The following is a 117,706-nucleotide window of genomic DNA, read 5'->3' as shown; positions in this document are numbered from 1 at the left end:
CTTGTAGGTTTTAGGCTTCGTTTATCCTTTATTTATAAGATCTGGTTGTTTTCAGCTTTAATTACAATAGGAATTTATTTCTGCTGGTCTTAAGTTTAATATGGCTCTTCATTTTTCTTTGAGAAATTTTTTTTTCCAAAATTTTTTTTTAATAAATTTCTTTTATCAAAGCAGCCAAACAGTCCAGGAAAATTACATCAGAATGGTTTTTGCCTAAAAGCTGGACTTAATTAAAATTTAATTTAAAATAAACGAATGAAAAAGAATTCAACTTAAAATTATTTTTTTAGTATTAGGCCTATACCTCTCAAATCATGAATATTTTATTTTAATCATTCGTATAATGTCAACAGCTAACAATCGTAGGAAACTGTATTTATTAACTGAAATATCTTTCATCTTGATTTTGAAATTATAAATTGTCAAACAAGTACAAAATGAGCACTGTTAAAAAATTAACTGTAAAATTTTGATAAATTCCATAATAGTTTGAATATTTTTAAATATTAATCTGAATAAAAAGCTCTGGGAAACAGAATTTTTTAAAGATAGCAGATACTGAAATAGATGAATAAATAAATTTTAAAATAAGCAAAAATTAAATTATATATTCAAGTCAAACTTAAAACAAACAAAATTACTCCAAGCAGGAATTTAACTAGTCTCTCCTTCCCCTTGCTCTAGCCGTAAAATAAATTCTTCAACGTTCCCGTAAAGTTTCTACGAAATGCCACTAGTCATTCCTGACGTGTTTTGGACACGTTATTTGGACAACTGGGGTGCACATAGTGTCTTTTAACCGAATGAAACAGTAACCTCAACATTCTCTGAAAGTTTCAATCTAATACCCTATACTGTTTCCAAAATATTTCTCCACAAAAATATTTTGGTTTGGTTCAACATCCCCTATAAGTTTCAATTAAATACCGTTAGCTAAGCTTTATATATTGCACGTATGCCCTTTTGACAGTCGGAATGCACATAATTTAAGATAGGCTTCGGAAGACTAGTGATCCCAAAATCATTCAATTCTATCATTAGTTTACAATTGCCGCCTAATGCTGAAAGACGAAATTATAATGTGATGTGCTCAAATCACGAAAGTGACAGTGAAAAGTGAGTTTTACCCAGAGTTCTACATTTTAGAAGAGAACCAGAGTGAGTAAAAAGAGCCATACTTGTGCTGGCTGGTGAACAAGCCTTGAACTATTGGGAAGAGGCATCTCATGCCGTAGTAGAGACAGCTCCAGGGGAGGTTGCGCCGTGGAGCCAAGGTTAGGGAAATGCCCATATTGGTTAAACTTTTCACTTTGATTCGTTTTTTTGCTTGTATTTGAGTTGCGAAGGGGGTACTGTAATCAATTTTTACCTGGCCACCACTGAGCCCAGAAATGGCTCTGGCCCTTATAGTAAGATCCTTACCGAAAGGATTTTATTTTTATTTCCAGGTGCTTTTTTTCAAAAGATAAAGAAGGCTTACTTACCATTTGAAGATATCATTTTTAAGTCAGAGGGGTGAAAGGACTGTATGGTAGTCCATATACCCTCATGCAAATTCTGGAATTAGAATTTTTCGCTAAAATGGTACTACGCAATAATTTGTAGGTCGACAATAAATATTTATGTGCTGTAATTGAAACTCACTCCATTTTGGAATCGCTATTAGGGACTTCAGCATCCCGTAGCTTCTTCATAATATTACATCTGGCAAGAATTTTGAATTCACATCAATTTGATTTGTTCTTTGTATTGTATCTCTCATGTAACTCTCCTTTGAAAAAGGATTGTAACTCTCCTTCGAAAAAGGCATCCTACTCAAAGGAGAAAGGCTGATCATCCCCAAGAATATGCAGGCAGCTACACTGCAGCAGTTACACGCAGCCCATCTCGGAATCGAGATGGGCTGCGTGTAACTGCTGCAGTGTAGCTGCCTGCATATTCTTGGGGATGATCAGCCTTTCTCCTTTGAGTAGGATGCCTTTTTCGAAGGAGAGTTCATGCTGCAAGTTCCAGTATGCTAGGATGTTGGTTGGGCAGTCTATTGAATAGGTTTATTGACCCAGGCTACCTACAAAAAAAACATAACATGAAACTTCCATACAACATAATATAAAAATACTACATCTTCCTTCTCATAATAAAAAAGCAACATACTAAACTTCCAAAACACTTTAACTTCAAGAGTGGTCCACTAAAGTCTTGGCTTGGTTCACTTCACTGAGTCCTTGGCCGCGTTAAGGCCGCAGCTTTTCATACTTCTTTTCACTTCACTCTTTTTTTTACAGGTTTAGCTTCAGGGGTCCTCTTACTATTCGACCATAACGCGTGCGTAGCTGCAATGGTGTTTCGCTGGTACCCTGGGGCTGAGATACGGTGGCCGTCTCGTTGGGGCTCGGGCTGGCCTGCTGACCGTCCCGCAGTGGCAATGGGGACATGAACAGGTCTGGCTGTGAAGCTGAGGGTGGTGACTCAATAGCCGTTTCTGTTGTTGGTGGTGCTGCTTCATCGCTTGTCTCACTGACACGGCTCAAACCTTGCTGGCTTTGATGTGGACGGGCTGTGAGATGTTTACGGTTTCTCCTTAACACGGAACCTTCATTGGTACGCACCCGGTAGGATCGTGGCTGTCCTGCATGGGATAGCACAACAGCCTGACTCCATGGTCCGTCGGGTGTCTTCTGTACGTAAACTGCGTCTCCAGGGGTGAGTTGTTTCAGTGATCTAGCTGATTTGTCATGATACAGCTTTTGGCGTTTCTGCATTTCAGTTCTTCGTCGGGTAAACTGTGTGGTCGGAATGACTTTCTTCTTGAGGTGTTGTGCGGTGCACGGCAGGATGGATCTTAGCTGACGCGACATTAGGAGCTGGGCTGGGGACGCGAACCCGTCGACTGGTGTATTCCTATACTCTAGTATACCCAGGAAGGGGTCTTCTCCGTTTTCTGTCGCTTTCGTCATGATGTTTTTTGAGATTTGTACCGCCTTCTCGATCAGTCCGTTGGATTTTGGGTATCCTGGGCTGGACGTGGTTAGTGAGATTCCCCACGTCTTGGCAAAATCGGTGAATTCTCTCGATGTGAACTGAGGTCCGTTGTCTGACATTAGCTGAGACGGTATGCCGTGTCGGGCGAAATGGGCCTTGAGTTTCGTGATGACTGCACTGGATGAGGTCGTCGGAAGCTTGTCGATTTCGAAAAAACGGCTGTGGTAGTCGACGGTTACCAAGAAACTGGCGCTTTTCCATTCGAAGAGATCGGTCGCAACCTTTTGCCACGGCAGCGTCTCGATGTTGTGGTTTATCATCGGTTCCTTTGAATTGCTTGGCATGTTGTTGGCGCATGTTTGGCACTTCGTTATGTACCGCTCGACGTCTGCGTTGAGTCCTGGCCAATATACCAGCATTCTGGCTCGTTGTTTCGTTTTCTCGATTCCGAGATGGGCTGCGTGTAACTGCTGCAGTGTAGCTGCCTGCATATTCTTGGGGATGATCAGCCTTTCTCCTTTGAGTAGGATGCATTTTTCGAAGGAGAGTTCATGCTGCAAGTTCCAGTATGCTAGGATGTTGGTTGGGCAGTCTTTTCTTGCACTCGGCCACCCCGCTTGGACTGTTTTGATCAGGGTACTCAGTTCTGAATCCTTTGTTGTTTCCACCCGGATCTCTTCGAGCTTCTGGTCACTGGCAGGTAGGTTTCGTACAACTTGGTGTACGTAGACATCTAGACTTTCTTCCAGTGTTGGATCTGCATCGCCCAGGTGTAGGCGGGATAGAGCATCGGCTACAGGAATTTCTGAGCCCGGTCGGAACTTCAGGCTAAGGTCATAAGGCTGGAGCTGGAGCATTAATCTCTGTACTCGGGGTGGGGCCTTGTGGATAGGGTTTGCCACCACCGTTTCGAGTGGGCGGTGGTCAGTAGTAACTTCGACATGCCGGCCATAGAGATAATGGTGGAAATGTTTGCAGCCAAATACGATGGCGTACAGCTCTTTTTCTAGCTGGGAATATTTCTGCTCTGTTTTGCTGAGCGATCTCGATGCATAAGCTGTGACTTTCCCCTCCGAGACCAGGTGTGCACCAAGTCCGTGGCTAGAGGCGTCAACTATGAGTTCCACGTTGTTACTCTTGTGGTTGAAGAACGGGGTGTTGGATACTATGGAGCTCTTCAAGTCTTCTAGGATCTGCGTGTGTTCCTCTTCCCAGATGAACGGGTCTGCTTTAGTCAGGTCACGGAGTTTTTTGTTCTTTGTTGAGAGACTTGGAATGTACTTGGCTAAGTAATTGATCATCCCAAGAAGTGTTTGGAGTTCTTCTCGGCATGATGGGCTTGGCATGTTGTTTATGGCACGGATCTTATCGGGGTCTGGCTGCATTCCTTCGGAGCCTATGACGTGTCCGAAGTACTTTACTCTGGATACTGAGAACTCGCACTTCTCTTCGTTGAATCGGATGCCCTTGACAAGGGCGCGTTCCAATATTGCTGCTAGACGTTCGTCGTGTTCTTCTTGGGTGTTGCCATACACGATCATGTCGTCAATGATGATTTCGAATCCTTCTAGGCCTTCGAAAGCGTCTTCCATTCGCCGCTGAAATTCATCTTGGGCTGAGATGATTCCGAAGGGCATTCGCTTGAAACGGTATCTCCCATAGATCGTGCTGAATGTCATGAGATAAGAAGAGTCGTCAGACAGCAGAATGGACCAGTAACCGGATCGGGCATCAAGTTTGGTGAATACTTTGGCTCCGTGTAGCTTCGAGGTGACATCGTCCAGAGTGGGAATCGGGTAGTGCGGTCGCTTGATGGACTTATTTAGATCAACTGGATCTATGCACAGTCTTATGGAGCCGTCCTTCTTTTCTACCATTACCATTGAGTTAAACCATTCGGTCGGGGTCACTACTTTTTTCTATTATACCTAGGCTTTCTAGGCGACTGAGCTCTGTCTTGAGCTTATCCTGCATAGCGGCGGGGACTCGTCGGGCTGGGTAGACGGTTGGCGTAGCGTTATCCTTTAGGTGTATGTTGCATTCTCCGTCCAGCTTCCCAATTCCTCTGAATACTTCTTTGTACTTTTCCTTCAGGTGCGGTACTTGGGAGGTTGCTACGTCTATGTTTAGGACTAGCTTGATCAGGTCCAGGTTGAGGCTAGAACGGTAGCCAATGATTGGGGAGGATGAGGTCTCGACTACATAGAACTGCTGCGTGCTGCTCACGTTGTCTTTGTACCTACAGGATAGTTCACAGACTCCTGTTACTGGGATCCGTGCTCCACAATAGCTTGTGAGGTGCTTATTGGTGGGTTTCATGGTGGGCTTTGGCGTGATGAGGTCAAAATACTTCTTTGGGATGATATTCACCTGGGCTCCTGTGTCGATCTTAAATTGTACAGGGAACTGGTTGTTGATAGTCAGTGGAATAACTGCTTCGTCTTTGTTCTTACTTTGCTCGATGGAGTAAAGGAAAACAGTTTCGTCGCTGGGGTTTGTATCTGCGGCGTCTTCATCAACTGCACTGACTGTCTTACTTCGACAGACCCTGGCAAAGTGGTTGGTCTTTTTGCATATGGAGCAGGTTTTCCCCTTTGCAGGACAGATATGTGAGGGGGAGTATGTTCCGCCACAGAAGTAGCATGCTTTACTCTTGGAGCCGCTTGCTTCTGTTTGTTTGTTTCTACCACTGTTCCGGTTTTGGTAGCGGAATATAGCGTCGATCTCTTGTTTGATGGGGGCTGGTCTCGTTCCGTTGAATGTCTTGAGTTGAGCCTGGGTCGCTTCGTGGCTTCTGCACATAAAGGTTGCTTTATCCAGTGTGAGTTCATCACCTTCAGCCAAGAGCTTTTCACGCATGTTTTGGTTTTGGATTCCACATACAATTCGGTCCCGAACCATTTCATCTGGGTCGTAGTAGGAGCATGGTTTCACTAATGTCTTTAGATCTGTGATGTATTTTTCCACAGTCTCTGTGTCGTTTTGGTCTCGCTTCTGGAACAGGTATCGTGCAAAAACTGTGTTCTTCTGAGGTGAAGCATATGCTTTGAATTTAGCGAGGTAAGGTTCAATTTTGTGCAGCTCTTCAGGCGCGATGCTGAAGGTGTTGAATATTTCCCGACCTTTTGCTCCAGCCCAGATGAGTAGGTAGGCACACTGTACTTTTTCTGTTTTGCCTGAAAGTGGCCCTGCAAACATCAGCTTAGCGTGTTCTTCAAAGCGGTCCCATTCTTCTGAAAGGGAGTTGACCTCCCAGTTTATTGATGGCTGAAGGACGTCCATTGTTATTTTGATCCCTCTTCTGACACCATGTAATGTTGTCTATTGAATAGGTTTATTGACCCAGGCTACCTACAAAAAAAACATAACATGAAACTTCCATACAACATAATATAAAAATACTACATTGTATCTGTGTTCTTGTTCTTTGTATATAGCTCTGGCCTCTCCCCATATCGAGTTAATCTTTCACCTTTTTTTCTTTGTATCTGTCGTCAAAAGTCTCACAGAGGAGTATCAACTCAGATTAGGGCAGTTTCAATTTGTCTCATCCCTCATCTAATTAACTGTAAGATATTTGCTTTCGGGTGCGTTTCTTTACTTGTCCGATTATTAATCTGATTAATCCAAGCGTTTCTTTAGACACATATGACGTCAGAGGTTAGTCGGATTATCCCCACAAACGCTCAAGATTACTTGTCCGTGGGCTGGCACTTTATAACCCCCAAATAAAAAGATTATTTGAGGATTGTGACGTCAGACGACCATGTGCATGTGACTCACCTGTTGATAAGCTATGGGTTTTGTAGATAAGCTATGTTTATAGTGGAGTAGTATGATTAATAATTCTATTAATCTATTAAAATTCTATTAAAATAGCATAATCTTGTCTGTGCTTATAAAATATTAAGGTTTTCTGGAGAGCTAGGCCTAGCTTTCAAAGGCTAGTAGGCTAGGCTCTGATGCACAGAACAAAGGTTTCTTATCAGTTAGAAAGGTGTGTTATTAGGAATAGAGCTTGGGAATGCACATTTCCTATTACCATTGTTTCTTATTTTACCCTAAATTTTCAATTTAAACAATCTCAATTTTAGATGTATTTTTTCCCTCTACTCATTACTTTTCCTAATCTCTCTCTAAGATAACAAAAAGTAGCTTTTCTAATAGTTTAATCTATTTAAAATTTTATGATTAAATCACTAATCGGACAGCTAAGAAATAGCCTAGACTTAGACCTACATTTAGAATTAATTTCATCCTGAATCCTAATATAGACCTATCATTTGTTTGTATCAGAGAAGTTAAACTGCTCCCCCCTAATCTATATATATATATATTTATATGTATATATATATATATATATATATATATATATATATATATATATATATATATATATATATATATATATATATATATATATATATATATTATTGTTTTTTTATGTATTTGTGCTGTTGCGTTGGTGATTTCTCTTTTCATGATATATATATATATATATATATATATATATATATATATATATATATATATATATATATATATATATATATATATATATATATATATATATATATATATATATATATATATATATATATATATATATATATATATATATATATATATATATATATATATATATATATATATATATATATATATATATATATTCACAGGTGGGACATAGGGACACAACTACAATGGCGCGTAACTAATATGGCGCGTAACGACTTACGCGGACGGGGGTGCGAAGCGCCCCCACCAACTAGGTATATATATATACTAATATATATATATATATATATATATATATATATATATATATATATATATATATATATATATATATATATATATATATATATATATATATATATATATATATATATATATATATATATATATTATGTCTCCTGTCTATGATGTCGTGGCATCAGCTGAAGCCAGTGAAATCAATTTAATGCATTTGTAAATTATGTCGTAATAGCACGCACATAGTCAACAGTTTTGAGTAAGGGAAGGAAATCCTCCGACTAAGAAAAAGGAATTCTCAAATAATTAACATATGCAGTTTCCGCATTGATTGTATTGGTTAGTCCCAGAGATTGATTGCATGCAAAAACGTCAAACAAAACAATTTGCTTCCTCATGACAGTTGCTTAATTATGTAATATGCACACAAAAACTGATAAATCATAACATTGAAATACCGTTAAAATACTTGGCTCATTCAGCTCTTCCTCATCTTGATATAATTCATTTTCTGAGTCAGTAGACTCGTCATCCGAGTCAGTAGACTCGTCATCCGAGTCAAAAATTTCATTAACCAAAATCAGTGCTGAAATAAGATTTCTCGGCGCCGTCTGGGACATTTTGGGAGAGGTTCTACCTAAAATAAAGTAGAAAACTGAGCAATCAGAATAGTGAAACAAAACAGGGGAAAATCACATCTAAACGAATAAATTTTAAAAAGCACGTTTGTTTTCAATAAAAATAAGGAGGCAAGTTTTTCAGCACTTCTACAAAAGCTTCTAATTCTAATTAAATGGCCTTTAAGTTTTCTTAAAGAAAATTTGGAAAGAATTGGGACCAAAGGTCAAAATTTAATGTAAAGAATGAGGCATCGAGAAGGGGCTAACCATTCATATACGAAATTTAGGTTTGTTGTAAGTTTTAGCGTTGCTCCTTATTTTCAGTTCAAAAAGCGTGGTTTGTAGTTGTTTTTTTTTTTTTTTTTTTATCTGAGCTTGAAACCTCTGCATTAGTGTTCTCTGATACAGTGAATCTGATGGTGTGATTTTAAATACGAGTGTAAGATTTATTAAGTCTTACGGAACGTTTTTCCCTTATTTGATAATCAGGCTAATTTCCTCAGGCCTGTGCCGTTTGAAGGTTAATATTAAACATAATAAGTATTATTTATTTTAAATTTGTATAAAAAATTAAGTCTTTTGTTGTAACTACTGTTAATTTTTTGTTTTGTGCAATTGGGCCGAGTCGCTCCGTACTTACAGTTAGTTAAATTAAAACAAAATTATTTTTTTGAAAGTAAGGAGCAACATTTAACCTATGTTTCCAAGGGATCACCTGATCTTACCAAATTTACCTGTTTTAGTGATTTTGATTACCATGTTTTGATTATAAGGTAAATTTTACAACACTATATGCACATAGTACCTTCTGGTTAGTTCAAAATCTGCCAGAACTTGACCTGAAAAGTCTAAATAAATAAATTGAGCTGTTCTTGAGATATACCTTGGTCACCAATTTGTCAATCTTCATGCTCATAGTTTGTTTTCATTTAGTTTAACATTTGCTTAAATATTCCTTTAGAGCTTCACCTTAATACCCTTAGTGTGCATTGTTGCAATAGTTGTAGTAGCATTAGTGAAATTTGCCTACATGACAGGTCTATAGCTATTGAAATTTTGACAAAACAACATTTTACCTTAGTTTTCAGTTACTAGTTGCTTTTTCTCTACCTTTAGTTCTGAAAATGCAGATCTTTTTAGTTAGATTGCAATCTTTTTAGTTTACTCAAGTAGGCCTTCCAGGACAAGCACTTCATCCATGACCGTGGTGAAACTTTTATAATGTCTGTTTTCTCTTGTGTTCTCATAAGGATATCTAAATAAAATCTAAAAAAAAGGTAATATCCCTTGATCTAAAGTTTAATCAATTTAATTAACAGTCTAGTTTATCCCTTTGGACATCTTGTGCCCAGGGTAATACCTTGATGCTTGGACAGTGCCTGATTTTGGACATAGCCTACATAAAAAATATATTTTGGAGTAATATCATCAGTAATTTTTTGTTTCTACATTTAAACCTGAGAAATACCTTAACTGCATTACGTATTTAAATAGCTGTATTCAGCAACATTTTTTAAAATAATATGCATGTTATTTTTCATTTATTTGTAAAAGCACTGAGTACAAGTAAAAAATGGTTTGTATCTCTTTGATGACTGTGATTAACAAAGCACTGGATCATAACAGCAGAACTTTTAGTACAGTCATAAACATTGTATTCAACAGAATTTGCAGGCAAATCTAGTTCCTCTTCTTCAGGTTCAGGTGATTGTGCCTGTTCTGAAGCCTCCAAAACAAAAGTTCTGGATACAACCCTGAGGATTATACACATATTTCTACCTCCCTCCTCCCCTTGTCCCTCCCTCAAAATTAACTCTTTATTTATCTGAAAATTTATTAGCTTTGGATTTATTAAGGAATAAATATCATGGTTTATTAACTTTGTTATTACTTATGACATTCTGTGTACTTTTAGATGGGTTCCAACTTCTTCACAATCAACATTGAAAATTAATCAAAATGAAATGTTATGTCACTTGTATCACTGAACATTTTTGCCAGCTATTGTTGTTATTTTGACAAAGTTGCAAATTTAATCATACACTTCTGCATTGTTTGGATAGACTACCCAGAAAGATTTTTTTCTCTGATTCATATGATCTGCAATATTGCTTTCTCCCCTTGGTTCCCAAATATACTCTTTTCTATGGTGAAATATTACATTGAAAGACTGGTCACAAAATTCCCATATAAACACGATAATTATTATAGGGGTCACACTAGACAATTTATTTGCATCTGATTTTGAAAAAAAAACAGCATATTAATTTAGCTTTTTAAAATAGTCTATGACAAGGCCTCTTGTCATGTTAAGGCAAGGGAATGGGATGCATAAAAAATGTCAGCAATGATGACATTTAAAGATAGGTGTAAGTCAAATAGTATATTGCATTTTTATTCTTTTTTACTTCTATTTTTGTTTAGAAACAAATCGGCTTCTCACAAGTGCCACTGCTAGAACCAGCTTGCCCCATGCTAGTCTAGATTTTTTAGTTGCTATGGCCACTGAAGGCTTTTTTGTGCAGAACCCAGGCTATACTGCACAAAACAAACTGTCCTATATTCTTCAAATTGGGTCTAGCCATCCAAATTCTCAGACTAATCTTACATTCACCTCTAACTTCTGCTGAGAGATTATTCCATTGCTTTCATTGCAAACAATCAGTTCTAATTGTCTTCTTCTGCTTTAGAGTGTAGTTATCTATAATTTGTAACCAATAAAATCAATTTTTCAATGTTCATTTTGATCTTGCCCAGCCTCTTGATTTGATGCGATTTATTCATTGAAATTGTTGTAGAAGTTGAGATTCATGAACTTTTATGATATATTAGAAAATCAGATAGATCTTAACCAAAATTTGTGTACAAATGTGTGAACTCAGGGTAACCCTTTTGTATTAATTTATGTTCATAAATAGCCTATACTAAAACTTCGTGTACTCAAAGCAAAGCAGTAGAAATGAGTAATATACCCTGAAAAACTACTCATTTAGAATAAAAATTGGAAAGAAATTTACAATTGGAGTAAACTTTTTGACTTACACTCTTTTTGGGCCTTGATATGAACCCTTTTTGAACCGTTGGCAACCCTGGTTAGAAGTAGTTTCAGTGGCAGTCTTATGTTTTTGCAGCCACGAATAATTGTAGTTGCAGCTATATTTAAAAAACTATTGAGTTTTTGGAAGTCACAAACAGTCGCTGTCACTAGTTTTTGCTATCACATTTAGTTACTATCATACATAGTTGCAAGTAATCACAGTGAGATTACAAATAAACTTAGTCACCTTAACAGTCACAGGTAGTTACAGTTGCAAATGCAGATAGTCATTGCGAAGTCTCAAGCAGTCGCAGTTGTGACTGCAGTTGCAATATCCATTACAAGTAATTGCAGTCACAAGAAGTTGCTCTTCCAGTTGAAGTGGGGAATAGTCACACTTACAAGTAGTCGTTGTCGCTTTTAGTTGCAGTACCAGTTAAAACTGCTAGTAATCACAGGTAATTTTATTTGCAGTCACACATAGTCACAGTTGCAAGCAGTTTTGGTCATAGTTGAAGTAGCAATAAAGGCTCCAAAATATTCTATTTAATACTCTTCACTGCTCCTAAGATTTTTTGTAGGTATGCCATTTTGACAAACTGAATGAGAATAGTGCATTTTGATTTATTTTAACATGCCTCTAAGTTTCGCCTTAATCCCCTTAGCCTTTTCTGACGCACCCACGATTGACTTTTCACTCCATTTTAAACGATGAAATCTGTACATAATAATGAACAGATTGTATAACATACAACCCTCTCTCTAGGCATTGTGTGCCATTAGAGCATGACATCGCCAGAAGTATAGTTACTAGAACTTTTGACTATTTTGAAGAACATGATCATTTCGGTATTCTGATTGATGTTGATGGGAGGGGGTATCTAAAAAGAACTATGGGGCCCTTCTCTCTCCAAGAACTTTTCAACAAGACCCTGGAAGTTTCAACTTTATATCCTCTTCTATTCCTGATAAGTTGTGGATGTGCTCTTTTGACAACCATCGTGAATAGTGTTTTTTTTATTGTTTTCAACATCCCCTTCCGCATTTCCGTAAATCAGCTGCAGTTACAATCATAGTTACCTACATGCTCTTAGCTCTGGGAGTAGTAGTATTTGTTGTATTAGTAATAGTATGCGTTTTTTTTAATAGCAGCATTAGTATTAGTTGCAGTTTGCCTACATTGCCCTTTTGGTCAGTTGAATGTACTCCTTATGATGCCCCAGAAGTTTCAACTGAATACACTAAGAAGCTCTAAATAATTTCTGATGCATTCGTTTGACAACTTGTATGTACATGGTGTGTTTCTATTTAGTTCTACTTCCCTCTCAGAATTTCTTGCGATTTTCACCTTAATATCTTCAGCCTTAGTTGTAGTCGTATTAGAAGTAGCAGTTGCAGTAGCAGTGGTAGTATTGGTAATGGTTGTAGTATTAGCACTTATTTGACTTTTCAACTATGCTGAACAAATTTACAGTGACAAAATTTTGCTCGGATTTCCTTGGGAGAAAAAGGCATGTGAGGGTGCTGATTGCCCTCCAATAAATTTTGAATCTTAAAAAAGGGCGCTAGAACTTTCCATTTCAATTGAATTAACCCTTTCCAAATTTTCTACTGCAAGTTCTTCCTCCTGAAGTGCCTCGGTGAAAATAAAAAAAAATATTTTGTTTTTATAGCATTTTGTGTTTTTGTGTTTATAGCTCTTTACTTTATAGCACAATAGCACTGCCTATGATGAGATATGATAAAAAACTGTTCTTGCCCTTTTAACTTTTTCATTTGAAAGCTGCAAAGTTTTTCTAGAAGAAAGTTTTTCTAGAAGATTTGCAACACGTTATTGTGGAAAGACCAACAAAATCCAAACCATTTACAATAAGATTATTTTTATTTCTAGGTTTTGTCAACTATTTTCTTGGCTTAGTGCTCATTCTTTTCTTTTATACTTCACTAATTCTTTGGGTTTTAGGGATTTCCAAAATTGCCTGGAAAAGTCAAGCAAAACTGGCAGTGTATTTGACTCAACTGATGAGATATGGAAAAACTGGATGTCTTTGGCATCACTGTTATTAAGCAAGGTAATTGCCATTATGGGTAGCTGAATAAATATGCTGCTTATTTGTGTGATTTTGGCTCCAAAGTTAGCAGAGTTTTTTACGATTCCCACTTATCTCTGCTAGTTCTACTTGAAAAATGGGTTAAATAAACTATGACACCTAACTATTATAGATTAAACCAAAACTTTTTAAAAAGAAAGTTTTATAACTATTGTCTCAATAACCATACGTTTTTATTACCTTGGTGGAATATGATTGTCGGGTGACCCAGAATGACCAGACAAAGAAAAAAAATATTTAAGTTAAAAGTTTCTAAAACGAAAGTTGTTATACTTCCACAGAATTATAAATTGACTGTATCTGACAGTTTTCTTCTATTGGTTTTGTAGGTCATTTGCTAGCCAAATAAGTGCAGAACAGTACTGGGGAAGCTGGTAATAACTTTTTAGAAGGAGAGGGCATATACTAACTGGATGTCTGGATACTATTACTAGTAGGCTAGTAATGAACAAATAAATTTTCAAATGGGGATAAATCCATTTATTTAAACCGTGAAAAAAATAAAACAGGTACAAAAGTCCAAATATTTCCATCACATATACTGCATCCATCATCAGTAGAATTACTAAAATAATATAATTGAAACTACCATATTTATGCAAAAATAAATAACTTATTGGATCTTTCACAAAATAATGAACTTCCGGATTATTAACTAGCTTATTTGCAGAGAGAGTTCAATGAAGAAGTTCATTCAAAGTCTTGATGTAAATTTCCTTCTTTAATCTTGCCAAAAAATAAAACAAATTCCCAGTCAAGGTAGCAAAGCCTTCTGTGTCTTCTAATTGCAAATAAAATGTTGAGTTTTTAGTTATTAACTTTGTTGGTCTCATTTCCCTATATAAACGATGTATTTTCGACATAACACTTTAAATTAGGTTACTTAATTAAAGTGTTTACTTAATTACTTAATTAAAATTAGGTTTACTTAATTAAAGTGTTTACTTAATTACTTAATTAAAATTAGGTTACTCTTTTCTTAGACCTCACCGTCGTTCTATGTCGAACAAATAAATTCTCAAATGGGGTAAATGGATTTATTTCCATTTGAAAATTTATTTGTTTGTCAAAATCCATTTATCCCCATTTGAAAATTTATTTATTCGTCATAGAACGGCAGTATGGCCTAAGGAAAGAATAACTAATTTAAGGTGTTCTGTCGAAAATAGGTAACTAATTTAGTTGATCTCTTCAAAAATATGAGTCATCTTTCAATTGAAAATAAAGAAGTTTTAGGTTTACCTGCGATTACGCCTTGCAAATAGGAAAGCCAGGGTGTATATATTGAAAGATTTTGGGGTTGATGCACCCCCAAGGTATCTCTTGTGTTCCAAAACCAGTGCTTTAGCAAGTATAAACAAGAAATGTATCACCAAGTTCACATTATTCTGACTCATCTTAAAATTAATTCAATTTGTATGAACTATTATGTACCTATTTTATGTTAAAAACATTGAAATTACTTGTATGGTGCTCTTGATTCCAAAAATAGAATTCTTTTGGTCAACATAAAATATTGATATTTTTTAAACGTTCTTTTTTACTGTTGAGAAGAGACAAAAATTACAGAAGTAATTAAAAAAAGCAGAAATACTGGAAAGTATGTCAAGCATTTCAGCTTGGTCATGCCTCTCCTGTCTTTTTTTCAAGTTTTTGTCTACCAAAAGTTGCCCATCCCCCAGCACCCTCCCTATTTATTCTAAAGTATGAAGGTACTCTAGATACCAGTTTCAGTATATTTTAAAACCATATATATATATTTAATAAACCATATGCTATGTTATACTGTAAACACTCTATGTTAGGGAGGGATTAGGGGATTTTCAGATCTTCTATGCAGGAACAGTTTGTTTTAGTTTCAAGACATTGATTACTCCTCTTATAGAAAGATCAATTAATATATCAGTTAAATATGTTAAATATATAAAGATTAGCTAACTACTCTTATAAAAAAAATAATTATTATTATATAAAATGCTATAGTATATAATATAATTATATATCAATATTAATAATAATAAATAATAACAATAATATAGATAGGAGAAGTTAAATATTCTTCTTTTTTTGACACTAAAGACGGCTTGGCGGTTCTCTTATATTTATTTTTCAAATAATTGCCTGAATAGCAGTTCAATTTCTTAATCAATATTTATCGGAAAAAGCCTTTTACTAGACAGTTTATTAGAAAACACACTTCTGAATTTTTGCATACCATTTGCCAAGGATCGTCTTTACTTGATTGTAACTATGGGCCCAACCATGAATTGATAAGAAGATACATTATCTAAGGCGTTTATTAGATCAACTGTTCTAGGAATCTATTTAAGGAGATGGCTCTAAGGTAAACGTAGCGAATTAGCCCAGACCTAAAGCTTATAAATTTTCAAAAATGGCCCAAATCAGCAACATAAAAATTATTTTCTTCTTGTTGAAGGGCGGACTAAAAGTCTCTTGTATAAGTTTCTTGTTCTGCTGTGTATGAGACATTTTTATTCTTTTTTCAACTGTTTTTTATTGTTTGTATGTTAGACTTTTACTGTTTGTTGCTCAAGTAAGAGACATAACGTTGTTAGCTTTCTAATGTGATTTAATGTTTTTAGAAACTGAAGACACATCCTCAAATGATGACAAGGATATTTTTGGAAGCACACATCCTATGCTGTTTACAGAACAGGAAGCCGATTTTTTTACTGTTTCTTCTGATATCTCGGTTGATTGTCAACACAATGCTGACTGTCTTAAACAGGAGTCGAACAACGACGGGGACAAGGGTACGCTTTAGGTTTCCTGATCTTATTCTGTGTTTTCCCGTGTCTAAAATGAAATGTTGTGTTCTAAAGTTCTTTGAGATTGCGATGAGGCGTTAGAGATAAGTGTTTGTTGTACCTGAGTGCATTGATTGCAATTTAAAAGAAGTATTTAATCAATAATGGTTCCGGATATAAAATTTTGCGGTTCCTCTTATTTTATTTTCTAAAAAGAAAGTGAAGTATGATCAATGAAGTTGCTACTGTGACTCTGACCTTCTCGGCCGGTGAATTAACACTATTAAACCTTTTTTTTATTATTCTTGTAAATGTCTTTTTAGACACATTCAGCCTTTGAGCTTGAAAGGCAGAGATGAAAATTGCTTGCTTTTAGGATTATTATAATTGCTACATATCGCATAATGATTATTTTATAGTTGGGATGTTATTTGCTGATGAAGTTTGTTGAGACTTAATTAACTTTTTATTGCACTTGCCCGTCGGCCAAGTGCCATATAGCGATCTTAATTTCTCGTTGGTCGGTCTGTCGGTTAGTTGGTTTGTTGGTCCTGGTTTTGCTAGTTTGGGCGCTTCCATATAAGCTAGGACGATGAAGGTTGACAGGTGTATCAGGGACCGAACCAGATTAAATTAGAAATAGTCGCTTTCCTGATTCGACCATCTGGGGGGGGGGGGCGGGAGTGGAGCCCCCGGGGACTGTGAGGGAGGAAGCCATCCCCAAAGACATAGTTATTAGCTTTTCCGACTATGCTGAACAGAATAGCTATCTAAAAATTTTACTTTGTTGACTTTGGGGAAAACTTGACTTGGGATGGGGCCTAGGTGCCCTCCAATTTTTTTGCTCACTTAAAAAGGGCTCTATAACTTTTAACTTTCGTTATAAGGAGCCCTCTTTCAACATTTTAGGACCACTTGGTCGATACGATCACCCCTGGGAAAAAAACAGCAATTAAACTCTGATCCGTCTCTATTTTTCAAAATAAGGCAAATTTTCCCAGGCTTGTAACTTTTAATAGGTAAGCCTAAATTTGATGAAACTTATATATTTAAAAATCATCATAAAAATCCATTTTTTTTATCTATCTATTAGTGTCAAAATTCGATTTTTTAGAGTTTCGTTTACCATGGAGCCGGGTCGCTCCTTACTATAGATCGTTATCACGAACTGTTTGACTATGTAGTTGGTCATTTAGTTGATTTATTGTTGCAGCAGTTTTAAACGAGTCTTCACTCAGCTTTTTTATTTGAGTAATGAGGGAGCAGTGATTTCGCGAAAAGGAGTCAACTCATGCTCTATTTTAGCTATACGAGCTTGTCGAAGGGCAATTTCCGACTGAAGTCGGGAAGTTTCATGTTCTTGCTTGGCCGCTTCCTGATAGGAAGTTCTAGACTCAGCCGCGGTTTTGTCGAGTTCATCTTGAATGTTTGAAGCTTTTGAATCTTTCTCAGCAATACTTCGTTGTTCTTACTAACGGTCTGAGGAAGAGAGGCTACTTCCTGATTGAGCTTGACACAGTTAGTACATGAAGGGGTACTCGAAACTTTAGAACTTAACCCGGATGTACTGTTTCTGGTGCCTCAAACACAAGTTAGATTAACTTTGGTCGCTTTCGCTTTACTGAAAGTTGGGGTCACAGTAACGTAAGGGTCTGACTTAAAACTGCTTGTGGGCACGGGAGTAAGCGGGACACTTGCCGCCTGACAGGAGAGGCAAAGCCAGTCAGGTTAGGCTTCTCGTTCCCCAATTGTTATATTGGCACATTTGACGTGTAGCCACTGAGAGCGTTTACTGCACTGAACTGTTCCTGTTGTTGCTCTTATTCTACACTAAAGGCAAATAAATTCTGCTTTTGCAGGTTTGCCCATTCCTCGGTAAATCAATAAGAAAAACAGTGGAGATCAAGTGAGAGGGGCTGGGACTGTAATAGCCGAGCCAAAAAGAAAAAAGAAAGTTGATGAGAGTGCAATGATAGGAGCGGATTTTCAACCAGTAAAGACTGGCAAGGTCAGGAAAATTTTTTTATCCTGAGTCTCCAAATCGGCTAGGGGTATAAAGGTAAAACTCAGAAAATGTTACCGTCCTTTACAATGGTAGAATTGTTAGAATACCATTTTGTTCAGAAATTGTTTTAATTGGAAAAGTAGGGATTTAATATAGTATATTATTAGCGCGCGTGCACTGTTGTCACTATTAGAACGATAGAGTTAGTGGAGAAAAATAAAGGATCGTCTAACTCAGTTGCCCAAAAAAGACCAAGACATTCGCCCAAAAAAGGTGTTGATGAGTGTAAAGGTTGTGACTCCCAATTGCAAGATGACGATTTTGCATTGCTTTGCGACTCATGCGAATCCTGGGTATGCATCGTATGCTTGGAATAGAGCCGGAATACAACTTATTCACAAAAATGAGGCTCGGGTCACTTTGGTTCTGTCCCGAATGTAAACAAAAGAAAAACACGATCAACCAAGGGCTGACATCTGCAGAAATTAAAGATATTTTGAGGGTGAAATTCAAACGTCATTTAAGGCGATGGAGGATAAGTTTTGCGCTTTATTAGAGGCTATCCAACTCAAAGAAGCTGAAATAGAGAATGACCTGAAAAATAAGTGCACACTTTCCGATGTCCAGTTTCAGAGCTTTGACAAAAGCCTAACTGAAAAATTTGTGAAAAAGGACGAGGAAATCAGTGTCAGTAGCTCGAACTTAAGTTCATTTTATGTGTCAGATTTTGTGGAAAAACAAAAAAACCTGATCGTGTTTGGTTTAGCTGAAGACGCTACTTTGTCATCTCGTAGACAACAAAACGAGACCGATTGCAAATTTTTCAACGACAAGCTACTTGTACTTTGCCCTGCGAAATGTAGCTACTCAGTTAGACTTGGTAAACATACGCCTGGTAAGATCAGGCCTATTAAGTTGATGTTTAAGACACCGGTAGAACGAGATACAGCTTGTTTCTTTCTGATGTCCGAGACTGCTAGTATCAAAGCTACATACCCCTTGTTCAAAGTCTCTCATGATCGTACTACCATTGAACTGTTGGAAAAAAAAGAAGTACGATGCCCTGAAACAGGAGCTGAAATCGAAATTGGACGGTGGCGATACTAACTGGAAAATTAAACGTAGCAAAAACGGACTAACCCTCGTGAATAATAACTCTTTTCATGAAACCCCAAATAGCTACGCGGGCATCGAAGAGTGACTCCCTAAAAAAGTTGAAGTGTCTGAGTAGTAAATTTTTGGTGACATATACAAATGCAGACTGCCTGTCATCTAAATGGGAAGAGTTTAGTGAGCTAATAAAGCAACGTAAACCACATTTAGTTGTTATTACCGAAGTTTTACCAAAACATTTCAGTGACCCGTCTATTTATTTTCAGCCGCTACCACAATATAATTTAGTATCTAATAATTCAGCTAAAAGAGGGATTTGTATTTATATTCATTGTTCTATTAAGTTTTCTGTGGTTGTTGATTCGTTAGTAGACTCAGTGTCGGAGTGTCTTTTGGTTGATGTTAAATTGCCTTATCATAGTACTTACATGTGTATTGCAGCTTTTTATCGTAGTCCTACTGTGAATTTATCGAGTCCAGTTAATAATGCCAATATTCTAGCGTGTATTTCTCGTCTTGTTGGTCGTAGTTCAAAGTTCCTTATTCTAGGTGACTTCAATTTACCTTTGATAGATTGAAGTGCGCATAGTACAAGTTTGTCCACTTCATCGTATGAGCAGCAATTTTTAGATAGATTGGATGATCTGTACTTACACCAACATATTGATAGGCCAACTCGAGCCAGGAATGATGCTATTCCATCGATTTTAGATCTGGTTATTACCAAGTCAATCGATGATATTTTGAGTGTAGATTTCCGTCCGCCTTTAGGTAAAAGTGATCATGTTGTGTTAGATATTTACATGAATATTGATGCTCAACAGAGAGGTTTTGAGTTTTATCGGCATGATTGTGCTAAAGCCGATTATGAATCAATGCGACAATTTATTCCGTCTATTAATATCATGTATGAACTAAAAAGTAATCATGTTTCTCCGGACACCGCGTTTGATTTTGTAAAAAAAAGTGTTGAGGGAATGTAGGGATAAATTTGTTCCTTTGGTGAAGAATTTTTCCGGCCGCAGAAATAATCCTAAACTTCCGAAACACATACTCCAAGCAATACGTGAAAAAAAATAGTCTTTGGCGGTCTTATATTGAGTCACGACATAGTAAAATAGTCAGACAAGGGCATTTGGATACTCAGTTGCAAGAGGACTCAGGTGAATGGCATGCGTATTCACTAGCGAGAAACAAGGTCACTCGGCTTCTTAGGGCTAATCGTGAAGAGCTTGAGTCGTGTATTATTCACTCAAGCACCGCATCACCTAAAATATTTTGGAAATATGTAAATAGGAATAAGGCTAATCTTGCACCATCTTCATCTACGTTCACACATCAGGATACACACCAAAAGATTGATAATGATTCTGAGAAGGCTCTTATTTTTAACCAAATTTTTTCTTCAGTTTTTGTTAAAACACAGCCAATTCATTCAAATGAAGCTGATTTTGCATCTCAAGTAGAGTCGATTGCGTCGTCGGATATTCTTGTTCCATTTGATGATTCAGATTTCTCATTGACTGATGTTTATACTATTCTTATAAAATTGGATACGTCTAAAGCGCCTGACATAGATGGTTCCCCGAACATAATGATAAGACAAATTGCTCATGAAATGCAGAACCATTTACCTATATATTTAACTTATCTTTGGCGCATGGACTGTGTCCGTCAGGGTGGAAGAAGGCCTTGGTAAAGCCACTTCACAAAAGTGGCTCCAGGTCAAATTTTAAAAACTATCGGCCAATTTCAATCACGTCTATTTTTTGCCGAGTGATGGAAAAGTTGATTTTTTTACGCGTTCAAAAGTATTTTGACGGAAATCATCTTTGAAATCCTGCTCAGCATGGTTGTCGAAAAAACAGGTCTTGTAATACTCAGCTTTTTGAAGTTATTTTGGACTTTCAACGTTTTGCCGATTTAGCTATACCCTTTGACTGCATTTACATCGACTTCTCGAAGGCATTCGACAAAGTCTCAGTACCCACCCTTCTTAAAAAATGTGTAGCTTATAAATTGGGTAAAAAAACAATTGCATTTATTGCTGATTATCTAAATGGACGAACTTAGCAGGTTGTTGTCGGTGAAGCTATGCCATCCTCAATTGATGTGTTAAGCGGAGTCCCCCAGGGTAGCTGCCCGGGTCCAATTTTATTTTGCTTATTTATTAATGATCTGCCTTCCTCTGTTCAGCATTCTACTGTCAAGATGTTTGCGGATGATGTAAAACTTTATCTACCAGTACGAGACCAAAACGATGTGCAACTTTTACAGGAGGATCTTGACTATCTAACTTATTGGTGCGAATCTAATTCCATGTTCATAAAACCCTCCAAGTGTGCTGTTCTACACTATGCTCGTAAACTTCCACCTGTGCATACTTACCAGCTGTCTGGCATACGAATCCCTTCTAACGAAATAGTGCGTGACCTTGGGGTTTACTTTGATACCCAATTGAAATTTGATAAACATGTTTCCGAAATTGTAAAGAATGCAAATTATCGTTTATCGTCTATAAGGAGAAGCTTTAGTAGGTTCAACCTTCGTAATTTCTTTCTACTATACAAATCAATGGTCCGCCCTCTTCTTGAGTATAATACTTCTGTTTGGTTTCCATTAAGTCTAACAGATGAGCATAGGGTAGAAAGGGTTCAGAGACGGGCCACTAGATTGGTCCCATACCTTCGGCACCTTTCCTATCCGCAGAGACTTTCTAGGCTTCAACTCCCGTCGTTGAAGTTTCGTAGACGTCGCAATGACCTTGTAAATGTGTTTCTTATAATTAAAGGAGTGAATGATGTTGATCCAAATTTATTTTTTAAATTTAGCCATTATCACTTTACTCGTCAGCATGATTGTTGTCGAGGCAGAGAGTGTTCGAATTTTTAAGAGTGCATTAGTAAATACGCCTTTCTTTTAAACGCTTTTGTTGTGTAGTGTCGTGTTATTTAGAAGTTTTTGCTGTTTAGTTTGTCGTTGCCAATTTACTTTAGATTAGCATTATGATTTTGTGTTTTTGCGACAAGCATTGATGCTTGCCGCTATTCGTAATAATAAATAAATAAATAAATATGGATATTATAGCAGAGCGATATTTTTTACACAAATTTATCCTTACGTAAATTGATGTGCAATCTCAAGTTTATGAATTTTAAATTACCGAACAAAGAAAGGAATAAAGAAGTATAATACGAGTAATGCCTTGAATTGGATTGTTGTAAATTAAGTACCAAAGTAAGGTAATTTTCACGTCAGATTTTTTTCGTCATCAAAAAATATACAGGGTACACGGGTGTAATATGCTCATTAATTTTTCGTGTCAAAATTACCAAAGAATTTATGCTAACTTTTGTAAAATGTCGGCACAGGCTGGTTTTCAAAGGTAAGTAGTTTTTAAAATTTGTACTAGACATAGTGTTGATTTCTTGATAGTTCCTTTTATGATGCAAACGGAAAATCCCACAAGAACAGTTTCTGTCCTGTGAAATCGCACTTTCGAACAAAATATATTTGGGATTGAATTTGAGAGCATACTCAAGACTAGATGACGCCTACAAACTATGTTCTCAAAAATATTTGTTTGGAAGATTCTACTAAAAAGAGCCTTTTCATAAATCTTGTGGGATTTGAGAGCATACTCAAGACTAGATGACGCCTACAAACTATGTTCTCAAAAATATTTGTTTTGAAGATTCTACTAAAATGAGCCTTTTAATGAATCTGTTATTTGCTCCTAAGATAAATCCTTTATTGCTTAAGTCATCCTTGACAAACTATTAAGACATAATGTCGAATTGTTTAAAATGTTACATAGTATAAAAAAAATGAAAAAAATTATTAAAGATAAATATAATTATTCTATTAGAATTTGCGCTAAATGACAAAAGCAGGACAATACTGACAATTGCATACGGATATTATTTAAACTACACACGTTTAAGAAAATTGATGTACAACCTCAAGCTTCGCAATTTTAAATTAACAAATAAAGAAAGAAATTAAAAATTCGAAATTCAATTAAATTAATAAAATTCTAATTGGCAATTTGTAAATTAAGTACCGAGGTAATAGTCATTAAAATGAGATTTATAATAACTGTGGAAGGCTAAAAGTTTGTAAAACTGATTTGCGTACAAAATAAAGTCTTAAAAAAATATGATTTCATGATATTTTAAGGTGAATTTTATGTTATTTTAGTTCTCCCCGCTGCAATGCTCTACGACAATGATATCAGCAAGCAAGAAAGTGGATTATCGAGCGTGCCAGGTCTCACAGGAATACGGCTAAAGAAAGAAATGGATTTGAATTGTCAACAAGATTTGTCCAATTCCAACTATGTAGGTGCTGAAAATGTTGTTGTAAAACAAGAAGTTTTTGATACGGCGAAAAAATCTATTGAACTTGGTAAATGTGAGAAAAAATTTCGCCAAAAAGTTTACCTATCTAATCACCAAAAAACTCGTACTGGAGAAAAACCTTTTGAGTGTGATATATGTAAGAAACGTTTTAGTAATAGTTCAGGTTTGTCTTATCATCAAAGGACTCATACTGGAGAGAAACCTTTTGAATGTGATATATGTAAAAAATGCTTCACCGCCAGTTCTTTTTTATCTGATCATAAAAAAACTCATACTGGAGAAAGACCATTTGAGTGTGATATATGTAAGAAACGTTTTAATTACAGCTCAGGTTTGTCTTATCATCAAAAGACTCATACTGGGGAGAAACCTTTCAAATGCGATATATGTAAAAAATGCTTCACTGCTAGCTCTATTTTATCTAATCATCAAAAAACTCATACTAGGGAACGACCGTTCGAGTGTGATATATGTAAGAAACGTTTTACTATAAGTGTCAATTTATCTCGTCATCAAAGAATTCATACTGGAGAAAAACCCTTTGAATGTAATATATGTGAGAAAACTTTCCCCCAAAAAAGCCAACTAGTTAGTCATCAAATATCTCATACTGGAGAAAAACCTTTCGAATGTGATATATGTAAGAAACGTTTTAATTTTAGTTCTGGTTTGTCTTATCATCGAAAAACTCATACTGGAAAGAAACCTTTCGAATGTAATATATGTAAGAAATGTTTCACTTCCATTACCATTTTATCGAATCATCGAAAAACTCATACTGGAGAAAGACCATTCGAATGTGATATATGTAAGAAACGTTTTACTCTAAGTGCCAATTTATCTCGTCATCAAAGAATTCATACAGGGGAAAAACCCTTTGAATGTATTATATGTGGGAAATCTTTCCCCCAAAAAGCCCATCTATTTAGTCATCAAATATCTCATACTGGAGAAAAACCTTTCGAATGTGATATATGTAAGAAACGTTTTAATCATAGTTCTAGTTTGTCTTATCATAAAAAAACTCATACTGGAAAGAAACCTTTCGAATGTAATAAATGTAAGAAATGTTTCACTTCCAGTGCCACTTTATTTAATCATAAAAAAAATCATAGTGGAGAAATACCATTCGAGCGTGACAGTTGTGAGAAAATGTTTTACCGAAAATTCACCCACTCTAAACATAGAAGAACTCCTACTGCAGAAAAACCTTTCGAATGTGATATATGTAAGAAACGTTTTAGTCATAATTCAGGTTTGTCTTATCATAAAAAAACTCATACTGGAGAGAAACCTTTTGAATGTGATGTATGTGAGATACGTTTTACTACAAGGGGCAATTTATCTCGTCATAAAAGAACTCATAATGAATAAAAACCTTTTGAACTTAATTTTATGTGAGAAGCCTACCATCACATCAGAAAATTGAATCATCACAGAAAACATTCTGAGAAGTATATTTTTGTGCGTGTCTGTGTTTAAGGGTGTAATAAGTTTTTTGTTTAAATGTTCAAGTCCAAATTATTGAAGAATTTCAGAATTTACAGAAATTTTCAGAATTTTCAGAATTTACAGAAATGCTAGAGAAAAGCTTTTCTGTTATGTAATTCTGTTTCCTCAGGAAAAGTTCTCTCTGCAGCACATACAAAAACCTTTTGTAAAATGTCACCATAGTCTTATTTTTTTATCACATAGATAAGTACTTTTAAACTTGTATTATTCTGAGTATTATGTTCTTGATACGATGCATAGGACAAATCATACAGGAAGAACACCATTCCTTTGGAATTGAACATTAGAATATACATAGATATTTGGGATTGAATTTGACAGTATACTTAAGACTAGATGACGCCTACAAACTATGTTCTCAAAAATATTTTCCTTTTCACTCTTGTTGTTCTACCTTTATTATGATTTGAAATTTCTTCTTTTTAATGTTATTGTAATTCTTTGTCTTTGATAAGGTTATTGTATATATTTTCAATGTTGTTGTTGTGTTTTTTGTTTTGTTTAATAGCTTATTTTTTATTGCCAATTGACTAAAAGTATAAATTGCACTCCTATATAATGGGATTCAACAGTTTAATTTTATTAGCGTGGGTGATTCCACAGATAACTTTTAAAGGTGTTTTTTCTTGCTGATTTGCTGAAATATGTTTTGATTTGGTAAATATGATACCTATCTATTTTTTTGTCTTTCATTCACAGGAGCACACTGCTCAAATTTTTGACGAATTTTTGACAAATTTTTCTATCAATTTGTTATTCTAAATAAATTTGTTTTCTTCTCCAGTCTTCTTCATCTTCTTCTCCAGAGGGTCTGTAGAACAAATGTCCGCTAATTTTGTATGCTCAATTGTTGCGCTAATTTGTTATCCCCCTTGTATCCCTGGTCATGGAGCCTTTTGAGGGGGAATAAGTGTATTATATTTCAATTTTGTATTGCATTGAATAAACTTCTTCTTCTTCTTCTTCTTCAACTTGGGCATAGGTAGTTTAGTGTCTTGCTATTGGCTATAGTGAACAAAAAACAGATGGTATTTAAAGATACGCGCTGTGTCCAACCTCAAATATGATAGGCCAACAATAACATTTTTTTAAGTAACAAAAGGCTAATGGAAACGAATAAGGCCATGGAAAAGAGCATTCTAAAGCACTTATCTACACCATACATGTTTTTTCCGTTAGTTATCAGCTATTATCCTTCCAAAATAGTCTTAGCAGGTATGACTTAAGGAATAATATGTATAATAGACACATATCAAAGCTGTAAATAGCTTTTTCTAAATTTACATCCTCTCTCTTTGTAAATCTACATCTCCCCATCTCCCATTTGCAGATTTGCCGCTAGTGGCCTAAGAACTAGGGCACTGTCAAAAGCATTACAACTTTTTTAATTCTACCTGTTCTTCCTTCCAAATCTTTTATTTTACTACCCAATATGCTAATCTAGAGTCTAATGCTCATTCTTATATTTATAAAGACTAGACAGTACGATATTGGGCAGTAAATACTATAGTTAGCTGTGTCTTCTGTTTTGATATAAGTAAGCCGTTTTCCAAACCGATTGCGATTCTCCCGAAGTCAATACTGCTTGAAGATTTTGAGAAAAATCAGCACGAATATATGCTAAGTCGAATTGGTTTAAACCTTTTCTGAGACTCAATTATACCTGCACTGAACCTTCTTTTATTGTTCATTTGCATTCTTCAGTTTCTTCTTTCACTACAGTTTTTTTTTCAAATCATATTCGTGTTCTTTCAGTGAGAGACTGGTCTCCTAGGCTACGTTTGATAGTTCAACCCTGAACCGACCATCAAAGATCTTTAGTTACTGAATCACCTGTAACTTTGTGATCTAACATTTTTCATAAAAAAAAGTATATACCCTTTGTTCAGTTTTTTTTTTTAAACTTATCTCGCTGTATTATGTTTTATCCTCGTAAACTGCTCAATTAATATCAGCTGGTTATTTTACTGGATCTAATTTACGTAATTGTGATACTACCTTATCGTCTGAAAAACACTTTGCAAAGTTCTATGTTATCCAGTTTTGACTATTTACTAGGTAAATGGCGCTTTGCAATCGGTATTAACCTGATTAGTTCGAGACTTAATCCGTAGACTTATTTCTAAGAATGTAGCCTGGTGGTCGGAGTTCACTAGCTTAAGGACCTCTACATTAAGCTCCTTTGAATCTCAGAAAATCAAATAGACTCAGCTTAACGCCAAACATATGATTGAAGTCGCTCCTTTTACTCACCTCTGCCAAATTGAACGTCACTAACCCCGATTTTGTGCTTAGTGTCAACATTATTCTCTCAGTTCTGGAGGTCCTGTGCTCATCTGGGACTACTAGCGCAATGCCTAGAATTGATACATAAGTCACGAAACAATTAATAGTTCTAAATGGGGATAGGTCCTTTCATTGTACAATAAAACAAATGAATACAAAAGCTTTAGATATTTCGATAAGATAGTCAGTCATCGTCACCAGTGGAGTAATTAAAGGATTATATCTAAAACAAATTATATTTATACTGAACGAAATAATAACATCCGGGTCACAGCAAGTTTCCGGTCCATTGACTTGGAGGGTTCATTAACAATCATGACTTCTTTAAGGTTGCATTGAATGTTTAATAAAGGTGGTACAATCTTCTTTTCTTCTAACTGGTGAGTTTGTTATATGGAGTCATGTCTTAGCCCGGAACAATATAGTGGTATCTATATCCGGAACAATACAGTGGTATCTTCTTCAATCAGCAACATAATATTATGCCTATCTAGAGACGTTACTATCCTTGAGGGTGTGTGGCTAAATTTTATGAGTCACCGAGCACTTTTCTCTGTTAGATGTTATCGCTGTGAATGACGAAAGATTACAATTTGGGGATTAGGAAACAACCTTGCATATTCTTATGACGTTCTTATACTAAATCGGCACATCTTGGTTCCATTGGTCTCTCAATTACCCTTCTAAATGTGAGTTTATCTGTTTTACTATGTATTATTAGTATTTGCTTTAGATCAGGAATACACCTCTTTTTTACTACATTTAGTTAAATTGGCAGCGAATTTAGTTCGGTTGCTCTCTTTCTTGTGCATGTTCAATCTTGATAAATAAAGCGGTTAAGAGCCTAGGGTAGCGTATGGAAAATTTTCGCTCAATAAAGGAAGATGTAATCGAAAGGTTTTTGTTGTCTTTGGGTATATAAATTTTTTATGGAATGGGTGGTCGTATAAACTTCAGATGGGTCTTATTTGATTCGAAATTAGAAATTATAGTGTCCTTTTTAAAAGTCAAAAGTAATATGAGAGTAACCGTAGCCCCCTCCCCCCCCCCCGAACTCATCATTTCCTTAGACACCCCAATAGAAATTTTGAGACTGTCATTTATTCAAAATAGTAAAAAGACCAGCAGGGCTTTTGAGGTTGATACAAACCACCAGAACCTGGGGTAGGGGATGCAAGGTATGCCACGGGGCATTTAAGGTTTTTATGGAAGGGATGGTTGTTTAACTTTAGGAGAATCTCATTTGGTTGAAAATTGGAAGTTCTAGTTCCCTTTTAAGCATCAAAAGTGATAAAAAGTATTTAGAACCCCCCTTCTCGACAACAGCTCTTTTCACCAAACGCATCTGATTGAAATTATGAGATAGCGATTTTGTTCAAAATAGTCCAAAGAACATATAAAAACGCCTCTAGGGTCGAGGCAACTCCCCACCGCCCTGGGAATAGGGTTGTAAGCTATGCCATGAGGGTATATAAGATTTTTTATGGAATGGACGGTCGTATAAACTTCAGATTGGGCTCATTTGATTTTAAATTAGAAGTTATAGTGCCCTTTTTAAGAGTCAAAGTGATTTGATGTTAACCAATCCCCCCTCCCGCTCTATGCTCATCATTACCCTTAACACCTCCAATCAAAACCTGGAGATACAAATTTTGTTCATCTTTGTTGAAGAATCCAGAAATTATGTCTTTGAGGAAGAAACCCCCCCCCCTACAGCTCTCAGGGTTGTAAGTTTTGCCTTGGGGCATATAAGGTTCTTATAAAAAGGGTGGTCATACAAGCTTTGGAGGGGACTTATTGGATTGGTAATCAGAAGTTCTAATGCCCTTGTTAAGAGTCAGTCATCAGAGCGTAGCTAACTCCCCCCGTACACACACACACACAAACGTCGTGTTTTCCTGAGATGCATTCAATAGAAATTTTGAGATCAGTCCTTTAATTGAAAATAGTCCAAAGATGATATAACAATGCTTTTGGGGCTAATAAAAACCACCAGAGCCTGAGGGCAAGGGTTGTAAGTTGCGCTTCTGGGGCATTCAAGGTTCTTACGGAAGGGAGGGCTGTATGAACCTTAGAGGTGGCTCATTTGGTTGAAACTGGAAGTTCTAGCTCCTTTTTAAGAGTCAATAGTGGTGGAGGTCAACTAGACACCCCTCCCCCACCCAACTATCCCTCTTTTCACCAAAAGCATCTGATTGACATTGTACGATAACAATTTTGTTTAAAATAGTCGAAAGAACTTTATTTATTATTACGAATAGCGGTAAGCATCAATGCTTGTCGCAAAAACACGAAATCATAATACTACTCTAAAGTAAATTGGCAACGACAAACTAAACAGCAAAAACTTCTAAATAACACGAAACTACACAACAAAAGCGTCTAAATAAAAAGGCGTATTTACTGATGCACTCTTAAAAGTTTGAACACCCTCTGCCTCGACAACCTCCAAAGGCAAACCATTCCATGGTCCGGCAACTCTACTAACGAAAGATAATTGATCAATTTTTTTCAGTGGTTTTGGGGGATATAATTTATAATCATGCTGACGAGTAGAGTGATAATGGCTAAATTTAAGAAAATAAATTTGGATCAACATCATCCACTCCTTTAATTATACGAAACACATTTACAAGGTCATTGCGAGCCTAGAAAGTCTCTGCGGATGGTGTCGACGTTGAATAGTAAAATGTGTCGAGTCGGATAGTTTCTGGTGTAGCACTTTAAGTTTATTTAATAAATCTTGAGCCCCGAAATTTGTTACCATATCACTGTTCTTGTACCAGGGAGGAAGATACAACAAAAATCAGAGGAAATGAAAATAAGATGACTTGAGAGTCTTTAAATCTTTTCTTTTTAAAACAGGATACAATCCTGAAAGGTATAAAACCGAGTGATCACAAAAGCAAGAACAAATTTGTGAAAGGGCTTTGCGGTTGTATTTCCCCCTGTTCGTAAAATTTTTTAGAATAACACACTTGGTTTAACCTTGGCATCAGAAACAATTTTATTACGAAAAAAGACTAAATTGTTAGTAAGGGTAACACCCAACCACCTTAAAGAAGTCACGCACGGAATGCTAAATTCAGAACAATTAAGTCTAGAAGATTGGTTAGGAGAAGGACCAAAATAAAGGAATTCCCATTTATCAGGTTAAGGGTTAGACCTACATTCGAGAAAGCAGTAGAGATAGAACGAACAGAAGCCGAAAGCCCAGAATTAGTTCTACTAATGAGAAGAATATCGTCTGCATAAGCAAGATATGAGACATTTGAACTACCTAAAAGGTAAGTTGTTGGAAGACTATCTAAAATATCAGCAATACAAATTTTGAAAATTGATGGAGATAAAACTCCACCTTGTCTTGCGGAGATCTTTAACATAGAAGGATCAGAAGGAGAAGATTTAATATGAAGGAAAGAATGACCATATCAAAATTTTAATAAAGAAACAATAGAAACATTCACTCCACATTTAAGCAAAGAAAACAGGGCTTGGGAGTGAACTACAGAATCAAAAGCCTTAGATAGTTCTAAAGAACAAAAATAATGATCATAGCCCTTCCCGGAAGCATCGGAAAGCAGAGTAGAAAGAACTTTATGGGCATGCTGACATCCCAGACCACGCTGTAAACCAAACTGGTTAACTCCAAAAATTATATTATCTGTTATAGAAGGGAGAAGTAAATACTCAAGGACTTTGCTTAAGGTACAAGAAACAGTGACAGGACGATAAGATGAACATGAAAATGGATCTTTCCCCTTTTTTACAATAGAAGTAACTGTGCCACACAAGAAACTATCCGGCACGACAGAACAACACAAACACATTTGAAAAAGTAGTTATAATTGCGATATTAAAGGGCGGCAATCAGGTTTTAAATGATTCACATATATTCCTTGATAATAAACAAACTTAACTTACCTGTTAGTTTGGAATGATCGTTGGTTTTTACGTGATGCCAAGTTTATTTGTCGTGCTCCAAACAAAAGACCTACCAACCTCACATTCCCACGATTTTGCAAGAGAGATAATACACCAAAGTTCATATAATCTTGAAACAAGAATCATTGGTCAAAGAGGAGACAGCTTTCAACAAACCTCTTTTAGCATTTTCTTCAAATTTCATAGGTATTCACTTTTCTGAAGGTGGGAGGGACTAGGGATGGGTGATTGGATAAATTTGGCAAGGTAAACCACTCCGAACATAGACTATATCCCCTAACTCCTATGAACTAACTACACCTCTACAGCTGCAGCCAGCGGATCAGGACCTACTACTTGCCAATCGTGTTCCAGAAAATAGACTACAAACAATTTTGTTTTGGACTCATCAAAATATCTTCAACAAAATTTCAGAAACATGTGAGAGTATCCATATCTTAATTAACTCAGTCTGATAAACTAATTAAAAATCTTGTAAGCCGCAAAAAATATAATACATTTTTTTTTATCAATTCAAACTGTGTTTTTGAATATCATCTATCTTCAAAATGGAATAGATTGGAGTCAACCCGGAATTGGATCAATCCAAAATAAGTTTGATTGAGTCCTCACCACATTCAATGCTTGTAATGTTTTTTTTTCTTTTTACTGCAAAATCTTTACATTTGTCAGTAAGAATGACAAAAAAGTTCCTGCTTGAAGGAAGCTACAACAAACTAAATGTAAATAAAGTCATGTTAAAGATGACAAAGTCAAAGTGATGATGAGACCCCCTCATATACGTAATAATTTCTCTCCGTTTTAAGTTTTAATGCTGCTCCTTACTTTCAGTTGAAAAAAAATGTTTTTTAAAATTTGATTTCTTATCGTTTTTTAAACAATGCTCCAAATCCGGCTATCCCTCCATGGAAAAATTTTCTTTCCCCACCAAAATTCCTCCTTAGAAAGATCCTCCCATGCACCCCCTCCTCACTACCAGAAACATTTCCGATACTTCAGCTAAAGCTAAAGATAGCTAAACTTAGCTACAGATAACAAAGTCAAAGTGATGATTCAAGTTAAAAAGAAATTCAATAAATAACTGAGCATCAAACAAGTACTATTCCATTTGCAAACAACATTAAGTATGATTTCTAAAATTTCAAAAAACTAAAAAAAAAAATGGATTACTTGTGCTGAATTTTCTTTCATCGAAAATCTTCCAAAGCACTGAAAAAAGTCAATGAGGTAAACCCTAGCAGTTTAAGCTCAAAAGCTTCTTAACGAAGTAATAGACAGCTTTAAAAATTTCTTCCGACTATTCTTTCTAATAATATGTGGATTAAAGACCCTTTTATAAAGTGAAAAATTTGAAAAGGCAAGAATTATGCCTTTTCACAAAAAACTTTGTGACTTTGTGAAAAGAATACAAATCAGAAGGTAAACTTTATGCTCAAACACAGGTTTTAGGACGCTTTTGGAGAAGTCACCGTAAACTACAGCACAAAAGGAGTTGTTTACGAGCCCTCCCCATTTAGTAAAGTCCAAACCTGAAAACTTTTTTTCCAAAAGTAAAACAATCAAGGACTAGCGTGAATCATAGTAAAGAACAAAAATTTCTTTTTTATCTCGGCCTTTTGTCAAAGTCAGACAGAGAAAATTATAATTTCCTTCGACTTTTTCTCAAGATGAACCCAGTTAAGAGCAAACCATAATGTGAACAATGGCTGAGCTACAAAATAACGTTTTTTTATTATATCACTCTTATTCTAGCCATTGTTTGAAGCATAATTTGAACCAAGCTATTCTTCAACGGGACATATCAACAAATGAGGATAACTAACCCCTTTTCTTCAAATTATAGTCCAGTGTAATCGATGGATGATGGGTAGAGTGTAAAGAACAACAAATGGTAAAATAAGGCGCTTTCGCCTGTTTTTTTTTTCTTCCAAACTTCCTTTGAAGCTGGTTCGCAATTTTCGAAAAATTTGAAACTTTTTTTTTGAAAGAATTTTCAAATAAAAGAAAAAGTATAAAGCCTTTAAAACAATGCAAGAACTTTCAATTTAAAATCAAATGGACAGCCTCAGAAGTTTCTAAGATAGCCCTTTTAGTCTAAAGTGCGCAGGAAAAGTTTTTGGCGCTTTTTTCGCCATTTTCTAAGCTGCATTTCGAGGGCAATTCACAGGCTATATTTTTGCAAATATTTCTTCTGCACTGGGGTCTGCGTAGCTCAAGGTTCTTTAAGTTTCAAGTCAACCAACAAATTTGACCTTTTTTTTTAGCCTTCTTAGAAAGGGGAACGACTTCAAACGGAAAAATCATTTGAATGATTTTTTTTTGCATGAATTCCTTGGCCCTTGGACTTACAATTGCTTTCAAATTGATAAAGGAAAAATAAGTTTTTGGGGCCTCTTAGCCCCTCCCCCTTCCCGCAGTAAAAAGTTGATTAATCTCTTTGGTCAACAGAATAATACCGGAAAATCTCATACCATTGAACTCCCAAGACCAAGCTAACATTACCTTTTTCCGCTATAATAAATATCTGCAAACAATTGAAGTTAACATAATTTAAGGCACTTATCAAGGGTCCTCTGGGAGGGGGGTGTATGGTATACTTGGACGCATATTATTTATATTTTCTACTATAGGGATGGGTTATAGATGTGGATTACAGAAGCTGACCACTCTCCACTCACTCTTGAATTTTAATGAAGACTCAAAAATTCTCATAAATAAATATCTATTTATATCATAAATAAATAGCTATAATAAATATCTGCAAACAATTGAAGTTGACATAATTTAAGGCACTTATCAAGGGTCCTCTGGGAGAGGGGGGGTATGGTATACTTGGACGCATATTATTTATATTTTCTACTATAGGGATGGGTTATAAATGTGGATGGCAGAAGCTGATCACTCTCCACTCACTCTTGAATTTTAATGAAGACTCTAAAACTTTCAATTTACAATTGAACATGCACCCTCTGATTTTTATATACAAACAAATGGGAGGGATTGAGGAGGAGGAGATAGCCTTGTTCTATTCGATATAAATTCTACCCATTTCAGGGTTTAAAGATGGTCTTTGCAACGCGGCAATATTTCTAACTGTTTTTTCTTTTAGTACCTAAAATGGCAATTATGTTTTGTTTGTCTATCAGCAATGAGCTTCTAGGGATCGTTCACTACGCAAAGACATACAAAATTTGCAAAAAGGTAGGCTATTGTCTGAAAACCACACGCTTAGCTGAGTAAATCAAAAGACGCAATGCACGTCAGCCATTTCTCATGAACTGCTAGAGGTTAAATTAAAACTTTCTAAGTGTTGAATGTCAATTAGACCGTGAGTTCAGATTCAGGGGCGAAGCAAAGGTGAACCCAAAAACTATGGAACATAAATACAAAAAGTAAAGTATATATATAAATAACTATAGCATATAAAAGTCATCAGACTGGATATGTAACCAGAGCAAAATAACTCTTTATGTGTAAAATTTAACTAGCCTTGTGATATTATCACAATCAAATTTGATTAACTGTATTTAATTAATTTGATTAACATGGGCAATTGACCTAGTGTGACCTTTGATATTGCATTCTACGAAACTGCAAAAATGAGTAAAACATCGATTTTAATAGTAAACTTCAGATAGAACTTGGTTGAAAGACATTTTGGGTCCATAATGACAAATAAGAGAGAATACATAAAACTTATTTTCTAGAAATAAAACTTATTGTCAAGGTATAGTCGTAATTAAGGATTTTAGAGCTTAAATATGGTTGGTAGAAAAGGACATTTTCCTAGAAAGGTTTATATAATCACGACATTGTGATTGGAAACGTTAATTTTCGAAAACAAGTCAGAAATAGCTCCAGTCCAAAATTCAAAGCAAAGTTAAAATATGACGAAATTACACATTGCTAAAGCTTTTCTGAATCAATTATCACCTGACAACACTGTTAGGAATCTGGTATCTTAGTTGAGTGTTATAGAAGCTTTTTTTAGGATTTAGTGCTCAATTTTGATAAAGAAAGAACTCTATATTCCCAGTATCTCAACTCTGGGTTTCTTTTTAATACTATATCTTCGTTAAAGCTTTAATATGAAACTCACTCCCAAAACCTATTGAAACATGGCTTAAGGAATTTGTGCTGAAAGCCTCTCTCTCAGTCTGTGAAAAATTTAAATACTTGGGAGCAATATTATCAGGTAAAAGTGGCTGGGAAGAGTATTTTAAAGAGGTGACTAATTGAAGACAACTTCAAAAAGTACAATCTTCCAGGTTAGAAAATATATTAATGAACAGATAAAGAAAGTAGAAAAATTCTGGAGTGCATTTCTCCACGATGTTGTTTTTTGGGATGTAGAGATACGATGATTTTTTTTCTAAGTTATGATATAGTGGTATTTGTCTTAGAACCTTCTTTGTATGGTCTTATTCAGCTTTTAAGCTTTTTGTAATTATTAAAAAAAACTTTGAAAATAGATTTTCTAACACTAACTACATTCTGCTCTCACTATAGTAAGGAGCAAGACACTAAACAAACCCTGCAATAAGTTGAGTAAAACAAATTAGCATTTATGGAGTTTAGTTCCGCGTACCCCATGGAAAAGAGTGCTAATAGCACTTTTTCATTACGAATCCCATATTGACTCACAGAACCTTTCCTTAAAATATTGGTTCATGTGTACAAACTACATAATTTCAACCACTATAATTTTTACCAAATCGAAACATATTTCAGCCGATTGTTAAAAAAGACACCCCCTAAATTTGCTCAGTGAATTCAACCATGTTAATAAAAATAAGTTGTTTTCTTATATTATCAAACAGTTCGTGGTAACGAACTGTAGTAAGGAGCGACCCGGCTCAATAGTAACTGAAACTCTAAAAAATGGAATTTTTATACCAATAGTTACATCAAAAGAATCGCATTTTAATGCTGATTTTAAATATAAATTTCATCAAGATCAGTTATACCCATCAAAAGTTACGAGCCTGAGAAAATTTGCCTTATTTTAGAAAATAGGGGGAAACACCCCCTAAAAGTCATACGATCTTAATCACACCATTAGCTCCAGATATCAGAGAACCCTGTTGTAGAAGTTTCAAGCCCCTATCTACAAAAATGTGGAATTTCGCATTTTTTGCCTGAAGACAAATCACGGATGCGTGTTTATTTGTTTTTTTTTCCCAGGGGTGATTGTATCGACTCAGTGGTCCTAGAATGTCGCGAAAGGGCTCATTCTAACGGAAATTAAAAGTTCTAGTGCCCTATTTCAGTGGCCGAAAAAATTGGAGGGCACCTAGGCCCCCTCCCACGCTCAATTTTTCCCCGAAGTCACCGGATTATAATTCTGAGATAGCCATTTTATTCACCATAGTCGAAAAACCTAATAACTATGTCTTTTGGGACGACTTACTCCCCCGCAGTCCCCTTGGAAGAGGCTGCAATTTACAAACTTTGACCCGTGTTTACATATAGTAATGGTTACTGGGAAGTGTAGAGACGTTTTCAGGGGAATTTTTTTTGGTTGGGGGGGAGAGTTGAGGGGAGGGGTTACGTGGGAGGATCTTTCCATGGAAACTTCTCATGGGGGAAGACACTTTCAATGGAGGGGGTGCACGATTTTCTAGCATTATTTAAAAAAACAATGAAAAAATAAATATGAAAAGTTTTTTTGACTGAAAGTGACGAGCAGCATTAAAATTGAAAACGAACAGACATTATAACGCATATGAGGGGTTTACCTCCTCGTAATACCTCGCTCTTTACGCTAAAGTATTTTTAGTAATTACAACTACTTATTCTACGGCCTTTGTGATTCAGGGGCCATTCTTAAGGAATTGGGACAAAATTTAAGCTTTAGTGTAAAGAGCGAGGTTTCGACGAGGGGCGAACCCCCTCATATACGCAATAAAAACATACGAATACAGGAGTTCGCTACGTAAGTTAATTCATAAGTAACGTATATTTTTTACTTATGGAAACGTTCGTAAAAAGTTGAAAATTAATGCCTTTTTAAGTAATCAAAAAATTGAAGGGCAACTAGGCCTCCTCCCTCGCTCCTTTTTTCTCAAAATCTTCCGATTAAAACTATGAAAAAGCCATTTAGCCAAAAAAAAATTAATATGAAAATTTCGTTTTAATTATTTATGTGCGTAGAGCCAAGACCAAAACATGCATTAATTCAAAAACGCCCAGAAATTAAACAAAAAAAACAAGTTTTTTAAATGAAAGTAAGGAGCGACATTAAAACTTAAAACGAACAGAAATTACTCCGTATATGAAATGGGCTTTTCCTCCTCAATGCCCCGCTCTTTACGCTAAAGTTTTTTACTGTTTTAAAAAGTAGAGTTAAGAGACAGAATCAAACTTTAGCGTAAAGATCGGGGCATTGAGGAGGAAAAGCCCCTTTCATATACGGAGTAATTTCTGTTCATTTTAAGTTTTAATGTCGCTCCTTACTTTCATTTAAAAAACTTTTTTTTTTGTTTAATGTAGGATTAAAGTTCATGCTTTTAGTCAACTACCAAAAGAAAGCAAGCTGTTAGATAAAACAAAACATAAACACAATATAGAAAATATATACAAAAAGCTTAACAAAGAAAGAATTGCAATAAAATTGCAATCCACAGGGTTTTCTTATGAATTGCTCATACAAAAGTTTTTGCAGCCTGAATTATTTGATCATAAACATTTTAATAAACAAATAACGCCCTTAAACACTGGGTTTTCCCTCAGTATGTCTTCTTAGATGATAAGATAATCCATTAATCGAAGTAAAACATTTCTTGCATGTATTACATTTAAAACGTTTTTTTGCCATATGAGTTTTTTGATGATCCAATAAACTGGCACTTGAAGAAAAGCATTTCTTACATGTATTACATTCAAAAGGTTCTTCTCCAGTATGACTTCTCTGATGATAAGATAACCCATAACTTGAAGTAAAACATCTCTCACATCTATCACATTCAAAAGGTGCGTTTCCCGTATGAGTTCTTTGATGAATAATTAGGTGGACTTTTGCGCGGAATGTTTTCTCACATATATCACACACAAAAGGTTTTTCTCCCGTATGAGTTCTATGATGATAGGATAAACTAGCACTTGAAAAAAAACCTTTCTTACATATTTTACACTCAAAAGGTTTTTCTCCAGTATGAGTTCTCTGATGACAAGATAACGCGTTAAATGAAATAAAACACTTTTCACATCTATCACATTTGAATGGTTTTACCCCAGTATGAGTTCTTTGATGTTTAGAGAGGTTGGATTTGTCGCGGAACTTTTTCTCGCATATATCACATTCAAAAGGTTTATCTCCCGTATGAGTTCGGCGATGACCAGATAAACCGGCACTTGAAGTAAAACATTTCTTACACATATCACATTCAAAAGGTTTTTCTCCAGTATGGGTTCTCTGATGATAAGATAACCCGTAAAAAGACTTAAAATGTTTCTCACATCTATCACACTCGAATCGTTTGTTTCTAGTATGAGTTCTTTGATGACGAGATAAATTACCACTACTAGTAAAACTTTTCTTACATATATTACATTTGAAAGGTGTTTTTCCAGTATCGGAAACCTCATGTTTTACTACATTATTTTCACCAAACTTATAAATGTGACTAGGCATCTCATTTTGAGAGGTCAGATTATTTTCTTTTTTTAGACGCAGCTTTCCACGACCTGGCATACTAGGTAATCCAAATCCTTGTTTGCTCATACCATTATCAAAGGAACCTGAAACAAAAAGAACTAAAATAGAATGGAATTCGCTCAAATTACAAAGACCTGTATTTTTCTAGCTTAATTAACAGACAAAAGTCTGTAAAGTATTGTTTTGAATAGCTCTCCTTATTGGAAACTGTTTCTGATTCCAAAATAAGACGGCTGATTCCAAAATCTCAACAGCGACGAATTCTGTTATTTAATAGTGAAACAACAAAAATATCTGGATATTTCGACAAATATACAGACTCAGTCTTCAGCAGATAAACTAAAATAATACATATAAAACATTGAAATTTATACAAAACAACATATTAATTACATATTGTTTAATTATCTTATATTAAAAAAAAACAGTTAAAGATACAAATTTATTTGGTTAACCTAGATCAGGTAAACAGAGGTCAAAAGTATTGGGAGAAACGAAATTTACTTTATTTGACTGTAGGAATTATCATAAATTTACTTTAAGCCAAATTCACCAGCGTCTCTATTCAAAGCCAGATTTTCGCATAAAATATTTTAATTTCAATGGTTCCCCTAACACTTTTTTTTAAATATCCTGGTCTCTAAATATCGAATTGACATTTTAGAACACACTAAAAATCTGAGACATTAAACAAGTGTTCAGCTGGAGCCAACATGAAATTTTAAAATTTGAATATTTGTTCCAGGGTTGACGAAATATATTCTTGATTATGTACAAATCTAATTTTTAAATGCCGTTTGGTATGTCCTACATAGGAGATTTCGGACACAATAACCGGAAGTTGCAGCTAAAAAGTTCCAAATAAAACTAAGCTTGTCATTTTATTCAGGGGTTTAATTGGGATACAATATTCCATGTCTTGATAATCAAAACCATCTGGGATTATTGTTTACCAAACATTTTTCCAAAAGTAATTAATCCACTGAGATGCAATAGTTCCTCACATCCTATCTTTCAGGCTGCGCCACAATTTCTTCCTGCGCCACAATAAAAACCTATCTTTCAGGCTGCGCCACAATTTCGTCCTGTGCCACAATAAGAACGGCACCTCCTGCGCCAAAATAAACACCTATCTTTCAGGCTGCGCCACAATTTCAAGGGAAGTTTAAGATACACCTTCTCATTTTGGACACACAAAAATACAGAGGATGAGGATGTCTAAAGCATACCTTCATATAGGTCAATGTTTGACTCCAGTTTAAGATGATCACCATTGTGTTTAAAATCTCCAGATACGCCAGGAGAAACAGCAAAAAGATTGGCTTCATTTTCAATACATAACATAGATTGTTTACTTCCAAAAAAATTTTTATCGTCATTTGGGGATATATCTTCAGCTTCTGCAAAAGTTAGAGTAAAAATCAAATAAACACACTCAAATAAAATCAGCCTACTAGCACATAATTTTCTTTTACCGAAGTTATGGATGAGTAAAGGCAAATTGATCCTTCCAACACCTCGTCACTTCATAAATATATACAGAAGTTGAAGAGTATTAGATTTGGAAAAGAAACTGTATTATCAGGATAATGGCCAATTATCATAGGTTTTGTCAAAAAGTTTCTTCACTAAGGTTTGAAGCAATATGTGCTTCCTAGTAAAGAGCCAACCACCTATAGAAACAAAACGCTTAAGACTTATTTAGAAAAAGACTTTTTATGTCAGAAAACATAGCATTTCAAGCTGATTAGTAACTCACCACTCAGGTAACGATGCAGAATAGCAAAAAAACTGACTCATTATTTTGTGTAATATTAATAGTAAAAGTTTAGAAGATATCTATACCAATAAACTCATTAGTTTCAGATCTATTCATTCCCTCAGGCAGAATTATAATATTAAATAGTCGTTTTCCTCGGGAAGGATCTAGACTTTCTTTACAAACTGGGAAACTGACCTTGTTTCAAGTTTTCGACCAATTTTCTATTTAAAAAACCATGCATACCGTATTTCAAAATGTACTTCGAAGATTGATAGAGTAAAAACTTCGCTAGGAAATTATATCGGAATGTTGTTTAGCATTAAAACATTGAGCCGTAAGAGAACTATAAACGACCTTGAAATATCTATCCCGTCTCGATTTACCCGTATCCCAGGAGCATCGGTAGGCAACAATGAAACAAATCTTGAATCATATGCCACTGAAAAATTAAAGAAAATGAAAGCTAATTCACCGAAAATAGGTGCTATTCAATTTGGTTTTTACTGTATTTTATAACATTATTTTTTCGGAACTTCAAAAAAGAGCCTGAAGCCCTGACGAAGGTTCTGTTTATTTGAAGTAAGGCTGACCATGTCAAGAGCCATAAATTGATTTAAAACAAAACAAATAAACCACGCAAAATAAAAAGTTAAAAAGAAGTTTTGAAATAATTATTTGTAATGAGATAAAGAGACTTCAAAATAACGAACAAACCAAGTTTCGCGGTAACACCTGGAAATTGTAATTCTTATCACCAAGGAATTTTGGATTGTCTCAGAAATTGTAAGTGTTACATGTTTTAATTATTATTTTAATTAGCGATATTATTATTTATTATTAGCAATATTTTAGCTATATCATTAACGATGTTTTATTCCAAAGTCATGGAATCTGACCCCTGGCCCTCCCTTCATGGTTCAGCCCCCCTTACCCCCAAAAAGTGTGATAGTTGTGCAGAGCCAGCTCCACCTACTCCCTACAATCAAACCCAATGTCCTAACATCCTTCCACTAGCAGTACATATGTACTCATGTGTGTTTGCTCAATTCGTTGCATTTTTTTCTTTAACGTCATATAATAAAGGCTATCTTCAAAAAATGAAGACAGCTGGACTACAATAGTAAGCAGCTAGGTTTCTATTGAAATGAATTAAGGTCATATAGTTTGAACGTCATATAGTGACGTAATATAATGAAGGCTGTCTTCAAAAAATGAAGACAGCTGGACTACAATAGTAAGCAGCTAGGTTTCTATTGAAATGAATTAAGGTCATATAATTTGAACGTCATATAATGAAGGCTGTCTTCAAAAAATAAAGACAGCTGGACTACAATAGTAAGCAGCTAGGTTTCTATTGAAATGAATTAAGGTCATATAATTTGAACGTCATATAATGAAGGCTGTCTTCAAAAAATGAAGGCAGCTAGACTACAATTGTAAGCAGCTAGGTTTCTATTGAAACGAATTAAGGTCATATAGTTTGAACGTCATATAGTGACGTCATATAATGAAGGCTGTCTTCAAAAAATGAAGGCAGCTAGACTACAATAGTAAGCAGCTAGGTTTCTATTGAAATGAATTAAGGTCATATAGTTTGAACGTCATATAGTGACGTCATATAATGAAGGCTGTCTTCAAAAAATGAAGACAGCTGGACTACAATAGTAAGCAGCTAGGTTTCTATTGAAATGAATTAAGGTCATATAGTTTGAACGTCATATAGTGACGTCATATAATGAAGGCTGTCTTCAAAAAATGAAGACAGCTGGACTACAATAGTAAGCAGCTAGGTTTCTATTGAAATGAATTAAGGTCATATAGTTTGAACGTCATATAGTGACGTCATATAATGAAGGCTGTCTTCAAAAAATGAAGACAGTTAGACTACAATTGTAAGCAGCTAGGTTTCTATTCAAATGAATTAAGATTTAGTTGAATATGAAGCAGAAATAGGATTCATTTAAATCAAAATATAGCCAACGATCAAACTTCATAGAGTTGAACTCATTTTCCAAAAACCACCTCATCTGAATGGAAATCGAAAGTTTTCGTTCCCATTGAAGAGTAAAAAGAGATCAAGGGGAACCAGCCCCCTTTTCCCTCAAATGGACCCGATCAAAATTTTGAGATAGAATTTTTGTTCAAAAGAGTAAACAGGCAAAAAACTATACCTCCAAAGTTGACATCGCCTCAACCCCTGGGGCAAGTGCTATAAATTCTGCTAATTGCCTGTTATATCAATTGCTGTTATATCAAGTTTGTATGGAAGAGGTGATTGTATAAACTTTGAAGGACATTAATTTGATTGGATACTCAAAGTTTAGAGTTTGCTTTTTAAGAGTCTAAAGTTACCAGAGGATAACCATCCTCTTCTTACTCCCTTCTATCCTAAAATGCGTCTGATCAAAATATTGACACAGCCATTCCGTTCAAAATAATCCAAAAGTCAAATAACCATAACTCAGCCCCAAGACTAGGACTGCCACTTATATAAGTTTTCGATTGATAGCATGTAAGGTTTTTTCATTAAGAAAAGAATGAATGTTTGATTCCGTATCTCCTAAGGGGGGAGGGGCAGCCATCCCCCTCTTTCAAGCACCCCCCCCCCAAGTGCACTCCATCAAAACTTTGAGATAACGATTTTGTTCAAAAGAGTCCAACGATTAGATAACAAAACTTCGGGACTAACATAACCCCCAGGGCCCAGGGTAGGGTTGTAATTAAAGTCCAGGGGCATATACGGTTTTTATCGAAGAGGTGGTCGTATATACTTCGTAGGGAGCTCAAAAGATTAAAAATTGAAATTTTTAGTTTTCTTTTTAAGAATCAAAAGTAATCGTATGACAACCCCCTCCCCCCACAATACCCTCCTTTCCCTAAATGTATCTGATCGAATGTTTGAGGTAGATATTTTGTAAAAAAAAAAAAAAAACACCAAAGATTATAAAACAAAACCTGCAGGGTTTAAACAACCGCCAGCATCCAGGAGGCAAGTGAGTTAAGTTAAGCCTCGGGTTATATAAGGTTTTTCATAGAAAGGCTGGTCGTAGAAACTTTGGAGGGGGCTCATTCGATTGAAAACTGAAAATTCTGTTTCCTTTTTTAAAAGTTAAAAGGACCTGGAGGGCAATTAGACCCCTGCCCTACCCTTTTTTGTCCTAAAACATCCAGTCAAATTTTTGAGATACCCATTTTGTTCAAACTAGACCAGAGATCGTATAAAAAAACTCCAGGGATGAAACATCCCCCACCCTATAAAAGTAAAAATATCTTATTGTCAATATTTTTAAAACAAGAGCTAAGAGCTCATGTGGCACTTGTGACAAGGTCGGAAGAGCCAAGAGCTTATACAATATGAGCTCTAGCGAAATTCTAAGAATCAATAGATTGCTTTAAAAAGTAAATCACAGGCTTAATGCCGGTCGGGATTTAAAATAAGAGTTCTGAGTCTAAGGTCCTTCTAAATATCAAAATTCATTAAGACCCGATCACCCACTCTAAGTTAAAAATACCTCGATTTTTTTCTAATTTTAGAATTAACCCTCCCCCCTCCAACTCCCCCAAAGAGAGCAGATCCGTTCCGGTTATGACAATCCCGTATCTAGGACTTGTGTTTATTTTTCCCAGCAAGTTTCATCCCGATCTCTCCACTCTAAGCGTTTTCCAAGATTTTAGGTCCCCCCCCCCACTTCCCTTCACCGGATCCGGTAGGGATCTAAAATAAGAGCTCTGAGACATGATATCCTTCCAAACATTAAATTTCATTAAGATCCGATCACTCCTTCGTAAGTTAAAAATACCACATCTTTTTTAATTTTTTAGAATTAACCCTCCTCCCAACTCCCCCAAAGAGAGCGGATCCGTTCCGGTTATGTCAATCACGTATCTAGGACTTGTATTTATTTTTACAACCAAGTTTCATCGCGATCCCTCCACTCTAAGCATTTTCCAAGATTTTAGGTCCCCCCTCATCTCCCCCCAATGTCACCGGATCCAGTCAAGATTTAAAATAAGAGCTCTGAGACACGTTATCCTTCCAAACTTCAAATTTTATTAAGATCTGATCACTCCATCATAAGTTAAAAAATACCCCATTTTTTTAATTTTTCATAATTAACCCCCCCACTCCCCTCAAAAGAGCAGATCCGTTCCGGTTATGTCAATCACGTATCTAGAACTTCTGCTTATTTTTCCACCAAGTTTCATCCCTATCCCTCGACTCTAAGCGTTTTTCAAGATTTTAGGTTCCCCCCTCCAATTTCCCCCAATGTCACCGGATCTGGTCGGGATTTAAAATAAGAACTCTGAGACACGATATCCTTCCAAACATCAAATTTCACAAAGATCCCATCATCCGTTCGTAAGTTAAAAACACTTAATTTTTTCTATTTTTTCCAAATTAACCAAGCCCCACTCGCCCCCCCCCCAGATGGTCAAATCGGGAAAAAGACTATTTCTAATTGAATCTAGTTCGGTCCCTGATATGCCTGCCAAATTTCATTGTACTAGCTTACCTGGAAGTGCCTAAAGTAGCAAAATCAGGACAGACCAACACACCGACAGAATTTGCGATTGCTATATGTCACTTGGTTAATACCAAGTGCCATAAAAACATGGGGGCTGACCTCTAGCCCTCTCTCTCCCAAATCATAGCTTATTAAAGACATTTTACTCCAAAAATCATGGGATTTGACCTTTGGTCCGTACTCCATGGCTCAAACCCCTCCCCCAAAAACATATGAACGACATTTTTATTTCTAAAATCACCTAACCCTCAATCCTAGACCCAGCCCTCACTCCACTCAAAGAATAACTTCGCCAAGAGCCAAGAACTCATATGGCATGAGCTCTAGAATAATTCTAAAAATCAATAGATTGATTTAAAAGGAAAATCAGAGGTTTAATGACCGCGGGATTTAAAATACGACCTCTGAGACACACGGTCCTTCTATATATCAAAATTCATTAAGATCCTATCACCTAACCATAAGTTACCAATACCTTATTTTTTCTAATTTTTCCTCTCCTTTCAGCCCCCCCAGATGGTCGAATCGGAGAATAACAACTTTATCAAGTCAATTTGCACAGGTCCCTGACACGCCTACCAATTTCCATCTTCGTAGCACATCCAGAAGCACCAAACTCGCCAAAGCACTGGACCCCCTCCCCTAACTCCCAAAAAAGAGGATGGATCCAGTTCGGTTACGTCAATCACGTATCTACGACATTTGCTTATTCTGCCCACCGAGTTTCATCCCGATCTCTCCACTCTAAGCGTTTTCCAAAATTTCGCGTTTCCCCCTCCATCCCCCCATATCCTCGGATCCAATTCGAAGTGACAACGGAGTATCAGAGACATAAGATTTTTCTATATATCAAGTTTCATTAACATTCGATCACCCATTCTTAAGATAAAGATACCTCAAATTCCACTTTTTCCAAGATTTTCAGTTTCCCCCTCAAACTCCCCCAAATGTCACCAGATCTGGTCGGGATTTGAAATGAGAGCTGTGAAGCACAAGATCCTTCTAAAAATTAAATTTCATTAAGGTCTGATAACCCGTTCGTAAGTTACAAATACCTCATTTTTTCTTATTTTTCCGAGTTAACTCCCCCCCCCCAAGTCCCTCAAAGAGAGCAGATCCGGTCCGGCTATGTCAGTCACGTATCTTGGACTTGTGATTATTCTTATCACCAAATTTCATCCTGATCATTCCACTCTAAGCCTTTTCCAAGATTTCCAGTTCCACCCCCCTCTAACTCCCCCCAATAGCACTGGATCCTGTCTAAATTTAAAATAAAAAATCTGAGTTACGAGGTCCTTCTAAATATGAAATTTCATTAAGATCCGATCACTCCTTCGTAAGTTAAAAATAACTTATTTTTTCCAATTTTTCAGAATTAAACCACCCCCAAAGAGAGCAGATCCGTTCCGGTTATGTCAATCACGTATCTAGGACTTGTGCCTAGTTTTTCCACCAAGTTTCAGCCCGATCCCTCCACTCTATGCGTTTTCTGAGATTCTAGGTTTCCCCCTCCAATTCCCCCTAATGTCACCGGATCCGGTCAGGATCTAAAATAAGAGCTCTGAGACACGATATCCTTCTAAATATCAAATTTCATTAACATCTGACCCCCTGTTCGTAAGTCAAAAATACCCCATTTTTTCTAATTTTTCCAAATTAACCGTCCACCCACTTCCCCCAGATGGTCAGATCGGAGAAACGACTATTTCTAATTTAATATGGTTTTGTCCCTGATACACCTGCCAAGTTTTATCGTCCTAGATTATCTGGAAGTGCCTAAACTGGCAAAACCAGGACCGACAGACCGACAGAATTTGCGATTGCTATATGTCACTTGGTTAATACCAAGTGCCATAAAAACTGCGGGAGCTAACGACTGACCCTCCCTCCATGGCCCAGTACCCCTCCCCCACAAAAAATAACAATGCTTTATTCCAAAGCTCATGGGAACTGATCCTTAGCCCTCAAGGGGCCCGACCGCCACCCCCCATTAAATCATTAATGATATTTTATTCCATAGCTTATGAGAGCTGAGCCCTTACCCGACCCCCCTAAAAAAATCAAATCCAAAGCTAAATTAGTCACTGGAATACTGCCATATATTTTTAAATATTTAAATGTCTGATAAATACAAAAATTTGGAAAGGAAATTTGAAAAACTTGAAATTTTGCCAATCAAAACAAACAAAACACAGTTAAAATAAAAAATTCTGAACACATTTTTTCAAAGAAAAGTAAAGGCCATATTAAACTTAAGATGAGAAGAAATAAAAATATACAATATTTCAAACTCAAAACAACCAGAAATTACCATTAAAAACAAATGAAATCCAAAACAAACAGAAATTAAATAAACAGTCATAGCAAGAAACATGCAAAAAGTACTACTATAAATGAATAAATAAAATTAAAACGAGCAAAGCTTAAACTGAATATGAAAACCATCCTTAAAACGAAGAGAAATCTTTTGCTATTGAATTATAAACGAAACCCAAAACAAACACACACAAAATAAACAACTACAGCAAACAAATATACAACAGCTACTAATATAAATGAATAAATAAATCCGAAAACGAGTAAAACTTAAATTGAATATTGTAAATCAAGCTTAAAATAAGCAAAATATCTACAAAGAAAAGTTTGAGTACTGCCTCCTTCCCTATCTGTAATAGTCTAAAACCTACTGCATCATAGGCACTTTACTGAATACTATGTGTATCTTGCAAGGTCTTGAAAAGAATTAATGAAATCAAACTGAAAAGTTGATATATAGTGGTATACATTGTTGAAAGCTCGTAAGTTAAAGATTGTATTTCACTTTAACTTACATTTCATTTTCAATGCTGTAATAACTGGAAAAGAAAATATTTATAATATAATTCGTTTTCAGTGAGGGACCAATGATGCAGCAGGTTTAGACTTACAGTTAGGGAAAAGCCCAGTATTCAAACTCTTGTTTGTAGTAAAACTAGATTTTTTCTTGGTCAGTCTTAGAAAGAAATAATAAAATGATACTGAATATTTAAAATATTGATGATAATAATTTCTGAAAGCTCATCAGTTAAAAATCCGATTCTACTGTAATTTTTATATTTATTTTCAATGTTGCAATATGTACAAAAGAAGATATTTGTAAATTATTTGTTTTCAGTAAAGCACCAATGATGCAGTATGTTTTGGACTTTTGCAGTTAGGGACGGAGGTAGTATCCTTTGTAGTGATTGTTGTTCATTTTAAGCTTGACTTGCATATTCAATTTACTTTTTACTCGTTTTTAGATTTATTTATCCATTTAGTTTAGTACCTGTTGTATATTTTTTGATATGATTGTTTATTTAGTTTATGTTTGGTTTGAGCTTCACATATAATTCAATAGCAAAGATTCTTGTTCGTTTAATCTTGATTTGCATATTTAATTTAAACTTTACTTGTTTTAAGATTTATTTACTCATTTATACTAGTACTTGCTGGATGTTTTTTTGCTATCACTGTTTATTTCATTTCTGTTTGTTATGGGTTTCAATTATTCTTTAAAAGTAATTTCTGGTAATTTTGAGTTTGAATTATTGTAATTTTTGATATCTTTTAATCTTAACTTTATTATGGCATTTACGTGTCTTTGAAAACCCTCTTTTTCAGAAAGTTTTTTTTTTAACTAATTTGTCTAGAAATGATGATCTTTAGTGCCCCTTTTAAGTAATAAAAGAGACTGCCTCAAAATAATACAGTACTCTGTCTTTTGTGCCACAAAGAATAAGTTTCCACCCGTAAACAGTTAAAAGGCAAGGGAGTCAAAATCCTAAGAGCTGCAATCCATGATTGAAGAAACCATTCATGAAACACTAGGGGGTAGAGTCTGTTAGTATTGTTTATTTTATGGTAAATAAGTAGTAATTTTATAAAGATAAGTATACAATGTCTATAAAATAAAACAAATTATTCTTGAATAGAAGGGAATTCAAACGCCCATCCCTCCCCCGCATAAAGAAAATTTACAGTAAAACGTAGCCTTTCAGATATTAAGAGTATAATTGGAATCTGAAATACCTTAATATTTTTTTTAAAAAGACTGAGGGAGCTTGGGAAAGGGGTGACGTTAGATAGATACAAGTTTACAAAGAAGAGAAACGGAAGGTTCAACAAAGCTGAGGATAACATACTTTTAGACATGCGTTTTTTTAATCGTTTTTGGAGTTTATGCTGTTTCTCAATATCCTAGTCTTTGCATGGAAGTATAATTAAAAACTGTTAAAACTCTGAAAATAAAAAGTTTAAAAAGTATTAAAAAAGTATTAAAAAGTATTAAATTTCACAATGGTAATACAAACATTGGTTAACAATATTTTAGTTTTGACAATTTCTGTTATAGACTGTTTAATTTATTTTTCTAGTAAAGTAGCAAACAAAAGTGGGGAATCATAACAACTGTCCTATTTGTGGAGCAAAAGTAGTACAGATAAGCAGTAAACTGGCCCAGGCACCCATATAAGCAATTACCTTGCTTAACAGCAGTGAAGCCCATCAGCATGGGTGTGTCCATATTTATACAATTGAATCAAATGCACAGTCAGTCTCTCTTGGCTGTTCCAGGTGGTTAAAAATATCTAGAATCCAAATAATTAATGAATCACTATATGATGATATAGGCCTATACCATAATTATATGGTATGATATTTACCATAATTATATGGTAAATAATTATATGGTAGGGGAGATTGGGGCTAGTTGAGCCAGTTTTAACATTTTATTGTTTTACTAAGCCATGCTTGGCATTATTCCACCATAAAAAAGCATATTCCTAAAGCTCTTACATTTAGTTACAAAAGCATATTTTTTATCTTGGTATAAACTAAGCAATAAAAAAATATATTTTTTTTTGCTGGACAACTCAAAATGTATTAGCTTACCCCATATCAGAGCTAGCTGATATCACTAATATCACTATAGGGCAAGTTGATACTTTATTAAGGGTAATTAATATTTCAAAGGATTGCAATAATTAGGTGGTTATAAATCAAGATAGAAACATTTTCATTGAGTAATGTTTAAATTAAGTATATAAAAAAACTAAAATTCTGACACAAATCTTCCTATTAATTACCTAAATTTTTTCATGTTATATACTAATCTGAATGACTGGATTGTGTTTCCACATCTGAAGTGCAGTGTTTACATGTTTAGAATTTATTATCCTCTTCACATTCACTAAGTGCCCATCTCTTACATAAAACAAAGTCAATACTGTAATGTATACCAAGTGACTTAGAATACTGCTCCAATAAACAAAACATAGAGCACCCTCTTCTTCCTGTTTCTTTTTTTTGAATTTTTGGCATCAGTTTCTTTTTCCTTTGTGGATTACAGTTATTTTCTTCAATATTGAATTTCGCACATATGGATTAGTAAAACTTCATTTATGCTTTTTCAGTCCATACTAGTTTTTTTTCTTATTAATAAAATTCTGCTTCAAATTTTTCTTTAACAGGCATGTTTGTTAAAATTGCCTACTTCAGAGGCTGTTTTCTATAAAATTACAATTTTGTCATCATGCAGTAAATAACAGTTTCATAACTCTGAAATTATCCGTAAAGTTGCATCACTGTATTGGAACTTGTCTTTAATGGTCTGCTAGGGACTATGTATGTGATGTATGTGAATAGTTTTTAAAAGATTTTTGTAGCAACATGCCCCTGTCTTCAAAAGGAGATAAAGAAGCTCAAAAACTAGAAAACAATTGTAAAATACAAGCATAAAAAGCATAGAATTTCCAACAATAAATGTAAATGGATTGGATTTTTTCAACTGAAGGATAATCTATTCTAAATTTTAAGTTCCCAGAATTTTTTTGTAAATTTTCAGTGAAAAAGTTAAAGGAGTGGTAAAACTAAGGGTCATAATATTAGATTTTTTGGAGTTCCTTTTCATTTTTGAGTGGGCTGCTTCAACTGCAACATTTTTAAGAATTTCAATTGCAGTTCGATTGTTTCTTCTCTTGATATTTTTTGATACAATAGAGTGCAAGAATGCACTCACAAACATGTTTTGAAAAGCCACAAAAAACATTAAAGGTGATTTTCTTATTGCAGATGACTTTGATTTCCCTAATCTCTATAGGAAGGAGAGGCTTCAATATGACAATATTACTTGTAATTCGACTACTGTTAAAAAAGTGACCACCTTCTTATTAAATTAGTTACTCAAGAAACATGCTAAAAAAAGGATATTTCAAAAGATGAATTAGGTTGAATTGAGGCAGATAAACTGGAAGTTGATGCTCCTGGGTAAAATCAATGAGCAATGGGCAAAATTCTGGGCTATATTCATGGAAAGTTGGCAACAGAACTCAATAAAAAATTTTGTCCCATACCAAAAACCTCACCACATATGACAGCTATCATAAAACATAAAGAAGCACCATTGGAGAAAAAATAAGCCAGGTCATAATTAAAAATACATCAAATCATCAAATAAATTAAGGAACATTGCCAAACAACTTTACAGTAATTTCAAGCTAAGACTTACAAACCAAAGAAAGTTGAACCCCAAGAAATTATAGAACAAAGTATCTAGCAGAGACAACATTTAGGAATCCATAAAACATTTGATAGCACATGAGAAAAACTCACTATGACCCAAAATATAGCTAATCTTCTGAATGAGCAAACTGCATCATTTTCATTAAGGAGCCTGATGATGTTCCTACTCAGAACTTAGAGCACAACATCCACAAGCAACTTAGTTATATTTCAGTTACTGCATCTATGGTTGAAAAACGACTCAACAGCTTGGACCTCCACAAGACTGCTGATCTCAAGAACATTCATCCCCATATCCTAAACGAACTTGTGTGGAAAATTGCCAATGCACTGTTTATACTCTGTCAACACATCCTTAGGAAGCTCCCTCCCAATGGAAACTAGTCTATATCACACCCATCTTTCAGAAACAGGACAGATCCAAAGCAGAAAATTATAGACCTATCAGCCTCACATCTGGTGTTGCAAAACTCCTTGAGAGGATTGTTGATGATACACTTCTTCAACACTTTGTTAATAATGAGATTATCTCCAACAGGTAGCAGAGCTTTCTCCCAGGAAAATCTGCAGAAACTGACCTTCTAGATACTTAGTTACTATCAGGCTACCTAGTTACTGGCCAAAGGTCTTCCTGTTGAATTGGATCTTTTAGACCTAGCCAAAGCATTCGACAAGTTCCCATATAATTTGCTTTGTTAGAAGTTAAGAGCTGTAGGAATCAACCAAGAACTGGTAGATTGGCTAATGGACCTCCCAGCTGATTGATATCAATATTGTACATCTTTTTATAACTTTTTATAACACCTTTTTATAACTATCTTCTTGCTCTTGAAAAGAAACATTCCAGGGTTATTTTTAGGAAACAGCCCAAAACACTTCCCTTCCTCACTAAGGAAGTTAAGAAGCTGATTAACCAGAAATCTAGAGCTTGGAAACGGTATATGAAGAAGAGGAACCAGGAGACCCTGTCAATTTATAAGGCAGTACGGAATCGTGTAACCGATTCTGTAAAAAAAAACTGAAATCTGCTAACGAGGAAAAATTAGCTTCTGAGATCAAGTTAAACCCAAAATCTTTCTGTAGACATGTCTCTTCTAAAAACCCAAATCATCATACTATTCCTGACCTTGTTGACCACAGTGTACTACACTAATCTCCAATAGATAAGGCTGACATTGTAAATGCACAATTTGCTTCTGCCTTTACCCAAAATTCAGGTACCTCCTCACCAGATCCTCCATTGTATGAAGTGCTTTTCCCTATGCCTGATCTGTCAGTAAGTGAAGTAATGGTTTTCAATAGCCTCGAGAAGCTTGATGTAAATAAGTCAAAGGGACCAGACGGTGTTCATCCACGTCTTCTTAAGGAGTGTCGAAAACCTCTCAGTTACCCCCTGTGCATGCTGCTCCGGTTATCTCTTCAAACCGGGGAACTACCGCATGATTGGAAAACATCTTATATAACCCCAATCCATAAAAAGGGACGAAGAGACTCAGCAGAAAATTACCGTCCTATAAGCATCACCTCTGTAGTTGTTAAGGTGCTTGAGAGATTTGTTAATAAAGCTCTAATTGAACATCTTGAGGTCAATAATATCCTTTCCACATCACAACATGGATTCAGATCTGGCAGATCTGTGGACACTAACCTCATCCAAACATATGAATTAGTGACTTGATAAGGGTTTTCCTGTCGAAATGATTCTTCTTGATCTGTCCAAAGCATTCAACAAAGTTCGTCATGAATTCCTCATAATCAAATTGAGGGCTGCAGGTGTCAACGAAGGTGTTGTACAGTGGATTATGGGCTTCTTTTCTGAAAGATCACAGAGTCTCAGAGTTTTTGATTCACAAAGAACTCCTCATTTCTCTTCTCCCACAACTGTATTAAGTGGCGTGCCCCAGGGCACTATTCTTGGACCAACACTTTTCAACTTCTATGTTAACAAACTACCCACCCTTCTTTCAAATCTTATCTTATTACCCTTACGCTGATGACTCAGAACTAGTTGGAAAAGCGGCTACTCCTTCTGACCAGCAATAAATTCAAACAGATCTTGACAGTCTAGGAAGATGAGCTAAGATGTGGCTTCTGACTTTCAATGTTGACAAATGCCATGTAATCCATTATGGCAAACACAACAAGCATCATAAGTATTTCCTTCAAGACAACTTCCTTTCTGCTGTTTCCGATGAAAGAGATCTTGGGGTTATTGTGGATCACCAATTAAAGTTTAGCAGCCATGCTAAGTCTGTTTCATCTTCTGCAAATAAAACCCTTGGTATCATAAAAAGAACCATCTCCAGCTGACACCCTAGAGTTCTTATGAAGTTATATAAGGCACTTGTACGTCCACGCCTGGAGGTTGGAATGTCATTGGCAGCCCCTTTCTTCAAAAAAGATAAGAAGTTGCTTGAGGATGTCCAGCGTCATGCCACTAAGATGGTTACTTACTTGTACTTGAGGCGGGAATCAGGCGTTTCCACCTCGCCCGGCATCGATGATCTTAGAGACCTTCTTGGACCATGTTGATCGATCTTGTGCCAGCTGCTCTGCAAAGGCGAGCCACTGTGTTGACCATCTGTGACCGAATTTTCTGAAACCTCCGATTGGTTCAAGGTCTGACTTGGCCAGGTTCCACCAGTTCTTCCTCTGTCCTCCTTGGCGTTTCTTCCAGTAGCTAATAGGCTCAACTACAAGTATTTGGCGAGGCAGGTACTCTGGCGGTTTCTGTAATACATGGTCCAACCATTTAAAACGGCGTTCTTTAATAGTGAGCACAACATCTCTCTGAATATTGCACATTCGACGTATATTCACGTTGGAGATACGGTCACGTAGCTGTACTCTGAGAATTCTTCGTAGACAAGTATGCTCAAACACCTTAAGTGTATTCTCTTGTTGTAGTTTGGCCAACCATGTTTCGCACCCGTAAAGGAGAACGGTGCAGACTAGTGCCATGTAAATTCGAACTTTCGTTTGGACACTGATTTCATGGCGATTCCATAAGGGTTTCTGAAGGGAGGCAAAGACTGTCTGCGCTTTTTGTATTATCTATTGGATATCAGCGTCGGAAGATCCGTCAGAACAAAGCTGGGAGCCTAGGTATGTGAAATGGTTGACTTTTTCCAGCTGGACTTGGTTGGCAGTTAGTGGGAATGGTCCTGTGTCGTGGTTAATAGCCATGAATTTCGTTTTCTATGTGCTGACTTTCAAGCCGATCAGGTCTGCCCAGGCCACAACGCTGTCAAGCATGTTTTGGGCTTCTACAGGGTCTGACAGGAGGCCAACATCATCCGCATAATCGAGGTCAGTCAGTGAGAGATTCTGTCCAACCTGCGCTCCTGGATAAGACGATAGAACATTTTCAAGCACCCAATCGATGCAATAATTGAACAGAGTCGGAGAGAGGACACATCCTTGTTTTACTCCGAACTCAACCAGAAAATCTTCAGTTTCTTTGCCATAGATTCTAACTCGGCTCACTGAAGCGTCATAGTATGCCTTCATCAGTTCAACAAACTTCAGCGGCATTCCGTCATTCTCTAGGATCTTCCAAAGTTTCTGGCGAGTGACAGAGTCAAAGGCGGCAAGGAAGTCCAGGAACATCAAGATCAGGGGTAGGTTGTACCTTTCAAACTGCTGGATAATGAGGCGAAAGGCGAAGATATTATCAGTACAGCCTCTACCTGGTCCAAAGCCGGCTTGATTTCCTTGAGTTCTTTCCTCCCTTGCCCCTTTGAAGGGGTTCAAGAGTATGATCCTGAATATTTTGACGGCAATGTCTATGAGACTTATTCCACGGTAATTTTTGCATTCGGTTTTGTCTCCTTTCTTATAGAAAGGGAGGATGACTGATGTCTTCCAATCTTTTGGAAAAGTGTTGGTCCTCCACACTTCTTTGAGAATGCCATGGAGCTGTTCAGCAGTGACCTCAGGGCATTGTTTGTATAGTTCCGGGGGGAGGCCGTCTTCACCTGGGGCTTTGTGGTTTTTTAGGGTTTTGATCGCTTTTAGTATTTTGGCTCTGGTCGGTGTATCCAGCTCGATATTGTAAGGCTCTTTAGAGATGGAAGGTGGGAAGGCATCATGAGCAGATGAAGGGGATGGGTTCAGGAGGAGCTGAAAGTGATCCTTCCATCTTGCTGAATGTTCCTTCTGACAACTAATGATTTTTCCTGATCTGTTTTTGATTATTTCTGAGACAGCAGCTTTCTTACCAACGGATTCCTTCCGGATCTGGAAACGCTTGCGGGTGTCATGTAAGCGTGCTGCTTTCTCTAATGACTCGGCAGCATCTTCCCACATTTGGTGGCGGTTCAGCCGAACAGAGCGTTTTACTTGTATGGTTACATATGTACCTGTTACCTGTAATTATCTTCTTTCCATCTATGGTTACCTTTATTCCCCGAGTATGGTTAGCAACATGAAAAAATTTCCATACAAAGAAAGACTACATTGTTTGAAGCTGCCAACGCTGACGTACCAACGGAAAAGGGGCGACATTATTTTAACCAAACAAATCCTCTCTAAAAATGCCCTTCCCGATCTCTTTGCACAGCCCTTGCATTCTGGTACTAGAGGACATTCATTGAAGCTCTCCAAGCAGCTTTCCACGAGTATGGTTAGCAACATGAATAAATTTCCATACAAAGAAAGACTACGTTGTTTGAAGCTGCCAACGCTGACATACCAATGGAAAAGGGGTGACATTATTTTAACCAAAAAAATCCTCTCTAAAAATACCCTTCCTGGTCTCTTTGCACAGCCCTTGCATTCTGGTACAAGAGGACATTCATTGAAGCTCTCCATACAGCGTCCCACGAGTAGACATAGAAGCCACTTCTTCAGCCAAAGAATCATCAATATTTGGAACCAGCTATCTGAAGAAACAGTTTCTGCTACTTCAACTGACATGTTCAAGTCCCACCTTGATAGGGAATGGCTCTGCCAGGAGTTCCTTTACGATTGGGAAGCTGCAGAGTCCTCCACAAGAGTCTAATCTAACAGCCACAATCTACACCAAACGAATTCTTTTTTTTCATGGAGCATCACAAGGATGGATAATCCTTATATCGCTCCAAGCTGCAATTTAAGGTAATTTAAGGTATGGCAAATGTACCTACTCACAGCCTGTGTAAAGTCTTGAGTATAGTTCCCAGGTTACTGATACTAGACCTGCATTGTTTCTTCTTTATATTAATGATATGATGTCCAAAGTCAAAACTATTTGATAGTTACAATGATCCTCAGCACAAATATACTGTGAACGATATCCAGGCATTATTCCCTATTCCACTACCAACTTATGCTAGTAGTAAAGACCTGGGAGTAACTAAAGATAAACTTCTAAAGCTCTATGAACACTCTATACAAACTGTTTCCAGTGCAAATTCAGGCCTTAGACTTGTTAAAAGAACAATTACTTGCCAGTCGTGTGGAATCCTTGAAGCAATACAAGACAATTGTGAGCCTAACTTAATGGTCCTTTTTACAAAAATATTACACAGCTGATTGGACCTAAAGAAAGGCAACCACAAGGTCAATCTAAGAAGCTGCATAAGCCAAGAGGAGAATCAGACAAGACTTTTTGAGTCAAAGAATCATCAATGATTTGTTATTTAAGTGAGGTGACCCTGGCTTCAACATCAGTCAAAGTTTTCAAAAGAAGACTCAACAAAGATCAGGAAGCCAAACCTTTAAAAAACAACTGGAGCAACACATCACTTGCTTCATATATAGTGATTAATATAATTGTATGTATATAAAGAGTTGGGCTACGATTGTGCTTCTGATTGTCATACCCAAGTGACTTACAAACTCTATAAAAATTGATTTTGTGAGGTAGTCTAAAAACTACTCTAAACCACAGAAGAAAGGTCCCTTTGATCTAACCTATCTTTGGTTATTGTTACCCATTAGGTATATACAGTGTTTGCTTTTTAGAACAGATTTCTTTTTAAAATAACATTTTATGGTAAACATAAAAAATCCAGCCTCTTCTGAAGGAGACAAGAAATACATTTTTGATTGTTAGTTTTATGCTAACTTTCATAGTTTTATTTGCATTTTTGACAATGTATTGCCAGACCCTCTCTTCTGGTGTTATGAAGTTGTCAAATGTCTAAGGGGATTGACCAAAAAAGTGATATTCTTGTGATAACCTATATCAATAAAAAAGAATGGAAAAACATAGATGAAAATGGGAAAAAATAAGAAAATATGGTTCATTAGTACTTGAAGCAAGTAACAAAGTAGGAGTTTTATTGTTTTTTTTTGGTTATTTTCTCATTTGAGCTATATTTTCAGGCACTGAGTTTGAAGCATGTTTTAAGCAGGTGTGACACACAAAATGTATTCAGGTTCTCTATGTTTGGTAATTATTTAGTTTTGTCACAAGCTGTCTAAACTGGAAACTATGCTGCAAAAGAAGCATAATTTCCAGTTTAGAGCATTTAGAAACGCTAATTCTAGAAGCACATCCATTTCTGGTTGACCCTCCTCCTCCATGGGGCAAACTAAAAATGTGTAAAGTGGACAGGGTTTTGAAGTAAAGGGTAATGTTGGGGTTGTACAATATTAATGAAATTATCTTTTAAATACTATTTCCAGTCATCACTGGTGTTTTCTGTATAGTAGGAAGTTGAAAGATAATTAAAAACTCATGCATCCATTGATGCTAATTATCTACTTTCAAACAAAACAAACATCCAATTTTGTTTGGAGGTAACAGTACCAATAGAAAAAAGTAAATTAGTCCATGAGCCCCACTGGCAGCAGGGCAAGGTCTGTATTCTGATTGTTTGAATTGTTAGTTGATATTATCAACTTTTTTTTTCTTTTTCAGACTTCACACCAAATAATTATTCACTAAATATAGAATACAGACCTTGTCCTGCTGCCCACAGGGCTCATGGACTAATTTGATCTACTCTATATAATTTGCTATAGTCTATAAGGTTACCTTTAAGCAAAATTAGATGTTGTACTGTCTACCTTTCTAAATATACTAACTATTCCTAAATTTAAAACTATAATCTATTCTCCATTTTGAGTCTTTCTTTGCCACTGGTAAGAAATTGTGAAATGATGTGACCATGTTGCAAAAAAAAAGTGTTGCATATTTTAATCATCAACAAGTAAAGCAAATGCATCATTAACCAAACAACTGTTGGAACTGAAGGAGCAAAGTGGAATAAACTGAAAAACTGTATAATCTCCATTGTGTGGAAAGGCATCTCTTCAAATCGACAGGACATAACTGTAATATTTCCCTAATTGGTCTGATTCACAGGTTCACTGGCTAGTTTAAACTTGAAAGTGAACAATTAGCATTAATGGATGCCTAAGTTTGTTATTATTTTTCAACTTACAAGGCCTATTATACAGAAATTACCAGTTATGACTGGAAATAGTATTTTAAATATAATTATATTCATATTGTATAACCCCAACATTTCCCTTGGCTTCAAAACCCTGCACACTTTTTGCATTTTTAGTTTATTGAAGGGGAATTTTAGAAAGCCAGAAAATGGATGCACTTCTAGAATTAGCATTCCTAAGTGCTCTAGATAGCTTTGATGAAACTAAACATTTACCCTATGTTCAACCCAGCAAAAATTTGTGTTTTCATCTTATGGTTTAGAGCATGTTGCACACAGGTTCTTCAAAATTGAAATCTATATATATATATATATATATATATATATATATATATAAATAAGTTGTTTGTTTGTGTGTGTGTGTGTTGACTGACATCATGTTTGGGTGTCAACTGACATCATGTTTGTCGACTGACATCATTATAAGGATTGAGCATTATGCTGTCATGAAGTTGTTTGTTGACTCACATCATGTTTGTTGACTGATGCAAATTACAGACCAGGACACCAGGAATATAAATGATGACTGGGAAATTCAAAGAGAAATTACAGACTGGGACACCAGGACACAAATAATGACCATATATATATATATATATATACATATATATATACATATATATATATATATATATATATATATATATATATATATATATATATATATATATATATATATATATATATATATATATATATATATATATATATATATATATATATATATATATATATATATATATATATTATATATATATATATATATTTATATTTATATATATATATATTTATATATATATATATATATATATATATATATATATATATATATATATATATATATATATATATATATATATCCATATTCACAGGTGTGACACAGGGACACAACTACAATGGTGCATAACTAATATGGCATGTAACAGCTTACACATGCAGGGGGGCGCAAAGCACCCCCACCAACTAGGTGTTGGGGTGGTGCAAAGTGCTGCCCCAACAGCTAGTATACAATAATAGCATGGTTGAACATGGGTTCTGAGAAAGATATCTGCTGTGTTGAACATGGCATTCAAAAGAATAATCTGCAAAAACTGTGTTGAACTCTTGGTTGGATGTGGGTAGCCTGAAAACAAGGCTTTGATTAATATCATATTTTGATCAATAGAATAGGCTATGCCAAAGATGCAAGTTGAAGAAGATGCCAGTTGAGGTAGGTTCTTAAAAATACCTTCCCATGACATACTTTGGCCTGTAGACCCATCCCTAAAAGTTTTATTTTCCTAGCCTAACCCCTATCCAAGAAAACAAGAAGTCACTAAACTAGAATTTTACCAGATACAAAATAAACCCTAAAAAATGTATAAAATTAACAATCTAAAATGTGTTTCTTTGTTCTAGCATGTATTCTTCTGAAGTGACCTAGGCTAATCTTAGACCCTTGCCCATTTTGCTGATACAGTTTAGAGCCTCATTAATGACTCAAAATGAAATTTGCTCCAGAACCAAAATTATATTTGAAAACATCATGAAAAAGCCACATTTTTCAATGAAAAGTATATAGCCTATTTGCCACTGTTTGACGATTGGAAGGCATAGGTAATAAAATCAAAGGAAGCCATACCTAGATTATATGATTAAATATTATAATTTGATCAAAAGAAGTCATTTTCAGTTCATGCAAATTTTGAAAACTAACAAAGCTTAGAAACCTTAAAAATTGCAATTACAGACAGATAGATAATACAATACTTTTATAATAATACAATACTTTTATATAGGCTAATTTTCAAATTTTTGACTGCGTTCCAGCCAGGGCTGCCAATTTTTTTTTAAGGAGTGTGTCATATTTTTTCCGAAAATGTGCTTTTTGCGTCATTTCAGATTCTATAATGTGTCATATTTTTTGCTACAAGTGGTATCGTATTTAATTGCCAAATCTTTATTTGGAGTTTTGAATATATAATCTTTTCCAAATCAGTTCAAAAAGGAGTAAACTTATCCTGTTATCTTGGGATCATGACCTTTTTGTGACGTCATGAAAGAAATAGAAACATTCGACTAAATTAATGTTATACACTATGAATTTGTGTCCGGGCAGCCAACAAGGCAAGTTTAGATTTTTAAAATTTTTTGGGATGATCAATTCAGACTGTAAATTGAAAATAGACTTTTCATATGAAGTCATAATCGGCTCTATACGTAATCGGCTTTATTGGCTAACCTTTTGTTTCTCAATATGTAAGCCATTCAACCAGCTTCAATCTAGTATTTTTGTCATATGTGTTGGTGCTTTTTTAAGGCTGATGGATTATTCTGAAGGAAAGACATCTCTGGAAATTTGTAATCTTGTCCAAGGTGGGATACCCTTCCTATACTACTGAAAATGGGAATTGCTGCTAAGGCATACAGCTTTGGTAAACTGCATGCTGTTTACTTTTTACTATTAAGTACTTTTACTATTTACTTTTACTATTACAATTAAGTATCAAATACTCAATCAAGAAGCCAAGCGTGCATTTTGATTTAAAATTTCCGCCTATGGCTGTTTTCTTCGCGTGGTTTAAATTTTAAATATGGTACTGTCATCTGCCTGTATTCCGCACTGTTTGTGTACTACTGCCACCGTTAGGTAGCCAAATTCCCTTCCATTAATTTGTAGCTTTTCTGGAGGTAGAAAATTGAAATTTTACTTTTTTTTATTACCACTGAAAAAAAAACTGAAAAAAGGATGACAAAAATGTGTCATTTTTTTGAAAAATGTGTCATTTTTGTCGATTGTGTCATTTTTTGTTGAAAAATGTATCATTTTCGTCGATTGTGTCATCATTTCGACTGAATGTGTCATTGTGTCACGCAACATCAAATTGTGTCATTTTGACACAAAATGTGTCAATTTGGCAGCCCAGGTTCCAGCGCTTGTCCCACTACTTTAGTGTTGCCACTAAATATAAGTGTTGTTTCGGAATAAAAGGTACCTCAAAACGCCCTAAAATTATACCATATCTATTTTTTGCGTGTTGTGCTACGGGCAAGACGAAAAATTTTTTTTGCCACAACACGTAAACGATCGGAGAGTAGCATTACAATAAAGAGAACAAAGTATCAGATATCTTCTTTCAAAGATATGTGGGAGACCTCCTTTCCCCTGCAGAGACCATTTAGATGTCCCTCCTCCAAATAGCTGCTCACTTATTATATGCTTACCGTACAAATGGCTATACTGCTTCACGCTACATTATAACCGTTAGAGGCCAATAACAGGCACTTAAATATATGTGTAAAGGAAAATTTAAAACTCTAGAGGAGAAAACAAATAAAAACTACAATTCTCTCCGCTCGCTGCGTCTTGACGCTCAGTCAAGTCTTTTTGCACGATATTGTACCACATTTTGTAAAATGTACCAAGGAAATGTGTGATTGCACCAGAATGTACATTTAGAGGTCAAATATACCAAAATAGTGCAATTGTACCGCTGTTGGCAACCCTGCACTACCTATCCGACAAGTAGGATTACTAATCTAAGCGTTTCACCAGAAGCACGTTACGCGAAACATTAGTAGGATGACTTTTATTGTAAGACATAAATTAGATACATATTAAAGAATTGTACCATTCCCAACTTAATTTTCTTTCCAAACATAATAGCCATAGTCACTGCCGTTTTTAGCATGTGGATTATTGTTGTATGTTGGATTAAGGGGGCTAGCCCCTCATCAATATCTAGTTCTTCATGATAAAGCTCTTTAGCACTTTCAAAAGAGCTTCTTGCTTGAATTAAATGGCCCATGTTTTTCAGGAGTCCTTCTTAAGGAATCAGGATAAAAATTCAAACTTTAGCGTAAATAGCGAGGTATTGAGAAAGGAAAAATCCCCTAATATAAGAAATAATATATGATCTTTTTATGTTTAAATGTTGCTCTTTACTCTCAGCTGAAAAATACTTGTTCTGTTATTTTATCTAATATCAGATCTTTTTTAAATATTGCCAGGAAATCAAGCTTCACTCCATTGAACTTCCCTCTTCCACAGAAATTTCCTCAAAGTAAAGGTCGTCTCTCGTAAATTCCCCCCTATTCACCAAATTGAAGAATACCCCCTAAATAATTCTATCCTCGCTGAAAATCTTCAAGGGAAATATCTCAAGGATCTTTTCAAGTCCTGCCAGACATCTTCCTCGACGGATGTTTGTACCGGACAGACTACAGCCCCGTGTGTATTACTTTATGTCAGAACTCAAGTCATACCTCTTTTTTTCTAAAAAAAAAAGAAATCTAGAAGATAAACAGTTTTGAATTGGTAACCTTTCGATTTACATGCAAATATTCTAACACAATATTATCAACTATTTACAGATATCCCGAACACTGTATGTGAACAACAAAGGCAAATTTCACAACTTGCATACCCCTGACTCTTTTTATATTTATCTTGAAATTAACCATGAGTTTTAAAGCTGGATTGGGTTTCTAAACAGATTTTGGTGTGCAAGTACTTCTTTTATATAGACACTGATAAGTCGATACAGGCAAGCTTTCATCAGTTTTTCTATTTAGACATCAAAGAACGGGTTTCTACATATCGTTTCTTCAACAAAATGGAAACCTCAATATAGGATGAATGGAAAAGGTCATAACCAAAGATTTCAAGATGCTTCCCGGAGGGAGTGAAGACTGAACCTCAAAAGAAATTACATGAAACAAGGCGTTCTGCAGCTGTTCTGGCCCTAGACGGCTTGGCACTTTCATGAGTTGTCAATAGAAGCAGTAGGGTCAATTTCAAGCATTGCTTATTTGATTAATTTTCTTTTATTTAAAGCAGTATCTTATAGTTCCTTTAATTTTTAATGGTTTAATCAAGAAGATATGGTGGCTTAGATATATTTCTACTCATTTACTCGTCTTAAAAGCTTAAGACAATTTAATTTACATTAATTTTCCTATTTCACACATTTTTAGTTATAATTGAATTATTATTTTCCTTGTGCTGTTAGTCATGTTATTCATTCACATGAATTTATTTAATTGTCTAATCTAAGGTCTAATCTAGACTATAGGTCTAACATCTGGTGGCATCTAACCTAAAAATTTTACCATCTCCCCAAAATATTAAGCCCTGTCTTCATTATAGTTGTATCAAGATAATTCGGCTGAGCGAAAACAGTTTTTCGTTAGTCAAATTTGCTCTTTTTAAAGAAAGCAATTTTAAGTGCCTCCGAACTGTTTTTTGAGCTGTAAAAGACACTAATAAAGACGGGAGTTTCAGAAATAGTAAATAGAAGTTCGTGGCTTTGCCTGAAAAAAAAAACACTTGATTGAAAATCTAACCTCTGTCGTCTTCTAACCAAATCATATAGCCTTCAGTGTAAAGTGTAACCTAGATTGGAAGTTTGACCATCCAATATGGAGTGCCAACGGAGGTTTTATTTTCCAAAAGTTGATGCTAAAGAACTTGACACAACCCAAATTCGATTAGCTTAATTTCAGAATTTTCAGTTAGTAAAATATAGTGTTCTTTGACGTCATGATGCATGCAATGATTTTGATGAAGGTATACAAGTGCCCAAAACATTTGTAAAATACAAGCTCGGTGACATTACTGGCTAATACGTGAGTATTTAAAAAACTGTTTTGTTGTAAGACAATCGTTCAAATTCATGTTTCATTATTCCCGGTGAACTATGTTCTTTCAAGGGAACAACTAGGAGTTAAAGAAGGGGTAGTCTTCCTCACATATGATATAACTTTTATTCATTTGTTGCTCCTATCTTCAGTTGAAAAAGCCTTTTTAATTCAATTTATTACTTTTTTTAAAATCTTGAACAGGCCAAACCAACATATGACGGGGGATAGCGTCTCCATGAGCCCCCATCCCCAGTTTTTTGCTGTTAACTAGTATATATAAACAATTATAAATTGGTTGGTATTTACTGGCTATTTTTTCAGCTAAAAAATTAAAATGTTGAGTTAAATTTATGGACAAAATATGAATTTTTAGTCGAAATTTTGATGAATAGTAGTTTTCTTGTTTAAGTCGTAAACTATACTTTTACTATATAATTTCAAAAAGACAGAGAGGGGCATTATTGATCAGCAAAAATCCTTGACTAAATCCACTGCGACCTCTATATAACAATCGTTTGATGTTTAAATACAATACTTGCATATTTTGACACACATTAAAGCACTGTGTACAAATGAGGAAAGAGAAAGGTTACCATTTAAAATAAGTGAAAATGAAGCTCCTGTTAGCAATAGTCACCCTAACCAATAAATTTTCCCGACCCTGGCCTCACTTTTCCATTTCTGTACTAGTAGCTTTGTAAATTCAATTTTTTTTTTGTTCCATAGGAAATGATTCAATGTATTCATTGATATCAAAATTATTTTCTCTATCGTCTTAGCCGAGTGACACTTTGATTTGGAATATTTAGTTTTTACGTATTTTATTGTTTTAATTTCACATTCAATTCCTAGATCCAAGTCTTCTTTTTTAGCAGTTAGATTGTACTTATTTTCCATTTTAAATTATCTTAAAAGTTCTTCAATGTATTAGGTGAGGCTTTTATTAAACAAATTTTCTGAATAAGAAATAATTTATAAGATTAGCATGTAATTTATGATCAATGACATCCATGTTTGCTTTCTGAAAATATAACGCAGTAGATAATGCGCGGATTATCAGGAATATAATCCAACAAAAGTTCAATTTCCATATCAGTAGTTAATCCAGATGCATAAATATTAGGTTCATGTTTTGAAACATCTAAACGTCACAATGGATACACTATTTAAATGTCATAATATTCAATAATAGTTCCACTATCCACATTTTGATGCTTGTATCCTGAATGTAAAAATTTTTGATAAGCATAAGAATAATCCTCAATATTATTACTAAAATCATATTTTCTACTTTTTGTTGATATTTTTACCCATTAAATCTCGCTTGAATTCTATTCATACTCATATGATCAAACACCATTTCATTTTATGAAGCATTATGATCTTTTTCTGTATTCTGTAATGCCATAACAATTTTAGTTGTATTATAAATTTCAAAAACGACTCTCCATGTCCATTCTTTGTCAAATTTATCATCACTTTTATCAGTATTGCATGATTCCCATCTTAATTCAAAGGAACTCTTTTTAACTAATTTAGCTTGTAACTCATTGCTAATGAATAGACTAGGATTTAATTTTGATAAAATGCATGATAAATACGTTATATCTACTTTCGAATTTTGAGAACCTTTTTATATAATTATGTTATTGTTACTATTTCTTTTCAACGCAATTTGGTGTGTAAAGCCTCCAAATACACGATTAATGTCTTGACAAAATCTAAATAATATTGATAATAATAAGTACATGCTAATTACATGAATTTCTTAATTCTTATTTCACCATACCTTTTTTTATCTTAAAAGTCACGAGGAAAATTGTTAAAAAATGTTGCCGATTTTCATTTAAATTGGTGCGTATTCGATTGAAAAGGGAATAAATTTAACTGATTAGATGAGTGTTCCAGACATGGCAATTACCATACAACTTTAATCTTTGCTAATCAGACACGAACAAAATTAGTTTCAAAAATCTTCGGAAAGGAAGTTTTTCAAAGAAAAGTAAAGAACCATATTAAACTTATAAACGAGAGGAACAAATTTCTATAATTACTTTGACTGAAAATGTCCAGATATTAATATTAAAGAATATATGAAGGTCAATACAAAAATAATTCAAATAAAAAATCATTCGAAACACAAAAACAACAAGTAGAAATATAAATGACTAAACAAATATTAAACAATTAAAATATTCAAGTCAAACTTAAAACGAACAAAAACTACTACAAAGAGAAGTATGGTTAATTCCCCTCTCCCCTAATCTCAAAATGTCAGAGGGTGTATTGAAAACGAAATATGTTGTAAATATTTCTTTTTATATTTACGACATCGAAAATTAAACAGTCTTGTGTAGTGAAGTCTTGAATTGCTTAGTTTCTGGGAACTAATAAAATTAGGCCTGTCTATCAGATATTCAATTTACGTTCAGTAATTATTTTCATTATCGTGACGTTATGTTTTTTTTTATTTGTCTTCATTGTTTTGAAAAAGAAAAGTAAACTGTTCCGAGTAAATATAGCTTTTAATAAAATAAAATAGACACTAGACTTCCACAATTAGAGGAGGGAAAAGTAGCCAAAGTGCTATTTGTGTTAATTTTTTTCATTCCAAGTTTGAATTGAATATTCAGCTTCATTTTTACTTGTTTTAAGAATTAGTCATTCATCAGTATATGCTATCTTTACATTCGACGGGATTATTAATTTTAATTCTCGTTCGTTTTGGGTTTCCTTTATTTTTAAAGCTTAAGATCTGGTTGTGTAGGGTTTAAATCATTTTAGGATTTCTTTTTCTTGTTAGTCTTAAGTTCAATATGGTTTCTAATTTTTATTTGAAGAAACTTTTTCAAAAAGTTTTTTTTAATCAATCACTAAATGGCCATTTTATAATATTATGATCTTAATCATGAACAATAAAATCGAAAATAAACTCTATTAATAGGATCGTATTCTTGAGAAGCAAGACCAGGAGCGACAAGAAAGAGACGTATTTGTCTAGACCGACAATCAGGCCTTAGTCGTGTGAGATGAGGTAGCTCTAGTTTTTGCACTTCACACTGGCTTTGAAACTAAAGTGCTTATATCAGATCCACTCCTAGGGATGGGTCAACACTCTCAGGGGTGACCATTTGAACATATCATCATCAGAAGAAAAAGAAGTTCACTTTAAAGTCAAAGAGGCCAATGGACTGTATAGTAGACGGTATACCCTCATAGAAGCTCAGAAATTGCTATTTTTTCTAAAATGTTAATTTTGAAATAATTTTCAGGTCAAGTTTCAAACAATATTGTTGTCCTTGATTTTTCTTTCATTTTGAATCTACTATTAGGGACTTTGAGAATTACATGGAATGGTTCAAAATATAAAATGCGGCAAGAATTTTGAATTTCCATCTGAATTTTGAACAGAGAAGGTTTTTAGACTCAAAATGCTGTTTTTCCGAAGAAGAAGAATGATCAAGCCACTAGTGCAGTTCCAGGGTGTGTTCCAGGGACTTACTGTAGTAACCGAGTGGTTACTATTTCCGTTCCTAGTGGGAAAATGGTTACTACCCAACCCGCTGGGAACGAGAATAGTTACTGCCGGCAGTAACCGCAGTAAGTGATTTTCTTACCATGCTCAAAAGAATGGTTAGCGCAGTAAGTACATAATTCACTTTCTTCAACAAAAATCTCATTCAACAAAAAATAAATATGGACAAGAATGAAGTAATGGAATATCAAGTTATTTGCTTGGAAGAAGGTGGGACAGTGATTTTGCAAAAGAAAGAGGGATCTGAGCCAGGTTAGTAAATCACCATATTTTGGGATCAACATGAAAGGACACCCTGAGTAGTAGGCTATCTATTAGCAAGTAGGTTAAATCAATGAAAAACTTATTATTTAATTTAAAGATTTCCATGTTTTCTGGTATATCCAGGCATAATTATTACCTTAAATTGCCATTTGGAATCATTCTAAGGATTGACTTCTTCCAGGTAACATTGAAGCTCCATTAAATTGCCACATGGTAGCATTTTAAGCATTAACTCCTTTTAGGCTCTGTAAACAGGCCTAGGTGAAGTATTACAGATAAGTTGAGGATTTATGGGCTGCCAAATCATTATTCTGAGACTGTCTTTAATCCTATTGAAGAAGTAGGCTAGGGTAGGCTATTCAGAGTCTATTCCAAAGGATGGTAATTTTATCCAGTAAAATTCTAGTTGATTGACTTCTTGCTATCACTGAAAGGGGTTAGGTTAGGAAAATGAAACTTTCAGGGATGGGTCTACAGGTTAAAGTATGTCCTGGGAAGGTATTTCAAAGTACACATCTCTACTCATTCTTGCTCTAGAGGGCCCTGATCTTTGATGACCTTCAAAAATATATATTGCTGAAGTTACATGTTTCCCATTGATTCTGCCAATCTATCCCTCAACCTTTAACTCCCTGTTAATTGAAGCAACTGTAACAAAGCAAGAATGGGGGAAAAGGTAACAGGTGACGGAATACATTGGAACTACATGATTTTGGCTATATATTTGCACATTAGGCAGGTTGGAAGTAAATTATAGTATAGAGATGCATGCTTTTTCCTTTGGTATGTAGGCTAAGTAGAAGGTCACTTGTACCTGATGCTGTCCGTGTTGTTTTTAGTTGGATGGGAAACATCCAAAGAAAGTTTCCTTTGAAAAGGAAAGGTGAGAATGCCCAAAAGTGAGATTGAATTTGTCAAAGCTTGGAGGTTTGCCCCTTCAGTCTGTTTAAAGGAAAATGGATTCATAATTGAAGCTTTGTTCATTTCAATCTTAAGGGTGACCTATATTTGTGACAATTCATTAAATGGTTGTAAAGGGTACTTTTGTTTATTCATTTGTCTTCTTTGTTTTCTAACAGTTTTTTTAATCTTTAAACTGATATCCATTTCTTACAATTTTTATTGATACCAGAGGTTCATTTGCAAGTTTTCACCTACTTTGTAATCCCTGGTCTCACAATTACATTTAAATTTACTGAAGCTAGGAAACATAGAGCTACTATCTATTTAAAGAAAATCAATGGATATAAGTAGGTTTTATTGTATTTAAGCCCTAGGGCCATGGCAATTAAAGACAAATTAAAGAAGATTAACTTTAAAATACTGGACATTAAATAAGCATGATAGTCACAAAGAAAATAAATAACAAAATTATACTTCTGTGTTCAGTTGCCAACCTGAGCAACAGTCATAAATTTTTTTAATCTTGTAGAACATTCACAAGCTATCTCTCATGACACACACTCTTGTCCATACATCCACATTTCAGGGAAATAGAAGGACCATCATACTGGTATTCTTCATACTGGTATTACTTATATTTAATGGGTTTGAAAGAAATTTTCTATGGCTAAGTCAGTAGGCCAGTAAAGGACCTGGTGGTCCTTTAGCCAGGTAGTGCAATAGGAAGCTAGGGACCAGCCAGCCTATGCTCTTGCATGCCCTTCCTTCTTACTGTCCCTAGATTTCCATCTGTACTCATTTAAAGTTAGGCCAATTCTAGCTGAGGTTAGTCATATCACCAACCCCTATCCAAAACAAAATAAACTGACAATGCCAGGAATTAAACCTGTACACCTTGGACAAAGCATTCCAGCCCAGAGCGCCTACCACTTAGCAAGGAACACAAATTTGACCAGAGAACAATAATTATTTAAAAAAAAAGGAGAATATTGAAAAAAAAAACTTGCTATAGTTGTCCCACTACTATCCTGTAAATGCTATACGCCCATTTATTTAGACAAATCAATTTAAGACAGGTATCAACAAAACTCTATCAGGGATTGTATACGCTTAAGATACAATCAAGCTATTTGAATGCTTAGTTTTGTGATATTCTAGTCTTGAAATAATAAAAAAAGAGAAAAAGTATATGATCTATTTATTTTTCACTAGCTCATTTGAGCAAAATCATTTGTGACAGCCAAATGCTCATGGTTGGCTTAGAACCTCTCTAAATGCTCTGAAACAGAAGGAATAAAAAAATTATACTAATCAGCATTAAACTGTCCCATAAATTTAAACATGCGCATTTAATTCGAAAATGACGCTACTGCTAGTCAGCTTACTGTGCCGTTCCCACTGGCTCTACTGCAGTTAGAAATGGGCAGTTACCGCGCAGTAACTGCAGTTACTGAAAAACCGTCAGCTGGAACACACCCCCAGTACCCTGTAGTCTCTCATACCCTTTATGTAATTAGCTGTAAGACATCTATGTATGTAAGATATGTAATTAGCTGTTAGACATCTAGGCCTATGTCTTGGAAAGTGAAACTCAGTACTGAATCCAGGGTAAAAAATATGCTCTTGTAATGTAGCCTATTGCCTAGCATCTATGTTAATCCTCTTCTGATTTTCAAGTCTTAGGAATTTGCCTAGTTGATAGCTCTATACCTTACTGAAATTTTGATGAAACAACATATTATCTTAATTTTCAATTTTCTCTCTCCTCTGGTCTTAGCTCTGAAAAATACAATTCCTGTGATTTGGGTTGAATTTTAAGCCATGTTAATGGGTTTAATTTAAATTTGAGAAATGTATTTGCAGGTCTTTGAAACCTCATAAATTGGAATTAAGCAAAGTTGTGAAGCTAAAAAATGTTCTCTTGTACTTTATTTAATCAGACAATCTGTTTTGCAAGGTTTCACTTTTATAACACAAAGATTTTCAAAGGTTATCAAAACTCACTGCCCTCTATAGGGAGAAAAGTAGAGGTAGGTACTTCAAAAATACCTTCCTAGGACATAATATATTCTGTAGACCCATCCCTTAAAGTTCAATTTCCTAACCTAATCCCTTTCCAGTATAGCAAAAAAGTAGCTAAATTAGAATTTTACCTACTCAAGTATCAGGACAAGAATTTTATCCAGGATGTTGCTAAAATTTTTCTATTTATTGTGATTTACTTAGAAAGACATTATCATTGTCTTAAGTAGTAAGTAGGGAAGCTTTTTTCCCATTGTCTTAAGTAATAAGTAGGGAAGCATTTTTTCTAATTTACTGTCTTGTAATCCAGTTTGCTCATAATACTGTAGGTATAACTTATTGTTACATAATTTAATAGTAATCAAACAAGTAATTTTATGATAATCTTCTCCATATTGATAATTTCTTATATCTTTTTTCTTTTAACATTAATTCTACAAACACTTTTTGAGTACTGTCCCACCTTCCATTCAAAATAATTTTACTTTTCACTAATTAGTATTTCACATTTCAATCTTTCTTTCAAATGGTGTTGTCCTATTTTCTACTTTCATGTTTTAAGGCTTTGATTGGCAATTTGTTGACTGTTACCTGGTATTCTGACACTGCTTCCAGGATTTGGGTTATGACTGTAACATGTCGTTTTGCTATTGTTTTTCAGTTCATTTGTCAAGAATTCTACATAGGATTATTCTTGCTTTCCCGGAAGGATTGCTTCCAGGGTTGACACAACCCTTCAGAGGCCAGGGACAAAGGTTAACTTTACTCTAGGGCATAACTTATCACAACCCTTATAAAAGATTTTCACAGAATGGGTAGTTGTATAAACTTTGGAGGAGACTTATTTGATTGGAAATTGGAAGCTCTAGTATCCTTATTTAGAGTCAAAAGTGATTAGAGGACAACCAGCCCCCCCAAGCCCATCATTTCCCATAACACATTAAGATCTTTAGACATCTGTTTTGTTCACCATTGTTGAGAGGTACAATATTTATGTATTTGGGGATGACACCCCCAACAGCCCTCAGGGTGAGGATTGTAAGTTAGGCAATTTGTCCATTGTTTACACATAGTATATGTTACTGAGAAAGGGTGACATGTTTGACCTTTACTTTCCAAAGGACGGTGCAGTCATGGAAATCTTTCAGAGAATGCTGAGGTGAGTTATTAATTAAATCAATATGTCAGGTTCAGGTTCAATTGGGTTTTGGTTTCAAACTTAAAGTTCACTGCTCTGTGACAAAACTCACACTGACAAAAGATCACGTTGATGTATTATGTTGACAGCAGTTGTTAAAAGGGTGCAACACAGGGATGATGGAATATCATTTAGAAATTTTCAGGAAATGATAAGGGAGATGATGAATTTACAAAAAGGCAATGTTTCCATGCTGTTACTGCTACCACTATTATCACCAAAGGTACTGCTTCTGTGGTGAGTGCTACCAAGGCTGAGGGTATTGAAATGAACCTTTGAGTAAACATTGGGGGAAAGTCGAACTAAATCAAAACATACCTTGTGCATACAGATTGCTGGTACAGGCATATCAGCAATATTTTGGCAAAGGCTTAACATATCAGGATGAAACATCTGGGGTACTATGAGGGGTATGTTCAACTGACGAAAAGGCTGCATGTGCAGGTTACTACTGTTCTTAATACTGCTACTACTGCTGTCACTCCTACTACTAATACAGTACTACTGCTGCTGCTATATCTCCTTTTACTGCTGCTATTATGATGCTAACACTATTAAGGCTAAGTTTATGAAGGGGAAAATCTGAGAGAATATTAAGGTGAACTTTTCAACTAAATCAAAAGACACTGTTCATGAAGATTTTGAAAAGGTTGTATTAAAGAATGGATATAGGTATTGAGTTGGAATTTTTGTAGAATGCTGATAGGGGAAGATCAATTGACCAATAGGCAATATCTGCATTTTACCACTTATACTATTACTCCAACTACTACTTATATTGCAACTACATGTAAGGGTAAGTGCATTAAGATTCATCAAGTTTATGAATATTTAGATTACTCCAAAGAACATATGAGCAATGTCATAGCAAGAGCTATTTGTATTAAGTTTAAGCTTCCAGGACTTGATGAGAGGGATACTCAACTGACAAAAAGGCAAAATGTTAATATTGCTGCTACTAGCAGTGGTGCTGTTACTATTAATACTACTAGTAGTGCTACTAATATTACTGCTGTGACTACTATTTACAACTATGTCTATGGGTATGAAGTTGAAATTTTCAGGGATTACAGAGGGAGGAAGATGAACTGACTCATAACATGCTGTCCATATGCAGGTCATCAAAAGGGCATCCTAGCAATATGTTAGGAATAGTTTGATGTTAAGTTGAAACTTAAAGGGCTTGTTGTGGGGGATGTTGAACTAACCAAAAGACAATATTTGCATCCTAATGCTATGGTTTCTACTCAAATTACTTCCACTACTACTACTACTACAGCTAAGGCTACTACCATTAATTCTACTGCTACTGCTGTCACTACTTGTACTTCTATTGTTACTAGCTAAGGGTATTAAATAATTTGGGGAATTTTTAAACTGTATTCAACTAAATCAAAATGCCATATCCTTACAACTTGTAAAGAGAACACATGTGAAATACATCAGGGATTGTTTATGGTATTAAGTACTATATTAGTACTATTAAGTACTAAGGTACTATATGTATACTACCACTAATGCTACTATATAAACTAAGGGTATTAAAGTGGAGTTGTCACTGAGTGTTTGAGCAGGTGTTGCATTAATTAAAAATAAAACTACAAGCATGTATATTTTCAAAAGGGTGACACAGCAATATCTAGAAAACAGCTTAAATTATTACTTTAGTACTTTCAGGGTAAGTTGTAGTGAATTTTGAACTAGCCAGAAGGCTGTTTGCACAATACTAATGCTACTATTATTATTACTTTAACTAAACTGTAACTAAAGGTATTAGTGGGAAATTTTTAGGGAGAGCTTTAATTAAACAAAAACTCTATGCATATAGATTTTCAAAAGAGCATACAATCAATATCTTAGGCATTGCTTCTCTATTTCAGGTAGCAATAACATTGTAACTTTTAAAGGAGCTAACTTGGCCTGACATTAAAAGTTCTAGTGCCCATTTTAAGAATCGAAAGCTTTCAAAGGGCAAGCACCCCTCCTCTAAAGCCCATTAGTTTCCCAAGCATATTCTGAGATAGCTCAAAATGTGTTTACTCTAAAATTATGAGATAGCTATTTTGTTCAGCATGCTTGGACAGTCATTTTTATGGTTCAGTAATTTACACTTTACTGAAAACAAAATGAATTCTAAATATTTTATTTTTAATTCTATAAATTAAAAATTATTAATTGTGTGTCATTCATTGTTTGTTTCTTTGTTTTTTCATTCATTTGTTGTTTTCAGTAAAGTGCAAATTATGTTCTTGTCTTGAGAAGGCATGGGGTTGTCAGCTCTATTCAAGCTAATTTCAGCAGGGGATATACCTCCTGCTACAGCTAATTTCTTGATTTTTTTTTTACCAAGAGACTGATTCCTGTGTTTGGAGACAATCACACAGCCAACTTAGGCAAGACCCCTTGGGTTCGCTCTCTTTGGGGGAGTTGGGGGGAGGGTGAAGTGCTTTGGCGAGTTTGGTGCTTCTGGACGTGCTAGGACGAGAAAAATTGGTAGGCGTGTCCGGGAGCTGCACAAATTGACTTGATAAAGTTATTTTCCAAGATTCGACCATCTGGGGGGCTAAAGGGAGAGGAAAATTAGAAAAAAATAGGTTATTTATAACTTATGAGTGGGTGATTGGATCTTAATGAATTTTGATATTTAGAAGGACATCGTGACTCAGTGCTCTTGTTTTAAATCCTGACCAGCATTAAGCCTCTGATTTTCCTTTTAAATCAATCTATTGATTCTTAGAATTTTGTTAGAGCTCATACCATATGAGCTCTTGGATCTTAGCTCTTCTTGCCTTGTCACAAGTGCCATATGAGCTCTTAGACAAATATGAAGTAGTCCATATTTCTGACCTACAAATAAAGCAATCATACCACTTGATACATTTCTTTATGCCCTTTCCAAATATAATAATCATGTTCAGTACAAATTCAATTTTAGCCTATCTTTTTTAAACCTTACCCAAATATATAGGCCATTTATGTATTTGCCATGTGTTAAATTCGTAAAATGCTCCATGTTTACCCAAATATACTGTTTTGCACAATCATTGAATTTTTTGGGGGGAGGGGGGGTTGACATCGATTGCTTAGTCTTCATTAGGCTGTTGAGCAAAATGACATGTTCAGGAATTTGTTGATTTATTAATTTCCATAGCTCTTTCTTATAAGTTGTATTTATTTTGTAAAATTGCTTAAGAGCGTCTATTTGCTCATAATAGTGCAGATATAACTTATTGTTGCAAAAGTTGTAACAATCCCATAAGTAATAGTGTGATAATCTTTTCCATATTGATAATCCTGCTAGGCACCGAAATAAAAAAATAATTGCTTGATTTGGTTTAATAGATTTGCCTTCTCGGATTCAGTCTTCCAGTGGTGATTTGCGCAAAAAGACCTTCAACTTTGTTCACGTTTACGACTCTCTGCAGCCTTTTTTCCATATTGATACTGGTTTAATTAGTCCATGTTGTCTTTTATTAGTTTGAACTTTTTTTCTTTGCTGTTTATCGTTTTTGTTTTTGTTTATTTATAATACTCCGTACTTTGTGTTTTTCATACTTTTACAGGTAATAAAGCTCATTCATTCATTCATTCATTCATAGTTCTATTAATGGATAATAACAATCCTTACCATGAAACAAATACCATTTACATCTGAGTTGTTTTCAATTTTACTTCTTGTTGCACCTTTATCAGCAAAACTTGTTTGATAAAAACGATTTTTGTTTTCACTTGTTTAGATTTCAGCACTGCTGTCTGGATGTGCAAGATGACTAGTCACTCCATGTCCCATAGGCTCTTGTTTTCTTTCTGTTGTCACAAGTCTCACAACTCTACTTTTTAAAACAATAAAAAACTTTGGTGCAAACAGCTGTCACTTTGTTAAAGGCAGCACAATAGCACTACCTAAGTAATTAGCAAAGTGGAGACACTTAATTTTTTTTTTTTTGGGGGGGGGGGGTGTTTTCTTTCTAACCAAGGCAGTTTTTATAAAAGGAGCTGTCATAGAAATTTTGAAGGGGTCTCATTCAGTTGAAAAAAATGAAAGATCTAGTGCCCTGTTTAAAAACAAAAGTGATTGAAGGGTAACCAGTCCCCTCCCTCCATCAATGCCCTTCATTTCCCCAAAGATATCCTGTCAAAATCTTGAGATAGCTATTTTACTCAGCATTGTTTAAGAGTGATGTAATTATGTCTGTGGGTACTTAAACCCCTAAAGCACTCAGGGCAAGGGCTATAAGTTATATTAGTTGCCTATTGTAAACGTATAAGGTTTTTATGGAAGAGGTGGTTTTTTAAACTTCATCAAGGGCTCATTTTATTAGAAACAGATATTCTAGTGTACTTTTGAAGAGTCAAAAGTGGTTAGAGGACAGCTAGCCCCTGCACTGTGTCCTATTTTCCCCAAATGCATCTGGTAGAAATTTTGACATAGCCATTTTGTTCAAAATAGTTCCAAGATTATATATCAAGATGTTTAGGGTTGACAAAACCCCATCAAGGGTATTGTTTGTAAGTTATGGTCTGGGGTGATATAAAGTGTCTATGGAATGGGTAGTAGTATAAACTTTTGAGGGGGCTCATTTAACTGGAAATTAAAAGCTCTAATGCCCTTTTCAAGAGTTAAAAGCTATTGACTCTTAAAATCATTTGGGGGTGACTGTATCCCAAAACACATCCAAACAAAACTGTGAGACAGTTATTTTGTTCAGCATTGTTGAAAGGTCTAGTAATCATGTGTTTGGGAATGTCAATTCCTCTTCCCCCCCCCCCAAAGCCCTGAGGACAAGAGCTGCAAGTTAGGCAATTTGTCTATCATTTACATATAGTTTATGTTATTGAGAGAGGTAGGCATGTTTGACCTTTACTTTCCAAAAATACTTTACATTTAGGTAAGTCTTTCAGAGAATGCTTAGGGGAGTGCTGATCTAAATCAATTGAATTTGGTTTTATGTCTCCTCATGTTAACCTAAAAAATAAACTTAATATTATTCCCGAGAAATTCTATCCATGCTCTTTGACAGCCTGGATACACTCACAGTCATTTGATTTAGCTAAATTGTAAGAAAAGATGTAGTAATAGCTTTATTCCTGAAAGTTTCAACTTCATTCCCTCAGTTATTCTTGGGATATTACTAAGATGTTAAATCAATGTTAAGATGTTAATTACATGTTAAATCAATGCAGTTTGCCCATTATACTTTCATGCTAAATTTTGCTTCAAAACTAGATCAAAAGGCACTGTGTGTATGCTGGTTGCTATCTCAGTAATATCCCAAGAATAACTGAGGGAATGAAGTTGAAACTTTCAGGAATAAAGCTATTACTACATCTTTTCTTACAATTTAGCTAAATCAAATGACTGTGAGTGTGTCCAGGCTGTCAAAGAGCATGGATAGAATTTCTCGGGAATAATATTAAGTTTATTTTTTAGGTTAACATGAGGAGGCATAAAACCAAATTCAACAATACTGTTTTTGTCCAGATTTACAAAATGGTATATGTTATTAAAAATTATGTAAAAATATCTCAACATACAAAGAAGCTAAACTATGGATTTTTATTAATGAAGCTCTAAAATTTTAAAATATTAATTTATTTTTCCATGAAAAACACTTCGTGAATAAAAAACAAACAGAAATTGATAAGAAAAAATAATATAAAAACCTGTTTTTCCAAAAAAAAAAGGAAAGAGCTCCATTAAACCAAAAATGAGCAGAAATAAATTCAAATAATTTTCCTAGTGTAAAACTACCACTTATCAACATCAATGAATAAATGAAACATAAAACAAATATAAATTACCAAAAAAAAAAAAAAAATCAAAACTAGTAGAAATGTGTTTTCTTTTTTTTTCAACATCCCCTTCTGTATTTCCTAAAGAAGGTGCAGTAGTAATCAGTCACCTTCATGCTCTTAGTTGTAGTAGTAGTAGTAGTAATTGTATTCCTTGTATTAGTATTAGCAGTTGTATTAGTAACAGTATACATACATTGCCTTTTTGGTCTATTTAATAACCCCCTTGTAATGCACCAGAAGTTGGAACTGGATGTACTTAAATGCTCCTAAGTAATTTTTTATGTGTCCTTTAGACAACTTGTATGGTTTTGATTTAGTTCCACCTTCATTTCAAAATTATCACCTTAATATCCTCAGCCCTAGCAGTTACAATAGAAACTGTAGTAGCATTAGTAGTAGTAGTAGTAGTGGTGGTGGTAGTAGTGGTAGCAGTTATTTGACCTTTCAGCTATGCTGAACAAAACGGCAATCTCTAAATTTTGTTTGGATGACTTTGGGGAAAACAGGTGTGTTGGGGGGGGGGGGGGTCTATCTGTTTTCAAATCAATATTGAATCTGTAAAAGGGCTGTAGAAACTTCCAATTTTTAATTGAAACATCACTTTGCAAAATTTCTACAACTCCTTCCATCCAAAGTGCTTGGGTGACAAAATAATAATAATAATACACTCAGCCCATTTTTCTCTTTTCTTTCGCTCATTACTTTACAATGCAATAGCAATGTCTATTATGAGATCTGTCCAAAAATTGTTCTTTTGCTTGTAACTTTTTCATATGAAAGCTGGAAAGTTCATAGAAACTAAAGATTTGCAATACATTGCAGTGGGATAGACAAACAAAACCCAATCTGTTTATAATGAGGCCATTTTTATTGCCAGGTTTTGTCAACTACTTTCTAGGCTTTATGTTCCTTTTTTCCTTATTACTTTATTAATTCCTTGGGTTTTAGGGATTTCCAATTACTTGGAACAGTTCAGAGAGTCAGACAGTGCAATTTACTCAATTGATGAAATATGGAAGAACTGGATGTCTTTGGCATCACTGCTATTAAGCAAGGTAATTTTCACTATGGGCTTACTGAGGCAGTTTGCTGCTTATTTGTCTGATTGAAGATCCAAAGTGAGGAGAGTTGTTAAAATTCCCACTTATTTCTGCTGTTTTTACTGGAAACCTAACTTGAAACCTAACATGAAACCTAACATGAAACCTAACATGAAACCTAACTTGAAACTTAACTTGAAACCTAACATGAAATCTAATATGAAACCTAACTTGAAACCTAACATGAAACCTAACTTGAAACCTAACTTGAAACCTAACTTGAAACCTAACATGAAACCTAACTATCATAGATTAAATCAAATCCCTTGAAAAAGATAATTTTCAGACTATTGCCATGCTAATCATGCGTTTTATTACCTTAAAGCAATATAGTTGTCAGGTACTACAGAATGACCAAAGAAACGAAGAAAATATTTAAGGTAAAAGTTTCCAAAACGACAGTTATTTTACTCTTACAAAATGAGAAATTAACTGTTGTTGGCAGCTTTATTCTGTTGCTTCTTTTGGCTATTTGTTGGACAAATAAGGGTAGAAGACTGCTGTTAGAGCGGGTAATCACGTTTTAGAAGGAGAGGGCATGTAATAACTGAGTGTTTGGAAACTATTACCTATGGGCTACTAATTTATTTAATCTTTTAAATGATGAGTCATCTTTCACTGAATAGAGGGGGGAGATTCAGGTCCACCGCTTTAGAAGGAGAGGGCATGTAATAACTGAGTGTTTGGACACTATTACCTAGGGGCTACTAATTTATTTAATCTTTTAAATCATGAGTCATCTTTCCTTTAAAATAGGGTGAAGATTCAGGTCCACCGCAATTATGCCTTGCGAATAGGACAGCCAGGGTATATTCAGAGAGAAATCTAGAGATTGAAGCACCCATAAGAAATTTCTTGTGTTACAAAATCAGTGCTGTAGCTATTATAAACAGATTATGCATCATTGAGTTCACACTGTTCAAACTGATCAAATCAACTCAAAATCAATTTTAATCGTTATGTAATAGTATTTTTTTTTTAAATAATAGCATTTTTGTAATAGTTTTTTTTTTATTTTGTAATTTAGCATTAATTGTAATTTTTTGTAATAGTATTTTTTGTGATAATATTATTAATTTTAGTTAAAACCATTCTTTTAAATATAGCATTTATTTTTATTTATTGCATTAATATAGCATTAATTTAAATATATTATAGTATATACAATATAATATATAATTTAATATATTTTATGTAATTTAAATAATTTATATGATTTTTATATAATTTAATATATAATTGAATATAATATAGTATAATGTATATTAAATTTTAATATAATAATTAATATAGCATTAATATAGCATTTTGGTGATAGTATTTTTTGTATTTTTCTTCATTTTGTAATTTTGTTATTTTGCAATTTAGTATTAATTGTATTTTTTTTTGTAATAGTATTTTTTGTGGTAGAATTATTAATTTTTGTTTAAACCAATTAAATGACTTGTTTGGTGGTTTTGAATGAATTAATAAAATTGTTTTTGTTAACGTAAAATATTTATTTTTTCAGCTTAAAGTATGAAGTTCTTTTTGCTTTTGAGAAGAAACAAAAGCTACAAAAGTAATTCAAAAGAGCATAAATTTTGAGAAGTATGTCTAGCATTCAAGCTTTAGTAAAACCTGTCGTGTCCTGTCTTTATGAAGTTTGCATCTATAAAAAGTCAAAAAACTTTAGGTGAAAAAATTCGACAGTTGTCATTCCAATGAGGCTCTTTCAATTTGTAATTGGTGCCAATTTTGAGAGTGTCCCTGCTTTTTTCCAATTTTTATCGGTCTGTTTTCCTTAGAAGCTTTTACTGTTTATGTAAACCAAAATAATAGTTTCTTAAGCCTTGTGTTACCAATCAACTTGAAAAGGTAAATTACTCTGATCACACAGTTTTTTTTTCAAAAACAAGTTAAGTTTTCTACAGCTGTGGGTGATTTTTTGCTCTTGTTAGGTAGCAGTAAATATTGAGGAATATTTTTGCCAGATTATCCTTGCATCATTGTCAGATTTAAATAATTGTCACTTTTTATAGCCCTTTACTCTTCTTCTTATATATTTATGAGCTCTCTAAATGCCTAGAGGATCAGTTCCCCTCTACTTATACATGAAGTACCATATAGAAATTATGTTACATTTAAAATGTTTATTATGAATAAGAGACATTTTTTGTGAGCTATTTAATGTGATTTTTATGCTGATGTTCTTAGAAGCAGAAGAAACATCATCAAATGATAATAAAGACATTTGTGGAAGTTCCCTTTCTGTAATATTTATGGAACATAAAGCCGATTCTTTTGGTGGCACTTCAGATTGTCAACATAATACTGGCAATCTTAAACTGGAGTCAAAAATTGACGAGGACAAGGGTATGTTTCAAATTTTCTGATCTATTGCTGTGTTTTTCCATGTCCAAAATTGGATGTTGAATTTTGAACTTCCTTTGAGATTGTGACGGGGCATCAGAGATAGGTGTTAGTTGTGTCTGAGTGCACATATCAAATTTGATATAATTTTTTTTATTATTTAAGAATTAACGACGCTTCTTGACTACTAAGGTCCCTGCGTCGGCCCTGCAGTGCATTCCTGCAGCGTGATTCGATCTCTGGGTCCCGTATTACCAAGCTAAGGTCAAATCCACTGCGCCACCACAGGACTAAATTTGATATAAATATCTTGTAAATAATGGTCAAAAATGGTTTTAATTATTACGCCATCTTTTCTATGTCCTAATTAAGTCCCTCATTAAAGACGAGCTTATTTTAGTTTAAGCTTTTGCTTCTAACTAAAGTTGCACTAGTGATTATGACCTTTTTGGCCAGTGACTTAATTTTTGGACGTTATGTTGTTGATTCTTCTAAAAGCATTTTTGTCATATTCAGCCTTTAGAAGGACGAGGATATTAGATAGAAAGGACGATAGAAAGGAGGATAGAAAGGACGAGATTTAGAAGGACGAGGATGAAAAGTCTGCTTTCAGGACTATTATAATTATTGCACATCGCAAAATGAGTATTTTATAGTTTTTATTTTATTTGCGGATGAAATTTGTTGAGACTTGATGTGCTTTTTTCGGCTATTCTATATTAATTGAAGGATAGTTTATAGTTTAGTTAAGTCTATTTTAGTCTATTATACAGTATAACCTGTTGTAGCACAGTGGATTGGTTCTCTGCTTGGCATTACGAGGCCGAGGGTTCGATCCCCGCCGCAGCAAGGCTGGGCGACAACCTCGCTACTTGTTCCTGTAAAAACACCCAGCAACTGAAACGTCGTTTTGACGCCCTATGCGCCAGCAATGGCTCTAGAGGATCTTTATATATATTTTATTTTATTACAGTATAATAAACTATAATATAGTTTATCTATTAATTTACTAATTACCGGAAGCGCTTTAATTTTCCCAAAGAATAACAAGATCGTACATCTGTGAATTTAAGAAGAGGGTGGAACTCTGTATCAGCTAACCTTCCTTCTAGAATTAAGGTATTTGAAAAATTTAAGAGAGGTTTCTTAGATAATTTCTCGTACCATATTGGTCTGCCATAATACAGAATGAAAAAATGATCAAAAATGTTTTTTTTTAATGCCAAACTAAAGTACTGAAAAAACGAAGCAAATATTTCAGAGAAACAACCGCTTATTTTCTTCAGCGCAAAAAAATATTTAAGGAAAATCCCAAAAACGACAAAGAAAAACCCAAATCAAGCACTGTGAGTAAATCTGGCCAAACAAACGAATAAAAAAAATGAAAAACAAAATTAAAAGAGGAATAAAATTCAGTAAAAGCCAAAATTAGAAGAGTTAACACTTAATACCTAGCAACCAAAGGGGAGTCATTAACGAATACCCATGATTTGCACAAAATCCAAAACTTCTGAACTGACAGCAAAGGACACTTGTAAACAACTGGCCAGTGAAAGGAAATTCATTCCCTCAAACAAACGAGCCAGAAATTTTGTAACTTGTAGAACTATGCCATTTGATTTCTGATTTTAATAATTGTAGTTTTTGCACAAACTTTTTGAAATGTGAGTGGTTGATGACGCGTTTTATACTGTTGAGGTTTATTTCAGAGATGACTAAAGTATAGGCTTCTCTTGTAAAAAACTAACTAAAGAGTGGTTTAAGAATAAAATGACCTAAGGATAAATGATATTTACTTTGTTTTTTCACTACATTGTTTGGCCCTAAAGCACCCCATTTTTCATCATTTTTCTTTATGGCACTTGCTATTTACCAAGTGACATATAGCAATCGCAAATTGTGTCGGTCTGTCTGTCTGTTGGTTTGTTGGTCCCAGTTTTGCTAGTTTAGGTACTTCCAGATAGCCAGGACGATGAAATTTGGCAGGCGTATCAGGAACCAGACCAGATTAAATTTGAAATAGTCACTTCCCCAATTTAACCATCTAGGGGGGAGTGGAGTGGGGGGACGGTTAATTCTGAAAAATTAGAAAAAATGAGGTATTTTTAGCTTATGAAGGAGTGATCGGGTTATAATGAAATTTCATATCTAGAAGGACCTCGTAACTCAGATCTCCTATTTTAAATCCCGATCGGATCCAGTGTCATTGGGGGGAGGACCGAAAATTTTGGGAAACGATTAGAGTGGACAGATCAGGATGAAACTTGGTGGGAAGAATAAGCAGAAGCATAAGATACATGACTGACATAATCGGACCGGATCCTCCCTCTTTGGGGTAGCTGGGGGGGGGGGGGTTAAAACGAAAAAATTAGAAAAAATAAGGTATTTGTAACTTACGAACGAGTGATCATATCTTAATAAAATTTGATTTTTAGAAGGATCTTGTGCTTCAGAGCTCCTATTTTAAATCCCAACCAGATCCAGTGACATTGGGGGGAGTTGGAGGGAGAAACCGGAAATCTTGGAAAACGTGAAAATTGGGGTACTTTTATCTTACGAATGGGTGGTCGGATCTTAACGAAACTTGATATATAGAAAGATATTATGTCTCAGATGCTCCAATTTGAATCGGTACCGGGCAAGTAGGGGGCTGGAGGGGGGAAACAGAAATCTGGGAAACCAGAAATCTCGGAAAACGCTTAGAGTGAAAAGATCGGGATGAAACTTGATGGGAAGAATAAGCACAAGTTTTAGATACGTGATTGACATAATTGGAACGGGTCCGCTTTCTTTGGGGGAGTTGGGGGGATTTCAATTGTTTTGGTGAGTTCGGTGCTTCTGGACGTGCTAGGACGATAGAAATTCGTAGGCATGTCAGGGACCTGCGCAAATTTACTTGATAATATTCGTTTCCCCGATTTGACTATCTCGGGGGCTGGAGGGAAAGGAAAAATTGAAAAAAGAGGTATTTTTAACTTACGAGTGGGTGACCGGCTCTCAATGAAATTTGATATTTAGAAGGAGATCATGTCTCACAGCTCTTATTTTAAATCCCGATCAGATCTGGTGACGTTGGGGGGGAGTTGGACGGGGAAACTGGAAATCTTGGAAAACGGTTTTAGTAGAGAGATCAGGATGAAACTTGGTGGGTAGAATAAGCAAATGTCGTAGATATGTGATTGATGTAACCAGACTGAATCCGCTCTCATTGAGGGAGTTAAGAGGGGGGGTGTCCAGTGCTTTGGCTAGTTCGGTGCTTTTGGACGTGCTAGGACGATGAAAATTGGCAGGTGTGACAGGAACCTGCACAAATTGACTTGATAAAGTCGTTTTCCCCGATTCGACCATCTAGGGGGACTGAAGGGAGAGGAAAAATTAGGGATTTTTAACTTACAAGTGGGTGATCGGACCTTAATGAATTTTGATATTTAGAAGGACCTCTTGTCTCATAGCTCTTATTTTAAATCCTGAACGGCGTTAAGCCTCTGATTTTCCTTTTAAATCAATCTATTGATTCCTAGAATTTTACTAGAGCTCATGCCATGTGAGCTCTTGGTTCTTAGCTTACGACCTCGTCACAAGTGTCAAATAAGCTCTTAGATATTAAAATGTTTCTTCGTAAGATTTCATGAGAAACTGCTTTGTCAGATATATGTTGTTGGCTCTGAAGATAAATCTTTCATTGTCTTGACCACCTGTGATAAACTAAGAAACTGCGTCAATTGAAAAAAATAGGAAGTTAATATAATACATAAATACTATAGTCCAGAGATATTTTTTAGAAAAACTCTTAGGTAAATTGATGTACAATATAAAGCTTAAGAATATCAAATTACCAAACAAAGAAAGTAATAAAGAATTTGAGGTGTCATATGAGTAATGCCTTTAATTGTTTTTATATTGCAAATTAAGTACCAAAAGAAGGAAATCTGTGATAACCGTGCAACGTTGAAAATTTTAAACACTTGAAAATTAATAATTAAATTATTCACAAAGTTAATAATTTAATATAATAAAATAATTTATAAATAATAATAAATAATTTAATAATTACAAATTAGTATACCAAATAAAAGAAGGACTTAAAAAATTAGAATTTATAATTAATTTTTCTTCTATTTTATATTATTTTAGTTCTCCCTGTTGCAACGTTGTATGATAATGATAGCAGAAAACAAGGATATGGATTACCTAGCATCCCAGGTCTCACAAGGATATGTCTAAAAAAAGAAACGGATTTGAATTGTCTAAATAACATGCCGAGTCACATTTATCCTTTTGCTGAAAATGATGTGGCAAAACAGGAGGTTTCTTACGCAGGAAAAAAAACCTTTCGAGTGTGATGTATGTAAAAAAGCTTTGCTAATAGTGGCAATTTATCTCGTCATCAAAGAACTCATACTGGAGAAAAACCCTTCAAATGTGATATTTATAAGGAAAAGATTGGCCAAAAATCAACCCTAACTGACCATAATAAAACTCATACCGTAGAAAGACCTTTCGAATGTAATATATGTGAGAAACGTTTTACTTCTTGTAACAGATTTTTTATCATCAGAAAACTCATACTGGAGACAAACCTTTTGAATGTGATATTTGTGGGAAAAAGTTCCTCTTAAAAACTACCCTATCTGATCATCGAAAAATTCATACAGGCGATAAACCTTTCGAATGTGGTATATGTGACAAGACATTCCGGCAAAAAGTCAATCTATTTATTCATCAAAGAACTCATACTGGGGAAAAACCTTTCGAATGTGATATATGTAAAAAATGTTTTACTAATAATTCTGTTTTGTCTGATCATCGAAGAACTCATACTGGAGAAAAACCTTTTGCATGTGATATGTGTGAGAAAACATTCCGCAAAAAATCCAACCTATTTATTCATCAAAGAACTCATACTGGAGAAAAACCTTTTGCATGTGATATATGTGACAAAACCTTCCGACAAAAAAAAAGACCTGCTTAATCATCTAAGAACTCATACTGGAGAAAGACCTTTTGAATGTAAAATATATGACAAAACATATACTCAAAAAAATAACCTAATTATTCATCAAAGAACTCACACTGGAGAAAAACCTTTTGCATGTGGTATATGTGAGAAAAGATTCTGCAAAAAAACCAACCTATTTACTCATCAAAGAATTCATACTGGAGAAAAACCTTTTGCATGCGATATATGTGACAAAACATTCCGCCAAAAAGTATACCTATTGGTTCATCAAAGAACTCATACTGGAGAAAAACCTTTCGAATGTGATATATGTAAAGAATGTTTTACTTATAATTCTGTTTTGTCTGATCATCGAAGAACTCATACTGGAGAAAAACCTTTTGCATGTGATATGTGTGAGAAAACATTCCGCAAAAAATCCAACCTATTTATTCATCAAAGAACTCATACTGGAGAAAAACCTTTGCATGTGATATATGTGACAAAACCTTCCGACAAAAAAAAAGACCTGCTTAATCATCTAAGAACTCATACTGGAGAAAGACCTTTTGAATGTAAAATATATGACAAAACATATACTCAAAAAAATAACCTAATTATTCATCAAAGAACTCACACTGGAGAAAAACCTTTTGCATGCGATATATGTGACAAAACATTCCGCCAAAAAGTATACCAATTTGTTCATCAAAGAACACATACTGGAGAAAAACCTTTTGAATGTGATATATGTAAGAAGTGTTTTACTTCAAGATCCACTTTATATTATCACAAAAGAAAACATACGGAAGAAAAATCTTTCGAATGTGGCATGTGTAAGGAATGTTTTACTTCAAGTGCCGGTTTATCTGATCATTAAGGAACTCATTGTGGAGAAAAACCTTTTGAGTGTCATATATGAAAGAAATGGTATGCAGGAAGTTATGGTTTATCTTATCACAAAGAACTCATATTGGAGAAAAACCCTTTGAATGTGATATATGTAAGAAATATTTTACTTCAAGTGCCAGCTTTCCGATCATCAGAGAACTCATACTGGAATAAAATCTTTTGAATGTGATATATGTGAGAATTGTTTTGCTTCAAGATCCGGCTTATATCATCACCAAAAAACTCATACTGGATAAAAACCTTTCGAATAAGATAAATGTAAGAAATTTTTCATTTCAAGTGCCAGTTCAAATGATCATCAAAAAACTCATACTGGAGAAAAGCCTTTAGAAATTGATATATATGGCAAAACATTCCGCCAAAAAGCCACCCTATTTATTCATCTAAGAACTCGTACTGAAGAAAAATCTTTCGAGTGTAATATATGTAAGAAATGTTTTTACTTCAAGTCCCGTGTTATCTTCCTTCTTACCGTGTTATCTTAAGTACCGTGTACCGTTCCTTCAAGTACCGTGTTATCATCTAAGAAGCCACACTGAGTGAAAAACCTTTGTGTATGTCAGTGTGTAAGGACATTATATGCTTATTAAAATGCTTTTGTTTGATTTATCAAGGAATAAATATAAACTTCTAAAGCTAAAGATAAACTTCTTGTTGTGTGTAATTTTGTGATTACAGAAGAATTTTTGTCAGCGATTCACAAGAAAACTTTTTTAGTTTCCACAAAGCATAAGCACATTTATAAATACATAAAGGAAATATCACACAAGAAGTACATCCCTTCTTTCAAATTATACAATAAGACATGAGATATTTGGAGTATGCTCAAGCTTTTAAAAACTATTTTCTCTGAACTGTCTTCTTTTCCATGTTTGTTTTATATCTGAAATGTTTTTTTTTTCTTTTCAAGAAAAGAAACCTTGCTTTTGTTGTTTTTCCTTGATTATTAGATGTTTCTGTTCTTTTCTGGTTTTTATCGCCATAGAATATGCCTCGTTTCTCGCGTCTAAAGATATTAGCGTTTTTTTTATCTTTGCTTTTCCTTTTTCGGTGGCCAGGGATTATCCCCATGGAAAAATCCCCCTCCCTGTGGAAAATAGCCCCCCTGGACCCTCCCCTCACCGGAAAATATCACCCCACGCCGTTGGCTGGTCTCCAATCTTTTTCGATTGTAAAAAAAACTAGAACTCTCAATGTCTGAACTAAAGAGCACACTCCAAAGTTTAGGTGACCTTGAGGTGGAGGTGTGGATGAGGAAGAGACAGCCCCCTCCTGTACGGAATATATTTTACTCATTTTGGGGTTTAGTTTTATTCTTTACTTTCATAATAACAGTGTAGACCAGGAATATTCCCAGAAATCATGAGGGAGTAGATATCAATTTCACATTTTTGGTAGGTTTTTAAAAGTTTCTTTTGTACTCTTCCCCCTAAAACAACCTTTGCTGGAAAATACCCATGTGCTGGCTTTTTTCTGGAAAACTTTCCCACCGAGGAGGGAAACAAGTCTTTTTCTAACGAAAGCGCGCTAAAAAATATTTCAACCGAGATCGTCCACAAGAATTTTTCTGGGTGGAATTTTCAGCTAGAATATAATCGTCTTGGTGGAATTTCCCTGGAGAGGGGGGAGGATATTTCTACGTGAAAGCAACTTTCCGTGGTGTAGTTTTTCCGTGGGGGGAAAGGAATTTTTCATGGAGGGGGAGCCGGATTTCTCGGTATCCTTTAAAAGCGCTCGGAAACTAAATTAAAAAAGTTTTTTCATGTGAAGGTAAGGAGCAACATCAAAACTTAAACGAACAGAAATTATTACGTATATGAAAGGAGTTGCCCCCTCCTCAAGACTTTGCTCTTTGTGCTAAAGTTTTCACTATTTGTCCATATTCTTTAAGAATGACTCCTGAAACACAATGACCGTTTGATAAAACTAATAAGTTTCTTTTTATTTCCAAATCACCTGTTGTAAAAGAGTGTAGGTAGGTGCAGAGTGGGAGAGGGGAGGGTGCATGAAAACCACATCGAGGGAGCTGGGTGTGATAAACAATCAGAAATTAAAATTTGTTTGAAACATGTTTTTTTTTTTTTTACTGAGAGTTCAGAACAACATTAAAAAAGACTAAAATCAGTCTATATAGAGTGGGGATGCACCCTCCTAAATCCATTGCTCATTAAACTAACGTCTCTATTGCTTTGGCAAAGCTTTTTATCATAGGCAGCACAAAAGTGCTGCCTAAGTAAAGAGCGATGTGGGCACAATGTATTATTTTATTTTTTTGTCTTAGACCAGGACAGTTTGTATCGAAGGACTTGTCATAGAAACTTCAAAAAGGGCTCATTCAATTGGAAATTGAAACGGCATATGTCCTTTGTAATAGTCGAAAGTGATTGGAGGGTAATTAACCCCCCTCCCACACCCACATTTCCCCTAAATTCATCCAATCAAAATTTTGAGATAGTCATTTTCTTCAACGTAGTTGAAAGGTTCGGAAATTATGTATTTGAGGATGACAACCCACCCCCCAAACCCTCAGGACAAGGGTTATAAGTTATATCCCGGGGGTGTATAAGGCTTATATAGAAAAGGTGATCGTATAAACTTCGGAGGGGGTGCATTGGATTGTTAATCAGAAACTGTAGTGCCTCATTTAAGATCAGAGTGATCGGAGGGTGTATACACTCCCTAGACCTCGTATTTTACTGATAGAAATTTTGAGATGGTCAGTTGTTGTCGTAGTAATTTCGAAAAAGGCTAATTTGATTGGAAATTGTAGGGTCTAGTGCCCCTTTTAATAGTCAAAAGTGATCAGAGGGCAGCTAAACCTCCTTCCATGCTCAACACTTTCCCAAACACATCCAATAAAAATTTTGAGATTGCCATTTTTCTCAGTGTAATTAAAAGGTCCAGAAATCATGTCTTTGAGGATGACAGTCCCCCCTCCCGTACAGCCCTCAGGGCAAGGGCTGTAAGTTATGGCCTGGAGACATATATAGGCTTTTATGGAAAGGGTGGTCATATAAACTTCGGAGAGGGCTCACTGGATTAGTAATTGGATTTTCTAATATGTTTTTTTAAGAATCAAAGTGATCGGAGGGTGGATGCCCCCCCCCATACCACATTTTTTCCCAAAATGCATCTGATAAAAATGTTGGGATGGCCATTTGCTGTCGTAGAAACTTCAATATGCTCACTCGATTGAAAATTGAAAGAGCCATTTTAATTGTCAAAATTGATTGTAGGCCAACAAACCCCTCCCCCCCATACACATCCATCAATTCCTTAAACACAACTAATCAAAATTTTGAGATAGACATTTTGCTCAGCGTATTTGGTAGATTTGAAAATCATGTCTCTGACAACGATAACCCTCCCCCCACAGCCTTCAGCGCAAGGGTTGTAAGTTGTGCCCCCTGATGGCGTATAAGGTTCTTATGGAAAGTGTGGTTGTAAAACTCCAGTGGGGGCTCACTAGATTAGAAATCATATGTTCTAGTTCCTTTTCTAAGAGTCAAAGTGATTGGGGGCAGCCCCCTACGTTATATTTTCCACATATGCATCCGATAAAAATTTAAGATAGCCGTTTGTTCAAAAATAGTTGAGGATCATATAATAAGGGCTTTGGGTGGGACAGAATACCCCAGAATATGAGGTTAAGGGTTGTAAGTTATGCCCCAGGAGCACATAAGGTTTCATGGAAGTGGTGGTCGTGTAAACGTTAGAAGAGGCTCATTTAATTTGAAATATACAGTTCTAGCTCTCTTTTAAGAGTCAAACATTACGGAGAGCAGCTAGCCCCCCTCCCTGACATCGTCTTTTCTCAAAATGCATTTAACTGATATTGTGAAGTAGCTATTTTGTTACCAATAGTTCAAAAGTCATATAACAATGTCTTTAGGATGAACACAATCCCCCAGAGCCAATGTGAAAGGAATGTAAGTTATGCCCCGGGGCATATAAGATTTATATGGAACTGGTGGTCTTATAAGCTTGGATTAGAGGGAGCTCATTTGATTGGATTTCCAAAATTGTAGTGTCCTTTTTAAGAGAAAAAATGAATGGAGGGCAATCACCCCCCCCCCCAAGTCTATCATTTCCTAAAGCATATCCGATCAAAATTTTAAGAGATCTGATTGTTCAGCCTTGTTGAACGATCCACTAATTATGTCTTTGGGGATGTCAACCTCTCCACAGTCCTCAGGACAAGGTATGCAATTCGTTCATTGTTTACACACAGTATATGTTATTGTGAGTGGTATAGATGTTTGAACTTTACTTTCCAAGGAGACAAAGGGCATTCAGGTGAGCCTTTCAGAGAATGTTGAGTGGGGCGTGAAACTAAATCAAAACACTTTATGTGCATAAGGATTGTCAAAAGAGTGTAACAGGAATAACTGAGTATATTAATTTGGAATAATCAGGAAATGAAGGGATATGATCAAAAAGGCAATATCTGCATGCTACCAAAACCACCACAAGTGCCATCACTACTACTATCAGACTACACTATTTACAGTAATGATGGAAAATTCGAGCTAAAGCAAAAGACGCTATGTGCATGCTAATTTTCACAATAGTGCATCTCAAGAGCTGATTTGGGTATTAAAGTTGGAACTTTCTCAGATAAGGCTTAAAGGGGAAGATTATCTCACCGAAAGACAATATGTGCCCACTACTGCTAATATTACTGTTACTATTACATTTACTGCTACTTTTAAGGATAAGAGCACTGAGAGGAAAATTTGATGACATACAGGTTATCAAAAGGACATATCATCAAGTTCAAACAAACAGGACTTACTCTGAGGGATATTCAACTAACCAAAAAAAAAAAATCATCCTAATGCTACTGCTTCCACTCATACTACTTCTACTGTTACTATTATTACTACTTCTATTTCTGCTCCTGCCACTAAAGCTTGGGCTAGTGCTATTAAAGCTAAGTATATTAAGGTGCAAAATTTGGGATGTATAGAAACTAAATGGAACTAATTCGAAACACACTATGCCCACACAGACTGTCAGACGGACGCATCAGAAATGCTTCAAGAACGGTTGATGGTATTAAGCTGAAACTTTCAGCGTGTGTTGAAAGGAATGTTGAAGAAACCAAAGGAGTTATGAGTATACTGCTACAACTGTTGCTACTGTGTCAGTTAAGGGTATTAAGGTGAAGCTTCTAAGGAGTATTTAGGCGGATGCTGAACTAAATAAAAACAAACTATAAGCATGTCACCTCAAAAAGGTGACAATGCAATATCTGAAGAACAAATATTATTATTATTCGAACAAATATTAACTTAGAAGAACAAATATTATATTATTAAGTTAGACAATTAAGAGTAAGTTGTGGGGGATTTTGAACAATCCAGAAGGCACAATGTGTATACTTTTCATACTATTACTACAGTTACAGTAACAAATGACGCTAAGGGTATGAAGGTGGAACTTTAGGGACTGTTTGGGAGGAGTTTCAATCAGACAAAAACCTGTATGCATGTAGGTTTTCAAAAGGGCATATAAGCAATATCATAGACAGTATCACTCTGTAATAGCGAAAAATTTCATTAAAAATTTTAAAGGAGCTTATTCGAAATTAAAAGTTCTGGCACCTTTTTTAAGAGTAAAAAGAGATTGGAGGGCAAGCAATTCTTCTCTCATGCCCGTTCATTTTCCAAACGCATCCATTCAAAATTTTGAGACGACCATTTTGTTCAGTATAGTAGAACGGCTCAGCAACTATGTCTTCAAATCTAGATTTTGTGTGGTAAGAATTTATGCCATCGAAGTTTGTTTTAATAATATTCAGTGATTGGCAAAAAAAATTGTTGTAAAATACACTAATTACATTTTTGTTATTGATCTTTGGCATAAAGAAGAGCTAATTAATTTGAGCGAAAAAAAATCTGATGGTAAAACTCATCTAATTACGGACTTGAAGCAAAACTGAGGTGCGCTTTGATTACGTGAGCTAATTGCCTATAGGCAGTCAGTTTCCCTTTGCACCTTGGCACCGTGGCGTTAACTAGCGATGCAAGGGAATAATGTGACGTAAAGTATGCAAATAATGGACCAAATTTTCCAGATGTTCTGACCATAATCGAAATATAAATTGTAATTTTCAATTTTAAACCTTCTATATTGGATCTCGGACATCGAAATTTTAGACATTCTGAGATTCGGCTGTAACCACTCCGGTTTTTCTATGATGCAGAAAAACTATGGCTTTGGTCCTAATTTTACCGAGTCTCAAAATGTTCGTGCTACTCACTTCCCCCTCCTTCCGGTGCAACGATCCTGCCATTTGGAAAGGAGATAGAATGCAGTATTTACTTGCATCTTCAAACAGCTTAAAGAGTAAGCTATTCTGTCCTGTTTTAACTTTTAATTTACGTTTAGACCAGAGCTAAATCCGACTTCTTTTTTGTGAGAGAAAAACATTTATTATTAAACCAAAACAAAAACAGTAATAACAGCCATCCCAAGAAGTAAAAACTTGTCCGAGGGGGTTGCAAAAACGCATTAAAAAATAATACAGGGCAAAGAAAAAAAAAATTATAAAACCAATACTACGACCTAATCGGCACCACAAGCCTTACAACAAACCAATTCAACAATGCTAATAAAATCATACCCCTTGAGGCTAGAACAAATTGCTGAATTATTTATTTTCACCTCCCCCCTTCAAAAAAACAACAGAACTAAAATTCATACTTAGGAAAAAGGATTTCTTTTATTTCACTCTTGAAAAGAGGAATATCACTATTATTTTTAAACTCTGATCAAGATTATTCCAACTTCTAATCCCCCTACGAAGCACAGAAAACGTCGACTGGGTCGAAACAGTCAATGGAATATTAATCTTTCCAGAAGACCGAGTGTCATAATTGTGGATCATGGATCTCAAAATAACTAAACTGTCAAAACATGAAAGATTTGTGCCCTGGTATAGCATAAAAATAAACAAAAGTGTATAGAACTCTCGTTGTCCAGAGGCTGGTAGTATCCTTATTTCTCGTAGACGTTCCGCTCCAAATCCCGGGGTTGTAGGCCAACCAACAAACGAACAGCGTTGTTTTGAAGAACTCGTATGGGCCGTACAACGGAAGCAAATATACCAAGCCAAACGCTACTACAATACAAAATATATGGATGGACATGTGCAGGGAAAAATGCTTAAGTTGTCTCACTATACCTAAGTTACGAAAATTTTACTCATAGACTGTACATGAGATTTGAATGATAAAATCTCATCAATATAAACCCCTCAGGTACTTAATCAATAAAGTACACTTTAAAATCCCACAATGTGTAACAATTTCTTTAATCCAAGGATAAAAAATGGGAGATCGAGAAAAAATGACAAATTTTGACTTACCATGATTAATCTTAAGCCTATTTACCCTTAACAAAAATTTAACCTATTCACATTGTCTTTCAACGATCAGGAGTAATTCTTCCGTCTTTTACAGCACTGGGAGCCACTTTGTCATCCGCAAATAATGACACAGTTTCATTCTGGAGACTTTTAGTCATGTCACTAACACTAAAACAACAATAATGGATACAATGAGGCATATCATTAATAAACAAAAGGAAAAGAATCAGGCCAATAACAGATCCCTGTGGGACACCACAACTGACTGGGTGTAATTCAGATTTTAAGAAATTAATCTCTACAAACTGGTACCGGTTACTCAGGAAATTCCGTAGAAAATCAAGAGCTTTACCTTGGATCCTAAAAACGTCACACTTATCTAAGATTAGACCATGGTTAAATGTATCAAAAGCCTTCATTAGGTCTAGAAATACTGCACCAACCTTCACTCCTTTGTCTAGGGCCATATTAATAACACTTGTCAAAAATATCAATACATCCTGTCTTCCTTTTCTTCCGGAATTAAAACTGATTAATATTCAAAAATTGAACCTTCTTAAGAAATATGGTTAACCGAGAACTAAAACATTTTTCAATCAGACGAGAAAAATTTGGCAAACTGATATTGGGCAATAATTACCAAGATCATTTCTGTCAACAACTTTATAAACCGGTGTCACTCTTGCATATTTTAAACAATCTGGAAACTCATCTTGTCTGAAACAATCATTGATTAAAGATGTTAGAATGCTAGTCATAGATGGAAAAATGCATTTCAGAATTTTTAGACTCATCAAGTCACTACCAGACGAACTATTATTCATTGCATACATGGTATCCCTTATCTCCTCCACGGTAATCAACTTTAGATATAACGATACACCTATAGGGGGCTGTAAAGTGGAACCAAAAGGTGAGTCCTAGAAATGGGAAAATCGGATCGGCTATTTTTGAACCTACTGAAATAAAATGATTTTGAAACTCATTACAAATCATCTGAAGTTATGGCCTCATTTACTATCACTTCAGATGATAGTATATTAGTACTCTGACCAATAATACTATAGATTATTTGCCAGGTATTCAATGAGTTTTCTTCAGCTTCCTTAAATTTCAAGCTAAAATACCTTTTTTAGTCTCACGGAGAAAATTATTCAAACCATTACGAAAGACACGATATTGTTCTTTATTCTCATCCATAGGTACTAAAGCTTGTAACTTAAACAATGCATCTCTTAAATTTATTTTCCAAAGAAGATCTTGTGTTACCCATGGCTTCTTTCCATTATTTTTTCGCATTTTCATATTCTTAACAACTCCCACTTCTTTAGCCTTTTCCAATAACTTATCATAAAAAAGCGCAAATTTACTATTTACGTCATTTTCCTCTCTAAGCAGGGACATCCAATCAACTTGAACTAAATTAGTATTAACTTTTAGAAGGGGATTTTGTCAAAAATCACAGACCTTTTACTCACGCCAGACTTTACTCACTTATGAGTAAATACCTCAAATTCTGCATAAACACCAAAGTGGTTAGATTTAACCTTTACAACAGCTCCTGAAGATCTAAAAGGTATATTTGAAAATATATTGTCCAAAAGCGTTGCGAAAGTCCTAGAAACTCTAGTCGAAAAGTTAATCGTAGATACTAAAGTCGGAATTTTAATCGTAGGTACTAAACCATAGGACAGGCAAAGATTTAAAAGTTGAGAAGTAACCAAAGACTCGGTATCTAACATGTTGAAAACACCAAGAATGAAACAAGGTTTATTGCTAGATGCCACTTTCGCCAGCTGTTCGTGTAAATTCTCAAAGATTTATTGAATAGAGCTAGAGGAAGACTTGTACACAATGACTAAATATGCATCAACATTATTTAATCCAGCTTCTAGAACTAGTGTTTCAAACACCATTTCATTATATTTGCACGGATCATCACGGATTTTCACGTGCAGATCTTCACGTACATAGGATGCAAGACCCCCGTACTGACGTAGCTCTCGGTTCCGTGTAAACAAAATGTACCCCGGTATATCCAGAAGAGCATATTTATGATCACCCAGCCAAGTCTCCGTTAAAGCTAGAGCATGGATGAAATTAACATTAGCTAAATTAACTAAAAAATCAAAAGTTTTATTAAGGCCTTGGCAAATCAAATGAAAAATCTTAAAATCACGTGATCCACCATGCTGATACCCAAGATCATTAAAATCACAATTAGAAATAAATTTAGTTAACCCCCCTTCAGGGGGGTTCAGAAGCTGGAACAATAAAATCCAGATTTCTATTTCTAATACTTTCAGATTTCTAATCATTAAAGTTTACCCTCTGATTTTCCAAATCCACTATACTATGAGCCCCAAGGGGAATAACAATTTCTCTAACCACTATCTAATGAAGAACTAAATGGTCTGTGGTGTCGAATAGGGCAAATACCAGTCAAGATTAAATACACACTCTCAACTCTTGATATAACAAAAAACAAAAAAAACAATCAACATTCCCTTTTAGCAGCACCTAAGCTAGCTAAACATTACAAAACAACTAAATAAAATATTAAAAACAACTAATTTTTTATAGTTAACATTTACAACTATTATAACGCTTATACATAAGTCTTCTCAGGAAGTTGTCCTTTGTCTAAGAGGTTAGGGGTGGGGCACAGACAAACAAAAGAAAATTCACAATGACGATGGTACAATAAGAGCAAATTTTCTGTTTTTCTGTCAATTCACTTTTGACTCTTAAAAAGGGCATTAAAACTTTCGACTTCTAATCAAACGAACTCCATCCGATCCAAAGTTTATAGAACTACCCGTTCAATAAAAAACAACTTATATGCCACGGGCATAACTTAAAACCCCGTCCCATGAGCTCTGGGAGATTGTATCCGCCCAAAAGACATTATTATCAGATTCATTTTGGGAAAACACCAGGTGGGGGAAGGGTATCTGCCCCCGATCACTTCGAATCTTAAAAAGTGTAAATATAGCTTAAGATTACAAATCCAGTGAACCCCTACAAAGTTTATGTGGCCACCCTTTCTGTAAAAACCTTATATGACCCAGGGCATAACTTACAACCCTTGCCCCGACGGGAATAGGGGTTGTCTTCCTTAATGACATAATTTCTGGACCTTTAAATACGCTGAACAAAATGGCTATCTCAAAATTTTGATTGGATATGCTTGGACAAAAGATGGGAATGTAAGGGGGGATTAGTTCCAGGGCTAGTTCCCCTCCAATCACTTTTGAACATTGAAGGGGGCACTAGCCCCTTCAATTTCCAAAGAAATGAGACAGCAAATGGTCATCTCAAAATATCTATAAGTTACATTTCGGGAAAATACGAGGTGTGGGGCGGAGGGTATCCACTCTCCAATCAGTCTGAATAGGGCACTAAGTTTCTGACTAATAATCCAATGAGCCTCTTCAGAAGTTTATTCGATCACCCTTTGTGTATAAACCTTATATGCCCCAAGGGCATAACTTACAACCCTTGCCCTGAGGGCTATAGGAGGGGAAGGGAGTCTCATCTTCGAAGACATAATTTCAGGACTTTTCAAGTACGTTGAACATAGTGGCTATCTCAAAATTTCGATTGGATGTGTCTTGAGAAATGGTGGGCTTAGGAGGGGTGTTATTTGCCCTCCAATCACTTTCGACTATCAAAAAGAGCACTAACCCTTTTTATTGCCAATCGAGTGAGCCATTTTCGAGGTTTCTACGACGAATCCTTCCATACAAAATGCCCTGGTCTGAAACCAAAAAAGAGAAGTAAATCATACATTGTGCCCACATCGCTTTTTACTTAGGCACCACTATTGCACTGCCAATGATAGTATTTTATTGCTTAGGTTTCATTACAGCCGGTATACTAATCAGAACAAATTCTTGATAGCTGAGATTCTTCCAATTTTCTTTCTTTTTCTCTCTTTCCCCCTGTTTTTTACTTTTAACCTGTTTGCATTTAAATAGTATGTTTGTCTTCCTCCTCCTTACAGGCCATGCGCTTTTGAGGGTATTCATGTCCTGTCTTTGTTGAATGTCTTTATGCTTTGATTGTTGGAACATATCCATGTCTTAGTGGCGCCAATTCATAAAAATGTGGGGGGAAGGATTTTAGGAGGGGGACAAGAACGACCAGTTAGCCATGATAAAATGGAAAATAGCTATGAAATAGGAAAACGAAGGTATTTTTCATTCTAAAGGGGAGGAGCAGTTACCCCCCCCCCACTGTAATTGGTGTCCCATATACATATATTTCTCCTTTTACTCTGCAAGTTAATTTTTTTCTGAGTAAAAATGACCCGTATATCATCCCCTGCAATACCGGCAAAGGAGCCTTTGGGGGAAAGAGTGTATTGTATTGTTGCATGTCTATTGTATTTATGAGTAGATCTTATCTTATAGCCTTAGAGATTAGGATCAAGTTGAGATAATATTTTTAAATTGGATACGAAAAATCAACCATTTTTTTTAACCGTTTGTTACTTGGATCAAATATTTTACTGTAAAATACTATAAGCAAAGATCAAATTTTTCAAGAAAAAATAGAAAAACTCTGAGTCTGTGAGCTCTATGACCCAAATAAGTTAGTCTATCTATCAATATAGTCTATAAGTTAGAAGTTAGTGTTATAGTTTATTTTAAGTTAATTTTATAGTTATAAGTTAGACCATCAACACAGAGTTGATTCAAAAAATTTTAACTTTCAGGACACATTTTTAGCAACAAAAATCATGCCAAAGAAAAGTACCAAACTCTATTGAACTGTATGCAAGTAAAAGAAACCTAAACTCAAGAGAAAAAAGATGGTTTTCATTTGTATGTTGTAAATAACAGAACCAACTGTTTTTTTTTAAATTGCAAATGAGTTGGATATTGTTTTCTTTGGTCAGTCAAAGCGACAACACCTAACAGTGAGAAAGTATGTCATTACAATATTACTTGTATACTATTACAGTAATTTTTTATAAGTCATTACACTTTTTTCTGACTAAGGAGATTATCATAAAGTTGTATCCCAGCTTAGGGCGGAACATTACATAGAATATCTATTGCGGAAATAATTGTTGGCAGAGAACTAGGTAAATAATTTTAAATAAATTTAATGTTTACAAATTACAAGAAAAATGGACTATGTTTCCTGATAATCCATTTTCAAACAGTCAAAAATGAGCAGTATTACTGTAAATTAGGGTAATAGGGTAAATAGGGTAAATTAGGGTATAGGGTATATAATTAGGGTATGTGTATTAGGGTATATGAGCAGAATTGACAAGCGATTTGGCAGAAATAAACTAAGGGAATCTTTTATTTGAATGGACTCCAAGCGGTAAGAATTAAGACGTTCAACCTCATGATGTATAGCTTCCCTAAATGAAATTGACCCTTGTCCAGTTTGTAATCTGAGAGGACCAACTTTCTGAAGTGGTGTTTCCCAAAACTCCCACTGTGTCACAGAAATAAAAAACACATTAGAAATTATAAAAATCCGCCCGATTATATCTCGTATTAACACTGAGATTACAGGTAAAAAAACAAAAACAAAAAGGAGACCGTCAGCATCGATAACCATGAAAAAGAGTAAATCGATACTTCAGAACGAGCTGCCGTCTCCGAAACCTAAAGCAAGCAGAAAAAGTAATAAATTCAGCCAAACAACATGGAGAGATAAACCTAAAAAAAAGAGCCAAATTAGGATATTGGATGATTTTATTCACCCTGCTCGAAACATTCGACAAGAAAAAGAATAAAAAAATACACAACGAAGACGGAAAAAGGTTTTCATATGTGGTGCAGACAAAAAAAATTCCTGGGAAACAATTAAGTACCCAGAAAAGTTTTTTTCTAGCATGAATTCTTTGACAATTTTGACATGAATTTATTACACTCCTAAATACTAACGTATAAAGAAGGTTTTTCCTCAAAATGACTTCTTTGATGATAAGATAACTCAAAACTTGAACTAAAACAGTTTTCACATATCTCGCATTCGAAAGGCTTTTTTTTAGTATGAGTTTTTTGATGATCAGATAGGTGATGTTTATGGCGAAAAGCTTTCCCACATATAGGACATGCGAAAGGCTTTTCTCCAGTATGAGTTTTCTTATGACGATATAAACTGTCTTTAACAGTAAAACATTTCTTACATATATCACATTCGAAAGGCTTATCTCCAGTATGAATTTTTTTATGACGATATAAACTATCACGAACAGTAAAACTTTTCTTACATATATCACACTCGAAAGGTTTTACTCCAGTATGAGTTTTTTGATGATAAGAAAAACTGGACTTCGAAATAAAATGCTTGTCACATACATCACATTCGATAAGTTTTTCTCTAGTATGGGTTCTTTGATGATTAGATAGGTGGTGTTTTTGGCTGAACTTTTTTCCACATTTATCACATTCGAAAGGTTTTTCTCTAGTATGAGTTCTTTGGTGACTGGATAGGTGCTGCTTTTGGCGGAACCTTTTCTCACATCTATGACATTCGTAAGGTTTTTCTCCAGTATGAGTTTTTTTATGGTCAGATAAACCTGGACTTGAATTAAAACCTTTCTCACAAATATCACATTTGAAAGGTTTTTCTCCAGAATGAGTTTTTCTATGATTATATAAACCGGAATCTGAAGTAAAACGTTTGTCACATGTATCACATTCAAAAGGTTTTTCTCCAGTATGAGCTCTTTGATGGTTAGATAAGTGGTGCTTTTGGCGGAACCTTTTCTCACATCTATCACATTTGAAAGGCTCTTCTTCGGTACGAGCTTTTTTATGACGACATAAACTGTCACTAACAATAAAACGTTTCTTACATATATCGAATTCGAAAGGTTTTTCGTCAGTATGAAAAACCTCCTGTTTTTCTACATCATTCTCAGCAATTACATAATTTGAACTAGATATCTCATTTTGACAATTCAAATTCATTTCATTTTTTACGTATATTTCCGTAAGGCCTGGCATGCTAGGTTTTCTGCTATCATTCTTGTTTTCTTGTTTTCTGCTTTTTCTTGTATTCTTATTTTCTTGTTTTCTGCTATCATTATCATACAACGCTGCAACAGGGAGAACTAAGATAATATAAAATTCAAGAAAAATGAATTACAAATTCTCATTTTCTAAGTCCTTCTTACATTTGTTATACTAATTTTTAATTATTAAATTATTTCATTATTCATTATTTAATTCATTATTTATTATTTTTATCCATTATTATTTATCCATTATTATTTATTCATTATTTATTATTTTATTCATTATTTAATGAGCGGCGGTCTATACTGTGTTTGTAAATATTTCTAGTTATCCATGCAGCTTTACTTCGTCTGTTCCACTGATCTGTTAGTCTATTTTATTATACTGTTTTTCTTTGTTATATTAGATTTATTGTGCTTGCCATTGTTGAGTTACGTGTACTTTTGTTTTTGCTTTGTTTATTAATTTTTTCTCTGTACTCCACTGTTTATACTTTTTTATATTTGTGGGTAATAAATATTATTATTATTATTTTATAAATTATTTTATTATATTAAATTATTAAATTAATTAATTTGTGTAAAATAATTAATTTAATAAATTAATTAATTTTATTAATTAAGTTTGCTGATATTAGTGTGGTGTTGCATTACGGCAGGGACAACTAAAATAAAATAACATTCACTTAAATACATTACCCAGTATTCCCCCTCCCATTTTGTTAAAATGATCATCAGTTTTTTGTTTTCTTTTCTTTTTTTTTTGTTTCGCTTTCCTTTTTTGTAGCTTATTTATCTAATTTATTTATTTATTTGATGATAAGTGAAATATTTTAAAGAAATGGATCGTATTTGATGTCAGCTATGCCTTGGCCATTGTGGCCTATTTTTTTTAGATGATGAATGACAGTTTATAGTATTGTTTTAGTCTTATATATGTATCGTCTATATATATATATATATATATATATATATATATATATATATATATATATATATATATATATATATATATATATATATATCTATATATATAAAAATAAGTTGTCTGTCTGTCTGTGGATGTGTGGATGGATGTGTCAGGTGACGTCACCTGAAAAAACTGGATCAGGTGACGTCAAAACTGAAAAAACTAAAAAAAGGCAAAAACTACAAAAAAAACTAAAAACTAATAAAAAAAATAAAAAAGCTAAAAAACTAAAAAAACTATAAAGGTAAAAACCAATAAAAAACTAAAAAAAAACTGAAAAAACTAAAAAAAGGCAAAAACTACAAAAAAAAACTAAAAACTAATAAAAAAAGTAAAAAAGCTAAAAAACTAAAAAAACTAAAAAACTAAAAAAAGGTAAAAAACTAAAAAAAATAAAAAATAAAAAAAAACTAAAAAAAAGGAAAAAACTGAAAAATAAGCTAAAATAAAGGTAAAAACCAATAAAAAACTAAAAAGAAAAAAAGGAAAAAACTAATAAATGACGACACTCAAAGAGAAAGCGACCAGGACAAAAGGAATGTTCGATTAGCAATCAACAAAGCACCGGGACACAGGGAGTATAAATGACGACCAGGACATAAGTAAAAAAAAAAAACTATCTATATATATAAAAATAAGTTGTCAAACTAAAAAAAGGCAAAAACTACAAAAAAAACTAAAAACTAATAAAAAAGCTAAAAAACTAAAAAAACTAAAAAAAAGGCAAAAACTACAAAAAAAACTAAAAACTAATAAAAAAAATAAAAAAGCTAAAAAACTAAAAAAACTAAAAAAACTAAAAAAAGGTAAAAAACTAAAAAAACTAAAAACTAAAAAAAACTAAAAAAAAGGAAAAAACTGAAAAATAAGCTAAAATAAAGGTAAAAACCAATAAAAAACTAAAAAAAAACTGAAAAAACTAAAAAAAGGCAAAAACTACAAAAAAACTAAAAACTAATAAAAAAAGGAAAAAACTGAAAAATAAGCTAACATAAAGGTAAAAACCAATAAAAAACTAAAAAGAAAAAAAGGAAAAAACTAAAAAAAAATTTCATCTAAAAAACTAAAAAAAACTAAAAAAGGTAAAAACTAAAAGAACTAAAAAAGAAAAAAATAAATGACGACACTCAAAGAGAAAGCGACCAGGACAAAAGGAATGTTCGATTAGCAATCAACAAAGCACCGAGACATAGGGAGTATAAATGACGACCAGGACATAAGTAAAAAAAAAAATTAACAAAACTAAAAAGAAGGTAAAAACTACAAAAAAACTAAAAAGAAAAAAAAACTAAAAACTAATAAAAAAACTGAAAAATCTAAAAATCTAAATAAACTAAAAAAGAAAAAAAAGGAAAAAAATAAAGGAGAAAAACAAAACTAAAAAACGAATGTATATACAGACCGGGACACCGGGATACAAATGACGACCGGGACACAGGGAATATAAATGACGACCGGGACACAGGGACACAACTACAACGGGGACACCGGAGGAAACAGGGGGATGTAAATGACGACCGGGACACCGGGACAGGGAATGGTCGATTAGCAATCACCATCAACAAAGCTCAAGGGCAATCATTAGAATCATGAGGTATAGATCTGAATACAGATTGTTTTCCCATGGACCATTATATGTTGCATGTTCAAGAGTCGGTAAACCTGACAATCTATTTATATGCAAAGACAATGGGACAGCAAAGAATGTTGTATATTCGCAAGTTTTACGTAGTTAAAACCATATATATATATATCTATCTATATTCACAGGTGGGACATAGGGACACAACTACAATGGCGCGTAACTATTATGGCGCGTAACGACTTACGCGCGCGCGGGGGCTTGGGGGGGGCGCGAAGCGCCCCCACCAACTAGGTGTTGGGGTGGCGCGAAGCGCCACCCCAACAGCTAGTATATATATATATATATATATATATATATATATATATATATATATATATATATATATATATATATATATATATATATATATATATATATATATATATATATATATATATTCATCTTTATTATTTTTATATATTTTTAAGCCCTTTTTTATTTGGTACAAAACTCAATTTTTATAATTATTAACAACAAAATTATTAAAACTTCAATTTTAAAGACTTTCAAACTTGGTAGTTTATTTACAATAGGCCAGTTTCATCGAACTATTCTTTAATCCTTTTTTATTCAGTAATTTATAATTCTTAAGCATCAGGCTGTACATCAATTTACCTAAAATTGGGTTGTTTTAAAATTATCGCTGTACTATAATACTACTATATTGACAACCTACCTTTGTCAATTAACGTAGTTTCTTCAAACAGAATAAGTATATTTATATAATATTTTTATATATTTTGTTATACTGTGTAGCATTTAAATAATTCCACATTATGTATAAATAGCTAGTCAAGGATATCCAAAGCAACCAATGATTTATGTTAAAACGAAATAACAGATTTCTGATAAAGCACTTTTTAGTAAAATCTTCCAAACGTCCGTTTCATACTTTCCAAACATCATAGTAGTAGAAAGGAGGTACAATGATGCAATTTCTTGTCTTTTTTTTTCACCAGAAATCTGTGAACTTTAATTATTTAAATAATTCCACATTATGTATAAATAGCTAGTCAAGGATATCCAAAGCAATCAATGATTTATGTTAAAACGAAAGAACAGATTTCTGATAAAGCGCTTTTTAGTAAAATCTTCCAAACGTCCGTTTCATATTTTCCAAACATCATAGTAGTAGAAAGGAGGTACAATGATGCAATTTCTTGCTTTTTTTACCACCAGAAATGTGTGAACTTTAATTATTTAAATAATTCCACGTTATGTATAAATAGCTAGTCAAGGATATCCAAAGCAATCAATGATTTATGTTAAAACGAAATAACAGATTTCTGATAAAGCGCTTTTTAATAAAATCTTCCAAACGTCCGTTTCATTTTTTCTCAAACATCATAGTAGTAGAAAGGAGGTACAATGATGCAATTTCCTGCCTTTTTACCACCAGAAATCTGTGAACTTAATTTTGTGTGTGTAAAAATGAAGCGCTTTAAGGCAATCATAAAGCTAATAAGATAAACTTCACTAGTTGTAAGAAAAACAAGAGCTTATTCTACCCACCTAGTTTCATCCCAATCTCTCCACTCTAAGCGTTTACCAAGATTTCTGGTTTTTTCCCACTCTAACTCCTTCCAATGTAACCAGATATGGTCGAGATTTAAAAAAACAGCTCTGAGACATGAGTTCCTTCTAATTATTAAATTCAAAAATACCTCACGAACGGTCACCCGCTCTTAAGTTAAAAATACCTCAATTTTTCAAATTTTTCCGAATTAACCGCCCCCCACTCCCTCCCAGATGGTCAAATCGGGGAAACGACTATTTTTAATTTAATCTGGTCTGGTCCCTGGTCCCTGATACGCCTGCCAATTTTCATCATCTTAGCACATCCGGAAGCACCAAACTCGCCAAAGCATTGGACCCCCCCAACTCCCCCAAAGAGAGCGGATCCGGTTATGTTAATCACGTATCTAGGACTTGTGCTTATTCCTCCCACCAAGTTTCATCCCAATCTCTCCACTCTAAGCGTTTTCTGAGATTTCCAGTCCACTCCCAACTCCTCCCCCCAATGAAACTAGATCCGGTCGGGATTTAAAATAAGAGGTCTGAGTTACGATGCCCTTCTAAATATCAAATTTCATTGATATCCAATCACTCGTTCGTAAGTAAAAAATACCTCATTTTTTGATAATTTTTCTGAATTAACCCCCCCCCCCCCCCAACTGTCCCAAAGAGAGTGGATTCGTTCCGGTTATGTCAATCACGTATCTACGATTTGTGCTTAATTTTCCCACCAAGTTTCATCCCGATCCCTCCACTCTAAGCGTTTTCTAAGATTTCAGGTTTCCCCTCCAACTCTCCCTAATGTTACCGGTACCGGTCGGGATTTAAAATAAGAGCTCTGATGCATTATATCCTTCTAAATATCAAATTTCAGTAAGATCCGACCACCCGTTTGTAAGCTAAAATACATCATTTTTTCTTTTTTTTTATTAACCCCCCCCCCCCCAGATGGTCGAATTGGTGAAACTAATATTTCTAATTTAATCTGGTCTGATTCCTGATACGCCTGCCAAATGTCATCGTCCTAGCTTATCTGGAAGTGCCCAAACTAGCAAAACCAGGACAGCCCAAAAGATCAACAGAATTTGCAATCGCTATATGTCACTTGGTAAATATCAAGTGCCATAAAAATGCCAATCAAGTCTCAAGAAATTCATTCGCCTATAAAATGTTTTTTTATGCTACATGCAGTAATTATGGTAACTGTAAAAAAAACCATCCAAGGGCTGGATGTTGCCAAGAAGGACACGTTATTGATGCAGCTTCATTGGATGCAATCTGCTTTCTATTTTATAGCTAGAAATAGAGAAAATACAAAATTTCGTATCTTAAAAACCAATAAAATCCGCGAACATTATTTATAAAACGCCCGCCTTTTCAATTGAAGTCAGCGTACTCAAATACAACAACTAATTCTTTTTATAACATAGCTCGAAATAGAGGAAATACAAAATTTCATATATTAAAAAACGAAACAATCGGGGACCATTATTTATTAAATGCTTCTTTCAATTGAAGTCAACACACTCAAATACAGCAAACACCTACCTATGACGACCTGCCCAGCTTAAAAGGAAGTTTAAGATGCAATATTTCATTTTGGACATGTAAAAACGCAGAAAAAGATCATGACATCTCAAGCATACCTTTGTCCCTATCAACATTCGACTCCTGTTTAAGAAAGTCAGCATTATGTTGACAATATATAGATGTGTTAGGAGATCCAGCAAAAAGATTGGTTTCACGTTCCATAGATAACATGGGTTGTGCATTTCCAAAAAGATCTTCATCATCATTTGAAGATGTATCTTCAGCTTCTACGAAATTGGAGTAAAAATAACATAAACAAGCTCATAACAAAATGTCTGTTACTGATAAAAAACATTTAGAATGTCACAGAATTTTTATATGTAACCTCATGGATGAGTGAAGGTGGATTGATCTTCCTGACATCTAGAAATTTCGTAATATAAAAGAAGAAGAAGAGAGGAGGCCTCAGAAAAGATGATTAAAAAAAAAATCAAGCAAGGTTAGGATGATAATGTCTAATTATCACAAGTTCAGTTAAAAAGTTTCCTTATGATGGTTGAAAAAAAGTTGCTTCCCAGTAAAGAGCAAACCATCACCCACAACAACAAAAAGTTTTAGACTCGTTCTGAAAAAAAAATTCTGGTCAGACAAATTTGGAATTTCAAGTTTTTTAGCAACACATGGGTGACTATAATAACTGGCAGGAATGGTGAATTTTATTACGGGTTATATTAAAAATAAATGCTTCTAAGGAAAACAAACTTACAAGAATAAAAAAAAATTAAACCTCTGAAAATTGGCACCAAATGTGAATGAAAAGAGCACTATTGGAATTACCATCATCTAGATTCCTCACTAGAAGTTTTAGCCACTGCTATAAGACTACATACAAGATATTTACAGTCCAAACCCACCTCTCTCTTCAAAAAAAGGAAAATCATGTTTATATTGTTGATATATTCATTTTTTTAGCAATTAATAAGCTTTTGCTCTGGGCCAATTCGTTGTGTTTATTTTAGAGTCGAACTCCTAGAATAGACTCCTCTAATAGTTTATCTGAGAAATGTCTTAGATAATATATCTTCTTTATAGTTCATGGTTGGACCCACAGTTGCAACTATGTAAAGATCCTTGGTAAATAGTGAACAAAAATTTGAAACTGTATTTTCTTCGAAATTGTCCAGTGAAAGCCCTTTTCCAATAAATGCTGATTCAGAAATACCAACCACTATTTGGTCTATTTTATTTGAAAAAAGCGAGTAATTTTAAGGTAAACAACCTCTTGAAAGTAAAACAAACTATTCCTGCATAGAAGATTTGAACACCCCATGATCACTGCCTAACTAAAATGGTATAAATTATATGCTTTTAAAGAGTAAAATCAGTATCTAGACTACTTTCATACTGTAGAATAAATAGTTGAGGAACTTAGAGAATAAGCGACAATTTAATAAATACAAGTCTGATAAATTTGAGATAGGAAGGACTTGACCAAAGTTGAAATGCATGACATACTTTACAAAATTTATGCTATTTTCAAATAGTTTCTATAATTTCTGTTACTTCTCAACAGTAGAAAAAAGGCATAAAACTTTCAGTTAAATAAAGTTGAATAAAGTTGAACACTTAACGTTAAGAAAAACAAGTCTATTGTTTGAATTAAAAGCGCCAAACGAGTCACTTGTACATACAAATTGACACTAACTTGGAATTGACATTCTGAACGATGTGAACTTGATGATATGTTACTTGTTTACATTTGATAGAGAACTAGTTTTGGACCACAAGGATTCTCTTGGTTAAAGTTCCGAGCGTTCCATGGATGAAGGATGACAGATTGCCAAAGATTATCCTTTTTGGCCAACCCTCAAGGGCTAAACGAAAAGCAAGTCGTCCACGGTTGGGATGGGAGGATATCATTGAGAAAAGTTTAAGGGAAATGAGAACTTCCTGGGAGGATGTAAAGAGGGAGGCTTTGAATAGACTGCGACACAGGAGGAGCGTGCGTAGCTGTGCTTTCCTCAGGCAGCTTGGTGTTGTAGTGAGTTTGTATGTCACTTGGTATTAATCAAGTGACATATAGCAATCACAAATTCTGTTGGTCTGTCGGTTGGTATGTCTGTCTGTCCTTGTTTTGCTAGTTTAGACACTTCCAGATAAGCTAGGACAATGAAATTTGACAGGTGTATCAGGTACCAGACCAGATTAAATTAGAAATAATCGTTTCCCCCGATTCGACCATCTGGGGAGAGTGGGGGGACGGTTAATTTAAAAAATTAGAAAAAATGAGGTATTTTTAACTTACAAATGGGTGATTGGATCTTAGTGAAATTTTATATTTAGAAGGATATCATGTCTCAGAGCTCTCATTAGAAATCCGAACCGGATCCGGTGACATTGGAGGAAGTTGTAGGGGGAAGCCTAAAATCTTGGAAAACACTTAGAGTGGAGGAATCAGGATGAAACTTGGTGAAAAAACTAAGCAGAAGCCCCAGATACATAATTGAAATAACCAGGGAGTTGGAGGGAGGGTTAATTCTGAAAAATTAGGAAAAATATAGCATTTTTAACTGACAAAGGGGTGGTTAATTCTTAATGAAATTTCATATTTAGCAGGATCTCATAACTCATATCTCTTATTTTAAATCCTGACCTGATCCAGTATCATTGGGAGGAGTTGGGAGGGGGAACCGGAAATCTTGGAAAGGGCTTAGAGTGGAAAGATCAGGATGAAACTTGGTGGGAAAAATAAGCACAAGTCCAAGAAACATGACTGACAAAACTGGGCCGGACCTACTCTCTTTAGGGGAGGGGGGGTAATTTGGAAAAACTAGAAAAAATGAGGTATTTGTAACTTACAAATGGGTGATCAGATCTTAAAGTAATTTGATATTTAGAAGGACCTTGTGTCTCAGAGCTCTCATTTTAAATCCCCACTGGCATTAAGGCTCTGATTTTCCTTTTAAAACAATCTATTGATTCTGAGAATTTTGCTAGAGCTCATGCCATATGAGCTGTTGGCTCTTGGCTCTTCAAAGCTCATCACAAGTTCCATATGAGCTCTTAGCTCTTGTTAGTAGTAGTAGTAATTCTCTTGGGGGATCTTCAATTGCAAGATTTTCTCTGGATAAACCCTGGCTCTTTTATTTGCAAGGTATAATTGGGGATGGACCTAGATCTCCTCCCTATTTTAAGTGAGAGATGACACATATATTTTTAAATATTAACAAAATTAGTAGTCTACATCCCCTTAGTGTCCAAACATCCCCTGAGTATATGCTCTCTCTTTCTAAAACGTGTTTACCAGCTTTTTCAGCACTCTTCAACACTTATTTGGTCAACACATAGCCTACAGAACCATTAGAATAAAACATTAGCTTTACCATTAGAATAAACAATAACCCTCATTTTAGAAACTTTGACCATAAATGTCTTGTCTTTTCTTTAGTCATTCTGGATTAACTTAAAATCACACTCCACAAATGTAATTGAAAAGCATCATTAGGAAGACCAAAGTTTGACAATTTTCTTTAAAAAAAATCTTCCTAACAAAGAGTAATTAGTTTTCATAGTTTAATTATTCTACTTTTCAAGTAAAAGCAACAAAATAAGAAGGAGAATGTAGTGACAGTACAGATTTTTGAGCAAAAGTAGCACAAACAAGTAGCAAATTGGCTTAACTGCCTGTAATACCAATTACCTTGCTTAACAGCAGTTATGCCAAAGAGCTCAAGTTGCTCCATATTTCTTAGATTGAGTCAAATACAGAGTCAGTTTCTCTTGACTGTTCCAGGGAATCAGAAATCCCTAAAACCAAAATAATTAATTAATTACAAAGGATAAAACAAGAACAAAAACTTAAATTTATTGACAGCTCGTTTTTTACATTTATAAACAGAAATAAAAATAAGTCTTATTGTAAATGGATTAGATTTTTTGGTCCATGCCAGAAGGACATATTGCATCTAGAAAATCTTTGTTTCTAGAAAAAATTTATAGCTTTACAATGAAAAAGTTGAAAGGAAAACAACAATTTTTAAACAGGTCTCATTATAAGAAGCACTCAGTGCCAATGCACTGTAAAGTAAAGAGAAAAAGGGGGCGAATGTATTTTTTTTCTTTTCAACAAGGCACTGAAGGGGCTGATTCGATTTGAAAATTATAAGTTCTAGTGCCCATTCCAAGTGTCAAAAGTGATTAGAGGCCAACCCACACAACCTTTCCCAAAAATACACCTGATCAAAATTTTGCAATAGCCATTTTGTTCAGCATCCTTGAAAGGTCCAGTAACTTTGCCTTTGGGGATAAACTAACTCTATATAGCCCTATGTGGACGCCGGTTTCAAAAGAATATTTCCCTTGCAGGGATATATATCATAAGTTAGAACTTTCCGAGAATGTTTTGGGGCCATTTGCTCAGAATAAATAGCTCTTCTGAAATTACAAACATATGTTTTTATTAGTAATAAATATATTCAACTTACAAATTAACTTGCATAACAACTATACTCATATATTTTTATTTTGTATATGAGGGGGCTTACCCTCTTGTCAATACCTTGTTCTTTACAGTAAAGTTCAAATTTTGTTCCAATTCTTTAAGAATTACCCCTGAATCACAAAGGCCATTTAATTAGAATAAATAGCTCTTTTGAAATTACTAAAAATATTTTAGCATAAAGAGTGAGGTATTGAGGAGGAGACAAACCCATCATATATGCAATAATTTCTGTGTGTTTTAAGTTTTAATCTTGCTCCTTACTTTCAGTTGAAAAAACTTGTTTTTTTATTTAATTTCTCTATGTTTTTTAGTTAATGCAGGTTTGATTTTGGCTCACCACACATAAATAACTAAAATGAAATTGGCATATTAAATTTACTTTTTCCGGCTAAATGGCTCACTCAAAGTTTTGATTGGATGATTTTGAGAAAGAAAGGGGGGAGGGGACCTAGTTGACCCTCAATTTTTTGGTTACTTAAAAAGTCCACTAGAATGTTTGATTTTATTTACAAGTGTTTTTATTAGTAATAAATAAATAACTTACATTACAAACTTCTATACTTGTATATTTTTATTATGTATATGAGGGAGCTAGCCCCCTTGTTGATACCTCACTCTTTATACTAAAGTTCATATTTTGTTCCAATTCCTTAAGAATAACCCCTGAATGACAAATGCCATTTAATTAGAATAAATAGGTCTTATGAAACTACTAAAAATACTTTAGCATAAAGAGCAAGGTATTGAAGAGAGGACAAACCCCCTCATATACATAATTATTTCTGTTTGTTTTGAGTTTAATGTTGCTCCTTACTTTCAGTTGAAAAAATTCTTTTTTTTATTTAATTTCTCATTGTATTTTTTTAAAGTACTGGAAAATCTAGCACCCCCTTCATGGAAATTCTCTTTCCCATGATAAATTCCTCTATGGAAAGTTCTTCTCATGTAACCCATGACCCTCCTCCCCATCAACAGAAAACAATTACCACGAAAACATCAGTATACTTTACAACAACCAATACTAGGCTATACATAAACAATAGGCAAAGTTCAAAACTTACAGTCCTTCCCCCAGGGACTATAGAGGATTAAGTCATCCTCAAAAACATAGTTATTAGATTTTTTGACTATGCTGAATAAAATAGCTATCTCAAAATTTTGATCTGGTGACTTTGGGAAAAAATGATCAAGGGAGGGGGGCCTAGTTACTCTCCAATTTTGTATTCACTTAAACGGGGCACTAGAATTTTTCATTTCCATTAGAATGAGCCCTCTTGCAACATTCTAAAGCTACTGGGTTGATACAATCACCCCTGAAAAAAAAATATAAACATTCATCTGTGATCTTTCTTCTGGCAAAAAATATAAAACTCTATACTTTTAGAAATAGGATGAAACTTCTGTAGTACTGTTCTCTGATAAACTAATTTTATTTTTATTAAAATTCTATGACTTTTTGGGGTTATTTTCCCTTTTTTGAAAACGAGGAAAATTTTATTAGGCTTGGAACATTTGATGGGTAAGACTAAACTTGATGAAACTTATATATTTAAAATCTGCATAAAAATCCAATTCTTTTGGTGCATATTTAGTATCAAAAATCTGTTGTTTTTTTTTAGTTTGGTTACTAATGAGCTGGGTTGCTCTTTACTGCAACCCAGTTTGCTGCTGCAAACTGGTTGTTAGCAAACTGGTTGTTAGCAAACTGCAAATTGCAACCAGTTTGTTACTGCAAAGTATTTGAAAATTATGTAAACATTATATGACTATATAGTTGTAAATGGATGATGTTTAGGACTAGACCAGTTAGACTAGACCTAGCTAGCTAGACCAATGACTGACTACAATCTCTGAAAACATCTGGTTTTTCAATATTTGACATTAGACAAAGTTACCTGTACACCCTAACTTGAGTAGGGTTTTCAGCTACCAGGTTTGAAGCATGTTTTAAATGGGTTTGTCAGAAATTTTTTCTATGTTCTCTAAGTTCACCCCCAGCAAAACATCAAGGCATTTTTATCTTATGGGTTCCAACTGTGTTGGACATGGTTTCTTCAAGTAATGTGCTAGAATAGCATGGTGGAACACAGGTTCTGAGCAGACATTTGCTGTGTGAAACATGGCACTTAAGACAATAATCTACACAACCCATATTGAACAAGATGTTAGGTGTGAGTGGCCTGAAATCAATACCATGTTTAGCACTCATTATTCTGTTTTAAAACACTTGTCTTTGATTGAATTGGCCCAAGGTTGACTGTGTCTGGGATTCATTTATTTTATTCTAACTTAAAGACCCTATGTAGAAGATTAGACAGCATTTTTGGACCAAGCTTAAGATGAGTCATGATCTATGGTCAAGAATAGGCTCCCCTGCTGTGTATTAGTAAATTGGAAAATTAGCGTGAGTGTTTTTTTTATGGTTAAAATATGCAATCTAATACTTGTTAAGAAAGTTTTGAACCAGTCTGAAGTAATCAGATTATCAGACATCCCGCACGTTCAGTGTTAATATCACAAGATTTAATGTTTCCATTGGTCATCTTCCGAAGTTTGAAATAATTGAAAACACACTCTGAAGGATTAAAGAATTGTTCAACCTCAATCTTTTGTTTAGGATTTCGCACATGCGCAAATTTTGAAATAGCACAAATGCTTTTACTTTTGCCTAATCAAAATTTATTCTTTCTGCTAAAAATATCGCATATTTAAAGTTGAAATAATTATTCATTAAGATAGACTATATTGTACTAACCACTTACTCTGTTACTTCTCAAGTTTAATAAAATTAATAATTTTATAGTTTTTATTGCAAATTTTATTTGTTCTTGAAATTAGTTTTATTCCGTCAACTCGGGCCCAAAAACGGCAGGTGACCTCTCGTTCTGAAGCTTTCTTTTTTTGTGTTTAATCCATCAGGGACAGAATATGAAAGGTTGAGTCATGGTCTATTGAGACATGTGAGGAACGTGGGACAGCAGGCCAGTGATCACTTCTTTTAATGTAATAATTAATATAGCATTAATTTTTTTTTAATAGCATTTTGGTGATAGTATTTTTTGTATTTTTCTTCATTTTGTAATTTTGTTATTTTGCAATTTAGCATTAATTGTATTTTTTTTTGTAATAGTATTTTTTGTGGTAGAATTATTAATTTTAGTTAAAACCAATTAAATGACTTGTTTGGTGGTTTTGAATGAATTAATAAAATTGTTTTTGTTAACATAAAATATTTAATTTTTTCAGCTTAAAGTATGAAGTTCTTTTTGCTTTAGAAAAGAAACAAAAGCTACAAAAGTAATTAAAAAGAGCATAAATGTTGAGAAGTATGTCTAGCATTCAAGCTTTAGTAAAACCTGTCGTGTCCTGTCTTTATGAAGTTTTCATCTATTCTTACCTTAGACCTTAGATCCTCCTGTGCCGCCAGAGGCACCCAGGGCATCCACGAAGAGCCGCCAGTCATCCCGCATGTGCGCCGCTGCCCAAACATCTTCCCACTGGGGCTGGATCGTCGTGTGGATGTTGGACAAATCCCGTTGGTAGGTGCAACGCAGCGTGTTCTTGGGTTTACCTCTCCTGAGAGTTACCTGGGGTTGCCACTCTAGGATCAGCCTAGGGATCCTGTCTTCCTTCATACGGATCACGTGCCCAAGGTAACGCCATCTACGTTGCCGGATGACGTCTGTGACCCTGGGCTGGCCTGAGATAGAGCGGACTATCTGGTTTGTGACGTGATCCCTCCAGTCGATGTTCAGGATCCTCCGAAGGCAGTTGTTTTCGAAGGCTAGGATCCGTCTTTCTTGTTGCTGATTCAACTTCCAGCACTCACTGCTGTAGAGAAGTGCAGAAAGGACGTTGCTATTAAATAGTCTCAATTTCAGCTTCAGGGAATACTTTCTCGATCGCCATACTGGCTTAAGTCGGTTAAAAGCTCCACTGGCTTGCCCAATCCTCTGCTGCACTTCTCGCTCACTTGATCCTGAGTTCTCCACAGTATTGCCGAGGTACCTGAACTCCACGACCTGCTCGATGGCTGAATCTCCGCATTTCATGTCCAGAGGGGAATCGGTTGTTGCAATACTCTTTGTCTTCACCGTGTTGATCTTGAGTCCAAGTCGGCTAGCATTTTCAGGGATAGTATTAAGAAGATCCTGGAGTTTGGCCTTGTTCCTCTCCATCAAGGCAATATCGTTAGCAAAATCCAGGTCGGCTAGCTTTTTGGCTTCTCCAATTTGGATGCCAAATCCTGTACAATCACGAAGTACGTAATCAATAACGAGGACAAAGAGTAACGGAGAAAGGACACAACCCTGTTTTACGCCGGACTTGATACGGAAATATCTGGTGTTCCAATCTTGGGTCCGAACACAGCATTCTGTGTTTTCATACAATGCAACAATTAGGGACACTATTTTTCAGGGATTCCATAGTACCGCAAGATTTTCCAAAGCGAGTCTTGATCGATGGAGTCGAACGCTTTTTTGAAGTCCAAGAAAATCAGATACATTTTTTGTCTCCATTCATTGGACTCCTCGATCATCATTCGTAGCATATAGATGAGGTCAATGCAGGAACGGTACGGCCGGAAGCCATGCTGTTCGTCCCGCAAGTGACTATCGAGGGCTGTCTGAATGCGCCGGAGAATAATCTGTGCGAAGAGTTTACCCGGAGTCGAAATGAGACTAATGCCCCTCCAGTTGTCACATTTTGTCGCGTCACCTTTCTTAAAAAGTTTGATGAGCGTACTTTTTGTCCAATTATCAGGTACTTTCTCAGACTTCCAAATGCTAGCAAAGAGTGTCAGCCACACAGTCATACAGACGTTAAGTGATGCTTTTATCATCTCAGCTGATATTTTGTCTGTACCTGCAGCTCTACCATTTTTCAGCTTGCAGGCTGCTTGACTGATTTCTACATCAGACGGTTCTTCGGTGCTGATTTGGAGGTTCAAACAGGGGGTTACGGGGATGTCAGGCGGATCCAGAGGGCGGGGTCTGTTCAGAACCTTTTCGAAATGCAAGGCCCATACTTCGGCGATTTCCGATGGGTCTGTGACAGTTTTGCCACTCGCATCCTTGACTGGTCCGTTTACGTTTCGGCTTTTCCCCACGATTTCGTTAGTAATCTTGTATACGGCTCTGGAGTCACCTCGTTTTGCCGCTTCCTCCGCCATGGCAGCTTTTTCCTCCAGAAGGTTG

General features: G+C 34.9%; 6 protein-coding genes across 16 annotated transcripts; 3 read left to right on the top strand and 3 right to left on the bottom strand.

The window, feature by feature from the left end:
* Nucleotides 1-1,696: 1,696 nt before the first annotated feature.
* Nucleotides 1,697-26,227, top strand: LOC136034040 (zinc finger protein 883-like). Of its 3 annotated transcripts, none has more exons than XM_065715112.1 (4): nt 1,697-1,746; nt 13,358-13,466; nt 16,109-16,279; nt 23,592-26,227. In XM_065715112.1, the coding sequence occupies exons 2-4, from the start codon at nt 13,424-13,426 to the stop codon at nt 25,124-25,126; spliced, it is 1,749 nt and encodes a 582-aa protein (XP_065571184.1). In that variant the 5' UTR covers nt 1,697-1,746; nt 13,358-13,423; the 3' UTR covers nt 25,127-26,227. The 3 variants fall into 3 exon arrangements, with proteins under 3 accessions (XP_065571184.1, XP_065571183.1, XP_065571185.1); XM_065715111.1 differs by lacking the exon at nt 1,697-1,746 and adding an exon at nt 6,388-6,550; XM_065715113.1 differs by lacking the exon at nt 1,697-1,746 and adding an exon at nt 8,785-8,877.
* Nucleotides 26,228-33,637: 7,410 nt separating this feature from the next.
* Nucleotides 33,638-61,172, bottom strand: LOC136034041 (oocyte zinc finger protein XlCOF6.1-like). 2 transcript variants are annotated; one of them, XM_065715115.1, is made up of 4 exons: nt 61,131-61,172; nt 49,941-50,047; nt 40,382-40,552; nt 33,638-39,235 (listed from the first exon to the last, which is right to left on the bottom strand). In XM_065715115.1, the coding sequence occupies exons 2-4, from the start codon at nt 49,981-49,983 to the stop codon at nt 38,205-38,207; spliced, it is 1,245 nt and encodes a 414-aa protein (XP_065571187.1). In that variant the 5' UTR covers nt 49,984-50,047; nt 61,131-61,172; the 3' UTR covers nt 33,638-38,204. The 2 variants fall into 2 exon arrangements, with proteins under 2 accessions (XP_065571187.1, XP_065571188.1); XM_065715116.1 differs by having other exon boundaries at nt 61,112-61,142.
* A 9,944-nt stretch (nt 61,173-71,116) lies between these two features.
* Nucleotides 71,117-86,847, top strand: LOC136034038 (uncharacterized). Of its 4 annotated transcripts, none has more exons than XM_065715110.1 (4): nt 71,117-71,222; nt 79,651-79,757; nt 81,999-82,157; nt 86,289-86,847. In XM_065715110.1, the coding sequence occupies exons 2-4, from the start codon at nt 79,715-79,717 to the stop codon at nt 86,495-86,497; spliced, it is 411 nt and encodes a 136-aa protein (XP_065571182.1). In that variant the 5' UTR covers nt 71,117-71,222; nt 79,651-79,714; the 3' UTR covers nt 86,498-86,847. The 4 variants fall into 4 exon arrangements, with proteins under 4 accessions (XP_065571182.1, XP_065571181.1, XP_065571180.1 ...); XM_065715109.1 differs by having other exon boundaries at nt 71,132-72,867; XM_065715108.1 differs by having other exon boundaries at nt 71,141-71,205.
* On the top strand, nt 86,777-88,915 carry LOC136033518 (zinc finger protein 182-like; the record flags this gene model as incomplete). Its single annotated transcript, XM_065714265.1, has 1 exon — nt 86,777-88,915. A coding segment is annotated over one exon (1,197 nt), but the record flags the coding sequence as incomplete, so codon positions are not given.
* Nucleotides 88,916-101,079: 12,164 nt separating this feature from the next.
* On the bottom strand, nt 101,080-115,175 carry LOC136034036 (gastrula zinc finger protein XlCGF52.1-like). Of its 5 annotated transcripts, none has more exons than XM_065715097.1 (4): nt 115,109-115,174; nt 111,708-111,814; nt 108,124-108,294; nt 101,080-102,449 (listed from the first exon to the last, which is right to left on the bottom strand). In XM_065715097.1, exons 2-4 carry the CDS (start codon nt 111,748-111,750, stop codon nt 101,278-101,280), a joined length of 1,386 nt encoding a protein of 461 aa, XP_065571169.1. In that variant the 5' UTR covers nt 111,751-111,814; nt 115,109-115,174; the 3' UTR covers nt 101,080-101,277. The 5 variants fall into 5 exon arrangements, with proteins under 5 accessions (XP_065571169.1, XP_065571171.1, XP_065571170.1 ...); XM_065715099.1 differs by having other exon boundaries at nt 115,083-115,164; XM_065715098.1 differs by having other exon boundaries at nt 114,953-115,150.
* A 731-nt stretch (nt 115,176-115,906) lies between these two features.
* On the bottom strand, nt 115,907-116,686 carry LOC136033517 (uncharacterized). Its single transcript, XM_065714264.1, has one exon. It carries the CDS (start codon nt 116,684-116,686, stop codon nt 115,907-115,909), a length of 780 nt encoding a protein of 259 aa, XP_065570336.1.
* Nucleotides 116,687-117,706: the final 1,020 nt, after the last annotated feature.

This window comes from Artemia franciscana, chromosome 12, assembly GCF_032884065.1.
Source record: "Artemia franciscana chromosome 12, ASM3288406v1, whole genome shotgun sequence".
NCBI lineage: Eukaryota > Metazoa > Arthropoda > Branchiopoda > Anostraca > Artemiidae > Artemia > Artemia franciscana.
This window is presented reverse-complemented; position numbering and strand designations above follow the sequence as displayed.

Bases quoted from the DNA above. Each gene is read 5' to 3' on its own strand.
- LOC136034040 (XM_065715112.1), top strand. From the start codon at position 13,424: ATGGAAAAACTGGATGTCTTTGGCATCACTGTTATTAAGCAAG. The intron at 13,467-16,108 runs GTAATTGCCATT...TAATGTTTTTAG, and splicing joins CATCACTGTTATTAAGCAAG to AAACTGAAGACACATCCTCA. The intron at 16,280-23,591 runs GTACGCTTTAGG...ATGTTATTTTAG, and splicing joins GAACAACGACGGGGACAAGG to TTCTCCCCGCTGCAATGCTC.
- LOC136034041 (XM_065715115.1), bottom strand. From the start codon at position 49,983: ATGGACACACCCATGCTGATGGGCTTCACTGCTGTTAAGCAAG. The intron at 40,553-49,940 runs GTAATTGCTTAT...TAACTTTTGCAG, and splicing joins CTTCACTGCTGTTAAGCAAG to AAGCTGAAGATATATCCCCA. The intron at 39,236-40,381 runs GTATGCTTTAGA...TTTTTGTTTCAG, and splicing joins AAACATTGACCTATATGAAG to GTTCCTTTGATAATGGTATG.
- LOC136034038 (XM_065715110.1), top strand. From the start codon at position 79,715: ATGGAAGAACTGGATGTCTTTGGCATCACTGCTATTAAGCAAG. The intron at 79,758-81,998 runs GTAATTTTCACT...TGATGTTCTTAG, and splicing joins CATCACTGCTATTAAGCAAG to AAGCAGAAGAAACATCATCA. The intron at 82,158-86,288 runs GTATGTTTCAAA...ATATTATTTTAG, and splicing joins AAAAATTGACGAGGACAAGG to TTCTCCCTGTTGCAACGTTG.
- LOC136034036 (XM_065715097.1), bottom strand. From the start codon at position 111,750: ATGGAGCAACTTGAGCTCTTTGGCATAACTGCTGTTAAGCAAG. The intron at 108,295-111,707 runs GTAATTGGTATT...CCAATTTCGTAG, and splicing joins CATAACTGCTGTTAAGCAAG to AAGCTGAAGATACATCTTCA. The intron at 102,450-108,123 runs GTATGCTTGAGA...TCCCTGTTGCAG, and splicing joins GAATGTTGATAGGGACAAAG to CGTTGTATGATAATGATAGC.
- LOC136033517 (XM_065714264.1), bottom strand. From the start codon at position 116,686: ATGGAGAGGAACAAGGCCAAACTCCAGGATCTTCTTAATACTATCCCT.